The 144,179-nt window shown below is 38.1% G+C and overlaps 2 protein-coding genes and 2 pseudogenes across 2 annotated transcripts; all 4 read right to left on the bottom strand.

The window, feature by feature from the left end:
* Positions 1 to 73,815: 73,815 nt before the first annotated feature.
* Positions 73,816 to 89,025, bottom strand: LOC141488878 (macrophage migration inhibitory factor pseudogene; annotated as a pseudogene).
* Positions 89,026 to 89,172: 147 nt separating this feature from the next.
* C5H6orf15 (chromosome 5 C6orf15 homolog) lies at positions 89,173 to 90,653 on the bottom strand. The gene is given in 6 exon segments (XM_074189254.1): positions 89,173 to 89,267; positions 89,270 to 89,320; positions 89,323 to 89,481; positions 89,484 to 89,507; positions 89,510 to 89,756; positions 90,612 to 90,653. Coding segments are annotated over 6 exon segments (618 nt in total).
* A 281-nt stretch (positions 90,654 to 90,934) lies between these two features.
* CDSN (corneodesmosin) lies at positions 90,935 to 95,829 on the bottom strand. Its single transcript, XM_074236745.1, has 2 exons — positions 95,705 to 95,829; positions 90,935 to 94,084 (listed from the first exon to the last, which is right to left on the bottom strand). Exons 1-2 carry the CDS (start codon positions 95,793 to 95,795, stop codon positions 92,529 to 92,531), a joined length of 1,647 nt encoding a protein of 548 aa, XP_074092846.1. The 5' UTR covers positions 95,796 to 95,829; the 3' UTR covers positions 90,935 to 92,528.
* Positions 95,830 to 125,314: 29,485 nt separating this feature from the next.
* Positions 125,315 to 125,724, bottom strand: LOC141489607 (histone H3-like centromeric protein A pseudogene; annotated as a pseudogene).
* Positions 125,725 to 144,179: the final 18,455 nt, after the last annotated feature.

Here is a 144,179-nt window from a genome sequence, read left to right as displayed (position 1 = left end):
GAATCCCAAATGGTGATGATGATGATAGAGTCTCTTTCATCATCCTTTGCTCTTTAGCTAAACGAACTCCTTGAGATCCCTACAGAATGTGTCAGTGCTGAGTGAGCCATTTAATGGTCATTATTTAGATTGTTGAAAGTTGCTTTCAATTTCCAGGGTTGCCCAGGAAAAGTAGGGATTTGTAATTGGATGATAGCATTTCACACTCAGTTCCAATTTCAGCCTCACTAAGCAGTAAGATAAATACCTTACTATTCCTACAATCTATTATCATCTGATATCTCTTCTCCTAACTCCTTAAGAAAACTGTCTTTATTCATCACCTCCATCTCCTCTCATTACTCAGTCCTACATAATCTGGTTTTTAATTTCATAAATCAACTGAAACTGCTATCTTTAAAGTTACCAAGATCTCTTAAAGTTAAATAGACTGGTCTTTTCTTAATCCTAATCTTTCCTTTCCTCAACATTTTTTTTTACTCTCTCCTTCTTGATATTCTTTCCTTTTGAATTTTTGTGACTCTACTCTTTCACTTTCTACTTTTCTGGCCATCCTTTCTCAGTGTCTTTTACAGACCCATGATCATTCCCCCCAGCTGTGAATATTCCCCAAAGCTCTGTCCCAGTCTCTCCTTTCTTCTTTCTCTCTACTCTCTCTTTACAAGCTCAGCAGGAACCATATAGTTAATTGTCTTTTCTAAGGAAATGACACTAATATACTATTGGTGGAGCTGTGAACTGATCCAGTCACTCTGGATTTGGAACTAAGTCCAAAGGACTATTAAACTGTGTATATTTTTTGATCCAGCAATACCACTGCTAGGTCTGCTTCCCAAAGTGATCACAAAAAAAGGAAAAGACCCACAGTCCAAACATATTCATAACAGCAATTTTTGTGGGAATTGATGGGAAGCATATCAATTGAAGATGACTGAAAGAGTTGTGATATATGAATGTAATGGAATATTATTGTTTTATTAGAAATGATGATCAGGCACATTTCAGAAAAATCTGGAAAGATTTACATGAACTAATGTTGAATGAAGTGAGCAGAACCAGGACAACAGAATCACAGTAAAATTATATGATGATCAACTATGATAGGTCTTAAGTCTTCTTAGCAAAACAGCGATCAAAGACAGACTTGTGATGGAAAATGCCATCCATGATCAGAGAAAGAACCTAGGATTCTGAATACAGTTTAAAGCATATGTGTTTTTACTTTTTAAAATTTGGGGTTTTTTTCATAGTTTTTCTCTTTTGTTATGATTCTTTTTTTATGGCATGACTAATATATGTACATGGATAATCTATATCAGATTACTTGCTATTTTAGAGAAGAGAGAAGGAAGAGTAGAAAAGAGAAAACTTTACTAAAGCGGATGTTGAAAACTATCTTTACATATAAATGAAAAAAACTTTTTTCAAATGTGAACCCCACCCCCCAAAAAAGAAAGAAGGAACTCTAAGATATCTTTATCCAGCTCCAATCTCCCTTGAAGTTAAGGCCTAAATCACCATTTCTTCTTGGATATTTCAAAATAGATATCCCAAAGATAACTTAAACTTACCATGTCTAAAACTGAACTCATTAGCTTTCCTCCAAAATCTCCCCCTCTTCCAAGCTTCCCTATGTCTATTAAAGGAACCAATATCCTTCTAGTCTGAAAGGCTCATAACTTTGGCATTATATTCAATTCCTTTCACATTTCACACTTCTGACCTCTTGTCTCTACTCACAAAGCTTAGTTCGCTCCCTCTACCTCTCATCTAGTTTATTACCAATCTCTCTCTACTTTAATCCATCCTACATATTACTGCCAAAGTATTTTCCTTAAACATAAAATTGACCATATGATTTCTTTCCTCAATAAATTCCCAAGGCTTCTTACTGACTATAAAATAAAATATGAACTTCTCTATTTAGCTTTTAAAGCCCTAGGCCCCATTTCCAGAAATGTCTCAAGAAAAGAAACATTACTCCTTCTCCCACATTTTTCCATCTGACCTTTTTATTTCACACAGAGAATTCCATCTCTAATCTCATGGCTTGAAATGTACTTTGACCTTATCTGGGCCCCATACTATCCCTCTCTTTAAGGGAAAGACCCTGCTGCAGGTGAGATGAAAGGAAGAAAATATAAACCCTAGGAGTTTTAGGGAAACACACTGAGAATTTTAAAAGGGCGTAATCAGTGTTGTTACATTATGATAAAATTTGTGCAGAATGGGAGGAATTAAATAACCTATATTGTTAGATTGGTTTGAGATTTATCCTTGAAACACCTTTGTGTTGAAAATAGTATTGTAGGGGGTGGCTAGGTGGCACAGTGGATAAAGCACTGGCCCTGGAGTCAGGAGTACCTGGGTTCAAATCCGGTCTCAGACACTTAATAATTACCTAGCTGTGTGGCCTTGGGCAAGCCACTTAACCCCATTTGCCTTGCAAAAAACCTAAAAAAAAAAAGATATCAGTAAATATCCCTGATAACATATATATATATTTTCCTCTTAGTAATACAATACTATTTTTTTATGTTTTTGTAAGGCAAATGGGGTTAAGTGGCTTGCCGAAGGCCACACAGCTAGGTAATTATTAAGTGTCTGAGACCGGATTTGAACCCAGGTACTCCTGACTCCAGGGCCGGTACGCCACCTAGCCACCCCTACTGATTTCTTTAGGGAAAGAGAAATATGGTACTAAATTTTGTAATCTGATTTGTTTTGATATTAAATTGATATTGATAATACATTGTCAGCAATCTCATAAGGCCTTTTGTTGGTAAAAGAAGAAAGTTTGTAACAATTTTGTATTATCACATTGTTTATGGAAGGGAGTGTGTGTGTGTGTGTAAATCTAAAAGTAAAATCTACTTGATTCACAAATAAAATCATATTTAAAAAACTGGGTAAATATCAATTGCTCATGGATACGCCAAGCTAATATAATAAAAATGACAATTCTATCTAAATTAAACTACTTATTTAATACCCTACCAACCAAAATCCCCAAAAAACTACTTTAATCAATTAGAAAAAATTGTAAGTAAATTCATAAGGAGAAATAAAAAATCAAGAATTTCCAGGGATTTAATGAAAAAAGTTCAAAAGTCAAAGGGGCAGCTTTTCAGTGTGGCCTGAGGTTGGACCCTTTTGACTTGACTTCCGCATGAGTGACATTTGGATAATGTCTCACCTAGTAAAATAAATCTGGCCTAAGACATTTGTTTACCCACATAACCTCTGCCTGGACACCAACATTCAAAAATTATATCTATAAAGGAATTTCCTTTGATGTCCTGGATCTTTATAGAAAGACTTGTTAGATCAATTGGATTAAATAGCCAAATAGGTTAGGTGTGTGGCTCTGACACCTGCTGTCAGCTACATATTTTGATAGGAATTAAGATTCCTTCATCTTTATATTAGCGGGGATATTTAGATAAGAAGAATGGGAAATTTTTAGGATAATTACAGTTTCAAGGTCTAATTTAAGAAAAGGAATGTGAATCAGATAAGTACATCACAAAAGGAAAAATCTGTGGTATATTTGGGAATATGGGAAAAATCATTTTGGTTAAGGATGTTTGAGTTATTATTGTAATGAGAGCAAACCATTTTTAAACCAATCTGTACTAAGATGATTGTTAAATGTATGTGTTACAAGTTTAAGTTAATGTGATAATTCTCAGTGGAGTTTGCTCATGTAGTGAAACAGTTATGGAAGTTTATTGTGTTGAAGTGAAGTATGTGTGTCAACATCACAGTGAGCAAGGCAAAATGTAAATTATAATAAGCTCCAGAATCTCATTGTCTTGTCATAAAAACATTTTTGACCTGAGTAAAATGATTGTTTTGATCTGAGTAAAATGTTAAGCAGTTTCTTTACCAGAAGACAAGGTCTCAACAAGTCACCTGAGTTGGAGAGGACTTTTTGGAACTGATTCAGAAGACACAGAAGGACATGGCCTAGATTCTTAGCACCTGGTCAGGGGTGCACTATGGCACAGGATCCTGGTCCAAAGGAGAGAAATACCAGTGGCATATAACTGAGTCAGTTCAGGGTGGCTATAGTTTATACTAGTCTGGCCAGGATATTTTCCTGAGGAGTAGCAAATAACTGTGGACTTATGTTTGAAAGCAGTACAACTTACAGTACCTGGTACTTGAATCCCTTGTCAGGATATATTACAGTAATTACCACTGCAAAAACCCATCTGCCAAGGATTGGTCAGGGAGTTGTTATCTAGACTCATGGGCCTGCTACTTGGGCACAGTATAAGAGTTAGGGCTATGGAACCCCAATTTATTTCCTGATTAGATTCTAAGCTGTAATAGAAAAAATTACTAATTAGACAGTAGGACCCTGGACTAGCTGGCTGGTTAAGTCATACAAACAAGAGAGAGAGTTATTCAACTTAGAGTTTTATTAGACAATCTGTTGATTGGAGAAGGAGGAGTTTGAATCTCTATCAAGTTGCTGCCTAAAGATATTTGACAATAGGCAAGTAGTAGAAGACATAAGGAGGGACATCAGAAAGTTGGTATATGCTCCTGTTCAAACCTGAAAAATAGGACAGGTCCATGTCTTTGATAATGAAGAAGTAAAAATCTTGATAGAAGAAAAAGTCAGTAGTTGTGTCAATAACAAGGACTGTGATTTAAGAAAGAAATCACTAATAAGTATGCAACCCAAAATTCTTATTATAAAAGAAAAGGGGGGAATTATGATGAATATGGGGGTGTTTGAGTTCCACAAGAATGTGAAAGGAGATTGTTTGTTTACATTACAAAGACTGGAGTCTGCCTGGATTGTTGCTTATGGACAGAGTGTGAGTCAAAACAAAAGATTTAGCTTCATCTGATCACAAACTGAGATTAGGCCAGGTCTGCCCCACCTAGTTCTGAGTTAATCTAGGATCTTCATCCTTCCCCTTTGGGCATGCTCAAGGAACTAGCTGTTCTTGCTCATTAGTAGAATGAGCAGGGAGGAGGAAATATATGGGGACAAATTATATCAATTAGCTTGTTGACCCCAGCCAATGATTGGCACTAAGGAGCAGGAACAAAATCTTTCAAACTGCATATAAGGCCATCTGGGATTCCTAACCCCTCCCCCTTGAGAGAAGTGTGCCATTTATTAAAATGTCTTAAAAAAAATTTAATCACGGTGGACTCAGTATTTATGAGCCATTTACAACACCTACCTCTTTCATAATAGGCAGAGAAAATTGAAAGTTTGTCTCACTTTTCTATTTGGTTTATTAGTCCCTTAGATGACTGACTTTCTTTCCTGGAATGTTTTCCCTCCTCATCTCCACTGAAACTGGATTTTCTGTCTTCCTTCAAGTCTCCACAAAAAAAAACCTTCTGAGGGCCTTCCCCAATCTCACTAAAATTTAGAGTCATTCTCTCAGTTAAAAATTCCCATCTCTTCAAGGAGAAAAAAAGGTACTCTCAAAAGAGGGTTTACAAGTACTCCTGATGAAAATATAAGAGTTTAATAGAAAATGTGACTTTCAAATACAAGATTTAAGAAGAACATAAAAAGGTAACTGTTTAGCTACTAACTTTATTATTATTAGGATAGTTAGAAGGATTCTACATAGAAAGAGCATATGAGAATGAGTTAATTATGTTGGGATGATATTAAAAAAGAATGTAAAAGAAAGGGATACTCTGGAAAAGGGGAAAAGAAGAAGAAGAATGGGGAAAATATTTCACATAAAAGAGGAATGTAAGGAAGAGCTCTTTCTTTGGAAGTAGAGAGATATCAACACTTCAGCACCTAAACTTAGTTTAAAAAAAGAATTTATATATATATATATATATATATGTATATACACACACTATATATACACATACATAATACACTCACCCACACATACTCAATTGTTAATAAAAGTTTCTTACCCAATAGGGATGTAGGAAGGGGAAATAATAAAGAAAAGGTAGGGGTGATAAAAGGAAGGGCAGATAAAAAAAGGCAGTGGTCAGAAGCAGACAGACTTTAGAGATGGGATATGATAAATGGAGAGTGAGAAGAAACAAAATAAAATAGAATGGAAAGACATGCTTATTTTCATAGCTGTGAATTAAATTAATTCATAAAATAGAGAGGAAATAAAATGTTGTTTATGGAAATACTATTGTTGAACCCAAAGAGCTAGACGGAGAGAAGAATTTGATAAGCTTGGAGATCTTGGACTGTCTGGGGATAAAGAATACCCAAATCAGACAGTACCTGAGTGTTCAGGGAATAGGGTTTTTATAGTGTTTTGAAGGGGGGTACTTAAAGCAAGCAGGATACAGAAGCAAAGACAGCAGTTAGATATATTTTCTTGTCATACCAATACAAGCATATGTAAACATATGGCTCAGTATAGATAAGGGGCTAGACAGAGTAGGAAAAGAGTAAAGGTCTTTGTGTTATGTCTGAACTTATTTCATGAGACAGAAGGAGTCACATATTCATGGGCTTCCCACAAGTTTGAGGGAGTGAAATTTGCTATCTTATGGCTCCAGCCGCATCTGGGGAAGGGGGAAGGGGGAGACAGTCCTGCAATTTAACAGATACAGCAAGGCTAACAAGGGTGCTTTGCAAATCTTTAGACAATTTTATGTTATATAAGCGTGACCCTTTGGGTCCTATCAGACTATTTTCAGACCCAAAGGCACCTAGCCAAAGTTATATTTCTAAGGAATTTCTCAGGGTCCAGAAGGATGTCAGGGACCCCTTTCTATACAAGAATTTCATAAACGTTGATATTGTACTTCATTCCCCACTTTTTTTTCAAAATAACCCAAACCCTTGAGTGATCATCTTCTAACCTGGATAAGCAAAACTACAAGCATCTTTACAAAGGATCCAGGTATCATCATTACATCTCAATCCACTTATCTCTTTAAATTGTACAGTCCAGCTAAATCAGAGATAAGACTCTCCTCTTAGGGAGGGTATAAACATACCACCCAACAATCACCCTCCTTTTCTTTCAATGGAGAACATCTGCACCCTGCCTCTCCTCCTTTTCATAAGGAAAAGGGCATAAGTAGGAGTGTCACACTTACATTATCAAGGGGAGGTTACAAAAACAGATCCCTTGACTATGCAATGTATACATAGGTGAGAAATGGTAGAGATGAACTGGTCCAGTGTCTCTCCTCTCTTCACTTCTCTTCTCTTCTCTCCTGGAGACCTCTGATGTCCTTCTGCATCTTCTGAATCTCTTCCAAAAAGGTCCTCTCCAGTTCAGGTGACTAGTTGAGACTTTGTCTTCTGGGAAAGAAACTGCTTAACATTTTACTCACATCAAAACGCATATTTTCATCACAAGACAATGAGATTTTGGAGCTTATTGAAATTTACATTTTGCTTTATTGCCATATTGATGCACATACTTAACTTTAACACAATAAACTTTCATTAGTGTTTTACCATATGAGCAAACTCCTAATGAGAATTGTCGTACTGTCTTAAGCTTGCAACATACATTCAACAATCATCTTAGTTCAGAGTACCCAGCAAATGATTTAAAATAAAACAATCTTAGCCTTTGTTCTTATTGTAATAATGGCTCAAACATCCTTAACCAAAATGAAATTTTTCAAAATATTCTCAAATATACCATTGATTTTCCTTTTCCTGATATACTTATCTGACTCACATTCCTTTCCTTAAGCTAGGCCTTAAAACTATAATTATCCCAAGAATTCTTCTTCTTAACTAAATATCCTTTCTAAAAATTAAAGAAACTTAATTCCTATCTTAACATATAGCTGTTAGCAGGTGTCAGAACCACACATCTAACACACCTACCTATCTCTGGCTATTAGATCCAATTTACCTAAAATTTCTTTTTCTAGTCTGGTTAGTAACTAACTATAAAGATACAGGACATTAAAGGAAAATTCCTTTAATTCCGTAAGTACTGAACCTCAGTGTCCAGGCAGAGGTCACATGGGTAAGTCAAATGTCTTAGGCCAGTTTTATTCTTCCAGGTGAGATATTATCCAAATGTCATTTTGGGGAAATCAAGACAAAGAGCTCCAACCTCAGCCATACTGAGAACCCACCCCTTCGGCTGCCCATCCCAGTCACCTGACATCTTGGCTTCCTTGGCTGCAAGAACATGACATTTACCCAGAAGCATTTCCTTTTGCTGACCATCCTGGTATCTGATATAAAAAGAAAATTGATTAAAAGTCCCGTGATCCTAACTGTGTGGCCCTGGGCAAGCCACTTAACCCCATTTGCCTTGCAAAAACCTAAAAAAACAAAAACAAAACAAAAAGTCCTGTGATCTAAAATAGTTGTTTTACCTAGTTAGATCTCCAAGTGAATCCACTTCACAATTTAGATTGAGGGGAGTCATAATCAATCAACTCCCTTCCTTACACATAGATCACCTATATCTACTCTGAGTGTCCTGTCATCAGAATACATTAAATAGGGTTACTTTCTAAACATTCAAAAAACAATCAAGTTCTCCCAGCATTTGGAGTATTCCTTGAGAGATTTGAACTGGAAAGGTAGGGCCATTATCTGACCAAATTTGGCAGGAGGCCAAATCAGGAAGGAACTCATTCAGAATTTTTAAACTACTTCCAAGACTGTTTCATTAGTTTCTACCCATTCTGAAAATGTGTCAACAAAAACCAAGAGATGCTCAAAACCTGCTACAGGTGTTTACTGTCTCTTTCTATTGTTTTTGAGATAATAATTTTTCTGCCAGTTCCCCTATATATCGCCATTATCCTGCTACCTTCTTCTCCCCTTTTTATTCATCGAAGGAATCTTCCAAGGGGGAAGTAGGCTGGTTCAGGGGGAAGGGGAGACAGAACAGGATTTTTCTATCTAGGAATGTTAATTACCTCCCCTGCTATTGTATCCCCACTTTTGATCTAGTGAAGGAATCTTCCAAGGGGGAACAGACAGGACCTGGTGACAGGAGTGGGGAGTTGAGGTTTGGGATTTCAGGGGCTGAGGTCTATAAATTTAAAAAAACAGTAATAAGTGTAATATATTAAGAACTAGATTTCACAGAATAATCTTTCCATTATTACATTTATACCTGGACCTACAGATCTAGAGCAAGGTCCAACACATCATTTAAAATTTCAGGGAACCCAGAGGGTCATGCTTTGAAAATTTCCCTCATTAACAATCATTCCAGCTTTGACATCATTACAGTAAAATAGTTTATATTTCCAAAAGCAGATCACATGTTTGACACCACACTTCAGTCTTACTTATTGATAAGTCATCTAATTAGGGTTACATAATTTTTAATTTCCTAATCATTTTCCAAAGCCCCTCACATTTATTCAATATCATTAGAAAGGGTATCTTGCAGTTAAGATATAATGTAAACATTAAATTATTAACCTACATGAAACATAACATGCTGCCATCTCATTCTCTTAAAGCAACATAAAACAACAGGTTCTCTTAAAGTTAACCTTATAATTAAATATCTTTTACACACAAACCTCTTGTGAATTTTGCTTCATAACTTATTTTATCTCTTCTTCCAAATACCCTTCTATTTTCAAAGAAAATAAGATCCTCTGTCAATGTTAGTTTTATACAATAATTTCAAAAGCCCAATGTATACTTATTACCTATGACAGTGTTACAGTTATATGTATAATTTCCTCTTTTTAACAGATAATAAATAAGCTACATTGATCTCACATATCAATATTCCCTTTCATAAACATGAGGTAAAAAACAAAGCCTTTCACAAATTTTCTGGGCCAAAAAGACATTGAGAACTATAACCCATTGGCAAGGTATTTTCTAGTTTTTTTTTTTTCTCATAACAAAATCTTTACAAATGTGATAGATGAAACTTCAATTCATTTGTTATTACAAAACAATTTCAAAATCTCAAAATGTATAGCTAAAATTATTCTTATACAAAGTTTACTAATGGTACACAGCATGTTTAAATTACATGTATGTTTTCTTTACTCCCTAAAACTTTAAAATACAAAGAATTAAGACCAATTGTTGCTAAAAAATCCCTTCTTATGACTACAAGATTTTCTTCATACTTCTCTTAAATTCCAAAAATCATATATTCAAATTAGCCTTAAATCATTTTCTTTTCAAAAACCTAAAAAGTTTGTGAATTCTTTTTATCTTTATCAGTGCAATTCTAACTTCTCAATGCTCTCAGTTATAAGAGCTTTCTATCCTCACTGACCAATATTTCTTAATATTAGAACATTCTATGTTCTGGGAATTGGAGATTCTCCACAATTTAAGACATCAAAGTGGTATGTACTAATTCTTTACCTTTACTGTTTATCATTACTCACTCACTCCAGATTTTTCCCAAAGACATGAACTACATGCCAATCAGTGTAAAATATTACCTTCCCCTTGTTTAGTTATTCTAAAGCTTAAGAACACATAACTCACAAGTCTGTCCTGACTCCCATGACTCTGGAGGGGCCATAAAACATCAGAATCCAAACTCAAACATATTTTTTACAAATCCCTTAATTCAATTTACATGTATCTTCAGATTAGCGCATTATAGGATCAATAATAACATAATAAAATTAACATTTACCTAGCAATTGCTTTCAAATCAAATGTTTCACTTTATGGGGTTTATTACTTTTTTAATCAATTCATTGCCAAACATTGCAAAAAGTACCAATTTAAAGCAATTTTTAAATCACCCCAACCTCATATAAACACATATCTCCCTATAGACTTACAGTTCTATACTTTCTTCTTTTCTTACAATGATTTGTAAACCACTTTCCAAAGTTCCCAAAATCTATCTTTGGTGTACAAAGTCAACCCTGCTCAAACCTTCTGTCTACATGCTTTTGCCACTTTCCATACTTAACAAATGGTTAAAAAAAAAACCCAATTGTCTCTATGTCTGGATTTTCTTTCCAGTACTTTCAGAATCTCTTACTCAAACTATACAACTCACATTTTCCACCATTCCTTTTCATTAGCTCTTCTTGACTTTAATTCATACTATTCTGAACTAGAGTCACATAGCTTATACAGCTATATAAACCACAGATATGATTCCACTTTTCACAATACATCTTTCCATTCCAAGGCTTTAATATTTAACATTTCTTGATTATAACTGCTAAAATCCTGGAGAAGGCAGTCATTCAAAAGTTCCTTAGCCTAATTAGAATATTTCCTTCTGGAGTGGCTAGGTGGCATAGTGGATAAAGCACTGGCCCTGGAGTCAGGAGTACGTGGGTTCAAATGCAGTTTCAGACACTTAATAATTACCTAGCTGTGTGGCCTTGGGCAATCCACTTAACCCCATTTGCCTTGCAAAAAAAAAAACCTAAAAAAAGAAAAAAGAAAAAAAAGATTAACTATTTAGTTTCCCCTATACAGGTATATCTTGGTAACCACATTATACACTTTAGGATTAACCTGACTCTCTTGTCTTTCTGAAATTTGTTTTCCCTATTTTCAAATTAAAATAGCATTCCTTGGGGCGGCTAGGTGGCACAGTGGATAGAGCACCGGCCCTGGAGTCAGGAGTACCTGAGTTCAAATCTGGCCTCAGACACTTAAAAATTACCTAGCTGTGTGGCCTTGGGCAAGCCACTTAACCACATTGCCTTGGAAAAAAACCAAAAAAAAAAAACCTCAACAAAAATAGAATTCCTTTCTATGATTTCTTTGTTTAACATATTTGGTGATATTTGCTGTCTTTGCTGTTTCTTTAACTTCAAAATAAGGTCCCTTTTAACACTTATTTTACTATTTCTGTCCTGAAAGGGGGAGGGAGGAGGAAACAGGCAGCACAGAATCAAGGAGAATGGGAAAGAGAAGGAATTGGGGGGGGGGCTTCTCATAATAGTTAAATAACAGGGTGAGTAGTTTGGCCTCAGTCAATTTAACAGCAAAATCCATTCCTTTTTGAATAAAAATAAAAAATCCCTCTTGGAAGTGCTCAAGAGACAATGAAAGGGTGAGGAGGGAGGGATTATATTACCCATTGTAACACAGGCAGAAAGCAGGCTCAAGGGGAGAGCCAGTGAGGGCATTAGATACCTAAAAATCTAGGTGCCCAAAATAGCAAAGAGCAGCAATTTAAATGAGTCAACCCAAGGAAATTTTTAGGGGAACTTTTCTTCCCGTTTAACAAATCAATAGAAGAACTCGAACACACAAATACATAGGCAATCTAAACACATAAAGACAGATGAGGCACAAGCACAGATCACAAAACGCAATAGAAGTTTCCAAACTGACAATCTCTACACATATCAACAAACACAGACCAGTGGCAAATTCCTGACATCTCAGGAATGCCGTGAGGGGAGATTTCACTGTTGTGTCTGACAATCTCTCCCTCCCAAAGACTGATCAGATGTGTTCCTTGTTGTTGCAAGGAGCACCCAAAAGAGGGGACCCGGGCATCATATCTGATACAGAATTCCCCTGCAGCCAAATGTCTAGACCCAGAACCAGAACAAGCTTACCTCCAGAGGTGTAACAGGATCTCCACTTAGGCCAAATGGGGGATTGCAGTGGAGGAGAGGTTCATACTAAGATTATGTCTACCTAGTCCTGGGGCCCAGGAACATCATCAGGGGCTGGCTCCCCTAGGAAAGGGAGAGACAGTTCATTCAAACCTAAACACAAGGCTCCCGTGGTCTCCTTTGGTGACACAAAACACCAAGATCTCGCTGGGACCTCCAAATGTTCAACCCACAGAGGGAGACGGAGACCAGAATTTGATAAATTTGGAGATCTTTATTTCCTGGGGGACTGTCTGGGGATAAATAATAACTAAATCAGACAGTACCTGAGTGTTCAGGGGATAGGTTTTTTTATAGTGTTTTCAGGGGGAGATACTAAGAGCAAGCAGGATACAGAAGCAAAGACAGCAGTTAGATATATTTTCCTGTCATACTACTACTACAAACATATATAAACATATGGTTTGGTATAGATAGGGGACTAGACAGAGTGGGAAAGGGTCAGGGTCTTTGTGTAATGTTTAAACATTTTCTGAGATGGAGGGAGTCATGTATTCTCAGGCTTCCCACAGGTTTGAGGGAGTGAAATATACTGTCTTATGGTTCCAGCTGCATCTGGGGAAGGTGAGGCAGCCATGGAATTTAACAGATACAGCAAGATGATTGGGCTAACAAGGGTGCTTTAAACAATTTTATGGTATATCCATGACCCTTTGGGTCCTATCAGACTATTTTCAGACCCAAAGGTGCCTATATTTCTAAGGAATTTCTCAGGGCCCAGAAGGATGTCAGGGATCCCTTCTTATACAGGAATTTCACAAACATTGATATTGTACTTCACTATGAAACAGAAAGACACACAGAGTTAAAAAGGAATTGTAGTAGAATTTATTATGTTGCAACTGACATAAAAGAAGTCAAGGAGAGTAATTATGACAAAGTAAAAGCAAAAATATACTGAATTAAAAAGAATAAACAGGAAAACTTCATAGAACCATAGAAAATGAAATAAAATGGCATAGAATTCAAATTCTTTTTTTTTTTTTTTGGTTAGGTCATCCTGACTGCACCACCTGCCTGCCCCTGGAATCCAAATACTTTTTTTTTTAGGTTTTTGCAAGGCAAATGGGGCTAAGTGGCTTGCCCAAGGCCACACAGCTAGGTAATTAGTAAGTGTCTGAGGCTAGATTTGAACTCAGGTACTCCTGACTCCAGGGCTGGTGCTCTATCTACTGTACCACCTAGCTACCCCTAGAATCCAAATTCTTAAAGAAAAACAAACTAAATTATAGGAAGAAAACTGTACTAATAGGGGCCTCTACTTTCTTCTCTCAGAGCTGGATAAATATAATTATAAAATAAATAATAAAGATGTCAACATGATGAGTAGAATCTTAGAAAAGCTTAATAGGGCTCTGGAGAAAACTGATTGGGAATAGAACAGAGTATACCTTTTTCTCAGTTGTACATGCTATCTTCTCAAAAACTGACTGTATTAGGACATAAAAACCTCTTGACCAAAGATAGAAATGCAGAAATATTAAATATACCTTTTCAGATGATAATGCAATAAAAATTACATTTACTAAAGGGTCATAGAAGCATATATTTAAACTTTTGAAGCATTTTATTTTTTTAGTTTTGTCTATTTTTATCCTGAACTTAAGAAATAAAACAAGCATTTCCATAACATAGTAGATAAAAAAAAGATTGCACATGAAACTGCAACTCTATTATGTACAACTTGCTATTCCTATCAAACATATAAAAAAGTTTTCATGTAGCTTGGAAAACTTTTTTCCTTTTTTCTTACCTTTCCCCACTTTAACCCCAGAAATGGCTACTGCTAGACATTATATATATATAAAGACCATTTTATATTTATACATACTTCTATTTATCAGTTCTTTCTCTGGACACAGATGGTGTCTTCTTTCATATGTCCTTTGTAATTAATTTGGAAAGTAACTTAGTCACTCAAAGTTGTTCTTTTTTAAAAATGTTATTTAATTTTATTTTTCTAGTAACATGCAAAGATAGTTTTCAACATTCATCTTTAATAAGCTTTTGAGTTCTAGATTTTTCTACCACCTTCCCTTCCCTCCCCCCCCTTCCTGTGGTAGTAAGTAATCTGATATGGGTTGTACATGTTTAATAGCAAACACTACCATATTAGCCATGTTGTGACAGAAGAATTAGAACTAAATGGGGGGAAAAACATGAGAAAGAAGGAAAAAATATAAAAGAAGTTTTAAAAATGACATGTTATGCTCTATTTTTAGCACCATAGTTTTTCTCTGGTTATGGATGGAATTTTCCTTCACAAGTCTTTTTTTTATTGTCCTTGATCACTGAATTGCTGAGAGGAGTTGAGTTCATCATAGTTGGTCATCTCATAATGTTGCTGTTAATGTGTCCAGTGTTTTCCTGGTTCTGCTCACTTCACTCAGCATCAGTTCATACAAGTCTTTCCAGGCTTTTCTGAAGTCCACTCGCTCATGATTTCTTAAAGAACAATATTCCATCACAGTCATATACCATAATTTGTTCAACCATTCCCCATTCGATGGGGCTACCCTCAATATTCAATTCTTTGCCACCACAAAAGAACTGCTATAAATACTACTATACAAATAGTTCTTTAGTTCATTTTTTCTGATCTCTTTGGGAGTATTGCTGGATTAAAGAATCTGCACAATTTTATTGCCCTTTGGGCAGAGTTCCAGATTACTCTCCAGAAAGATTGAATCAATTCATAACTTCATCAACAATGCATTAGTGTATGTTGTACATGTTTTCCCACATCCTCTCCAGCACTGATCATTTTCCTTTTTTGTTATTTTAGCCAATCTGATAGGTGTGAGGTGGTCCTTCAGAATTGTTTTAATTTGCATTTTTTTCTACTGAATGATTTAGAGCATTTCAAGAAAACTTGAATTTCTTATCTGAAAACTGTCTTTTCCTATCCTTTGATCATTTTATCAATTGGACAATGCTTTGTATTCTTATAGATTTCTTGATATATTTTAGAAATAAATCTTTTATCAAAAACACTTGCTGGAAAAATTGTTTCCCAGCTTTCTGCTGTCCCTCTAATCTTGGTTGCATTGGTTTTATTTGTGCAAAAACTTTTTAATTAAATGTAACCAAAATGATCCATCATAATATATCTTTATAATATCTTTTTATTTTTATATCTCTTTAATAGTATTTATAAGTTGTTCTTAAAAGAATAATATGCTATTGCTGTAGACATTGTTCTTTCAGTTCTGCTCATTTTACTCTTCATTTTATTTCATGCAATTATATCCATGTTTTTCTAAGATCATTTAGTTCATACAGGAATATAGTAGTATTCCATCCACAATCTAATGCCACAACTCATTCAGTCATTCTCCATTTGATGAGCATTCCTACAATTTCCAGTTCTTTCCCACTACAAAGAGAGTCCATAAAAATATTTTAGAACACATAGTTTCTTTTCCTTTTTCTCTAATTCTTTTGGAAAACAGACCTAGTAGTGATATTGCTGGATCAAAGGTTATATAGGCAGTTTAATAACTGTAGGTCATGTGTCCATTTTGATCTTATCATGGTAAAGAAGATTAAAAATTAAGTCAATTCACAGATGAAGAAATTAAAGCTATAGTTATATGAAAAATGTTCTAAATCATTACTGATTAGAGAAATGCAAATTAAAACAACTCTGAGTACCACCTTACACCAATCAGATTGTCAATATGACTAAAAAGGAAAATGATTTGTGTTGTAGGGGATGTGGGAAAACTGGAAAACTAATGTATTGTTCGTGGAGTTGTGAACTGATCCAATCTTTCTGGAGAGCAATTTGGAACTATATTCAATGAACAGTAAAACTGTGCATACCCTTTGATCTAGCAATATCCCAAAGAGATAACAGAAAAGGGTAAAAAAAAAATCACATAAACAAAAATATTTATAACAATTCTTTTTGTAGTGGCAAAGAATTTGGAAACTGAGGGTTTGCTTATCAATTGGGGAATGGTTGAACAAATCATGGCATATGAATGTGATGGAACACAATTGTTCTGTAAGAAATCATGAAAGAAAGGATTTCAGAATAGCCTGGAAAGACTTATATGAACTGTGAAGTGAAGTGACCAGAAGAACATTGTACACACTAACAGCAACATTTGGAAATGATCTAGTATGATGAACTTATTCATTTCAGCAGTGCAATAATCAAAGACAATTCTAAAAGACTTGTGATGGAAAATACCATTGTATCCAGAGAAGGAATTATGGAATTTAAATGCAGATCAAAGCTTACTATTTTTAATTTTTTATAAGTTATCTTAGGGGGCCACTAGGTGGTGTAGTAGATAAAGCACCAGCCCTGGAGTCAGGAGTACCTGGGTTCAAATCCGATCTCAGACACTTAATAATTACCTAGTTCTGTGCCCTTGGGCAAGCCACTTAACCCCGTTTGCCTTGCAAAAAAACCCTAAAAAAAAGTTGTTTTAGGTATTATGTTTTTTTCTCTCTAAGATTTTTTTCCCCCATTTTGATTTGATTCTTCTTTCACAATATATTCAATATGGATTTATATTTAACATAGTTATACACGAATAATCTATTGCTTTCTGTTGGGGGAGGGGAAGGAGGGAGAAAAATGTGAAACTCAAAACCTTACCAAAAAATTGATTATTGAAAACTGTCATTGTATGCAATTGGAAAAATAAACAAAATATCAAAAAATTAATTAGAAACTAAATAATTTAATCGCAAAGAAGTGGGGGAAAACAAATCATAAAAATACTCAATAATTTTATTTTTTTAATTTTTTAATTTTTAGGGTTTTTAAATTTTTTTTATTTTTGCAAGGCAAACGGGGTTAAGTGGCTTGCCCAAGGCCACACAGCTAGGTAATTATTAAGTGTCTGAGGCCAGATTTGAATTTAAGTACTCCTGACTCCAGGGCCAGTGCTTTATCCACTCCGCCACCTAGCTGCCCCTACTCAATTTTATTAAAGAAAATTATAGCAATGAGACAATATTCCAAAATTTGTGAGATGCAGTCAAAGCAGTAGTTAGAATAAAAGCTATATCTCGAAATATCAATAAAGGAGAGATAGAGTAAATCACTGATTTAAGCATGCAAGACAAAAGAAATTATAAAAAGAACCAATTAAAAATTTCACTTAAATACCAAAATAAAAATTCTAAAATCGAAGGAGAGAATAATAAAATTGAAAGTTAAAAAAATGAACTATTAACTAAAACTAGCTAGTTTTATGACTTAAAAAACAACCACCAACAACAATAAAATAGATAAATCATTGGTTAATTCAATTTTTAAAAAAAGAAAAAAATCAAATTGCTTTTATCAAAACTGAAAAAGAAGAATGTACCACCAATGAAGGTGAAATTTAAAGCAAGTATTAGAAGTAATTTTTCTCTTATGTTCTAGAAAACCATTAAGCTAAGTAAAATGGATAAGTATTTATAAAAATATAAACTGCCAAGATTAGCAGAAGAGGAAATAGAATACTTAAATAACTCTGTCTTAGAAGAAGAAATTCAATAATCCATCAGTGAGTTCCATAAGAAAAACCCCAACACCAGATGAATTTACAAGTGAATTCTACCAAACATTTAATGAGTAATTAATCTCAATATAATTAATCTCAAAGTAAAGTATTTGAAAAAAATTGATAAAAAAAAAAGTCTTGCCCAAATCCTTTTATGACACAAATACACTTTTACTACATAAACCAGAGGGAGCAAAAACAGAAAAAAAAAATTACAGACTAATTTCTTTAAGAGTCAGGAGTCAGGAGTACCTGAGTTCAAATCCAACCTCAGATACTTAATAAGTACCTAGCTGTGTGACCTTGGACAAGTCACTTAACCCCATTGCCTTGTTTAAAAAAAACAGAAAAAGAAATATTGATGCAAAACTTATAAATAAAATACTAACAAGTCAATTATATCAATCTATCACAGAGATCAAATACTTTGACATACTAGGAGTGCAAGACTGGTTTAATATTAGGAAAATAGTATAATTGGCCATATTAATAAAAAACCCCACAAAAGTCATATGATTATCTCAGTAGATGCCACAGCTATTTGGTATGGTATATAAAGGTTCTGGAATCAGGAGGATTTGAGTTCAAATTCAGCCTCAGATACTTGATACTCACTAGGTGTGTAAACCTGGACAAGTCATTTAACCCAATTGCCTTGCATGCAGAGCCATCTCCAGCTGTCCTCATATTTATCTGGCCACCTGACCTAGATGGTTCCAAGAGAAGAAAGTGAGACTGGTGACTTAGCACAACATCCCTTCACTCAAATCTAATTCACCTGTATGTCATGGCATCCCCTCCCTGATGTCATGGTCATTTTCAAGAATGAAAGACGAACAACAATAAAAAGAAGCAAAAAAGGCCTTTGACATAATACAACACGCATTCCTAGTGGGGGGACTTAAATTGTCCCACCTACAGTAAAATAGACTGAGGCAGAGCTCTGAACTAGTGGCACTCTATTAAAGGATCCATGATCCCCTCTAACAAAGTGGAACTCAGATCTTCCTCATGATCTGAGATGCCCCCTTCTTCCAGAACCTTGTATTTATAGAGTTTGATATCTGTATTATCTGGACATTTTAAAAATTATTATAGAAAATAAGACTCCCATTGGTGGACATATGACACATAAGCTAAAATAAACAAAAATGGTATGTCAATATGGTCACAGATTGGTGAAACATAAAGCATCTCCACTGATTGATCTTGCTCATATAGGACAAGAAAGAAGGATCCAGAGGTAGAAAAATAAATTAGGGAACTTTCCATGTAATTGAGTTGCCTCTGTGCCAGTGAACTTGATCACAATGACAAGGAAAAAATAAGGATTGAGAGCTTCTAGTTAACTTTCTACAGTAAGCCAGTGAAATTTATATCTGGGGCCTAATATATACAGAACTTATTACTTATAAAATCATAGCATATTGATTAATACTGATTAGAATAGAACAGGGGACCAAATGAATTTAAATCCTAATTTAAAAACAATTAGAAAACACAGGAATAAGTGAAATTTTTCTTAAAAAGAATCAACATCTATCCAAAAGAAGAGTAATGTTATCTATAATAGAGGCAAACTTGAAACCTTCCCAATAAGATGAGAAATGAAGCAAGGATGTTCATTTTTCACTATTTTTATTCAATATTATCTAGCCATAGAAATGACAAGGAAAAGAGATTGAAAAAAATAAAAATAGACAATGAAGAAGCAAAAGTATCACTCTTTACAGATATATACTGAGAATCCTAGAGAATCAACCAAAAAAGTAAAGGAAACAATAACTTCCACAAAGTTGCAAGATATATACCATGAACGTTTTTATATCCTAACAAAACCTAACAGCAAAAGAGAGAGACTTTCCATTTAAAATAATTATAAACAATATATAATAATTGAGATTGAGTTCAATTTAAAAAAGCACTTTTCACATAAATAAGAATAGAACTGGAGAAATACTAATTGCTTGTGAATGAGATAATAAAATGAGAAAATATAATAAAACTGACAATCCTACCAAAGTAAATTTACTTTTTCAGTCATACCAATCAAATGATCAACAAATCATTTCATAGAAATGATTTAGAAAAAATTCATCTGGAAGACCAAAAGATCAAAATTATCAAAAAATCAAGGAAAAAAAATGTGAAGGTGGTTTAGCAGTTCCAAATTTTAAGCAATGTTACAGAAACATTATGTTATTATTATATATTACTGTTATTATGTATATTACTTTATATATATTACATCAAATAAAACCTAAAACTAGCTAACAAACTAAATGATAGAAGAGTAGGATAGAATAAATACACAATATACAGTAACAAATAACCGAAGTAATCTAGCATCTAGTGATCTAGATACTTAGTAATCTAGTATTTGATAAACTCAAAGATCCAATTACTAGGAAAACAGGAAAACAGTTTGGTAGAAACTAAGCCCAGCCAAACCATACACACAGTAGATCAAGAAAAGGTCAAAATGGATAAATGATTTTATAAGTAAATTTGGGAGCATGAAAAATGTTCATGTCAGATCTAAAAGAGAGAGGATCACAAAAATAAGGGGTTGGGGGGAGAGGTGTGTAGAATTTTACTGTGTTTCTTTTTTAAAGGCCTCATTTCTTAAATGTGTAGATATCTAAGCCAAATTCATAAAAATAAAAGCATTCACCAGTCGATAAATTGCCAAAGGATATAAAGAGGCAATTTTCAGAAGAAGAAATCAAAGCTATCAATAGTCACATGAAAAATGTTCTAAATCTACCCAGCAAAACTGAATATCTTCTTTCAAGGGAAAAGATGGATTTTCAATGAAACGTGGGGAATTTCAAAATTCAAATTTCATTTTGAAATGACCAAAGCTTAACAGAAAGTTTGATCTTCAAGTACAGGACTCAGGTGAAGCATAGAGAGAATGGACAAGAAGGGTAAATTATAAGGGAATTAATGATGATGAACTGCTTGTATTCTTGCATGGAAAGATGATACAGATAATACTCATTATGAACCTTCTCATTTAATAGAGCATGTAGAAGCTTTTATAGATGAGGAACAGGGGAGAGCTGAATTTGAAGATATAATATATTATAAAAATGGAGTCAATGGATGAAAGGGAAATGTACTGGGAGTAAGAGAAAGGAGAGGTAGAATAGGCTAACATATTTCATGTAAAAGATAATTCATGTAGCTTTTGCAATGATATGGAAGAGGAAGAAGGCGAGGGGGAATGAGGGAATTTTCATTCTCATCAGAAATGGCTCAGAGAGGAAACAGCATACACACTCAATAGGGTATAGACATCAAGAAGAAAAAGGAGAGGAGGACAGGAGATGGGGAGGGGTGATGTAGGTGATAGAGAAGAGGGCAAATCACAAGAGAGGACAGTCAAATATAATACATTTTCTTTTTTACTTTTTGCAAGGTGGTGGGATTGGGTGGCCTGTCTGGGACCACGAGGTCAAGTGGTTATTGGGTCCCTGGGGTGGGATGTAGACTTGGGGCCTCTTGGTCCCAGGGCTGGTGCTCTGTCTGCTGCACCACTCAGATTCCCCACAGTACATTTTTGAAGAGGGACAGAATGAAAGGAGAGAAAAAATATAATAGATAATAATGGGCAGAAATGCATGGAGAGAATTACAATCAGCAACAGCAACTATGGAAAAATATGGAAGTAACTACTATGATGGACTTATGATAAAGAATGTGATCTACCTGAGACAGAGCTGATAGTATCAGAACACAGACTGAAACACATTTTTTTCTCTTTCTTTTGCTTTATTTTTCATAAGGTTTCATATTTTTGTGGGGTTTTAGGTTTACCCTTAAACAAGAATATTTTAGTAATGTGTAAATAAATTAAAGAAAATTAAAAAAAGAAAATTGTTCTAAATCATATCTGATTAGAGAATAAAACAATTCTGATATACCACTTCATAACTATCAGATATAAAAAAAGGAAAGTGACAAATGCTGGAAGGGGATATGGGAAAAAAACAAGATACTAATGCATATAAAGATATAGATATAGATTTATATATATTTGTATATATATTTTAAATTTGTATATACATATGTAGAAGTATCTATTTATAAAATATATATTTTATAAAATTTTATATGTGCATATGCATATAGATAAATGGAGGGATGAAGAAAGAGAGATAGGGAGAAAGAGACATAATCTTAACATGTTATAGGGGAGACTGTGCAAAGACAGGAAAATCATGGCATCTCTGATACAAGCTGCCTGTGAAACCCTTAGACAAGCATTTGATCTCTCACTGCTTTATGTAACTCTCTATGATTACAATTATTTGCAGATATAGGCCTACCCTACTACAAGACAGGTAAATATGGTAGACTATCAGTGTACAATCTTATGAGGCTGTGGAAGAAAAATGATGGAGGTTGGAAGTGGGAGTGAGAGTCAGATTCTGAATGACAAGCAGAGGTACACAGAATGAGTGGCAGGAAGGGAGCAACTGAAATCCCAAATTGTTCCATGATTCCCAGCACATCTACAGTTCGTGGGTGAGTTCATTCTTCTCTAGATTGAGTTGAGATAATGAAAGAAAGTAAAGAAGGAAGCAAAAAGAAAGAAAAAAAGGAAGGAAGAGGAGGGAGAGAAAGCGAGAGAGAGACAGAGATACAGAGAGACAGCAAGACAGCAAGAGCGAGACAGAGAGACTGAGAACCAGAGAAAAAGAGACAGACACAGACAGACAGACAGAGAAAAGGAAAGAAGGGGGGGAAGAAGGAAAGAATCATCCAATTATCTTCAGTATAGAAATAATTTGATGCTTAAAACTACTTTTTATACCATGGCTGTCCAATCTCAATGCTAATAAAGACACAAAAATAGAATCTTTTCTCCATCAAAAAATTCTTTTTCTGAGGTCATAATTCCAGTGATAATGAAATGTTGAAAATATAAAGTCGACTTGCTTTTTTAATACTCAAAAATGAGCAGTTCCTCATTCACAAAAGGAATTAGACCTGCTCTCTGGAATATCTTGGGCTCTGAACTGGGCATGGACATTAAAGTGGATTATAAGACACAATGGTTAGAGAATTTGGGACTAGACTCTAAGTTTGTTTAGAAAAGCACTATGATTAACAAAAATCCCTGGAGTTCTCAAATTCTAAAAAAAAAAAATCATTGAAAAAAGGACTCCACCTTTTTAGTGTTTTTCAAAAGAGCAGACTTGACCAAGCATTTCTGGCCTAAGACAACATTTAAAATATGCAGTGAATCTTTGGGTACTAACATTGACTGACACAGTGATTCTGACAGCATTTAGAAAAATATAGGAAGAAACAAAGAAAGGAAGGAAGAAAGGAAAAAAAAGAAAGAAGGAAGGAAGGAAGGAAGGAAAGGGGGAAGAAGAGGAAGGAAAGGAAAGGAAAGAGGCAGAGGGAGAAAGAGAGAGATTGTGAAACACTTTCCAAGTAATAAACATCATGTATACATTTATTTGGATAACAGTTGGATGTGACACTGAATTAATTCATGTCAAGCAACCAGGATTTGCTTAAGCACACACCTACTCTAGCTGACTTTCCCATGATTACCTTCTCTTCAGAGGCAATGGTGGTTAATATAGACAGCCCATTGTGGAGAGCCTAATACACTTAAAAAGGGAAAATGATCCTCAACTCTCACTCCTCACCCCATACACACTACCCAGTGGAATTGCCAGGTACCATATTGCTCACTGAGGGCAGCCAGATAGCACTGGATTTAGAAACAATATTTACCTTCCTGAGTTCAAATTTGGCCTCAAGCACCTAATTCTGTTCGCTTAGTTTCCTCATCTGTAAAATGAACTGGAGAAAGAGATGGCAAAACACTCCAATATCTTTCCAAGAAAACCTCCAAATGGGATCATGGAAAGTTGGATATGACTGAAAGAACTGAACATGGGAAGAAGCCTTCATTTATATTTAAAAATAAAGGCTTTCCGAATACAGTACTTCCCACAGGTTTAAAATCCTAGTCTAGGGATTTCCTCCCTGAAAAATTACATAGGTAGCCTAGGTTACCTCCCCCACCTTAATCCTATCTGCTCCCCAGGGACTGCTTGTATAACATATATTTGTCTAACCATAACTTATCAAATTTAGGAGCATTCATGGTAAGCAACAGAAAGAAAATAAAATAGTCTTGAGATTCTCCCAAACAGTTGTTCTTTGCTTAAGTAAAAGCATTGGACACATGTATACCTAGCAAGAGTCTCATATTTAATGGCAGAATACACACATTCCTTGGGAAGCAGGTAAAGCAAACATAATTGTTCCTTTCAATTTGCTGATGAGTAAACTGAGGTTCATATAGATTAAGTAGCTTGTGAACAGCCACAGTGGTCTTGGGAACTGATGAAAATAAAGAATCTTATGTGGAAGCTAATACAAAGGGAAGGAAGCAGAAGGAGGACAATGTACATAGTAAAAATAATAAGACAAATATTCAACTTTGAAAGATGTAGCTACTCTGATAGATACAATGATCCATATCAACTACAAAGATGCACAAAGAAAAATGTCAGCTACCTCCAGAGAGAGAACTGATGAACTCTGAGTACAGATTGAAGCATATTTTTTTTCACTTCTAAAACCCTCATATCTGGAATCATTCTAGAATCATCTCTGCTTAGCCCTTCCAGTTCCATTGTTGGATCTCAGCCATTGGTAGACCCAACCTTGTTAAATTTATAGTATTAGCATTTATATCTCAGAAATTGGCAAATACTACAAATTGAGATTTGATTTATTGTTCTGTTAATTGTCTAAGAAAATGCTGATCTGAAGTCAGGGTCTCTTTTTGAATCTCTTAGAACCTATGTCCAAACTTTTGATCTTACCTAGGGATAATATCATTTTTTTCTTTTAAAAAATTTTTTTATTTTCAGTTCCATATTCTTACCCTCCCCACATCCCCTCTCTCTCATATCCTAGTTTTTAAATGTTTACTAGCATACCACTGCAACCAGACTTTCTTGGTTACTCCTTAGTGGTTCTCTGCTATTTTTTTTTTTTTTAGATTTTTCAAGGCAATGGGGTTAAGTGGCTTGCCCAAGGCCACATGGCTAGGTAATTACTAAGTGTCTGAGGTCGGATTTGAACCCAGGTACTCCTGACTCCAAGGCTGGTGCTCTATCCACTGCACCACCTAGCCACCCCTTGGTTCTCCACTATTATCAGATTTGGGATATCATCCAGCAGGGCTTGGACTAAATCTCGTTCTACCCTATAATATAATGATCAATTCATTTTTTAAAAAAACATGCATTTATTAATTATCTGCTAAGTGCCAGTGACTGTTAAGGTCAGGGAATATAAATACAAATAATGAAGTAGACCCTACTCTTAAAGAGCTTACATTACAATAATGAAATGCTCTTTGTTCCATTAAGTGAACTGCCTTAGTATGGGCACTATTCTTATAAGTATGTGTGATAGAGTGGGAATGGTATTCTAATCCTTTATCCTATTCAAGATAGTCTAATTTTTCCTTAAAAGATAATGAAACCATTCTCAAGACATGTTTGGTTTAGAGGACTAAGGACTCAGGCTGTTGATATACCACTTACTGGTCCCCTAGATACAAAATGGTTTGGAACTTTAAATCTTTTGGTGACTATTATTTCTTCCTTTTTTAAAAATTTATTTTATTTATTTTAGGCAATGGGGTTAAGTGACTCACCTAAGATCACACAGGGAGGCAATTATTAAGTATCTGAGGCCCTATTTGAACTAGGGCTAGTACTCTATTCCCTGCATGACCTAGTTGCTCCCATGACCATTATTTTAATATAATTTTATTTCTTTTGCAATTTTATATATTTTGGGTACTTAAAAACTTACTCTGAGAAAGGCTAAATAGATTTTTTTAGACTTCCAAAAGAATCCATGACTCCTAAAAATGCTAAGAATTCTTGGATTAGAGAGTGGTATTGTTTTTTAATATTTTATTTTTCCAGATATATATTATGAAAGTTTTTCATCATTCTTCCATATGCCTATGTATATTTTTAAGTTACAAAATTTCCTTCCAGCCTCCCTTCCCACCCCCTCCCCAAACAGTGAACAGTCAAATTAATATTGTACATACACATTTGTGTTAAACATGTTTAACAGATTAGTCATTTTCAGTATGAGGAATTAAGATTAAGGGAAATACATAAGAAATATATTTTTAGAAAGTGAATGTAGTGTTCCTCAGATGCTGAAGGATTTTTTTTTATTGTTTTGGTTTGTTTTTCTTCCTCTGGATGAAGATAGCATTGTCCATAGCTGGTATCCTAGGGTTGTCCTAGCTCTCTGATCTACTGAGAGCAGCTGCATCTATCAGGATTCATCATCCTACAATGTGGTTGTTAATGTGTACATTGTTCTCTTGGTTCTGCTCCCTTCACTCAGCATCAGATCCTGTAATTCATTCCATTCTTCTCTAGAATACAACCATTTATGATTTCTTACAGAACAACAGTATTCCATAACATTCATGTACTATAAGTTGTTTAACCATTCCTCAATTGATGGGCATCTCCTCAATTTCCAATTCTTTGCCACTACAAAAAAGACCTGCTATGAATATTTTGCAACATATAGGACTTTTCCCATTTTTTATGATTTCTTCTTGATTTAGGTCTAGAACTGGAATTGCTGGGTCAAAGGATATGAGCTATGCTCTTTGGGTATAGTTTCATATTGGCATAGATTTTATTACTGTTATTACACTGTGGCAAGACTGGCATAGGGGAGCAGTGGTGACTCCAGGAACTTTTCTCAATCCTTTCTCTTCTTGTATCCTTTTCAAGAGCATTCACATGTTCCAAGCCTGGAATCATCAATAAATATTACACTAACTCTGGAAGACATGAGAAAAAAAAGAAGGAAAAAGGTAAAGAAGGAGAACAAGGGCTTTAAAAAATCAGTTGCGTAAGTCCCAGATAGAGGAAATGGAGTCAACAGCATTTCTTGTCAAGAAGATCTGGGACTTCTCAACATGCTACATGCTCATTATGAGCCAACAGTTTGAAATGGAAAACATAGTGCAGTCTTCTTCTGTGGGAGAGTCATCAGATACACAAGAGAAATTTTCTTCCCTCCTTCCCTGGCCCACCCATGATCTGCAACAGCATTGGTTATATTCTCATGATGCAGCAACTCTTTAACTTCAGGGAGGAGCTCACTTACAGTGCCTAGCTCACCTTCCTAAACTATATTGACTTTGAATGTTGATCAAGTAGACCTGACCACAGGGCAGACAAAGAAGATAATCCAGAAGACCCCACTTCTTTTATCACTAAAGAGAACAAATGCTGAAGCTAGAATGGTCATTGCTGTGGGCACTCATAGGAATTATATTTACTTTATCCATCACAATTGCATCCTAGAATTCCAGGCTAACAAAGTGAAAAAGTGGGGAAAAAAAAATAAACTAAATTTTATCACTGACCCTGTGGTTCTGAGCTCCAAAGTTCAAATAATAGATACATTTGAAGCCTTGGTGTATGTTTAATGCCAAGGCATAGCCATCTGTGGGCCCCCCATCATAGACAATGGCAAAATCAGCAACCATCTGGTGGATATTAGCTCCTCTTGAGATAAGGACTTTTTTTAAAAGAAGGAAGAGCACCATTGCTTCCTAGGTGAAATCATAACAAAGTGAGAAAATCTAATGGTGGTTCCTGCAAAGGACAAACACTAAAGAAAGGTAATAAAATCCTATTGTGGGTCAAGAAAGGAAAGACATTCGTTGTTTAGGAGAGGAACCTGGACTACCCACTGTTTTCAAAAGATACCAAGAAATAGCTTCTGTGTGGGAATAGCTACTGGGACCCATGTGAACATGTATCAGCATTATCAGTTGAACCAGGCTGATGACAGTTTAATTCCATTTTCCAAATTAACATGATCAAGTAATTAAAAGAGAAATGTCACAATCTGGGGGAGAAGCCAAGATGACAGAGTAAAGGCAGGGACTTGCCTGAGCTCTCCCCCACACCATTCTAATTATCTTTAAATAAAGACTCTAACCAAATTCCAGAGTGTTAGGACCCACAAAAAGCCTGTGAAAAACAATTTTCCAGCCAAGACAACTTGGAAGATCCTTGGGAAGGGTCTGCTGCACTGGTGTTAGGAAGGACCCACAGAAGAACCCAGTAGGCACCAGAGCAAATCAACTCCAATCATTCAGGAACAGACCAAGGTGTGTGATTTGCTGGGTCCGGCAGTGGTGGGGATTTCAGACCTCCCAGCCCAGGGACTGTCAAGGATAACTTGGAAGGTCAGTAGGAAAACTCTGTCACAGCGGGCTGAGGGGAGCCCAGTTCAGCATAAGCCTCAGTATAGACCCCAGCACAGTCCTGGCCCCAGGGGATCAAGAGCAGACCTGGCAGGGAGGGCACCTGGCAAGGAGCCACCTGGCAGCTACTTCCAGAATGCTCAACCTACAGATAGTAAGGGAATCAGGGAAGATTGCTATCCCTGAGGAAGGACTCTGTTGCTTCGCCCATACTCAGATCCAAGTTAAAGTCTGGAGTTCCAGTCCCAGGAAGTAGAGTAGAAGGATTCCAGAGCCTGCAGCAGAACAGGTTATAAAGACTGGTGCAGGAGTGTGTAATCCAAGATCCAGGCCTGGTCTTAGGTGGCACCCATATTTGTGATACATGCTCAAAGATTGCTCCCTTACACTGCTCCATGAACACTGATGATTTATGCAATGCTAGATAAGAGGGAGAATGGAGGAAGTATTCAACTTGGGAAGAAAATATGCCTGAAAATACCATACACAGTTATGCAGGTGCAGAAACCAGTACAGAATTAGACAAAATAAATTCTGTACCCAGGATGTGGGAAAATAATGCACAGAGGTCTGTGCAATTCTCACAAGTTTGCATTTTTGTTTATATACCTTCTGCAGTTTTTATCTTTAAATATTCTGACACTCTGGACAATAAATGGATTGATCTTGCATCACCTGCCTGCCTCTGTCCTTTCTCTATTCAGCTCACCAAGGCAGTGGCAGTGCAAGTCGCCCCCCACAGCAGGGACCCTGCTCAAAGTTCCAAGGCAAAAAGGAGTGCCTGTGGTCATCCATAGACCAGAGCAAAAGCCAGGAGAGCAGTAGAGCATCTCTTAAGACCTCCAAGGAATTGAGAACTTGCAGATCTCTGGGAGGATATCTCTGAATACAGCTGCAAAAATCCGCAAAAGCTTGGGATAGTTCATCCTCCACCCTGGAAGCATCTTAACAAAATCTAGTCATAGACTAGGGAAATGAGCAAACAACAGAAGAAAACAATCCAACCATAAAAAATTACTTTGGTCCTATGGAGGATCAAAATACATACTCAGAACATAAGATGATCAGAGCTTCTGTAACCAGTTTCCTAGGGAAAAAAAGTGAATTGGTCTCAGGCTATGGAAGAACTCAAAAAAAGATTTTGAAAATCAAATAAGGGAGGTAGAAGAAAAATTGGGAAGGGAAATGAGAGTGATGCAGGAAAAATTCATGAAAATGAAGTCAGTAGCTAGGTGAAGGAGATATAAAAAAGAAAATGTCATCTTAAAACTAATTTGGGTCAAATGGAAAAAAAACAGTCCAAAATGCCAATGAGGAGAAGAATGCCTTAAAAAAAATATAATTGGCCAGATAGAAAAGTAATACAAAAGCTCTCTGAAGAAAATAATTCCTTCAAATGCAGAATGGAGCTAAGAGTAGCTGATGACTTTGTGAGAAATCAAGAAGCAATAAAACAAAACCACAAGAATGAAAAACTAGAAGAAAGTGCAAAATATCTCATTAGAAAAACAACTAACCTAGATAATAGATCCAAGAGAGATAAAAAAATTATTGAACTACCTGAAAGTCATGACCAAAAAAAAAAAAGCCTAGACTAAATTTTTCAAAAAATTCTCCTGGAAGACTGGCTATGGATAATGCTATCCCCATCTAGAGGAAGGAAAACAAAACAAAAAACTCTTTAGAATCTGAATGAACACTGCATTCCCTTTTTTAAAGGTTCTCTTATGTATTTCTTTCCTACTTCATGATTTTCTTTCTTTTCCCTTAATCCTGATTCTTCATACCAAAAATGACTAATGTTAAACAGAAATATGTATGTACAATATTGACCTCTCTGTTAGTCACTGAAGGGAGAGAGGTGGGAAGGGAAGATGGAAGGAAATTATTTAACTTAAAAATATGTATATGCATGTGGATGAATGTTGAAAAGCCTTTATAATATGTAATTGGAAAAATTGAAACAAAATAAAACAGAAAAAAAAGAAATTCTCCAGGAAAACTGCCATGATATTCTAGAAGCAGAGGGTAAAACAGAAATTGAGGGAATCCACCAATCACCTTCTGAAAGATATGCCAAAATGAAAACTTCCAGGAATACTATAGCCAAATTTCAGAAATCCCAAGTCAAGGAAAAAAATATTACAAGCAGCCAGAAAGAAACAATTCAAATATTGTGGAGTTGCAGTCAGGATAACATAAGTTTTAGCAACTTCTACATTGAGGGCTTGAAGGGCTTAGAAGATATTTCAGAAGGTAAAAGAGTTTTTAGGGGGCGGCTAGATGGCGCAGTGGATAAAGCACTGGCCCTGGAGTCAGGAGTACCTGGGTTCAAATCCTGTCTCAGACACTTAATAATTACCTAGCTGTGTGGCCTTGGGCAAGCCACTTCACCCCATTTCCTTGCAAAAACAAAAAAAAGAGTTTTTATTACAACCAAGAATCAACTACCAAGCAAAACTGAACATGCTCTTTCTGGATGGACATTCAATTAAATAGGGGACTTTCAAACTTTCCTGATGAAAATGACCAGAGCTGAACAGAAAGTTTGATCTTCAAATACAGGACACAGGTGAAGCATAGAGAGGGAGGATGGGGAGGGCACTTAATGGTCTTGAACTACATAGGAAGATGATAGTGATAACTCATTTGAATCTTCTCATATATTTAGAAGGAGTATATATAGACAAGGAATCGAAGTGAATTGAATTTGAAGGTATAAGATATTAAAAAGATAGAGTTAATGTAGAAGAAAGGAAGGTATTGGGAGAAAGGGAAAGGAGAGGTAGAATGAAGTAAGTTATTTTACATAAAAGAGGTAAGAAAAAGTTTTTTGCAGTTGAGTGGAAGAGGGAGAAAGTGAGGGAAGGAATGAGTGACCTGTCTTACTCTAGAGGAAAATAGGAGAGGAAAGGGATGGGAGAAAGGGGACAAGGGAAGGGGAGAGAAGAGAGGGAAGGTTGTGGCAGAGGGTAATCAGATGCTGCACACTTTTGAAGAGGGACAGGGTGAAAGGAGAAAGAGAATATAATAAATGAGGGTGGGGGAATAGAATTGAGGGGAAATACAGCTAGCAATAGCAACTGTGGGGAAAAATGCTGAAGCAATTTCTCTGATGGATTTATGATAAAGAATACTATCCATTCCAAAGATAGAACTGATGATGTCTGAATTCAGACTAAAAGCATCCTTTTTTAAAAAAAAAATTATTTTTCTTGAGGTTTCTCTTTCTTTGTCAGGGGAAGGTGGGGTGTGTTTACTTTTTACAACATGACTATTGTAGAAATGTTTTTCATGGATACACATTTTTAACACACACCAAGTAATTTACTTTCTCAATAGGTAAATGGATGGGATGAAGGGAGAGAATTTGGAACTCAAGGTTTTTGGAAGTAAGTGTTGAAACTTGCTTTTACATGTAGTTGGGAGGAAATTTTAAAATAAAAATAAATTTAAAAATAAAATAAAATGAAAAAGAATTGTCACAATCTCCTGGTTATTGGTGGCAATTTAGTAACAACTAGACAAGTAGAAAAATAAAACAACCTGGTGTGCTACAATAGATGCTCTATGGGTTTGCATGAGCAGTAGCTTCATTGGTATCATATAGTATGTAGATATGTGGATATTCCTAGTTGACAATAATAAGAAAGATTTCAGAATATGCACAGTGCTTCAGTTTTCCAATCATTGCTGATTATTAGCTCTGGAATGTGGCTCGTATTGCCTTTGATTTGTCTACAGTGATGATGGCTTCTCTATTGGCAAACATTATAGGCATGTATTTCTCTTTTGGGATTCAGCTAAAGAAAATGCAGGGAATAGGCTCACTGAATACTGTAGACAACAATCTCTACAACCAGGATTGCTACTTTAGTGAAGTCAATAAAATGAAAGACTCAAGGTATGTTTGGTGCTATGCAGGACAGACTCCATTCACAGGTATATTTTCCACTTGAACACTCTCCTTTAGTAGCTCTACTAGGCTACTGATATCTAGAGTACAATACAAGTCAAAGCCAGAGGAAGAAGGAAGAAAAACTGAAATTTGAAAGGAGAACATTATCTACTCAGGGAAAACAGAGTTTATGGACTCCATTCACATCAGGTAACTAGGTGATGCAGTGGATAGAATCACAATGATCTGAGTTTAGGGGCAGCTCAGCAGCGCAGTAGATAGAGTACCAGCCCTGGAGTCAGGAGTACCTGAGTTCAAATCTGACCTCAAACACTTAATAATTACCTAGCTGTGTGGCCTTGGGCAAGTCACTTAACCCACTGCCTTGCAAAAACATATATATATATGGGTATTCGACTTGGCAAGATCAAAGAGTACACAGAAATGAGCATTTGAAATAAGATAAAACGGTATAAGATTGTGGATAGTCTTGAATATTAGGAAAAAGAGTTTTAACTCTGTCTTACTATATGGTCCCATTCCCCCCACACACTCCCTGATTTTCTCTCTTTAACTATACATCTAGATTTCCACTATATCACATACCCCATTCCTCCTTTCTCACCCTCTAGTCTCTATAAACCCCACCTTCCTTCTCTCTTTTCTTCCTTCCTCTCCAACTCCACTTGGTAATTGTCTCCACTCCTTCCCTTGGCTCCTAGGTCCATTCTCTCAATTACATGAAGATTCTTCAAAGAAAAGAGGTTATTTCCTTTCTGATTGTAAGAGTAGATTCCCTTTATTCTGGTCATTTTGATCCTCTTGTAAGAGGAGACCTCTTCCACCGCCCCAACACATACACACTCATTTAATCCCCCTCAAATCCAAGTAATAAAGAAGCCCAAAGTCATTTTCCTGAAAAAAAGAAAAGATGGAGAAATCCCAAGTTCCCTGATCTAGCAGTAGCTGTAGGGAGAGGAAGGGGGGAAAAAAACAAGATAAAGACAAAGAAGGAAAGGGGAAGGGAAGAGACAAAGACAAACAGAGACAGACTTTAAAGGAGAACAAGAGAGACTGAGGAAAAGAAAGAGAAGAATGGAGGAGGCTTTTGATGGGGTGAATATCTCAAGGCTTAAGCATCTTGCTCCCCAAACACCCAGCTCTCCCTGGAAACCTTATCCTCCCTTGCTGAGACTGAGGTATATGGCTCCCTGTTCCTAGTGGATTATATTGAAATGAAAAAAATATTCCTCCTTGAATCCTGTCTGTTGCTGTTTCTTCTTGGATTCTGAGGACCTGGTAAACATATTGATTTCAGGAAGAAGGACCTAGTAACCCATGAGAAGAAAAAAGAGTAGGATAGACCAAGGTTGTCCAAAATTCAGTCCTCAGGTTGCATTAAAACCCACTTGTAGGTTTTAATTTTCATGAGTGAAAAAATAAAATAATAATTTGCATGGAATGTATATTAGATTTTTTAAATTCCATCACTGGTAAATAATCTCATTGATGTTAATTTTCTTTGATTTTTTTAAGCAGTATTACTGACACAGAACATTTCACACAGAATTTTCAATTGATCTGTGCGATGTGTCCCATCTGTACCATGCAGACTAGTCAGTATGCACCTACCTTTATACTGTTGTGTTGTTGCCTTAAAGAATAAATTTTCTCAGAATTCTATAATTATAGACTCCCAGAGTTGGGGAAGAAACTTCCCACAGCCCATTGAGATGCAAGAAGTAATCTGTGGGGTCAAGTTCAAGTCCCGCCTCAGTCATAACCCTACATGATCTGGGTATAGAATTCACCTCTAAGAAGGTCAAGTATAACTTCGGATAGAATGCTAGGTCTATTCTAGAATCAGCAAGATCTTCATTTAAAGGTTGTCTGCCTCAAATAAAAAATAAAATAATAACTGTACCTAGCTTACAGAGTTGGTGTGAGGCTCAAATGAGATATAGCAGAATAAAACAGGGATTATAACAGAATTTTTTAGAAACAGCACAGTGGCTGGCACATAGTTTTTATTTGTCCTTCAGCTTTGAAGGACATCACAGGGTGATACATTGTCTCCTACATGAATTGGATTTAGGTGAGGCAGAGTAACCCAAAATCAGTTTCACTCTTCCAAAGTCATTGAAGTCTAGTGGTAAGACAAAAGTCAGGACAACTGGCATGATCCAGGATGCAGTAGGTAACCTTGGTGTCTTTGCTGTGACCAGGCTCTAAGAACTCCATAGTACCTGCTTCAGTCCCCTTCATGACTATTAGAATAAATTGCTCATATCAGCCTATTCCTTGGGGTAAATCTTTACATGTTTGGGCTAGACATTCCCCTAACTTATACTTAAAGGTACATAGTTATTAAATGTTCCCTCAACATCCCTTCCAGATCTCAATTTCCTTATTTATACAAGAGGGGTTAAACCATTCCTTTTCCATTTTTAATAACCTATTATTCAACTTGTTTCTGAACAGGAATTCCTTCCATAATTTCCTATGACAGGTGACAGCCTTCACTTGATCTCAAATGACAGAAAATTCACTACCTGGAAGTCAGTTCATTCCCGTTTTAGACAGTTCAAATTGTTGAAAAGTTTTGTTTGGTTTTTTTTTTTGCTTTGTTTTTAGTTTTGTTTGTTTTTAAATAGAATCTACCTTCTCTGTAACTTATTTGTTCCATTTTTGCTTTCTAGAAACAACAAAACAAGTATAGTTCTTCTAAAGGACAGCTGTCACACATCCACTAAACCCTGGTTCTTTTAATCAATTTCATACAAATGAATCATATAAATAATTTCTAGGTGAAAATACAGGCTTAGAGGTCTGGATTCCAGATGGAGGCTAGCATGAAATGAAACACTGTAGTCTTACCTTTAGTAAGGGGAATGGGGTAAGGATAGAATTAAGCATTTATGTAGAACCTACTATGGGGCAACTAAAGGACACCACAGTGCACAGAGCACTGGGTCTGGAGTCAGGAGCCTTATCTTCCTGAATTCAAATCTGACCTCCAGCACTTACTAGCAATGTGATCCTGAGCAAGTCACTTCAACTTGTCTTCCTCAGTTTCTTCATCTGTAAAACGAGCTGGAGTAGGGAATGGCAAACCTTTCCAATGTCTTTACTAAGAAAACCCCAAAGGAGTCATGAAGAGTCAAACATACCTGCAACAACTGAAAAACAAAAAACACCTATTACATGATGGGTGCTTTATAAAAACCCCATAAAATAGATGTGGTTATTATCCCCATTTTACAGTAGAAGAAATGGAGGGACTTCCCCAGGAGGCACAGGAAACTGAATCTGAACTTGAGTAACAAAAGGTGTGCTTAGCCATAGCAAGGAAAGGATAGCTGATCAGCACTCAGAATCCTGAAGGTGTTTCTACCTCCTGGCATGCTAGCATTTTGTATGAAAGGCTACCAAGAGTTATAGCAATAGACAAAGAAAGACCAATTAAAATCTAAGGACTGTTTCAATTCCTTTGGAGTACTGTATAACTGGGAAAACAGGAAACCAAGGGTGTTACCAATATTTCTAGTACTGTATAACTAAGGAAACTGAGGGTTTGCTCTCTCTCTCTCCCTACCCTCTTTGTCCCAGAAGATTTAATTAACCACAGTGTTACAATTAACTCTTTTTTAGACTAGAGGCCATATAAAAATCCTTCAGGGTCCCTGTCTTCCTACCCACTCTATTTCTTTATAAAGTTTGTATTAAATGAAAAGTTAGAGGCATAATCACAATATCTCAAAGGTTCCCATTAGAAAAATTTCTAACATTTAGTCACACTTTAACCTACTTTAAAAATATTGTTTATCTCTAGCTAATCCTTGATCTCTCTATAGTTGAAGCAAAATTCAGGATGCTAACAAAGTTTAAATAAAGAAACAAACTCTTTCTGTTACAGGATATGTCCCTGGACAGGTATAGGGAGGGGAAGTCTTTGAAGAGATAGTATTAGTTTGAGGCTTCTCTTCTGAAATGACTGTGAGGGCTGACAGGCTCACCCATCCCTGCCACTAATCAGCCTTCCTTTTACTTTTCTGTATCTCCTGTTGACCCTGTATCACCCTGTATCTTTCCAGTTCAATTTAGTCTGCCACTCTTGTGGACTTCATCCTTCCTCAAAGTTCCCAAGATGCATGTTCCCCTTTAAGAACTCCCCATTGCAATTTTTTCTTTCTTTCCAAACCTCCTCCCACAATGGAGGGGGTGGTGGGAGGAAGAAAAATGCTAAAATTGAAAACAATTTAATTATAAATTTTAAAAAAAAGCTAGTATAGTTCAACAAGAAAACAAATTAAAACCTCTCAGGTGTGATTCAAGACTTTCTAGATCATGAGAGCCACAAATCATTCTGAGGGCTAAGCTGAACATTTGCCTGAACTATAACCCCCAAAATTCCACTTGGTTCTCAAATCCCTATTATGTAAAGGTGTCCTACACCTTTGTGTTCAAGGAAGACTAGTATCTTGGTGTGAGGGCTGCTGAGTCTTTTTCAGGGCTACTTTCCACCTTTGATGTCCACCTGAGCCACTTAGCACTTACCTGTGGCTCCAAGAATCTGTAGCATCACAATGGTCATACTCCAGTAAACAGTTTCAGCAGGCAGGCTAAACCAAGTTGAGGGTAACCGAGGGACTCTTAAGTTCATTGGTGAGCAGTGGGGGATGTCTACCCCAAGCATGTGAAGTCTTCCACTGGTGGAATGGGTGGAGGCCATTCATTCAATGGCCAGGAAGCCAACTAAAAGCAGGTATTGTGTAATGCTTAGAGTTTGGTAAGACATCTAAGTCATCAAGGTCATCCACTGTATCTAGAGCCATCACCAATTGTCTTGACTGTCTTCCTATGTTGGATTATGATGACTTTAGAAGAGAGAGTGAAGCAGATGACTTTGTGCTTCTCTATCTCTCTTAAATCCAATTTACACATGCAACAAAAGACATCACTCAACCAGAATAACATATTGCAACAGATGGAATGCAGAAACATATTTGAAAATCCAACTGTCCTTAATTATGTCCATATTTAAGTTAGACATAAAAAGATGAAAAAATGTTATCTTCAGTAAGTTTTATGGTTTTTGTTTAATTTTTGAATGAATTGATAAATATTTTTAAATTTTATCAGTTTAAATTCCTAATATGGTAAATATCAATAGATCGAACCCACATAAATCAAAAGTTTTTTGAGATCCTCAAAAATTTTTAAGAGTGTATAAGGGAAATTTGGAACTCAACACTTTAAATAAATTTTTAAAATTTTAAAATGTATAAGTTGTTTTAGATGTTCTAGATGATTCTGATATATTTGTCTGACTTATAGAGATCACTCTTAAGAGACCCACATACTTAGGAAGTCAGAGTACATAAATGAAAAGATAATTTATTCCTCTACTACAGAACCACTGACAACTTCAGGAAGTATGTGTGTGGTGTTCTCTGGATTTATAGCACACTAGGTATGGCATCTCTGCCCTACATCTGCCCTGCAATGTGTGCCTTGTTGAATTTGGTACCCTGAACTCAGGCATTAACTGGAAACTTCCCCACAGGTCTCAAGATGGTTTCTGAATACCTTAGTCTGTTACCAGCTTCTGGAGTTGACTTCTTTAGGACCAGATGCTTGTGACCTCAGCTCTAATCAGCTAGAACTTAGTGACCAAAATTTTCAAAGACTGGGGTCTGTCTGTGGCAGTTGGTACCTATGTGCAGCTATGTGAATGTAAGACAAAAGAATTGACCTCAACCTGAACAGCCCTGAGATTAGATCATGTCTAGTCCATCTGGTTTTGAGTTGATTTAAAGGCTTTGTCCTTCATAGGTGACATATTACTATATACTCTCCTGTGCTCATTAATATAATGACCAGGGCAAAGAAAACATTATTACAGAATGGTATGGAGTGAATGTATTTATTAGATTGTAACACTGACCAATGGCTGGCACGAAGGGGAGGAACAAACTTTTCAAACTACAAATAAGACTGAAAATTGTCATAATTTGCTGCCTTTCTCGCTAGGAGAAATGGCCTTCCTCTGTAGAGAAGTTTATTAACAAAAGCTAATTTAGTCACTCTGGACTAAGTATTTATGATTACAAGACATTTATAATAAATGAGCATTTCTAAATCCATAGTAGAAGAGGAAAAAAAGGAGTACTTAATTCCTTCCCCTTTCCCTCTCCTTTTCCCAGTTCCCTTTTTACTTTATTATATTTTTGCACTATACCCTCTTTATTCCTTATTTTCCCTTATTTGACTTAGAAAAAGTAAAACTCTTTTGTCCCTAATCTTCCCATCCCAATGTCCATGCTTTTATAATTTTCTTCTGCCCAATCATGTGAAACAATTCTTCCCAGTTCTTGCTACCCCTTTCTTCCTTCCCTGCCCTTTATTTCCTTAATCCTTTCTTTTTTCTCCCTTTACTTTTCCCTCTCTTCCTTCCCTTCTTCTTCTTTCCTTTTACAATAATTCCAGAAGAAACCACCAAGAGGATATTGAAGCTAAAAGGACTAAGAAAGCTTAAAATCATATTCTAGTTTGCTAGCTGAGTCAAACTGGTAGATACAGAAAAGATTAGAGAGGACAGTGAAATATCTGTTTAACAGTCCTTACTGGCCTAGTTACTATTCTTCACACAAGAAACTCCCATATCCTGATGGATATGAATAGGAAGTGAATAGGTTGAGGAAATGAATGGTTAACCTATTTGAATTGATGCTAGGTTGACACAGTAGATATAGCACCTGTCCTGGAATCAGAAAGACGAGTTCAAATTCAGCCTCAGGCTTTTACTATGACCCTGGCCAAGTCATTTTACTGTATTTGCTTGTTTCCTTATCTATAAAATGAACTGGAGAAGGAAATGACAAATTTTTGCAGTGGCTTTGCCAAGAAAACCAAAAAAGGTATCATGAAGAGTCAGACACAACTGAACAGTCTGTCAAGTAAGTCAAGGGGCTTCAAGTCCCAGCTAAAATCCAATTTTCTGCAAGAAGCTTTTCCCAATTCCCCTTAATGCTAGTACTTTCCCTCTGAGATTACTCTCAAATTATCTTGTTTATCTTGTTTATGTGTTGTGTCCTCCATGATCATTAGCACCTTTAGAGCTGCCTTTTCCTTTCTTTGTATCCCCTCAGTACTTTTTTTTTTAGGTTTTTGCAAGGCAAATGGAGTTAAGTGGCTTGCCCAAGGCCACATGGCTAGGTAATTATTAAGCGTTGGAGACTGGATTTGAACCCAGGTATTCCTGACTCCAAGGAGGGTGGCTTTATCCACTATGCCACCTAGCCGCCCCTCCCTCAGTACTTTTAACACAGTGCCTACTATATAATACTTGTTGATTTGATTGAAAGTATAACAGGTGATGTGCTATTGTTTCATGTTTTGGTGGGGAGGGAAGCGGTGGTAAGGCAATGGAGTTAAGTGACTTGCCCAAGGTCACACAGCTAGGTAATTATTAAGTGTCTGAGGTTACATTTGAACTTAGGACCTCCTGACTCCAGGGATGGTGCTCTATTCACTGTGACACCTAGCTGCCACTGTTTCATGTTTTAAGTATCTGTTTTGTTAATCAAAATTCCCCTTTGGCTAAAACAAAACAAGTTAGTTTTATAAATGAAGTTTAACTCTCTCTAGGATCTTACCAAAAACCCATGGATAGATGGCATCTTTACAAAAGCCAACAAAAACAGAAAATTTAGGGGACAATTTATATCGAATGAACTAACCAATCAGGTTATACATTTATTTGTCATTGATTACTTTGATCCAGAGGTCTGTTCCTGTGTCAAAACTGACAAGATCTGATTTCCTTCCAAGATTACTATCTTTTCTTACCAAAATATAAAAAGGAAAGAATTTATCTCTTGTCTAGATGACCAGAATAGTTTTCCTGTCTTCCCAGGATGACTCTCCATCTAATACACAACTTGGAAGCCATTGTTTGAGATGTACATTTGATAAGGTCTGCACAGACAAAATCTTTTCTCTTTGATCTATCAAAAAAGACAGACCCCGTTGGGGGACAGAGCTAAACATTCTGAACCTACAGTCCTCAATTAGAGCTAATGAAAAATTATTTTTTTAAATCAGAATTATAGAGATGAAGAAATGTTAATAAACTATTAAAGGATATTAGATTAGACAGTTTCTAAATACTTTAATTATTTCTTTTATAATGAAGCAAATAGCTTACCTATACATTCCTCTTATTCACTTTGCACATTTTCTAGAAGGGAACTTTAGAAGGAACATCTTTTTTAGGGGAGATGCTTTATGACTAAACTTTAAAAGATCTTTCCCTGAATTCTGATTTGGGAGCATAACAAACCACAGTGGGGGTGGGGTGGGGGGTAGGGGTAAGGGGCAGTGAGAGAGAGGAAAGAAAGCTGTTCTCAATCTAGCTTCTCATTATGCTTATGTTGGTTGTTTCTTATGATTCAATTGGATTTGGGGATTTTTAGATTTAGAATTAGAAAGAAACTTAAATATTACAATAACCCACTAAAATACTATTATCACCTTCATTTTACAGTTGAGGAAACTGAAGGAAGCTGAGATTAACTGGTTTCCTCAGGGTCACAGTAACCTGAGACTGAATTTTAACTCCAGTCTTCCTGACTTCAGACATAACACTCTATCCACTTTGTCATATAGCTCCTTCCTAAGTAGCAGAATATAAGTAGCAATAACATTTGCCTGGTAAATTTGAGATATATTCACAAATGCATATATATCATTAGATGGAAGAGTTGGATACATATAGAGATACATACTTAATGGCACATACAAAAAGGGGAAAATGATACCTTTGACACAAAGAAGTTAATACTTTCTAAGAATGACATTGTGCTCTTCTCACAATACCTACCAAATGCATGTTGCCAGAGGCACTACTTTTGTCAGCTATGATCAGATATTATGGAAGCACTAGGCATGTCACAGAGTAGCTTCTTTTGTTTTCAGTTTCTGCCTTTCACTGAAGTCATTGATCATAAGAAAAGGATCTGCAGTATTCAATTGATTCAAAAGTCAGAGGCAGCTAGCTAGCTGATACAGTGGAGCTCTGGAAAATCATTGAGACAGCAAAACCTGAGTTCAAATTCTACCTTAGACATTTACTTGCCAGGTGACCCTAGAACAGTCATTTAACGCCTATCTTGGTTTCATCTTCTGTAAAATGGAGATGATAAAAATACTGTAGCTCCAGAAGTTGTGAGGATAAAATGAAAATATTTGTAAAAACATTTTTGCTGCATTATATAAATACTAGTTTATTACTTGTCATTATTTTTTCTTTCAGAAAAGATGCCCCAGTCATGGACAATTAAAAGTTTTCTTTATGAGAAAAAAACTTTCTTGGACCTTTTTCCTTTATGAAGTATGAGTCAATAAGATCACCAAGTGAAGTAGTATAGAGGGAGAAGAGATAAGGACCCAGGGCAGAACCCCAGAGGGACACATATGATTAGAGGGCATCCAGGGGCAGCTAGGTGGCATAGTGGATAAAGCACTGGCCCTGGAGTCAGGAGTACCTGGGTTCAAGTCCGGTCTCAGACACTTAATAATTACCTAGCTGTGTGGCCTTGGGCAAGCACTTAACCCCCTTTGCCTTGCAAAAACCTAAAATAATAATAATAATAATAATAATAATAATAATAATAACAACAACAACAATAATAAAGGGCATCTGGAAGAGAATCCAGCAAAGGACACAGAGAAGGAAACAGATAAGTAGGACAAATGAATCAGGAGGAAACAATATCTTAAAAACCTAGAGAATAGAGAGTATCTAAAAAGGAAAGAGTGATCAAATGGGTCAAAAGTTGTTTAGAGAGCAAGGATAATGAGGACTAAGAAAAGGTCATTGGGTTTGGCCACTTAGAAATCATTAGTAACTTTGGAGAGAGATGCTTAGATGGAATGATGAGATCTGAAACCAGATTGTCAGGAACTAAGAAAAGAGTGGGGAAAAGGGAAGGTGGAGGCTGTTATAAATGAATGAAAAGAAAAACCTGCTAGAGTGAGAGAAAATTGTACATTTTATTCATAAACCTTGCAAGATATGGGTACCTCAACTGAGGCACCAATTGGTCTTGGGAAGTCAGGTAATTTATGGTCCTCAGAAATTCTTTCCTCTCCCTCTTGGATTTTCATAGGCTTTCAGAGTTTGAGTTACAATCTAAAAGGTCCACCCATTCCATGACATGCCCCTAATATGATGCCCCCCCACATCATATGATGCATGATATACTAATGAACCCCAATCGTCACAGGGGATGTGTGGGTTAATATTCAATTATCTAATTGCACAAACTCAGTTGCATTAGGTCAAGACCTCTGGGTCACTCTTGACCAGTTGAGAACCGGTTTAGGGTTTGCTATCCCTGGAATGGGATTAGGAAAACTCTCCCAGTCTTGTGATTGGATGGGCCATTCCTGCTTTGTAATGGATTCCCTAAAGGCTCCCCTCCGTACCCTGTGAAGACTAACACCCTACACTCCTCACACAGTAATAGTATGTGGAAGGAGTGGGAAAGGAGATGATTTAGGATTGAAATTGATCCAAGGAATTATGGACATAGGAGATGTGATCGGAAACAAATTTTGTAATTTTTTACACTGCTAAATTCTGCCTGAGTTAAGAATATGTAGAAGGAAAACTATTTGTATGTAGTAGGAGAAATATCCGTCTAGTTTAAAATGTTATCTGTGCCTGTCTGAGGGCTCCCTCCACTGCATAGACCCTAATCAGGTGTAAATGGACTCCTATTGTTCAAAGTAACTCCATTGTTAAATGTAAATTTGCCAAATAAGAGTAACCTCCGCTCATTCCCCCAGTCCCACCCCCCCAGCTTCCAGCTTCCATCTTCCATCTTCCAGTCTTTACCTGACCTTGGTCATGCTGTTATTGATGAGTCAAGCTTACTCAGGTATGACAATCACCTTCAATAGGAAATGATATGTTGGACCTAAGGTCATGCACTTTGAGACAGGAAAGACCATCACATGGCTTGTGTATTGGAAAGTACCTGGAGCCAGGTGCTGGACCACTCTCTAAGTACCACCCTTGTCCAACACACTACAGAAATGTATTTAAGAGGCAGCTAGGTGGTCCAGTGGATAGAGTACCGGCTCTGGAGCTCAAATCTGACCTCAGACACTTAATAATTACCTAGCTGTGTGATCTTGGGCAAGTCACTTAACCCCATTGGCCTGCAAAAAAAAAAAGAAATGTATTTAAGGCAAGGACCCAGAAGAGAAGGGTTCTCACTTTCTCCCTGCAAGAATGGCAATTTCTCTCCTTATTTGCCTAAGTTAGTGCCTGACCTAGGCCCACTGGAGAACTCTCTGCCATGTGGCCAGACTTACTTGAGTCTAAGCCAACTCTTATGGCTATTTCTCCTTTCCGTCTCACACTCCTCTCAGTCAGGTCTCCTGGCTGCTTCCCTTTTCTTTCTTTCTCTCTCAGGCACCTCGACTAATCCTTTGTTATTCTACTGTCTTCAAGCAGTTTACTGTCTCTCCAGAAGAAAAAAGTTACTGTATTTCCCCATATATAAGATACTCTTTGTTCAGAAATTGGGGGTCTAAAAACTAGGAGCATCTAATACAGTGGTTGTAGATTTTTTTTAACTTGCATTTCCCACTTTTTCATGCTTATTGCCTTTGTGCTCATTGTTTCCCATTTGTTCCAAGTATGTTAAGTTGTGTTTTGCCATGTTCTCCCGGAAATGGGTCAGAAAAGATTTTCAGGGGCAGCTAGATGGCACAGTGGATAGAGCACCCAGCCCTGGAGTCCAAAGTACCTGAGTTCAAATCCGGCCTCAGACACTTAATAATTACCTAGCTGTCTGGCAATGGAAATCGTGCTGCTGAACAGTAAGTTTGTTCCTTCTCCAACTGAGAAAAGTATTCAAGAGTGACTATGGGAAGAAGAAATCCTACTGAAGGTGCCCCAGCAGAAGAGGGCCATAAGAGGCAAGTCAGCCAAATGGCCTGATTTAGAGAAGGAATTGAAGATATGGATTGAAGAGCTAAGGGCAATTGGAATTCCTGTGTCCATCAAAGATGGTTCAGCAGGAGGCCAGAAGAATTGCTGATGAAAAAGAAGTGACTGATTTCAAAGGAATATACAATTTGTGCTTCAGGTTCATGAAACAGAATGGACTAATCATGTGTACATGTACCAGACTTGCCCAAAAGATGCTTGAAAACTTTGAGCAGAAGGCCTTGAATATCAGATGAATAAAGCTTGGATTCAATAACTTTATGTAATACATTTTTTTCAAATTTTGGGCCCCAAAATTAAGGTGCATCTTGTACATGGGAGTGTCTTATACATGGGGAAATATGGTAATCTGTAAATTTGGCAGACTTGTATAATAAATTCTGAGTATTTTAAAACTCCTGGGCTAAATGGAAATTCATTTACTTTCTTTTTGTTTGTTTGTTTTTAGTTTTTGCAAGGCAGTGGGGTTAAGTGACTTGCCCAAGGTCACACAGCTAGGTAACTATTAAATGTCTGAGTCCGGATTTGAACTCAGGTCCTCCTGACTCCAGGGCCAGTGCTCTATCCATTGCACCACCTAGTTGCCCCAATTCATTTATTTTCACCAACTCTCAATCTTAAATGGCAACATCAATCTTTCGGCAATGAAAGAAAGCTTTCTGCCTATGGGAACAAGAATTCCGGGGGCACAATGAAAGACTGGATTGTGTTTGTTTGAAATGTTGGAATAAGAGGGTTGAGGAATATAAATCAGATAATGGAGGTAGAGAATAGGGTCTAGATGATGATGTATTCAGAGTCACTGGGAGATATGATTGGATGTGATATTGAATGGAAACTCATTGGAAAGAAGACTCCTCTTGCCAAAAGGGTTTGGATACCAGGTTGAAGGAAAGTACAATATGAGATTGAGATCATGGTTCACCAAAATTTTGTGGGAGGATTGATGTCAATTTAAGACTGAGAGGTCTTGAAGGTAAAAGAAAAACCTTTTCTCAGGCTCCTGGAGAAGCAGCAAACAGCTTGTAAGTGCCTTGAGGATAGGGAGATAACAAAGGGTCAGTGAGACTGAGAGAGAGATAGACAGAGACAGCTAGGAGAACTGACTGGGCTGAGACTCAAGTGAGTCTATGCACTAGGAGGGGAGTCCAGGTCAGACTTATAGTCTTGCCCAGGCCTGGCCATAGAAGCACCTGAAGAATGTAGCAAAAGGGGAAGTCCCTCCCCCTCTATGTGTGTCTGATATTAGGTAAAAAACTGTAAGCTGAAGATGGGGGGAGAAATGAGGTGAGGTTGTGAATATACCATTTAACAATGGAGCAATAGGAGTCAATTTACATCACAGACACAGAGAACATTTTCTTACTAGACAGATATTTCCTCTATATTTCTCCTTCTTATTCCCCATTCAGACAGAATTTAGCAGTATTTTTACAAAATTTGTTTCCAATTATAATATCTCCTAGGTCCATAACTCCCTGCAGCAAGATGAGAGGCACTTGGTCAGATGGGAATCCCACTTTTGTAACAAATCTTCTTCCATCCAAAGGCATGAGATTAGGCAGGAAGAGGGTGCAGTTGAAGATGGAAATTGAGCCTGTGCAACAGGGGAAAGAAGTTCCTTTCCCTACCAACTTTTCCTCAAAGGACTGGTACAGTAAGAATTGGAAGACCTCTTCACACGAGAGATTTTCCTCATCACATTTGGGATATAGGACTGGCAGTAAGTGAGGGAGGTTATCTTGTGTGGGCACAGAAAAAAGTCACTGCTTTAAGGATATATGGAAAACTCAGGCCAGGCTCTTGTAGCCTTCCTTCAAAGGATGTGCCATGCCTACCAGGAGATAGAGGGCAGGAAGATATTACCATGACCTGAGGTATTCTCACCTGAGGGGACTGGCTGACCATCCAGGAAGAAGGCCTAGCTTTCTTGTAGTCTTCCCTCAGGGAAGAGGATATATGCTCAGTAGGAGATAGAGGGTACAAGAAGCTCCTGAAGTCTATTTACATCTTAAAACTGTAGAAATACTTGAGATTTTACACCAAGGTTGCATCAACTAATTTTTAAATGACAGTCAAGAAAAGGTTTAATAGATATTATTTCAACCTTGGATCATAAAGTCCTACATGTTCCAAAGTATTCATTGTAGGCCTTTTTGTAGTGGCAAAGAATTGGAAATTGAGGGGATGCCCATCATTTGGGGAATACATGAATACTATGGAATACTATTATTCTATAAGGAAACCATAAATGGTTGGACTCTAGAGAAGCAGGGAATGATTTGCAGGATCTGATGCTGAGTGAAGGGAGAGGACCCCAGAGAACAACATACACATCAACAACAACATTGTGAGTTGAGCAAACTTGATGGAAACATCTCCTCTCAGCAGTTCAGTAGGACAACTGTATTAGACCAGCTATTGACAATGTTATCCCCATCCAGAGGAAGAAAAACAAAACAAAACACATACACAGAAAAACAACTTTCCAGAATCTGATGAACACTTTATAAAAATTATCACTTATGTATCTCTTTTCCTTAATTCTAATTCCTCATACCAAAAATAATTAATACTAATATGTAATTGTGTTTATCAAAATGTGTATGTACAATACTAACCTGACTGTTCAAGGCTGAGGGGAGAGGTATGGGAAGGGAGAATGGAAGGAAATTTTGTAACTTGAAAATATTCAAGTGCAAATGGATGAAAATAAATAAATAAAAATTTAAAAAATTAAGTAGGTTAGACATTATCCTATTTCATCTTTGCCCCAGGGCCTACCTTAGCCTGTTTCTGTGTTTATTAAATCTAAAGTTTATTAATATGGTTAGGACTTTTCCTAGAAGAGATAACTCAATAATTAGATAACACATTTGAAGGAGCCTCTTATCATTCATCCTATGAAGTTCAGGATAGCTAAATTTCAGGGGAGATAGTATAGAAAGGAAGACCCAGAGATTGGAGTGGAAGAACAGTGGCATCACAGTGTAATGTAGGTGTGGCTGGAATGACAGCTGGAGCTGAGAGCCATTAAAGGATGATGATTCCTCAGTTTAATCCACACCTCACTTCATGCCCCTCCCATCCTTTCTCATATAAATAGCAGACATTTACTTCCAAATGTTTTTATTCTTTTTTGTTTTTTAGTTGTTTTCAGTCATATCCCACTCCTCATTACTCCATTTGGAATTTTCTTGACAGAGATATTGAAGAGGTCTGCCATTTTCTTCTCTAGCTCATATGAACCTAAAATTGTAGGAACCTTTAAAAAGATAGGATTAAAACAACATAATGGAAAAATACAGATAAGGCATGAAGTTTTATTCTCGGGATTTATCAAACAAAACTTATAGGTAACAGAGACCATCTCGTGATGGTCACAAATAAACTTAAGAAAGCAAGTAGATTTTGTAAAAATGGGAAAAATCTTTAATATCCTTAATGACTAATGCATAGGAATTTGCACAATACATCCAACCAAAAGGGATTCACAAAGGTGGATCTCTTCCTGAATTCTTCTCTTATCTCTTCCAGAGAAGGTAGTCTCCTTACAGGGCTTAATTTCTAACTAGTAAGGCAAGGTGACCTGATCTGAAGTCTAGTTTTCTCTAAATGAAATTAATCTATCACAATATAGTTATGAAATATTATTATTAGTTTCAAATAGCCCCCATTCTGATCATCGTTGATGTTGTTATGTCAGTTATAGATCAATTAAAGAGGTGTAGACCTAAGAATGGGCAGGCAACAAACACCAGGTCAATCTAAAAAGGAGAACAAAAGAATGGACTATGCATTTACAAAGTCAAGGGGAACCTCACAGAGATCACAAGAAAAAGGGGGAAGTCCCCCTTTGATTATATAATTCATGCAAATAACACAAAAAGAAAAATAAACAATAACATAAATTTCTGATTCATTTCTTCTGGAGACATCTGCAACTGGTGCATTTATTCTTTCTTGTGGAGATATTTATTCTGTTAAAGACCAGGCTTCTCTGGGTACGTTCAGTTTACTTATAGATAACTTCTTTAGTACTAGGTGAGTAAACCCTGGAACTTCTTAGAACTTGACAATTTATATTCAGTTACAAACAGAAATCTACCTAGCATTGTTTTTTTTTCTCCATCCATGCATTTAGCATACATTTATTTATTTTTAATTGAAATTTTACTTTAGTTTTCCAGTTACATACAATGTTAGTTTTTCAACATTTATCCATTTGCAAATTTTTGAATTCCACATTTTGCCACCACTCTCTCTTCTTCTACCCCTCCCCATGGCAGCAAACAGTCTGGTAACAGTTGTACATATACATTCCTGTTTAATATATTTACATATTAATCATATTGTAAAAGAGGAGTAAGAACTAAGAGGAAAGAAAAATCCATGAGAAAGGAAGGAAAAACATAAAAGAAGTTTTAAAAAGTGAACACACCTTGTATTTAGACTCCATGATTTTTTTCCTCTGGATGTGGATGGCATTGTCCATAGCAGGTCTGAGGACTGGCCTTGATCTCTGAACTGCTGAGAGGAACTGTGTCCTTCATGATTAATCATCTTACAATGTTGTTATTAATGTAGACAATATTCTCTTGATTCTGCTCCCTTCACTTAGCATCAGTTCATGTAATTCTTTCCATGCTTTTCTATAGATTTCATATGGAACAAAAGCACTCCATAACATTCATATACCATATGGGCATTGGAATAGTTAGGTGGCCCAATGAATAGTGCACTGACCTTGTGGAGCCAAGAGGACAGGCGTTCAAATCCAGCCTCAGACACTTGACACTTACAAGCTGTGAGACCTTGGGCAGGTCACTTAACCCTGACTGCCTCACATCCAGGTCCATCTCCAATCATCCTGATTCAGATCTGACCACTAGACCCAGATGCTCTGGAGGAGAAAGTGAGGCTGGTGACTTTGCCCAGGATCTCCTCACTCAAATCCAATTCACGTGCTTGTCAGGGCATCACCTCCCCGATGTCATGGTCTTCTTCGAGAATGAAAGACAAATAACATCATCATCATACCACAATTTTGTTATGCCTTTTCTCACTTGATGGGCATCCCCTCAATTTCCAATTCTTCACCACTACAAAAAGAATTGCTTTAAATGTTTTTTGAATATGTGAGGCTTTTTCTATTTTTTGATTTCTTCGGAATATAGACTTTGCATTGATATTGCTTTATCAAAGGGTATGATCAGCTTTATTGCTCTTTGGGCATAGTTCCAGATTGTTCTTCAGAATAGCTGGATCATTTCACAACTCTACCAACAGGGCATTAATGACCCAGTTTTCCCACATCCTCTCCAACATTGATCATTTTTCCTTTTTTGTCAACCTAATCAATCTAATAGGTATGAGGTCATATCTCAGTTGTTTTAATTTTCATTCCTCTAATCAATAATGATTTAGAGCATTTTTCATATGACTATATATAGTTTTAATGCCTTTATCTGAAAACTCCCTGTTCATATTCATTGATCATTTATCAGTTGGGGAATGACAGCATCTATTTAGTTTGATTGTTCAAGGTGCTGAGGATGCAGATAGAGGTTTTTTTTTAGGTTTTTTTAGGTTTTGTTTTTTGCAAGGCAAATGTGGTTAAGTGGCTTGCCCAAGGCCACACAGCTAGGCAATTACTAAGTGTCTGAGACCAGAATTGAAACCAGGTACTCCTGACTCCAAGGCTGGTGCTTTATCCACTGCACCACCTAGCCACTCCCTGAGGATGCAGATAAAAAAATGACATAGTCCCTGCTCTCAAGCAGCTTACATTCTATTGGGTATAAATAAACATAAATATATGCAAACTAAATTAAAATTAATTTGGGAGGAAGTGAAGAAGGGTCTGTCTCCAGATATATCGAAATCTTTATTTTCTTTCAAAGATTAACACAGATACTAACCTCTCGATGAATTCTTTCCTAATTTCTGCAAGGGAAAGTGATATTTCATAGTCTTTAAATATTCTATAACACTTTGCCTAGATTTCTCATTTGCATTTATCACATTTTCCATTATATCATTATTAGTATACTTTTTTGCCACTCCCATTAGATTCAAGCTCATTGAGAACAAGATCTGAGTCATATCTAACTTCTTAGACAATTTTTGCCTTGCACATAGTAGATGAGTCAATAAAAGGACAATTTGTAAAAGGATCAAAAGAGAATTCCAAAGAACATTTTGGCCAAATTCATGAGAACCAGTTGTGATCTTTTAAAAAGTGATCTAAGAATCATTCTAAGGTTGCTAGATGGTGCAGTGGGACCTGGTATTTGTTAAACATCTTCCTGAGTTCAAATCCAGTTTCAGGCACTTACTAACCATAACTTAACTTAAATCACTTAACTCAATTTTCCCATCTGTAAAATAAGTTAGAGAAGGAAATGGCAAGCTATCCCAATATCTTTACCACAATATCTGTGACCCCAAATGGGATTACAAAGAGTTGGACAAGCCTGGAAAAAAGACTGAACATCAGCAAAATCATTTTAGACTATCCTAGGAAAATATAAATCCAAAGAACAAATACTTTGCATTCACATAGCATTTTATTTGAAACTAACAACTGTGTACTTTTGTCAATTATCCATCCCCCAGCCTGATGAGACCAATTAAAGGTTAGCTGTCAAGATATAGGGTATTAGAAAACAGTTGGGCGGCTAGGTGGTGCAGTGGATAGAGCACCAGCCCTGAGTCAGGAGTACCTGAGTTCAAATCAGGCCTCAGACACTCCATAACTACCCAGCTGTGTGGCCCTGGGCAAGCCACCCAACCCCATTGCCTTTCTTTTTTTTTTTTTAATTTATTTTTTATTCTCATTTTGTACAAATGTTTTTTTACATTAATAATATATTCTTGTTTACAAGTAAACAAAATACCCCTCCCCCCATGAATATAGATAGACTTGCTTGGGCTAAAAAAGTAAAGGGGAGAGAAAAAAAATTAAAATTAAAAAAATAATAGTAATAATTGTAGGTATGGCCAGGTGGCGTAATGAATGAAGCACCAGCCCTGGAGCCACGAGCACCCAAGTCCATATCCAGCCTCTTAGACCCAACAATCACCCAGCTGTGTGACATGCAAGCCACCCGATCCCCACTGCCCTGCAAAAACCAAAAAGAAGGGGAAAAAACCCCCAAAATAAAATAAAATAATAATAGTAGGGGTGGCTGGGTGGAAGACAGAGCATTGGCCCTTGAGCCAGAAGCACCTGGGTCCAAATCCGGCCCCAGACACCCAAAGATCACCCTGCTATGTGGCCCCAGGCAGGCCACCCAGCCCCACTTGCCCTGCATGCTCCCCCAAATAATAACAAAAAATGTGCTTCAGTCTTTGTTCCAACACCAACAACTCTGTCATGGGTGGATCTCATTCTTTATGATAAGTCCATCACAAAAGTTACTTCCATATTTTTCCAACATTGCCATTGTTGATCACAACTCCCTCCTTTCTTATTTCTCCACTACCATGTACTATATTTTCTCTCTCCTTTCACTCTGACTCTGCTGTAGGGTCACTGAGTGGTGCAGCAGACAGATCCCTGGTCCTGGGGCCAAGAAGCCCTGAGCCCCCATACCACCCCTTAGGCCCAGAATCCACCTAGCCCTATGGTCCTGGGCAGGCCTTCCAATCCCAGCTCCTTGCAAGAAGTAAAAAAGAAAATGTATTATATCTGACCACTCTCCCCCCATGGTCCATCCTCTCCTCCTTTATTCACATCCCCACCCCTTCCCCCTGCTCCCCCCCTCCTTCTTACTCCAGATGTCTATACCCCATTGAGTATATTTGCTGTTTCCTCTCCTAGCCATCTCTGATGAGAGAAAAGGTTCCCTCATTCCCCCTTGCCTCCCCCCTTCCATATCATTGCAATAGCTCATTGTAATAAAAAAAAATCTTATTATGTGAAATATCTTGGACTATTCCCCCTCTCCTTTTTTTTCTCCCATTCCATTTCCCTTTTTTTCTATTGACTCCATTTTTACACCATATTTTTATCTTCGAATTCAGCTTTCTCCTGTGCTTCAACTATAAAAGCTCCCTCTATCTGCTCTATTAACTGAGAAGGTTCATATGAATATTATCAGTAGCATTTTTCTATGCATGCAGTTCATCCTCATTAAGTCCCTCATATTTCCCCCCCTCCTCCAATCTCCATGCTTCACCTGAGTCCTGTATCTGAACATCAAACCTTCTGTTCAGCTCTGGCCATTCCAAAAGGAACCTTTGAAATTCCCCTGGTTCATTGAAAGTCCATCTTTTTCCCTGGAAGAGGACATTCAGCCTTGCTGGGTAGTTCATTCTTGGCTGCATTCTAAGCTCTTTTGCCTTCCAGTATGTTGTATTCCAAGACCTATGAGCTTCCAATGTAGTTGCTGCTAAGTCCTGTGTGATCCTGACTGAAGCTCCACGATATTTGAACTGTGTCCTTCTGGCTGCTTGTAATATTTTCTCTTTGACTTGGGAGTTCTGGAACTTGGCTATAATATTCCTAGGGGTTGGTTTTTTGGGATCTCTTTCTCAGGGGGATTGGTGGATTCTCTCCATTTCTATTTTTCCCTCTGCTTCTAGAATATCAGGGCAATTTTCCTGTAGTAATTCTTTGAAAATGATGTCAGGGCTCTTTTCCTGATCATGACTTTCAGGTATTCCAATAATTTTTAAATTATCTTTCCTAAGTCTGTTTTCCATATCAGTCATTTTTTCAATGAGATATTTCACATTTTCTTCTAATTTTTCATTTTTTTGGTTTTGAAGTATTGATTCCTGATTTCTGGTAAATTCATCAATCTCCCTGAATTCTATTCTTTGTCTGAAGGATTTGTTCTCCTCAGAGAGTTTTCTTATCTCTTTTTCCATCTGGTCAATTTTGCTTTTTAAAACATTCTTCTCTTCAATAACTTCCTGAACTGTTTTATCCATTTGACCTAAGCTGGTTTTTAGCATGCTATTTTCTTCAGCATTTCTTTGGATTTCCTTGACTAAGCTGCTGATTTCATTTTCATGTTTTTCCTGCACCTCTCTCCTTTCTTTTCCCAGTTTTTCTTCCAACTCCCTCATTTGATTTTCAAAGTCTTTTTTGAGCTCTGTCATAGCCTGAGCCCAATTTCTGTTTTTCTTGGAGTCTTTAGATGCAGGAGCTTGTGCTTTCTCATCTTCAGACTGAGTATTTTGATCCTTCTTGGGCTCATTTGCAAAATATTTCTCAATAGTCTTCCTCTTATTTCTCTGCTTGCTCATTTTCCCAGCCTGGTCCTGGTTTTGGGGTGCTTCCTGAGCTTTTGGGACACTCCCACAAGGGTCTCAGTGTGTGAGGCTCTGTCCTCCCTCCTGGTTTGTGAATGACCATATGAGCCCACCTCTGCCACGGGGCGAGGTGGAGGGGCCCTGTTGTTCTATGGGGGGGCCTAGACTGTGATCAGGATCTGAATGTGGTCAGAGCCCCAGAGTCCTGTTCCAGAGGCAGTCTCTCTTCACTCCCCTCCCTCAGCTCAATGGGCTCATACCCTAGAGGCTCCTGCTTACCAGCTCCACCTGCTTCTGTTTCCAGGTCTGGGCTGTGGAAAGACCAAGCTGCTGGCTGTGTGCCCTGAGGGCTGGGCTCCACGTGCTCGCTCTGGCAGAGGTCCCCCCGCTGTTCCCCCACTTTGTGCCCGGTGCTCCCTGGGGTGCAGCTCTGGAGACTCCCCCGCAGCTGTGAGCTGCGGCTCCACCCCTCGGGCAGGCAGAGCCTTTCTGCTCTTTTCCAGGTTACCTTGAGTAGGAGAACCGCCTCACTTCTGTCTCTCGAAAGTTTAGTTAGAGTCCTTAGCTTATGAGTTTTATCAGAGAGCTCCTAAGACTCGATCCCTTCTTGTCGCCATCTTCACCTAGCATTGTTTTTAATATCTTCCTTTTAAATCTTTTATATCCTCATTTGGAGGATACTCTTTCCACTTATATTTTTTCTTTAAAATAATTTAAAATAGACTACAGCAATGTGTGGTTTACTAAACTATATAATAATCTAGCTGGCTGTTAGAGCATGGCATAAATGTAGGCTAAATGATTTAAATTTCTATACCTTATTTTAATAGTAATCATTTGACTTGATTACCGCAATTTACCATAAAGACCTGGGACATCAGGAAAGGAAATTTTGAATATCTATTTCCAGGAAGAGGTCTTGTACCTATGTCATTATACCTTAAACCAGATTTTGAAATCTGCCAGGTAAGACATTTTCCAAATGTCACATTTGAAAAAACAAGTCAGAAAGAGTTCAACCTCAGATCACACTGAAAAGCTACCCTTTCCACGCCAATTCCAAAAAACCTGTCACCTGCAGTGTTCAACCTCCATTGGGTTTTCTATACATTATGGGGCTTCTATAGACTATAACTCACCCACATTTCTTTGATATCTGGATTTCAGACTCAAGAAAGAAGACCAATTTTCAGTTCTATGAAGTCTTTAATAGCAATTTTCTATAATCTGACAGAGATTTAGCTCTAAACTTTATAATTTAAAAGATCAGAAAATGTCACATAATGTTTATAATTTTGTAGTGATAACAATAAGAAAAACATCACAGAAAAATCACAAAATTTGCACATGTGATTTGATAATAAAAGATATGAAATGCAAAAACACAAAAATCTCAAACTGCATATTTTATAAAAACAATTTTTCTATTAATATGTTCATTTATTATCCCTGTTCAAATAAACATTAGTAATAAGCCATTGGAGGATATTATTTCCACTTATATTTTTTCTTCAAAATATTTTAAAATAGACTACAGCAACATGTGGCTAACAATAGTTGCTAAACTATAAAATAGCCTAGCTGGCTGTTAGAGTATGGCATAAATGTGGGCTAAATGATTTAAATTTCTATACCTTATTTAATATTAATCATCTGATTTGATTATAGCAATTTACCATAAATACCAGGAACATCCAAAAAGGAAAATTTATTTTAAAACATCTTTAACTGATTCTTAAACAGTTTGTATATATTTCTACAGATGTTCTGAATTTCAAATGTAACAAACAAGAAACACAATGTTAATAATTAGCTATCATTGCAGAAAAGGAGAAAGAAAATGAGTAAGATTTTTTTAAGTATAGTAACCCCAAATAAACAGGTTGAAAATAATGTCTACGATAATGTTTGATTGTCACAGAATTACTACTATCATATTTTTAAATACAAATTACTGTTACAAAACCATACAAAACTTATACCAGTTCTCCCTTTTAAGTCAAATGGTGGTACATAAATGCCACTTGCAGATCAAAAGAATAAGGGGCTATTAAAATTTTATATTTCTTCAGCAAGCAGGAAAGGAAGCTCTTTAAAATGTCCCTCATTATACCCAAATATATCTATATTAATCTTTAAAAGGAAATGAGATTTTTCAGGAACTTAATCTTATGCATGAATTTCAAAATTCCAATATAACTTAATTATTCCAGAAAAGGCAAAAACTTTTCTACTTGCAATTTAATAATAGTAAGTGCTTTAAATATTAACCTAGTAACTAAGTGTTCCACTAATAGTAACATTAAAAAAATAGAAAATTTCCTAAGATAGCTATAAGCAATATCATCATATTATTGCAATAAATTAGCTTACAGATTTGAAAATATAGCAGACCATATACAAATCATATAACAAAAACATTTACAAAGCAAACTCTTTCTGAGTTAAAAAAAACAACAGCAAATATTCTTGATGTTAAAAGGATAATAGATTAATTGTGAACTTGTAAAGTTATGGATAACTCTCTTGTTCAATCTAAAAGCAAAAAATAAGCCCCCAAAAGTTCTAAGTATCTTCCCTTGAATTTAAGGTCTTTACAAACACAAAGTCCTGTTTACTTAGAATAGAGGGGAAGACTCACAATGAAAAAGTTCACTTATTACATTCTTCTTTATCTTAACTTTATCACAAGCAATAATTCTACATGAAATCTTTAAATTAATCAATGTTTCTTAATATTAGATCATTTAGGAATATCACAGTATACCATGATTACAATTATGTACTTTAAAGCTTAATAAAAACTTTCAAGTTAATTTTATATAGAAATGCACAGAAAATCAATCCTTATTTGGATATCTAATTAAAAAGTTGATTGTATAGCTTTGATACATTTCTTAATTTAGGTAGTCTTGTTCCTTTTCCTTTCAAAACTAAATTTTGGATTAAATCAAGCCAAATCTGGACCTAGAGGTCCTTAACTCCTGATACATATTATTCCTCTCTCTTTTCCCCCTCCAAAACAAAACCAAAAAGCCCCAAACTTTTGTTTCTGCAGTTTCTAACCGAAAAATATCCAAATAAGATTTTCAGCTTTCATTCTTTGATCTGAAACCAAACACACTTGACTATTTCATAAGAATTCACAAAACCAGCACTTGTTTCATGATGCTAGGATTCAATCCTAAACCATTTCAAATTTGGGGTCTGCACTCCCAAAAAGATTTCATTACTTATTTTTTATATAGTTCCTATACAGAGACAATTTTTAACAGAACAAAAATTGTACAAAGGTTCACTGTGTTGCAAGATTTTAGGGGGCTCTGGCCTAGCCTCCCAAACCCCAAGAAAAGCCCAGTGACCTCTTCTCAGTTCTCCAAGCCACTAGAGAGGAGAGGAGAGCTGCTGGGGAAACAAAAACAGAAACTTCTTATTTAAAAAAATATTATTATTAATCATGCTAATTAAGACTGGTCAAAAATGATTTTAGGATAAATTATAATTTTCTTTAGGTACTTTATATTGTATATTAAGTCTTTAAATAGTCGGTCAATTATTAAATATTTTTTACCTTTTTCCTAAAATTTATTATTAATATCATTTTCCTTTTTTAATTGTTTTTTGAATTTCATAATTTTTTCCCCAATCTCACTTACCTCCCCCACCACCCACAGAAGGCAATCTAATGGTCTTTACATTGTTTCCATGCTGTACATTGATCAAAATTGAATGTGTTGAGAGAGAAATCATATCCTTAAGGGAAAAAAATAAAATATAAGAGATAGCAAAATTACAAAATTGGATATTTTTTTAAATTAAAGGTAACAGTCTTTCGTCATTGTTTAAACTCCACAATTCTTTCTTTGGATACAGATGGTATTCTCCATCATAAATATCCTAAATTTGTCCCTGATTGTTACGCGGATGAAATGAGCAAGTCCATTAAAGTTAATCTTCACCCCCATGTTACTGTTAGGATGTACATTGTTCTTCTGGTTCTGATCACAATGATTAAATATTTAAGCTTATCTCACAGGAAATTCTTCTTTGTTATAAATCAGATATCCCTTTTTTAACCCTTTAAACTATTCACAACCCAGAAACAAAACATTTTCAAGTTACTTTATCAGTTTATGAAGAACAAAACCTTTTTTTAAAAAAAATTTAAAATACAGACTTAAAAATGTATTTGTTTCACATACCTTTCAGGTCACCAGAACATTCTACATAAAATAATCCTTAATTTGTAACCTTTTAAACAATACCCAACTAAACCTAAAAATATCTATTTAAAAACAAAAACACTTTAAGTTCAGAATAGCAGCTAATCCTCTGTCATCTTTTTAGATTTAGAGAAAGGCAGAGGTGAAGGGTATAGGAAAAATCTCCAATGTGAAATGAGATAAGGAGAGAGATAAGAAGAGGGAAAACTGGAGAGCTGCACAACCAGATTATTAGAATAAAGTTTTAAGAATTGAATGGACCAGTTTTTAAAACAAGACTGTCCATATAATTGTTATTCTTCCCATGTAAAAGCAAAAAGGTATTGACTACTGGAATGAGCATGTATGCATAGGTCACACAGTGAACATAGTGGTAGAAAGAACAATGAGAGGTAATGGTGTGGGGGTTTGGTAATACAGGAGAGGAGACAGGACAATAGCTGAAAATGTTTCTATCTAAGAGTAACAGAAAGGAGGAGTTTTAAAAACTCAGAAAGGCTGTGGGGAAGAACTTTTTAATTTCTTTTTGTTGTTGTTGCTCTCCAAAATTTTGCACTTTCTTCCAATGGCTTGGTTCTTTGCAATAATGACAACTCTCTGTTATTTGATTCTCAGATTGCCTCCTGGTGACAGGTGGATTTTGAATAGGAGCTGTTAACTGCTCAAATTGCTAGTATATATATATATATGTATACATATATATGTACATATATATATACACATATATACATACATATATATTCATATATAACTGACTGCTAGTTCAACTGTGAACTCAGGATGCTTAGTTTGCCTTTTTGGCTGGGTAATTTTAACATTCCATGACAGAAAAGTTTGAAGATTGTTAACATGGTAAGAAACTTAGTCTGTCCTCCTCCTTCCTGATTATGTTTTAAACCAGAATTTACATTAAAATCTGCTAAACAATCAAAACATTGAAATATTGTGTCATCTTGTCTTTGAATAACAGTTTTGATTTTTGAAAGATCCACTGGATTGGGAAAAGCAAGTTCAATAGCCTCTATTAAAACATCTCCCAAAACTTTTGCATTCATATAATGCCTTTGCTGATCCGTATAAGCTACCCAGTCTGTCTCCTGAAACTCCTCAAACATAGCCTTCACTTTGGTTTTTCTAAACCAGTTCTTTTCCTTTCCCTTTCCAACTAAAATAATGGTTAACTGGTAAATGTCTGGAAGCTCAGTGCTACAGGACTGCAGAGTAACTTGATTACTAAAGTCTATTGGATTGTAACAAGGACCAAGGAAATCTTTTTTTTTCTAAAGCCTATAATTCACCTCTGTCCCATGGCTTGAATTTATACTGTGAGAGAGTATAAAGCTTAATATTAGATGTAACCCATCTTTTTCCATCTGTAATTGGAATGGCCCAAGGGCGTGGTATATTTATCACACAGCCTCAGGATTTGAGCTCTTATCTGGAACTGCAGCAACCTCATTAGAAACAGGATTTCTGTGGGCAAGAGAAGTAAAGGTAACAGGAAGGAGATAGAATAAAGAAGAACAAGAGGAAGGGACAATGGGATAAATTGGCAAACAGGAAGAAGGATGAAATAAGGAAAAGATGAATAGAAAGGTGAGGAAATGAAACAGGAGAGTAAGAAGAGTAAATGGTCTGAGGTTGAATAGAAGAATAAGCAAAATTAAAAGAAGGAGATGAGATAGGAATATAAGAAGAGGAAATTGCAGGACAAAGAGAAGAAGTAACAGAGGGATTACTATTGAGGGAATAAGAAGGAGATGAAACAGAAGAGAAAGGGGGAAATTTTAAGAACAAAGGATAAGGGGAAATAGGAGGAGAAAAAGAGGAATTAGAATAAGGAGAGAAAAAAGAATGAGAATGAGGAAAAATAGGACAAGGAAGAGAAGAAGGAGAGAAAGGAAAAGGAGAAGCAAGAGTGAGTGATGAGGGAGGATGACTTTCAGCAGGAGGAGCAAAAGAGAGGTTTCCTTAGGACTAGGGAGGGTAGGATAGAGGGATGATGGGGTTCTAGTAGGATTTAAATTGTGACCCAGGTTTGAAGATGGAATGGAGACCCCCAAAACCAGTCTTTAGGAGGTGAAGAGGTCAGTGAATAAAGAGGGAGAACAAAAGCTGAAAAAGGAAGACAAATTGGAGCTTTTGGGGAGGAGAGAAGAGTAAATTTTGAGAGCTCTGTAACCCAGTACAGGGAAGGGTTGAAACCGAATCCAGAAAAAGGTTAAACAGAAGCAGTTGAGAGATTAGGAGAAGGGACTAGATTCTCAGATACAAAGCTGAAATTTCTTCACTTAGGGTTCATAAAAAGATTCAGCTTTATGTTCTTTATAGCATCTCACTAAACCTAACCCAGTGATGCAACATCTTCAATCCTTATTAGAAATCCTATTAGTTTTTAAAATTAACTTTGTTTCAAGATAGTTCAATTTGTCTCTTTCAAAAAATCCATTTTGACCAACATTATCATCACTTGTTAATTTATACTAACATTGACAAAATGTATGGTCATTACAGTCATAATGCTTAGTCATATAGAAAGCAGGAGTCCTTTCTATTGGATTTCTAATTCTAAATTTAGATTATCCCATGATCAAATACAGCAACAATTAAACAGCAATAAGTATTAAGACATTAAACTAAAAATCATTATTATATACATTAAACATATGACAAAGATGCTAGAAAAATTCCTTCTATTTCACCAAAAAAGTGCCAGTTGGCCACTTCAACAAAGAAATGCCACATTTAGATATAGAAATAAGTCCTCAGCACCCACCAGCTACTTAAAACAAAAACAATTCTCACCAACTTATGAGAAATCACAAAATCAAAAGGTAACCACCCAGAGAAACTTCAGCTTCAAAAAAACAAATGAAGTTCAAATTACAATAGTTAAGTTTGAAAAGTAAAGAAACTTTCCTTTCAGACAATCACTGTATCAAGCTCAAAATCTGTCGTGGTTTTCTAGGGATCTCCTATTATGGTGTTGCCAGGAGGAAAAGTCTGTTTTCCTTTCAAAACAGGTATCTAGATCCTATCAACGGCATCAACTACTGTGAACCTTAAAATTGTAGGAACCTTAAAAACAAAGGGTTTAAAACAACATAACAGAAAAATATAAATTAGACATGAAATTTTATTCTCTGAAATTTACCAACCAAAACTTATTGGAATAGAGTCCATCCCACAAAGAAACTAGGAAAGGGAGGGGATTCTTATTCCATTTGGGAAAATGGAAAAAATACTTAACATCCTTAATGACCTATGCATAGCAATTTGCATATCTCTAACCAAAACTGATCTATAAATGATCATCACCTTTGTATCTCTTCCTGAATTCTTCTTATGTCTCTTCCTGAAAGGACGGTCTCCTTACATTCTGACCATTGTTCTCCTAGATTTTGTGATTAACACACTGGGGTCTTAATTTCTAACTAGTAAAGCAAGGTAACCTGATCTGAAGCCTGGTATTCTCTAAATGAAATTTTTTTTTTTTGCAATCTAAAAGACTTTAATCTTCTATCATGATATAGGTATGAGAAACTATTGTTGCTTTCACACTCATTTTACAGATAAGAAAACTGAGGGAAATAGGGTTAAGTTATTTGCCCAGGATCACACATCTAGGCCAGATTTGAACTCCAGGAGATGAGTCTTCATGAATGCAAACTCAGTATTCCACCCACTGTGCCACCTAGCCCCTTTATTCCTTTAAGTTATTATTAATAATTGATAGTTTTTAGTATAAAACTATAACTGATGATGCAATCTATCTTTATTCTTAATTGTGAAAAGAGGGCATCATCAGTGGAGTCCAGCAAATTTTTGTGGCACACAGGAAAATTTTATCCCATCTTGGGAACTCTGAAATATTATAGAGCAGAGTCCTCTAAATGATGATCCCTTTGGTTAACATTTTGACTTAGAAAACCATATTTTATTTAAATATTATATTATATCGCATTTTTATTTTGCTAAATATTTCCCAATTACATTTTAATTTGGTTCAGGTCACCCTCAGGAGTATGGGGAATCTGTGTGTTTGATAATTCTGTTATAGGGAACTATATTATGATTATTAATAATTGTTGCTAAACTTCCCAATGCAGACTCTAAATTGAGTTTCAGATTTATTTTATACCCCTCAGGCTAAAAGCACAAGCTGGGTAGCCAGGATGGTCTGGTAAAGGGGGTGGGCAAGTGAATCATGTGGTCTTCCTCCACTGTAACCCTACTAGAGATGAACCAATGGAGCAAGGGCAACAACTGAGAAGTCACTCAGTTCAGTGGGAGGAGGAAGATGTGTCTAGGGAGAGCAGCCCTCCTCAAAATTCCAAAGGTGTGGAGCAGGGGATAATAGCAAACATTCTAATACCTCTTTCACATAGATTTGCTTTCCACCACTCCATACCTAGCCAGATAGTGCCCCCTAATGGTCCAAAACAGGAAGCTGGGGTCTGGTGACAGAATGAAATGCTTAAGGGGAAGGGGATGGAGAAAGGAGGTAGAAAGACCCTGAGTGAGGAGGGGAAAGCCCTCCAAAAAAGACAAAAAAGCTATCTTAGGGTCTCCCCCTCTACTCCCTCTATATCACTTTATTTTTTTAGGTTTTTGCAAGGTAAATGGGGTTAAGTGGCTTGCCCAAGGCCACACAGGTAGGTAATTATTAAGTGTCTGAGACCAGATTTGAACCCAGGTACTCCTGACTCCAGGGCCAGTGCTTTATCCACTGCGCCACCTAGCCACCCCTCTATATCACTTTCAAAGAATAATTATGACCATAAAATTCACTAATATCCTGCTAAAATACCTATCCCCATACCAGTCACAACTATCTTAAGACTAATAGCTTCAATTACACCTGTGTCAGGGGCATCGAGGTGGCACAGTGGATAGAGCACTGGCCCTGGAGTCAGGAGAAACTGAGTTCACATCTGACCTCAGACACTTAATAATTACTTAGCTATGTGATTTTGGGCAAATCACTTAACCCCAATGCCTTACAAAAAAAAGTAAAAAGCAAATAAATATATAAGTTATACCTTTGTCACTGTTATTGTAGAAAGAAACACCCAAAGGCAAACAACTGAATCTGTTAACCATATCTAGCTCTGGGAAATCAACAACTAAAGAATATATAAACCTTAAAGAATATTGAAAAGGCATTCTGTCGGACTGGCTTTCTTGTTCTGACCTTGCCAAGGCAATCGAAGGTGATGACTTGAAAGTCAATAAATCTAGGAGCTTTTTAGGAGTTAATTAATTAATTACATGTTTGACCAAATACAGCAGGCAAATGATGTTTTAATTATCCAGTAATACTTGGCAGAAAAAAAGTTTCCCCAATCTTTGGCATAAGGGATGGAGCATTGGACTCAAAGAGAATTTTGAATTTAAATTCTATCCAAAGCATCTGTAAAATAGTGGAATAGAGACCTGGCTATCTGACTCTGGACAAATCAATACATCAGTGGAGAGAAAGGTTCACTCATCTTGAAAATTGAGATGATCAATATAAATTTTTTATTCACTTCTAAATAAAAGAACACTTCCCATTGAATTGAATAGAGGGTATTTCCCTTGAATCACAAGCAATCCATGGGTAAATGGTCCGGGTTAGTTATTTCTGGGGGACTCAGCTTAAGTTTTCAACTTGGGGAGCCGGGAATTGAGCCTAGGAGTTTCAGAAGGGAGGAGGGAGGAGGAAGGAAGATCTGCATCTCTCTCTTGGAGCTTGGTCCAGTATCAGTGTGTAGATGGAGCTGGAGAGAGAGGAGGGGGAGGCTCTTAAAGAGAAAGCTGGGGGGGGTGTAAAAAGGAAGAGAGAGAATTTGAAGGGAGATAATAATAAGATTGAGAAGTTATAGGAGGGATGATTTCTACTTTAATTCTAAACTTAATTCTAGCTGGAAAAGTGCCCTACCTGCCCATGGGGGGGGGGGGAGAACAGGAGACTTAGCCATAAAGGGAAAAAGACCCCCATCACAGGTGTGATATGTGATTGGGAAAGAAAAAAATATATAAAAATCAGGAGTTTGGGGAAGCACACTAGGATTTTAAAAGAGGGTTATTAGTATTGTTACATTCTGACAAAATCTGTACAGAATGGAAGAAATTAAATAAGTTAGATTGATAAATTGGTTTGGGATCTTAAACTCTATTGAAACACCTTCGAGTTAAAGGACAGTGCTATTGTGTTACTAAGAGGAAAAATATAATTATGTTATCAGGGATAATTACTTATTTCTTTTGGGAAAGAGAAATATTACACTAAATTTTATGTTGATTTGTTTTGATGTTAAATTGATATTGATAATACATTATCAACAACCTCATAAGGTCTTTTGTTAGTAAAGGAGGAAAGCCAATAATTTTATCTTATCACATGTTTGTGGAAGGGAATATGTGTATGTGTGTATAATATATATATATACATATTTATAAAACTAAAAGTAAAATCTACTGTTATTTGAAAATAAGAAAATGTATTAAGTGTCTAACATGTCTATACATAAATAAGAATTGCATTGCGGTTTTAAATGTATCATATGTATGAGACTGGATTTTGAGATGATCTGGGTAAAGAAGTCTGGAAGATAAAAGTGTAAAGATAGTGGGATATTCATTTTGCTCTTGTTCTAAGGGGAATGAGATGTTTAAAAAAGAATCTTATGTTTAATGTAAATTAAAAATGTATGTTTAATTTTGTACTTCTCTCTTGGTAACTGAATACAGCTGATATGGGAGGCTCTGACAAATGACCAAAGCAAATAGCAATTGTATGGTTCTGCTGTAAGGTAACTTATTGATGAGTAAGGTGTACTTATCAATCATGTGATATTCTTTTGTAGCTGCAAAGAGATTGTATTTACAATATTTGGTTATCTCTTGTGAATATATAAGCTATTTAAATGTTTAGTCAAGGGATCTGTATCTGTAACTTCCCTTTGATTCTGTAAGTGTGACACCCCTACTTATGCCCCTCTCCTTATGAAGAGGAGAAGGAGAGGTAGGGTGAAGATGTTCTCCATCGAGAAAAGAAGAAGTTGAGATTATTGTGTGACATGATTATATCCACAGGAGTCTGTATATCCTATCTAGGGAGAGTCCTGTCTCTGATTTAGAGAACAGGGTATTGGTAAGGTGGGAGGAGAATCTAGCTGACAGAAATCATTGCCCAGTTTATTGGTGTGGCTAACTGTTGGACTTGTGGTGGTCCTCAGCAGTTTGAGAACTGGCCTTGAGTGTCAGTCCTGGGTCTGGCCTAGATTCTCAGTTCCTGGTCAGAGGTGCATTGTGGCACAGGATTCCGGTTCAGAGGAGAGAAACACCAGTGGCATATGACTGAGTCAGTTCAGGGTGACTATGTTTATATCAGTCTTGTCAGGATATTTTCCTGGGGCGTAGCAAATGTCTGGACATGCCCAGAAGCAGGGTACATGTATTCTGGACTATACAACTTAAAGAGATAGGTAGACTGAGATCCATGTGAGATTTAATACCTTGTCAGGATCCATTATTCAGTATTTACCCATCTGTCAAGGGTTGGTCAGGGAGTTGTTATCTAGATTTAAGGGCCTACTACATGGGCACAGGATGGGAGATGGGGCTATAAAACCCCAATTTATATACTGATTAAATTATAAGCTGTAGTGAAAACAATCATCAATTAGAGAGCTAGGGTCTTGGTCTGGCCAGCTGGCTAAGCCATGCAAACTAGAGAGAGTTATTTAACACAGACAGTCTGTTGATTGGAGAAGGAGTAGTTTGTGATAAACTGAATCTATCAAGTTGCTGCCTAAAGATAGATGACAATAGGCAAGTAGTAAATGACATCAGAAAAGTGGCATGTGCTACCACACAAACCTGGAAAATAAAATGGGTCAATATCTCTGATAATGAGTAAGTAAAAATCTTGATAGAAGAAAAGTCAGTAATTATGTCAATAACAAGGATTGTGATTTAAGCAAAAAATAAGGTGTGGAATCTCAAGTTCTTATTATAAAAGAAAAGGGGGAATTGTGAGGAATAAGTGGGTGTTTGGGTTCCACGAGAATGTGGACCAGCATGATTTTTGACTTGGTCCTTCCTCCCAGATTTATTTGTTGGGAAGAGAGATCTCTTTGCAGGATAAGATATACTATGCTGTATTTTCTTACATGGCTCCATAGGCAATGAAAATACTCCTTTGGCCTACAATTTTCAAAAGTCACCTCTAGGGGTGGCTAGGTGGCATAGTGGATAAAGCACTGGCCCTGGAGTCAGGAGTAACTGGGTTCAAATCCGGTCTCAGACACTTAATAATTACCTAGCTATGTGGCCTTGGGCAAGCCACTTAACCCTGTCTGCCTTGCAAAAACTTAAAAAAAAAAAAAAGAAAAAAGAGTCAGATCTAAAACTAATTCCTCCTTGTCTGTGAGCTCAGTATGCTAATGAAGTTGGCTACTTTATAATAACAGAATCAGTTAGAATTCGACCAAATACTGGAAAATTTTTGTCCACAAATTCCCCAACATTCTAATCTTTGAGACTCTCATGCTTATTCTGTTTATTAATCTTTCACCAACCTACTTTCTTAGGGTTAGATGACACAGTAAAGGAAAAAGAACCTGGATTCCAGAATGGAATTTAAATCTGGTCTTAGGCACTTACTAGTATGATCTTGGGCAGATTACTTACCCTGTAGTATAGGTTATCTGTAAAATTAATACCTCCTAAGTTAAAACCACCACACCCTTCCCCTCCTCTTTTCTGCTGACCCTTACAACAATTGGTCAAACTTGATGCTCTGAAGGGGCGGGGGTTGCCTGTCTTTGTTTACACCTTATATGGTTAGGTGACATAATATTTTTAGCCAGAGATCCCGGTTCTCATGCTCACCTGATTCTTGAGAAATAGAAACTGAGACCTATGGCTTAGACTAATTTAGCACTATGTTTCTGAAAAGTCAGCATTCTTGCCCCTCACACTTTACCTTCCCCTTATTGTCCTGCCACAAAATTCTTCTTCCCCATTCTGCTTTTTTGTAAAAGACTCCTCATGGTCTTGTGTCCTTAGACACTCACACACTCAGTTTCAAATCCCTGCAGGATTCTTACCAATTCAGATAGTACTTACTAGTCTGCTTTTCCTACCTCAAATTCTTATCATCCTGGTAATACTAGTCAGTCTACCATTCTTACCATGGATTTTTGTGCACAAAAATTACTTGGTTTTTATTTTCTTCCCTTATTCCTTTGGTTCACTTGCAATGAACCAAATTCATTGTGGTCCTAGGATCTTTAAACAGTCTCCAAACAGGGACACCCACCAGCAACATTCAGGGTCAATGGAATTGACAGGTCATGACTTCCTTCCTGGCTTTGTTGGTGGTCTTCCCTGATTCAGAATGTCTGCATCCCAGATGGAGTCCCCAACTGTAAGAAACAAACATCGTACCAAAAGCTCAGAATGGCCATTAGTGAAGCAAAGAGGATCCTTTGTTGGAAGGTCCTTAAGGACAGATGTCCCAAATAGAAATGGGGCACACATGTGGCACCAAATTATGACCTTTTATCTCCTCTCTAGAAACACAAGTAAATCCCATGTCTCCAGTTGTCTGGGGATTGCAGAGGTAAAAGGCCTATCAGATGTACCCAATTCTCTCCCCATGTGGGTTCAAATTCCTTATAAACTACCCCTTCCCCATAATTTGGTAGCCAGGCCCTTGAAAGGTATATAACACAGATGTGTGAATCCAGTATCTAGAGTGGCAACAGTTCATTCACTAATTCACCCAACTTTCTAATTCTATGGTCCTTTGTTTTCCTGCTGTAAGTCTCTATAGAAGGGAATTTCTTTTGTTCCCAGTAAGATATTGACTTGATTTGATCCTGAATTCTACATTCCTTGGATTCAACCACTAGTTTTTTTTTCCTCACTTTCCCTAGCTGTTTCTCTATAACATATAAACTACTTTTCTCAGTTTCTCATAACTAATATAGAAATGAACTCTAATCACTTATCACACTTAGGATGGGACCCCCTCCTTGCTCTCCCTCCGCCCTATGTGACTTTACCATCAGGCACAACTTTAGTTGAAACACTAATTCCCCCCTTCTCTCTAGAAGTGAGCATTAAATGATTTGGGGCAGAAGGGATTAGAGTGGGAGAAGTTGCAATTTACTGAAGGGAGGTAGAATATTTAGGTAGATCCCTCCCAGGTTGAAGGGATGTGTGTGTATAAATATTATCTATACCCCCAAGCCTATATTGGGCTTGGAGGAAATTTCTAGGACTGATAGGGCATTGCAGGAGTTGGATCAACTCCTATGCAAAGCCACTGCATGAATATCTATTAGAGGAAAGACCAAGATAGGATTTTATGGGATTCAAAAGGTAAAGACAGTTTTAAGTAATTAAGAACTATTTTGGTTTCTGCCCCAGTACTATTGCTGTCTCCCCAGCCAAGCCATTCTACTTACTCAGAAGAAGGGGTGGCCTTAGGGGTACTAGCATAAATAAGAGGAGGGCAGAGTCACCCAGTGGCCCTTTTATAGAAATTAGGTCTTATTGTGAGTGTACCACATCAGGTGAGGACAATTTTAAACCAAAAAGCTAGCAGGTGGTAAATGGACTCTCGCATATTAAAATATGAAACAATTCTCTTAGAAAGGGATGATTTGAAACTAACTCAGGATTACAACCAGAGTCCAGCTGAGTTTGTGTCTGCTTCCCCCAAGGATTCTCAGCAATTAGAACACAGTTGCTTGGAAGTTGTGAATTTTAAGACTAAAGTGAGAGAGAACTTACAGGAATCACCCATTCCAGGTGGGGAAGATTGATTTGTAGCTGGATCCTCGAGGGTGGTGGAAGGAAAAAGGATGAATGGATATGCTATAATAGATGGAAACAAAAATACAGTTGTTCAAGCTGGAGACCTTCCAAAAGGATGGTCTGCTCAGACTTGTGAACTATATGCACTGAAGCAGGCATTAAAAGGATTTAAATTTATTTTTATTAAAGATATTATTTGAGTTTTACATTTTTCCCCCAATCTTGCTCCCCCCCCCCCACAGAGAGCACTCTGTCAGTCTTTACTTTGTTTCCATGTTGTACCTTGATCCAAATTGGGTGTAATGAGAGAGAAATCATATCCTTAAAGAGAAGTCTAAGAGGTAACAAGATCAGACAATAAGCTATCTGTTTTTTTTTTTCTAAATTAAAGGGAATAGTCCTTGCACTTTGTTCAAACTCCGAAGCTCCTTATCTGGATACAGATGGTACTCTCCTTTGAAGACAGCCCAAACTTGTTCCCGATTGTTGCCCTGATGGAATGAGCAAGTCCTTCAAGGTTGAACATCACTCCCATGTTGCTGTTAGGGTGTACAGTGTTTTTCTGGTTCTGCTCATCTCACTCAGCATCAGTTCATTCAAATCCCTCCAGGCTTCCCTGAATTCCCATCCCTCCTGGTTTCTAATAGAACAATAGTGTTCCATGACATACATATACCACAGTTTGCTAAGCCATTCCCCAATTGAAGGACATTTACTGGATTTCCAATTCTTTGCCACCACAAACAGGACTGCTATAAATATTTTTATACAAGTAATGTTTTTACCCTTTTTCCTCATCTCTTCAGGGTATAAACCCAGTAGTGGTATTGCTGGGTCAAAGGATATGCTCATTTTTGTTGCCCTTTGGGCATAGTTCCAAATAGCTCTCCAGAAGGGTTGGATGAGTTCACAGCTCCACCAACAGTGTAATAGTGTCCCAGATTTCCCACATCCCTTCCAACAATGATCATTATCCTTCCTGGTCATACTGGCCAATCTGAGAGGTGTGAGGTGGTACCTCAGCATAGCTTTAATTTGCATTTCTCTAATAATTAATGATTTAGAGCATTTTTTCATATGGCTATAGATTACTTTGATCTCCTCATCTGTAAATTGCCTTTGCATATCCTTTGACCATTTGTCAATTGGGGAATGGCTTTTTGTTTTAACTCTGTATATTTTAGAAATGAGTCCTTTGTCAGAATCATTAGTTGTAAAGATTGTTTCCCAATTTACTACATTTCTTTTGATCTTAGTTACATTGGTTTTATCTGTACAAAAACTTTTTAGTTTAATGTAATCGAAATCATCTAATTGGATTTTGGTGATGGTCTCCAACTCTTCCTTAGTCATAAACTATTCCCCTTTCCATAGATCTGACAGGTAGACTAGTCCTTGATCTTCTAATTTGCTTATAGTATTGTTTTTTTTTATGTCTATGTCCTGTAACCATTTGGATCTTATCTTGGTAAAGGGTGTGATGTGTTGGTCTAATCTAAGTTTCTTCCATACTAACTTTCAACTATCCCAGCAGTTTTTTTATCAAAGAGGGAGTTTTTATCCCAATGGCCGGACTCTTTGGGTTTATCAAACAGCAGATTATTATAATCATCTCCTGCTTTTACACCTAGTCTATTCCACTGGTCCACCACTATATTTCTTAGCCAATACCACAGTTCTGATGACTGATGCTTTATAACATAATTTTAGATCAGGTAGGGCTAAGCCACCTTCTTTTGCACTTTTTTTCATTAACTTCCTGGCAATTCTTGACTTTTTATTTCTCCATAAGAATTTACTTACAATTTTTTCTAACCATTAAAGTAATTTTTTGGAATTTTGATTGGTAGGGCACTAAATAGTTTAGTTTTGGTAGAATTGTCATTTTTATTATATTAGCTCTACCTATCCATGAGCAGTTGATATTTGCAGTTATTTAAATCTGATTTAATTTGTGTGAGAGGTGTTTTATAATTATTTTCAAAAAGATTCTGAGTCTGTCTTGGCAAATAGACTCCCAAGTATTTTATATTGTTTGAGATTACTTCAAATGGGATTTCTCTTTCTAGCTATTCCTTCTGTATCTTGCTAGACATATATAGAAAAGTTGAGGATTTATGAGGGTTTATTTTATAACCTGCAACTTTGCTAAAATTGCTTATTGTTTCCAGTAGTTTTTTGGATGATTTCTTGGGATTTTCTAGGTAGACCATCATGTCATCTGCAAAGAGTAAGAGTTTTGTCTCTTCCTTCCCAATTCTAATTCCTTCAATTTCTTTTTCTTCTCTAATTGCTGATGCCAACATTTCTAATACAATATTGAATAGTAGTGGTGATAATGGGCACCATTGTTTCACCCCTGATTTTATTGGGAATGCCTCTAGCCTCTCCCCATTGAATATAATGCTTGTTGATGGTTTCAAATAGATACTGCTAATTATTTTAAGGAACAGTCCATTTATTCCTACACTCTCTAGTGTTTTTAATAGGAATGGATGCTGTATTTTGTCAAAAGTTTTTTCAGCATGTATTGATATGATCATATGATTTCTGATAGGTTTGTTGTTGATATAATTAAGTATACTAACAGTTTTCCTAATATTGAACCAACCCTGCATTCCTGGAATAAATCCTACTTGATCATAATTTATTATCCTAGTGATTACTTGTTGTAATCATTTTGCTAAGATTTTTGCATCTATATTCATCAGGGAAATAGGTCTATAATTTTCTTTCTCTGTTTTAACTCTTCCTGGTTTCGGTAATAGTACCATATTGGTTTCATAGAAAGAGTTAGGCAGAGTTCCATCTTTTCCTATTTTTCCAAAGAGTTTATATAGGATTGGAACCAATTGTTCCTTAAATGTTTGGTAGAATTCACTTGTTAATCCATCAGGCCCTGGAGATTTTTTTTTTTTAGGGAGTTGAATAATGGCTTGTTGAATTTCTTTTTCTGAGATAGGGTTGTTGAGGTATTTAATCTCTTCTATCTCTTCTTCATTTAACCTGGGCAACTTATATTTTTGTAAATATTCATCCATTTCACTTAGATTATCAAATTTATTGGCATAGAGTTGGGCAAAATAATTTTGAATTATTACTTTAATTTCCTCCTCATTGGTGGTGAGTTCACCTTTTTCATTTATGATACTAGCAATTTGGTTTTCTTCTTTCTTTTTTTAATCAAATTGACCAGAGGTTTATCAATTTTATTGGTTTTTTCATAATACCAACTTTTGGTTTTATTTATTAATTCAATAGTTTTTTGCTTTCAGTTTTATTAATTTCTTCTTTAATTTTTAGAATTTCTAATTTGGTATTTAATTGGGGATTTTTGATTTGTTCTTTCTCTAATTTTTTTAGTTGCATGTTTAGTTCATTAATTTCCGGCCATCTATTTCTTGGCCCAATTGAACAACGGGATCCTAGTTTAGATAATAAGGATAAATTTGTCAGGGAATATATAAATGTACTGGTCCAACATTTGAAAGACATTCAACTAAAAGGACTTATTGCACAGACTCCTCCTTTAGGAGTCCACAAATTTGAACCAGGAGTTGGGTGTTGATCTGGATGTGGATGGAGGAGAAGTTGACTCCAAATTGGGAAGGACTGTTTCGGGTTCTCCTGACCTCAGACATTGCTGTGTGGACCCAGGAGCAAGGTTGGACCCACCATACCGGAGTAAAAAGATTTGTGAATCCACCGAAAAATGGACTGTGGACTCTGAACCCACAAATGAATTGAAACTGCATTTTAAGTGAGTATAGGACTAATGGACTCTCCCCCAGGAGGTGGAGGATTCTTGGTATTCTCCCCTTTGTTATAATTTGTTATCACTCCTTTGCTTCCTAGCTTGTATAATTGTATATAACATAAGGAATTTCCACATGGGACCCATTCCTGGGTGCAATTACAGTGTCACTCCCTGGGGTTGGCCCCCTTTGCTTTCTAGGCTCTGGTTAAGACTACAATCCTGCAGAAATAATACCTTCAATGTAACTAATGGGTTTGTGAGGGGGCCTCAAGGATTGAGCACGTGGCCATGGGTGCCGGTTCCACTTAAACTTGTTTGTTTATTGAGTAAGAAGTCCTTAGTACATAGTGGAACTGGATTTTGGAATGAGAAGGAAGAACATCAATGGCCACTGGAAGAATCTGTGACAGTGAGATATTGCCTTAACCACACTGGGAAGGGACTTGACAGGACAAAGTAGTTGCAGGTGGACTTTCTCTACTAAGGTTGATAATATACAATTAGTGCCAGATTGTGGTGGGTACCAGGCCCTTGGGATAGGACCCATGTACAGTGTAATGATGGCACCTGGATTAGATGTCATACTGGCAAAATGGATGAGAATCATTGCCAATATATACTCAGTGGAGTGGGAAGATGTAAAGGTGACCTATCCATAGCAGAATGTAAAAAGTCTGATCAGAGCAATGGGCCCCTGATTACTCAGCTCCAGAGTTGGAGATGGGTAAACAACAGTAGATAGTAAGGGCTCTTTATTACTTTCAAGTGTCCAAAACAGATGTGGAGAAACTTGCATTGAGAGATGTAGCTAGGAAGAAGGGCCACAATTGTGGAAATGCCAGTACAAAAATGATGGGCAGATGAGGTGTAATGGAGGCCCTCTAGGGGATCAGGATATGCAGTATTACCCTGTAACAGAGTATAATCAGACCAGGATTTTCCAGAAAAAGAATCTGGCTCTAAAAGGGCATTATTGGCTATGTGGGCAAACAGCCTATACATACCTCCCACTAAATTGGACAGGGATCTGCTATTATAGGATTAATTAGATCTAAGTTCTTTTTCCTCCCAGATCAAATAAGAAGTTCTTTAGGTGTTCAATTATACGATAACATAGGAAACCAGAGATGCTAATGGTTGGGGCAATGTCTGGACCTCACAAAGGATAATTAAGGAGTATGGCCCTGCTACGTGGGCACAAGATGGAAGTTGGGGATACAGGACACCAATCCATATGTTAAATAGACAGGCTGTAGTAGAAATTATAACTAATCAAAAGGGGGACATGAGAGGGATTTATGTTTCCAGGCAGGAAGATAAAAGGTCATAAGGGTTGATTAAAAGGAATAGAATAAAGCAAAACTAAGTTAATTCCTATTTGGTTTTTTTTTTTTTTTTTTTCAGCTACACAAAAAGCAGGAGTGGCACGGCAGGGGCCCGGGCATGCCCGGCCTGGGATGGGCCCTCAGGCGAAGGTGGAGCCGTTCCAGCCCACATTGGCATGTAGATCCTCCCCCGGGGATCTTCAGGTGCTTGGTGAGCAGCTCGCAGAGCTGTTTGCTGTAGGCTTTGTTCCGGGGGCCCCGATCTTGCCCGTGCTGTGTAGGCTGCAGAGCGCCCAGGGCTCCATGGAGCCCCCCGAAGGCCACCGGCTAGCCGGCCGCCGCGTGCACGGGCTTGCCCCTAGCCTTGGTCAGCTGCGCCGTGAGCTCGGCCAGCAGCGAGTCGGGCGCGGTGGAGCGCGCCACGTTGGTGTGCACCACGAACATGGGCACCGCGGTGCGGGGGGAGCGGGCAGCGGGGCGGGCAGCGGGGCCAGCAGAGCGGCGGCTGCCCGGCAGCGACTGCTTAATTCCTATTTGTAATTAAATTTTCTGTATATATCAGCATGTCAGTGGGCAAGGCAAAATGTTAATTGTCATAATCTAAGAAGCACCAGAATTTCAGTATCTAATGATGAAAATATGATTAAAGTGTTATGTTAAGAAGTTCCTTTAAGGGGCGGCTAGGTGGCGCAGTGGATAAAACACTGGCCCTGGAGTCAGGAGTACCTGGGTTCAAATCTGGTCTCAGACACTTAATAATTACCCAGTCGTGTGGCTTTGGGCAAGCCACTTAACCCCGTTTGCCTTGCAAAAAAAAAAAAAAACCTAAAAAAAAAAAGAAGTACCTTTATCAGAAAAGAAAGTCTTACATCAAGTTACCTGAACTGGAGAGGACTTTTTGGGAACAGATTCTGAAGATTCAGAAGGACATCAGAAAGTTCCAGAGAAAAGAAAATTGGACCAGAACTTTATGTTATATTTTAATATACCTAGCATTTTGAATGTATGGATTATCACAGGGGACTGTCCGCTTTTAATCACTGTAAACTTTTCCCTTGTTTCTGTAAATGCATTGCTCATCCTTATGCCCCCTCCTTATAGATAGATTTCATGTTGCTTGCCCATTACCAGAACACTAGGCAAAAATACTTTGCTGACTTGATGAAATACAGGGCAAGTAAAAGACATGTATGAGAAAGAAAGTAAAAAATTGTTAACTAAATTTGAGAAATTGAAGAAAGGTGTAGAAATGAAATTTTGCATGAAAAAAAAGAGGAGGGATTGTGATAAGTGATTAGTTTTCGTTTTTACATTAGTTATAGGAAACTGAAGAAAGTAATTTATATCTTACAGAGAAACAACTAGAGGGAATGAGGGAAAAACTTAAGTGGTTGAATCTAAGGAATGGAGACTGCAGGATAAAATCAAGCCAATTTGCATCTTACTGGGAACAAAAAAAAAGTCCTCTATATAGAGAGGAAGTGTATAGATTTACAGCAGGAAAACAAGGGACCATAGAATTAGAAGGTTGGGTGATTTAGTAAATGGACTGGTGCCAGTCTAGGTGTTAGATTCACATATCTGTGTTAAACAGGGCCTGGCTAACAAATTGTGGGGAAGGAGAAGTTTGATGAGGAATTTGAACCCATATGGGGAAAGAATTGGGTACATCAGATAGACCTTTGACTTCTCCAACATCCAGTCAATTGGGGACATTAGAGGGATTTGAGTTTCCAGGCAGGAGATAAAAGGACATAATTTCGTGCCACACATGTGTCAAATTTCTATTTAGGACATCCTTTCTTAAGGACCTTTCAGTATTTCTTTCACTAATGGCAGTTTCAAGTTTTCATTAAGCTGTTTGTTTCTTACACAGGATTGTTGCAAAAATCAAATGAGATAGTATTTATAAAGTGTTTTGTAACTCCTGAAAATTATATTCAATATTTCCTATAGGTCTTACACAAGATTCTGGTCTTAACTAGGATCAATCTTCTCTTTGTTCTTTCCATTCGTTTTTTACTTAACTCATTGACCATTTCTCCTTGTAAAAACTGATTCATATCTGCCCAAATATTTTTTTTGCTTTTTTTAATTTAATATTTATTCTCATTTTGTACAATGTTATTTTTACATTAGTAAAATATTCTTGTTTAAGAGTAAACGAGATAGCCCCTCCCCCATAAATATAGACTTGCTTCAGCAATAAAGTAAAGGGGAGAGAAAAAAATTAAAATTAAAAAAAATAATAGTAATAATTGTAGGTATGGCCAGGTGGCACAATGAATGGAGCACCAGCCCTGGAACCACAAGCACCCGAGCTCACATCCGGCCCCATACACCCAACAATCACCCAGCCGTGTTACATGCAAGCCACCCGATCCCCACTGCCCTGCAGAGACAAAAAGAAAAAGGAAAAAAAAAAGACCCAAAATAAAATAAAATAGTAATAATAGTAAGGGTGGCTGGGTGGTGGACAGAGCATTGGCCCTTGAGCCAGGAGCACCAGGGTCCCAATCCGGTCTCAGACACCCAAGGATCACCCTGCTATGCGGCCCCAGGCAGGCCACCCAGTCCCATTTGCCCTGCACCCCCCCAAAATAATAATAATATTAAAAAATGTGCTTCAGTCTTTGTTCTAACACCAATAACTCTGTTGTGCGTGGATCACATTCTTTATGATTAGTCCATGGCAAAAGTTACTTCCATATTTTTCCAACATTGCCATTGCTGATCACAACTCCCTCCTTTGGTATTTCTCCACTACCATGTACTATATTTTCTCTCTCCTCTCACTCTGACTCTGCTGTAGGGTAGCTGAGTGGTGCAGCAGACAGATCCCTGGCCCTGGGGCCAAGAAGCCCCCAGTCCCCATACCACCCCTTAGGCCCAGAATCCACCTGGCCCTGTGGTCCTGGACAGGCCATCCAATCCCAGCCCCTTGCAATAAGTAAAAAAGAAAATGTGTTATATCTGAACACTCTCCCCCCATGATCCATCCTCTCCTCCATCACTCACATCCCCCCCTTCCCCCTGTCGCCCCCTCTCCTTACTCCAAATGCCTATACCCCACTGAGTATATATGCTGTTTCCTCGCCTAGCCACCTCTGATAAGAGCGAAGTTTCCCTCATTCCCCCTTGCCTTCCCCCCTTCTATATCATTGCAATAGCTCATTATAATAAAGAAAAGTCTTATTATATGAAATATCTTGGCCTATTCCCCCTCTCCTTTTTCTTTCCTCCTATTACATTTCCCTTTTTTTCTATTAACTCCATTTTTACACCATATTTTATCTTCGAATTCAGGCTTTCTCCTGTGCTTCAACTATAAAAGCTCCCTCTACCTGCTCTATTAGCTGAGAAGGTTCATATGAGTATTATCAGTGTCATTTTTCTATACAGGAATACATGCAGTTCATCATCATTAAGTCCCTCATATTTTCCCCTTCTCCTCCAATCTCTATGCTTCACCGGAGTCCTGTATATGAAGATCAAACCTTCTGTTCAGCTCTGGCCATTCCAAAAGGAACATTTGAAATTCCCCTGGTTCATTGAAAGTCCATCTTTTTCCCTGGAAGAGGACATTCAGCCTTGCTGGGTAGTTGATTCTCGGTTGCATTCCAAGCTCTTTTGCCTTCCAGTATATTCTATTCCAAGCCCTACGAGCTTCCAGTGTAGTTGCTGCTAAGTCCTGTGTGATCTTGACTGCAGCTCCACGGCATTTGAATTGTGTCCTTCTGGCTGCTTGTAATATTTTCTCCTTGACTTGGGAGTTCTGGAACTTGGCTATGATATTCCTAGGGGTTGGTTTTTTGGGATCTCTTTCTCAGGGGGATCAGTGGATTCTCTCCATTTCTATTTTGCCCTCTGCTTCTAGGATATCAGGGCAATTTTCCTGTAGTAATTCTTTGAAAATGATGTCAAAGCTCTTTTCCTGATCATGACTTTCAGGTATTCCAATAATTTTTAAATTATCTTTTCTAAGTCTGTTTTCCATATCAGTTGTTTTTTCAATGAGATATTTCATATTTTCTTCTAATTTTTCATTTTTTTGGTTTTGAAGTATTGATTCCTGATTTCTGGCAAATTCATCAATCTCCCTGAATTCTATTCTTTGTCTGAAGGATTTGTTCTCCTCAGAAAGTTTTCTTATCTCTTTTTCCATCTGGCCTATTCTGCTTTTTAAAGCATTCTTCTCCTCCATAACTTTTTGAACTGTTTTATTCATTTGACCTAAGCTGGTTTTTAGCATGCTATTTTCTTCAGCATTTTTTTGGATTTCCTTGACTAGGCTGCTGACTTCATTTTCATGTTTTTCCTCCATCTCTCTCATTTCTTTTCCCAGTTTTTCTTCTAACTCCCTCATTTGATTTTCAAAGTCTTTTTTAATCTCTGTCATAGCCTGAGCCCAATTTCTGTTTTTCTTGGAGTCTTTAGATGCAGGAGCTTATGCTTCCTCATCTTCAGACTGAGTGTTTTGATCCTTCTTGGGCTCATTTGGAAAATATTTCTCAATTGTGTTCCTCTTTTTTCTCTGCTTGCTCATTTTTCCCAGCCTGCGCCTGTTTTGGGGTGCTTCCTGACCTTTTGGGACACTCCCACAAGGGTCTCAGTGTGTGAGGCTCTGTCCTCCCTCCTGGTCTGTGAATGACCATAAGCACCCCCCTCTGCCACGGGGCTGAGGTGGGGGGGGCCTGCTGCTCTTCTGGGGGTACCTAGACTGCAATCAGGATCTGAATGTGGTCAGACCCCCAGAGTCCTGTTCCTGGGGCTGAGCACAAAGCTCTGCAGTCTCTCTCTTCACTCCCCTCCCTCCACTCAATGGTCTCATGCCCTGGGGGCTCCTGCTTACCTGCTCTGCCTGCTTCTGTTCCTGGATCAGGGCTGCTGAAAGACCACGTTGCTTGCTATGTGTCCTGAAGGCTGGGCTCCATGTGCTCGCTCTGGCAGAGGTCCCCCGCTGTTCCCCCACTTTGTGCCTGCTGCTCCCCTGGGGTGTAGCTCAGGAGACTCCCCTGCTTCTGTGAGCCACAGCTCCCAGCGCCCTGGGGCTGCCTCCGGAAGGCTGAGGTTCTTTTGCTCCGGTGGGCCACCCCTCCGACGGGCCACCCCTCTGACCCGGGAAGCAGAGCCTTTCTGCTCTTTTCCAGGTTACCTTGAGTAGGAGAACTGCCTCATTGGGTCCCTCTGTGGGTTCTGTCTCTGGAAAGTTTAGTTAAAGTCCTTAGCTTATGAGTTTTATCATAGAGCGCCTAAGACTGCATCCTTTATTGTCGCCATCTTGGCTCCACCCTGCCCAAATATTTTAACAATAAAATTATGACAATAGATCAAAATCATTATATAACAATAATATAATAGTACTATAGCAATGAATGACAGTACTTATTCCTTAAGTTTCCTAGGTATTTTTTAAAATTTGGGAAAATCACCTAGAGTGTATGGGCATGAATTGTGTGATAGTTCCTATCCACTCCTGAGAGTTGAGGGGTCATAGTCATGGCTACTATCCCTTGTAACTAATTCATTTTTCAAGTAGCAGATTTATGACATTCTATTGTGACCCACAACTGGGTAAAAACCACTAAGCATTAAAAGCAGAGAATCAGAGGCAGCTTATTTTTTTTTGCTTTACAAAAATACAAGTCTTCTCTTATTCTGTGGAAGGAATCTCCTTGTCAGGGGCCTAATGAGAGGGGGGGGAAAATGAGCACTATTGTTCAGTCACTCAGTCATGTCTGAGTCTTCATAACCCCATGACCATAGAATACTCTCAGGATTCCCATGCCAAAACTACCCTTCTCTCTTTTTATTCCCCTCTCCCTCTCTTTCTCCCTCCCTCCCCCCTTCTCTCTCCCTCTCTCTCTCTCTCTCTCTCTCTCTCTCTCTCTCTCTCTCTCTCTCTCTCTCTCTCTCCCTGTTTTCCAGAGCTAAGGCTCAGCATCAAGCTATGCCCTGAGCTTGGCATAACAAAATCCTTCTGGATGAACTCTGCTACAACCAAGTCCCAGAATTCATGATCCTTGAATTCTAGGAAACGTCAATAAACTCAGACATGAAGTCCTGCTATGAATGGACTTTTTGCTACTATTTCACTCTTATCTCACTCTTGCTATTATGTTCACTACCATTGCTACACTGCACTGTCATTCTTTGTGTAACCATAAATATATATATATACACATATCAAAGTTTAACCTCACTGCCTTGGGTCTCCTTCTAGAAGGACCCTGACAAATATTTTGATTTTCCTCTCCCTGCAAAGAGAGCTTTTTGCTTATACCTGTGTGAGTTCTTTGTTATTTTTGGAGTTAACAGCAGCTGTAAAATTTCTGGAACTTTTCTGTCATTTGCTACCAGAAGTAACAACACCAATAGAAGTTTATTTTCCCTTAAACCCTTCATGCTGGGTTTGTACCTTAGAAAGAAGGAATGACAATAATCATTTATTACTACCAAGTACCAGACACTCTGTTAAGTGCTCTACAAATATTTATGTTGTTATAGTTGTCACCTCTAGCTTTTTGTGACCCTGTGTACCATAATTTCTTTGGGGTTTTCTTGATAAATATTCTGGAGTGCTTTGCCATTTCCTTCTCTAGTGGATTAAGAAAAACAGAAATAAAGTGACTTACCTAGGCTCACATAGCTATTACCTGAGGCCAAAGAAGGATGAGCAAGTAGATTTCAAAAAATCTTGAAAGACTCACATGAACCAATGCTGAGTGAAGTGAGGAGACCCAGGAGAGCACAGTACACAATAACAGCAACAGTAGGAGATGATCAGACTTAATAAACTTAAGCACTTTTCAGCAATACAATGATCCAAGACAATTCCAAAAGTCTAAAAATGGAAAATGCTACCACATTCAGAGAAAGAACTTTCCAAATGCAGATCAATGTATACTCTTCATTTTTTTTTTTTTTTAGATTTTTGCAAGGCAATGGGGTTAAGTGGCTTGCCAAAGGCCACACAGCTAGGTAATTATTAAGTGTCTGAGACCGGATTTGAACCCAGCTACTCCCAACTCCAGGGCCGGTGATTTATCCACTGCACCACCTAGATGCCCTTCCATTTTGCCTTTTGCAAAAAAACGTAAAAAAATAAAATTGATCTCAATATTAGTAGAAGTATCATCAGTCAATCCACATAAGTAAAGTCTAAAAAAGAAAGTTATATGACTCCATAAATGTGTATCATTTCTCCTTATATGTTAATTATAAACTCAAGAGGACAATAATCAGGACAGAAGAGCATATTGATGATGTCCTGCCAGAGAATGGGATTATTTCATAACAAAGGTAAAATGATTCAGGGCTCTAGTGGATGGATATACCGGCCTGAGAGGATAGCTCAACCGCGAACTTAACTAGCTGTGGCTGGAATCACCTTGCTTGAACGTAAAAATGATAAGAGATCTAGTCTCACAGAGTAAAATGCTCCTGTATATTCTCTATTTAATTATACCAGGACATAAGTTGTTGCAGAGGACACAGAACAGCAGTCAAGATGCAGACAGTTTGAAATAGATAATTTCTATGCCAAGTATGATTCTCTTGTATCTATATAAAAATCAACTCTTTCCCAGTTGAAGGGGTGGTCATTTTTTGTAATGACCTTGCACCTTGAGGTTTAGATGGTAAATCCCAAAGAATTAAATTTCATGTAAAATCTATACTTTCTGTCATATTTTTATTTTTAAGGTTTTTACAGTTTTAGGGTTCACAGTGACAAATAGGCCTGGATAATTGTGGCTTCCATTAAGTGTTGGACTAGGAATCATTTAATCATTTTACTGCTAAAGAAAATAAAAATAAATTAATATTTGTACCATGCTTTAGGCACAAGTTGGACAGAAATTTTATTTACTTTAATACTTAAACTTTGAGGGGCAGAGCCAAGATGGTGGCATGAGAATAGGCTTTCCCAGGAGCTCTCTTCCAAAAAATATTTCAAAAATCTTAAAATTATGACTCCAACTAAATTTTCAAGAGACAGAACCCACAGGAAAATCCAGTGAGGTAATTCTCCAGCTCAAAGTAACCTGGAAGATCATGGGGAGGCTCTGTTCTATGAGGGTGGAGGGGGATAGCAGTATAACCAGGATCACCAGCCAGAGGGAAGGAGCTCCAGCAGTCTGATAATAGCCCATGGGGTGCCTGGTACCCTGGAAGTGCCAGCTCCTGGCAGCAGAAGCAGTTTCCTGACCTGTTGCCAAGGAACACTAAGCACAACTTGAAAGATCAGTGGATAAACCTCTGCCAGAGTGAGTGGAGAATCCAGGCTGGCCTGGCCTCAGAACAGCCATGGCCCTCAGTGCAGCCACAGCCCTTGGCACAGTCCAGATCCTAGGAAACAGAAGCAGACCCACAGAGCTGCCCAGCAGGGAATCAACCAGCAGCTGATCTTAGAGTGCTCATCCCACAAAAGGTAAGGGGGTGGAGAGAGACTGTTGAGGTCTCTCCTTTGTCCCTGGGATAGGACTCTGGTGCTTTGTCCATATTCAGACCCTGATCGCAGTCTGGGCCCCCATACTGCCATAACTGAGCAGGGACCCTCCTCACAGCTCCAGGGAAGAAAGTGTGCCTGTGATCATCCACAGACCAAAGCACAGGCCAGGAGAACAGTCAGAGCCTTTCATAAAACTTTGAAGGAATTGAGGTCCTTGTGGGAGTGTCCCAATAACACTCAAAAGCTTGGGAAGCATCCCCAAAACCAGGGCACATGTTGAGGAAATGAGTAAAAGGAAAGAAAGGAACCTGATTATAAACAATTTTGTCCCATGGAGGATCAAAACACACACTCAGATGGGGTAGCTAGGTGGCACAGTGGATAGAGCACCAGCCCTGGAGTCAGGAGAACCTGAGTTCAAATCCAGCCCCAAACACTTAATAATTACCTAGCTATGTGACCTTGGGCAAGTCACTTAACCCATTGCCTTGCAAAAAGAAAACAAAACTCCCAAACACACATTCAGGAGATGACAAAGTCAAAACATCTGTATCCAAAGCCTCCAAGAAAAATAGGAATTGGGTTCAGGCTCTATCATAGTAGAGCTCAAAAAACATTTTGAAAATCAAGTAAGGGAGGTAGAGGAAAAACTGGAAAGAGGAATGAGAGAGATGCAGAAAAATCATGAAAACCAAGCCAGTAACTTAGTCAAGGAGATCCAAAAAATGCTGAAGAAAACAACATGTTAAAAACCAGTTTTAGGTCAAATGGAAAAAGCAGTCCAAAAAGTTAATGAGGAAAATACCTTAAAAAGTAGAATTGGTCAGATGGAAAAGGAAATAAGAAAGCTCTCTAAAGAAAACAACTCTTTCAAATGTAGAATGGAGCTAAAGGAAACTGATGACTTTGTGAGGAATCAAGAAACAATAAAACAATATCAAAAGAATGAAAAACTAGAAGAAAATGTGAAATATCTCATTGAAAAAAACAACTGACTTGGAGAACAGATTCAGAAGAGACAATTTAAAAATTATTGGGCTACAGAAAAACATTGTACACCCTAACAGCAACATGGGGGTGATGATCAACCTTGGTGGACTTGCTCATTCCATCAGTGCAGCAATCAAGGACAATTTTGGGCTATCTGCACTGGAGAATACCATCTGTATCCAGAGAAGGAATTGTGGAGTTTGAACAAAGACCAAAGACTATATTACCTTCAATTTAGGAAAAAAAAACCCATTTAGAAAAAAAAAAAGTTATCTTATTATGCAATTTTGCTATCTCGTATATTTTATTTTTCTTCCTTAAGGATATAATTTCTTTCTCATCACATTCAACTGAGATCAATGTATACCATGGAAACAATGTAAAGACTAACAGACTGGGGTGGCTAGGTGGCGCAGTGGATAAAGCACTGGCCCTGGAGTCAGGAGTACCTGGGTTCAAATCCAGCCTCAAACACTTAATAATTACCTAGCTGTGTGGCCTTGGGCAAGCCGCTTAACCTCATTGCCTTGCAAAAACAAACAAACAAAAAAAGACTAACAGACTGCCTTCTGTGGGGGGTGGGGGGAGAGAAACAAGAATAGGGGGAAAATTGCAAAACTAAAAATAAATAAAATATTTCTTAAAAAAAATAAAAATAAAAATTATTGGACTACCTGAAAGTTATGATGAGCAAAAGTGCCTTGACTTCATTGTTAAAGAATTTCTACAGGAAAATTGCCCTGATATTCTAGAAGCAGGGGACAAAATAGAAACTGAGAGAATCCCTCAATCTCCTCCTAGAAGAGATCCAAAAAAAAAAAATAATACCCCCCCAGGAATATTATAGCCATATTCTAGAAATCTCAAGTCAAAGAGAAAATATTACAAGCAGCCAGAATGAAACACTCAAATATTGTAGAACTACATACTACTTACAACAAGATTATTTTAGTAATGTACAAATAAATAAAAATGTAAATTTTTTAAAAAGTGACATTAGAAGTGAAAAACCAGAGGAAAGGAAATTTAAACAACTAATAATAAAACAAAGCAAGCTATCATTTCTAATGAAGATTAATTGAAAATTCAAGGTGACAACCTACTTACTATGAAGAGGACTTTATTACCTAGAAACTTCTCAGTCATGATGGAAAGATAGTTAGTGACCCCAAACTAGTACAAGTTCACATTATGCAAATTTGAAAAGGCTAATATGTAGAAACTACCTTCAAGATTTACTGTCAATTTTCATCTTAAACTGGATGCTATAAAAGAGATTTAAAGATGTAGGTGCGACTTATGCCTGGTGGCTATTATGCCAAGCTTAAAGATTTTATCTGTGATCCTATTTTTGAAAATCTATATATATGTATATGAATACACATATACTTAATATGTTTGTATATTTATGCTAATCTCTCCTCTCCCCCACAAAAATCCTTTAATGCAGTTCTTTGAAATGAAAAAGGACAAAGGAATATTAGTTTTATGATGTCACAACATAGTGCCTGATAAACCAAATCTACTTTCTCTGCTTTTCCAAATATCACAAACATTACTCCATTGAATAGATCAAATCATAAAAAAAAAACCCACTTGAACTTACATCTAATAAGAGTGGAAGAGAGAGATAAAGATGGAGACTGAGGGAAAGGAAGAGAGAGAGAGAGAGAGAGAGAGAGAGAGAGAGAGAGAGAGAGAGAGCATCTGGCATCGGTTCCAGTGCTCTAGGATGTGTTTTCTTTGCCCTAATGTGAGCTAATTTTATAGGAGTTTTGAGAAGATAATCACAATATGTAAAATTACTGATTGGTTTTAATATTTCAAAAGTCTCTCTTATCAATAGTAACTATTCTACTTCTTCTAATCACTATCCTTTACCAAGGATTATAAAGGTGAGGGAAGCCTGGGTTGATGCACCCTCATTCAGAATATGTCCTTGGAGCCCAGAATTTCTAGACCTCCAAAAATGGTCAAAGAGAGTGTCAGTGGGTCCCAAAGCAATAGTAATCCCTGAGTTTCCAGGCAGAGGATATGGTTTGAGCCAAAGATAGCCTAGAACAGAGGACCCCCAAGAATCTATAAATTTCTGCAGACAACAGCCTGGTGTCTTATGCCTTGGATTTAAATAAATCAGTCTCAATCTTGGGACTACTCTTTAAATGCATATTTATTTAATTTATTATATGCCATCCTGAGGGTATAGTCTATAAATTTCAGAATATAGTTTGTTTATAGTTCAAATCTAGCTTGAGCCTATTACTGTATTCTATCATAAATGTCTCAAATGAGTCAATTTAAAAAAAAAGCCAATCCCCAATTGACAAATGCTCAAAGGATATGTATGCAAAGGCAATTTACAGATGAGGAGAGCAAAGCAATCCATAGTCATATGAAAAATTGCTCTAAATCATTATTTATTAGAGAAATGCAAATTAAAGCTTCTCTGAGGTACCATTTCACACCTCTCAGACTGGCCAATATGACCAGAAAGGACAATGATCATTGTTGGAAGGGTTGTGGGAAATCTGGGACACTAATACATTGTTGGTGGAGCTGTGAACTCATCCAACCTTTCTGGAGAGCAATTTGAAACTATGTCCAAAAGGCAACAAAAATGTGCATACCCTTTGATCCAGCAATATCACTACTGGGTCTGAAGAGATGATGAAAAAGGGTAAAACATCACTTGTGCAAAAATATTCATAGTGGCCCTGTTTGTAGTGGCAAAGAATTGGAAATCCTTCCTTTCAAGTTAATTCAAGCCCTCTCCACCTCTCCCCCCTCAGACTACTGTAAGTCAGTCTTGATTATTCTTCAGTCTTTCCACTCTCATATCCATTCTTTATTTTCAGCACTTAGTGCAATATCTGGAACATTTTTAATATGCTTAATAAATGTTTATTGACTTATTGACATTTCTATGAGACTGATCAAATCAGTTCTCTGTTCAAAAACCTTCAATGGCTTCTTCTTGTTGTTTTTCCTGTAATAGTTTGTGAACTCCTGGAAGGAAGAGGAGCAGCTTTCTATTTAAATCAAGTTCAAGAATTCTCTTCCCCACAGGCATATCTGCTATCATAAATGACTGAAGTGGAAATGCAAGTGGATGAGCAGAAGAGCTACCAAGAGCAAAGACTGTTAGGTGGCGTCCTGAATTTGAGTTGCCCCATCCAGTGCTTTTGCAGGAGGCAGATCTGCTAGTTTGTAGCCATTTCTAACATCCCAATTTTTTTTATCACTGTGCTGGCTTGTGACCCCACACCTAACCCAGCTTCTAACTCATCAAATTAAGTTTGGGATGGAAATTTTAAAGACAATGATTTTTTTGGTTCCTATGAAAAGATCAAGAGAAACAGTGAGTGAGGAAGACACAGGAGTTGGGGGAAAATGGGGGTGCAGTTTATGGGCATTATTTTCCTGAGCTCAGCTGAGACACAACCACAACAAGACAGGAAATAAGCACGGAGTCATAGCTGGCTGTGTACTGAACCATGACTTGGTCACAATGGAATCACAGAAAAGGCAGTAGATGATTATGGGATATACTGACTAACTGAAAAAGTTGATGCATTGAATAGATCTCTGAGCCTGGAGTCAGAAAGACCTGAGTTCAAATCTAGCTTCAGGCACTTTCTAGCTGCAAGACCTTGGGCAAATCATTTCACCATTTGCCTCAGTTTCCTCATCTAAAATGATCTGGAGAAGGAAATGACAAACCACTCCAGTATTTCTGCCAAGAAAACTACAAATAGGAGTCATAAAGGGTCGGATAATGCTGAACAATAGCTATGTGCTAGGAATTGTACTTTATAAATATTTGATGCTGACAACATCCTTGGTTGGGTAGGTACTATTATTATTATCCCCATTTTATATATGAGGAAACTGAAGCAGGCAGGTTAAGCTTGTAGTTGTAAAGTAGGATATGAATTAAGGTCATTCTGACTCCAGGTCCAGAGCTGAGTCAAATTTTTTTTTTAAAAAAGCTATTCCCCAATTGACTAATGCACAGAGGATATGCTAAGGCAATTTACAGATGAGGATATCAAAGCAATCCATAATCATATGAAAAATTGCTCTAAATCAGTAATTATTAGAGAAATGCAAATTAAAGCTTCTCTGAGGTACCACTTCACATCTCTCAGACTGACCAATATGACCAGAAAGGACAATGATCATTGTTGGAAGGGTTGTGGGAAATCTGGGACAATAATACATTGTTGGTGGAGCTGTGAACTCATCAAGCCTTTCTGGACAGCAATTTGGAACTATGTCCAAAGGGCAACAAAAATGTGCATGCCCTTTGATCCAACAATACTGCTACTGGGTCTGAAGAGATGATGAAAAAGGGTAAAAATTTGTACAAAAATATTCATGGCAGCCCTATTTGTGGTGGCAAAGAAATGGAATTAGGTAAATGTTCTTCAACTGGGGAATGGCTTAGCAAACTGTGGTATTTGTATGTCATGGAACACTATTGTTCTATTAGAAGCCAGGAGAGATGGGAATTCAGGGAAGCCTGGAGGGATTTGCTGAGTGAGATGAGCAGAATCAGAAAACCATTGTACACCCTAACAGCAACATGGGGTGATGAGCACCATCAGTGCAACAAATCAGGGACAATTGGGGCTGTCTGCAATGGAGAATACCATCTGTATCCAGAGAAAGAACTGTGGAGTTTGAACAAAGACCAAGGACTAATAACTTTAATTTAGAAAAAAAAAACTGATATCTTATTGTCTGATCTTGCTATCTCTTATACTTTATGTTTCTTCCTTAAGGATATGATTTCTCTCTCATCACATTCAATTTGGATCAATGTATATCATGGAAACAATGTAAAGGCTGGTAAATTGCCTTCTGGGGGGGAGGAGGGAAGTAAGATTAGGGGAAAAATTGTAAAACTCAAAATAAATAAAATTAAAAAAAAAAAAGAATCCTTTCCAAATACCTGGATCATGATTTTTGTCAAGTTAGGGCAAGCCGGAGAAGAGGGGGGTTAAGGTAAAGGGGACATGAGAATCTCTAAATGGGAATAGAACTTCCATTTGGAGCAAGAAATAGACCAAAATATTTCAAGTTCAGCAATCATGTTGTGAGGGGCAAAAGTGCTGACTTTTCAGAAACATAGTGCTAAATTAGTCTAAGCCATAGACCTCAGTTTCTATTTCTCAAGAATCAGGTGAGCATAAGAACCCAGATCTCCAGCTAGAAAAATTATGTCACCCTAACCTTATAAGATGTAAACAAAGACAGACCCTCCTGGGAAAGCTTAGGTACACCTCCCTTCTCTTCATACCATCAAGTTTGACCAATTGTTGTAAGGGTCGGCAGAAAAGAGGAGTGGGAATGGGTTGTGTTTTTTGTGGTTTTTTTTAACCCTGCTTCAGCTTCTGTAATTTGGCTTTTCTTGCTCTCTCTTTCATAGACAGTTAGGAACTGCCCAGCTTCTTGCAAGAACCAAATTAAATTTTAACTCTTTACTGCCACTTTGAGAGGACTCTGAGTAGTCATTTTGGGTTAGGGTTTAAATTCCCTGCATAATGTTTTATTGCAATTTCCCCCCTTGAAGTAGTATTCCTGTATCTCTAAAAGGATATGAAGCTTCAGAAAAATGGTTACTAGCTGGAGCTGAAGAGTTGGAGTGATGTCTGAATTCAGGTCAATATCTAAGGTCATGAGAACAGAACAAATCCCCTTGATTTCTCCCTTTGTCTCCAGGGCCATGTAGAAACTTCCAGATCCCATTAGAATCCAGGTTCTCAGGAATGATTTTGGTATCTAGGAAAGACATTCCAGGAAGAACTGGGGAGATGGAGGGATAATAATAATACTGATTATTAATTCTTCACATTCTTCCTGAAAATTGAATATTGTTACCTGGATATGGATTATGCTTCCCCATCTGTTTCCTGGATTTCCTTTGTTTCTTTACCCAATTTGTACCTGGGTATCTAGTATTAATTCCCCAAATGGTACCTGATAACAATCCATTGATTGCTACCCAGTCAGTTAATACATGGGTATTTATTATTAACCCTCCAGCTAGTACCTAGATACTGATTATGGTTCTCCCAGAGTTGTATTGAGTGCTACTTTCCCAGCTTTCCCCAGAAAATCTAAGTGGTCTTTCTCCCCAACTAGTTGACCCTGATTCTTCCTAGACACCCCCAGATTGCTGTCCTGAGTCCCCCATGGGTACCAGGCAAAGGTTTCAGATGAATTTGGTTGATGAGGGATCAAGGAGGGTGCTGGGTAGGGATTTCTATCAATGATCCTAGAGGATCAGAATGGGGAGGCTGGTTAGGCTCAGTGTCCTTGAGGAGAAATGGGTTATCAGAGGAAGAATTGATTGAGCTCGAGGAGGAACTACTGTCTGGGATCCACAGAGGACATAGTACCACAAGGGTGAGAAGGACTGTCAGGCAGAGAATCATCATATGAGTGAGCTACCATTTGCCAAGGATCATCAGAAGTGAGGGAACCCTGGACTGATGCACACTCATCCAGAAAATGTCCTTGGAGCCTAGAATTTCTAGACTACCAAGAATGGTCAAATAAAGTATCAGTGGGTCCCAAAAAGAATAGTAATCCCTGAGTGTCCAGGCAGAGGATCTTGTTTGATCCAAAGATGGACTGGAACAGAGGGCCCCAAGAATCTACCAAGGAAAGGTATCCAGAAAGCAGGGACTCAGATCCCAAGTTCTGATTGATACTCCAGGTAGAGAAAGCTGGGAACCCCAATTGGGTGAAGTAGGAAAGAAAGGGGAGATAAGGCTTCCCCCTAATTCCTAATTCCTACTTCTGACAGGGTCCTGGATATCTATCCTCCTAGTTCAGATCTCCACTCCTTGCTACTCCCCCCACCCCAGCACCTAGATGTTCTGTGTCTCCTTTCCTTATTCAGTCCTCCCTCACAACTCCTACTTGCCCCCAGAGACCCAAGAATAAGCCACAGACCTGGATTCTCTCTCTACAGCCCCTGTTCCCTCCCAGGACTCGGGTATTCTGCCCAGTAATCCCCATACCTGGGACATGAAGACTAATCATAAACAGACCCAGGGAAGTCCAGCTCCAAGTAATATGGCCCTGCATCTCTTCTGCACCTTGTACCTGTCTCCTGCAAGAACTGTCAGTCCTTTATCCTTTTTTTGGAAAAGGAGGTAGCATGATGTAGCAACAGGTTAGTTCAGTGATTTTGGAGATTATAAATCATACTTTCCTCTCAGATGCCTAATCCAAGTCATAGTAAGCATTTAAGTGTTACTTGGATGCCCCAGGGAGAATAGGGTGTTTTCCATATCTTGGTTCATCTACAGTTTCTATCCTTTCTTTCTTCACTGAAGAGGAAAAGGTATCCCAGCTCTCAATTTGACACAGGTATACTCCAAGGGCGTGAGAACCTTTCCCTAATCCTACTCTCCCTGCCCCCAGACTCATTCATTCTTTCTCCTGTTCCCATGAACATAAAGGTTCTCCAGTTCTCCTTACCCTTTCCTCTTCTCTACTGAACACAAGAAAGCTCCTGCTCATGCTTGCTCTCTCTGTCTCTGTCTCTGTCTCTGTCTCTGTCTCTGCACTCTACCTCACTTCTCACCACACTTCCTCTACTTCCTGTCCCTTCCTTACCTTCCTCAGGTCACCTGGCCTCTCCCACATTCTTCCACATCTCCACCTCAGTCCCTTCTCCCAGAACGACAATCTTAATCACTTAATAACTAATAACTCCTTCCCCTCCCATCCTTTTTTTCCTCCAAAAAATTTTCTTTACCCGCAGAATAATTAGTCCTTTATCATCCTTTCCCCAGAAAAGCAATTTTATTTTCTCTTCTTGATACATGAAGAGGGAGATCACTCTAAAACTTAGAGGGAAGGGTAAAGAATAGAGCAAACCAAACCAGGTGAAGACAGGATAAAATAGTTTGCTTCATTTCTCCTCTAGCTTACTGTCACCTGGTTGGAACCTCTCTAATCTAGACCTGGGATCTAGGTTTCCTAGTCAACCACCTTCATCCTAAAGTGTTTCCACCTTCCTTGTTTTCCTCTTCTAAATCTCCAGATATGTTGGCACCTTGGGCCTCCTGTTCATTAACCAGGAATGTGGTCCCATGATTGTTTTTGATTCATATGGATTGGTATTTAGATCTTTTTCCATGAACTCAGGTGAACCTTGAACCCAGGTAATCTCATCATTGGCCCCAAGTAGAGAATGAAGTCTATGGAGGCAAGTAGAAGAAATCTCCAGAGACTTTGTAGGACAACAGGAGACACTCTAAGGAAAATAAACAGGACATTTTTGATCATTTTAGGGGTATGGGGGACAAGAGAGTTTCTACAGGGGCAAATAAACCTTTGGGGAAATGGGAAGAATTTGAGGCTCTTTTTGGAGAGGTATGGAAAACAGGTAACCTCAGCAGGGGTGGGTCAGGAAATCCAAAGAAGGACCACAGATAGTCACATTAGGAAGACCACAAAGTCACAGAGCAGGAATTCAATATAAGTTTTATTGATCTACCACCATCTCTAGGTTCCAGAAAGAGTGGGGAACCGGCTCCATTCTCTAAGGATAACCTAGCCTCTCCAGAACAGTTCAGAAGTCTGAGGAAAGGGTAGATAGGTGGGGAGTTGACTGGGAGATTAAGGACAGGAATAGATGCAGTTGGATGCATTTGTTTTCCAGCAGCTCTCCCAGGTTCATGAAAAACTATTTAGTTCATTGTCAAAGTAATAAAATAATTCTACCACTAGAAGGCCCAACACAGTAGGATGAGACATACAAGCAACAAACTGGGTTTGATCCAATTGGGCTGGATGTAAAGAGGTTAGGAAGTGGGGTTGTAAGAGAGGTGTTGAAAGAAGGAATGCTTGTTTGATGGCCAAGATGACAGATGCCACCACTTTGGAGAGAATAAATTGTGTGTTTTGGGGGTATGGGGGTGGCCAATGATTGTTTAAGAGGAAGCTTAATTAATTGTCTAACAGAATATTTTTTTGTTGGAAGAGTATTAGAAGAACAGCTAGGTGAGCATTGGATAGAGTACTAGCCCTGGAGACAGGAAGACCTAAATTCAAATCTGGCCTCAGGCACTTAATAATTGCTTAGCTGTGTGACCTTGGGCAAGTCACTTACCCCCATTGTCTTACAAAAATCAAAAAAAGGAAGAGTATTAGAGGATGAAATCATTGTCTATGGCAAACGAAAGGGGTGAAGTTGGTGGGAGCAAGGGGCATCACCAATTATGATGCAAAGATTTGTATTGGAGTAAAGAACTCTCATGAATTATAGATAAGAAGTGGAACCAGCCCTGTGATGGGATTTTTATATTCCTGGAGCTTGCTCCATCATCCCAAGGTGATGGAAGAATATTTGTGGGGTGTGTGTGTATGTGTGTGTGTGCCCACATCTGCTCAGGGACTCTCAAGGGGCTCTCCTTGGGGCAAGAAAACCTCAGGGTCAACCAACTGTGGCCCCAGTGGCTTCACTTTGGCCAAAAGATCACGAATAGAACGGCAGGGTATGCCAGAGCTGCTAGAACCACAGGGCTTAGCCCCTGCCGAAGGATCTAGCTGAGGGGAGCCCTCAAGACTTCCACTTCCTTTGGATCCAAGGGAAGAAGAGGACAGGGAGCCACAAGGTTTGCCAGAAGTAGAGCCACTCCCACAAGGCTGGAAAACCACATTGGAGCTGAGGGAGGAGCTAGAGGAGGAGCAGGGCTCTTTGGAGCTCTGGTAACCACTTCCACAAGGGTGGGAAGAAATGGAACTGCTGGACACACTAGAGCTACTGTGAACCACAGAGTTGGAGGAGGAGGAGCAGGGTCTCATAGAGATTTGGGAACCAGATCCACAAGGCTGAAGCACAGAGCTTCCGATCTGGACACCACCAGTGCCCACAGGCTGGTAAATAATAAGTGGAGAAGAGCCCCCAGAGATACTGGAACCATGGCTGGAGATGAAGGGGTTGCTGGAGAAGTATTTCCCCTCAGAGATGGGTGGCCCAGCAGCAAAGTTGGGAACACCTGGTGAACCCTTGGGGGGGTTCTCCTTAGAGAAGTAACCAACAGGGTAGATTTTACCCTTACTATATGTCATTCCTGGGATCAAGTAACTGTTAGAAGACCCACCTACCACTTCATAGCTACCATAGGAACTGGAGGAGGTAATGGGGGGACAGGGCTTGCCAGGAGGCCCCCCATTACTACATGGAGACCCTGCTACTATTCGGTTACCACCAGAACCATGTTGCTCCACCACCACCACCACAGGCTTATGGCCCCCTGACATAGAGTGAGAGCTGGAGCTGGAACTGGAGGATGGGAGAGGACCCCCACTACAGTGTGAATAAGGATTGTCTGGGCCACAGGGTGCTAGACCAGAGACAGACACAACGGGACTGCCACCACTGCTGCTAGATGTCCAAGAGGACTGAGAAATGACAGAGCCAGGTTTAGAGGATCCAGATCCAGACTGGGAGGACCAGCTAGATGATAGAACAGGACTAGAACCAGACTGAAGGGAACTAGAGTGGGAGGACCAAGATCCCATGGAGCCACTGGAGCCACTGGTACCCCCACTGGCACCACCACTGGCACTGTTAGAACTACTGCTGAAGCTTTGGTAAGTACTGGAGCCACTGGAACTACCACTAGAGCCACTGGAGCCACTGGAATCACTGGAGCCACCAGAGCCATTAGAGACAATAGAACCACTGGAGCCACTGGAGCCACTGGAGCCGCTGGAGCCGCTGGAACCACTGGAACCAATGGAACCAGTGGAGCCACTGGAACTGCTGGAACCACTGGAACTCATAAAATTGCTGGAACCACTGGAACTACTGGACCCACTAGACCCACTGAAATCACTGGAACCATGACTTCCTGTGATGCATGGGTCACTGGGAGATGTGATTCTGGTGGGGTCCTTACAGGGATCATAGAAGGCCCGGACGCTCTTAGCCAGGGTTCCTGATGGAAGAGAGGAGAAAGTTCAATAGAATCATAAAAGTTTTTCTTTCATCCCTGTTGCAATCAATTATTTAGCTCTCTGAATTGTCCTTTTTCTCCCAATCACTTCTCTCTCCCCCCATATATAAATGCTCCAAAAGTTTAGCATAACTAAGAGACTTTGATCTCTTGCTTATAGAGAAGTGACAAGGTTCATGAAGCTCTAAAGTACTAGTGGTGGAATGGGTTGAGGAGTAGTGATAGAGAAAGTGAGAAAACTAAGGAAGAGATATAATCACTTGACCCAAGTGAGTCAACATTTGGGTTAGAATAGATCCCTGACATCCTCCATCCTACTTCTGGTCAGGTTTAGAAAATTAGGGTGAGCAAGGCACATCTAGACCTGTTGCTTCAGAACCTGCTGATACCAGCTGGACAAGACACCACACCCAAAGATACCCCCATTCAGGGACGCCCTGAAACTTCTTCCACCGAGACTAAGACCTGGAAAGGTACCACTCCTCCATTATTTGCATTATTCTCCACCCAAGAAATAACCCTTCTGAAGCTTCCATGTCCTTGGGGAATCTGACTTCCCTCAGGTCTTACATTCCCCTAAGGACCCAGCACCTCTGATTTCCTTAACCTCTATTTTGTCTCCAATTCTCTAAAAGTTCCCCTTGCTCCATCTCCACCTTACAAGCTCAACTTGTCCTCTTGTCCCCGTCTTCACCTCCAAGTTCCAATTATGATGTACTAGAAAGAACACTGACCAGAGGAGAACTGGTTCTAGTCACAACTCATCATTTACATATCTTAGTATCAATTTCTTTATTTGGATAAGTCACACCTGCTCAATATCCCAGAGTCATGAAAAACAAATAAAATGATGTTAACAACAATCCTGCATATCAAAATACTTTATAAAATCTAAAGCAGATTTTTTTTTAGGAATAGTATTGACATTTACAATCACTGCTTTCTTCCCTCTCTCCAGATCTTCATGATCACTAGATGTCCTAGGAGTTTTTTTTCCTCATGGTTACAGGGAATACATCCAGTCTTCTTTCTTTCATTGATATCTGCCCTCATTTTGCAAACCCCCTTAATACTCCCCTAGGAAACCCATTCCCTTTCTCAGCTAAGGCCCATCCTACCATTTCTAAATTCTCAATTCTATAGGATCTGATTCTGCAATTCCACATGGTGGTATCTCTTAAAACTGAACATCCCAGGGGGGCAGCTAGGTGGTGTAGTGGATAAAGCACTGGCTCTGGAAGTTAGGAGGACCTGAGTTTAAACTTGACTTCAGACACTTAATAATTGCCTAGCTGTGTGACCTTGGGCAAGTCACTTAATCCCATTGCCTTGCCAAAAAAAGAAAAAATGAAACTAGGCAATATAATCCCACTTCTTATTTTCTTATCTCTTTATCTTTCTTCTATCACTATTTACCTTCTCTTCCAGTGCCTCATACCTTCCAGGAACTCAACCTTTCTCCCCAAGGACACAGGAGTTCTTAATCTCAGTCTTTCTGATTCTCCAATTTGGAGTACCCAAGTATCTTGCTCTCCATTCATTCCCATTCAGCAATACCCTCTGCTCCCAGAGAAGACTCATTTAGGTTCCTGTGTTTCCTACCTGGCAGGAGGAGGGCAACCACCAGCAGCACCATCAGGGTGAGTGGGCAACCCTTCCCTCGCCCAATCTGGGCTGCCCAAGTCATGCCCATCTTGCTTTCTGACTGATGGCAGCTCTGGACACTGGGTCCTTTATGGCAGGGCTGTACATTCCCCAGGCAGGAGTCACCAAGCAGAGGGGAGGGGAAGAAAGGAAGGGCAGGGGGGGGGGGGCGGGAAGTTGCCCTGAGGTGGGTTGGTGTGGCCAAGAGTTGGTGGACTAATCAGTCTGCAGCATCTGCTAGTTCAGCAGAGGTGGAGAGGAATCAAGTAACACCGGGTAAGGACACTGGCACCCAATCAATTTCTCTCATCTGACTTGGCTGCTCCTGGTACCTTAATTGCCTAATCCGGAACTGGGCACCCTAACCTGATTAGAAACATTGTCTGCACACTCCTAGACCTCCACTCATACCAGGTGATCAAGGTATCCTCTTCACTCCAGACTTTCACTCACCCCTTTCAAGCTTCCACCCCAAACCTTAACCCTTCCTCCAGAGTACAGGTTACCTCACATAACACATGAGGAAGAATTTGGAGAGAATAGTGGGAGGAGATTTAAGAGAATATGCCTTTTTTGCTAAAGTAATTAGGAAACCAGGATAGTGTTTGTTTCTGGGGGCAAATGAGACATAGAGAATGAGTGTGTGTGAGGGAAGGGCTTGGGTCCCCTGAAAAGAAGTGAATGTGAAGGAGTGTGGCATTTGTTTTGCTTTGAGGGGATAAACACCAGTCCTGGTCTCTGGGAGGAAGCTGAGCTGCTGACCCCCATCAAAAACAAGCCTCAGTTACTCACTCTTCTCTTACTCCCCACCAAGGGTGGCCCTGACCATGAGTGAGCAAGAGGCTAATGAGACTAATTAGGGGAGGTGGTGGCCCTGAACTAACAAAGGGAGTAGCCATTTAGTGTGTTCCCTGCCCTGATGAGTGATCCGGAAACCTGGTTCTAGTGAGGGAGAGGTAACCAGACTTCTGGGTCCTTGATAGTGATGCTTTCTGTTCTTACATCACCATAATATACTCCATGTATCTCTTCCCCTTCTCCTCTCTTAGAGCCATTCCATTATTACAATTAGTGGGTTTTATTTTATTGTTTGTTTTTTGTTTAGAGAGAGGGAGGAAAACGTCAGACTAACTGATCAATACATTGAGAAAGTTCCTGGGTCCTTGAAAGAAGCAGAATTGTAGAGAAGATCAGGAGTAGAGGGAACAAAGGAGGAATGTCTGGATTCCTCTCCTGGGCCTTCATTTCCATTCTCTCCCTTTAAAACAAACCCCTGTCAGGGTACAGTTTTTTGAAGATTTCCTACAGTGTGGCAACAGGAGGATAGTTTATGGGAGTCTAGTTGGTATGCTCCTTTTCAAGTACAGGATGCCCAAACCCAGACAGGAATGAAGAGACCCTTTCCTGACCATCCCATCTGAGTTTCTCATTTACATTGCTTTGTTAAGTTCAGTTTTAATCAAAATTCATAGTAATATAACTTGCTTTTGTCCCTAGGGGACTAATTGGCCTTTTTCTGCCTGTCTCATTCCTTCTCAATATTTCTCTCTACCCACACATATTCTCTTTGTCTCAGACATTCTTTCACATATTCTTCTCTCCCTGTAATTCTCTCTGCCATTTAATAATTTCTATCTTTTCCTGTCATTCTATTTTCCCCTCTCTGCATCTCTTTGTCCCTTATCTTTCTGTCTATTATCTGTATATTCTTAATTCCTGGAATATCAAACAAAGAAGTTGAGTTATAGGATGAGGGAGAAGGGAGCGAAGAGGGGCACAAGTCCAAGTTCTTGTTGCTTCACTACTCACCCCCATCCCCTCCATCTCCACTTAAGAAGAAAACAACCAAGATGGGTCCTCATCCAAACACTGGACTTACAACTCACTCTTCTGCCCATCCTTCCCCAAGAGAAAAAGAAACAAACATTGGAAGACTTGGGGTAAGTCACTTAATCCCTCTGAGACTCATCTGTAAGATAGGAATAAAAATTCCTGTTACCATCTACCTTACAGAGTGGTTTTGAGGATTAAGTAAAACCCTCTAGATAGAAAAAAACATTTATACTGTTGTAGGGCACTATTTAGCTCAGCTATTGTTATTATTAATGATGCTCTGTTAGATCCTGTCTGCCACCCCTCTGATCCATCTCTTCCCCACTTCCCAACCCCAACTTTTGCCAATACCTTCCCCACTCCTAGAATTTGAGGATGGATGTCTCTCCGGCCCCTCCATTATGAACTTGAGGAGGTGGAGCTAAGAGGGAAACCAGGGAATTATAAGGAGGTGGTGAGTAGTATATTTGAAACTAAGAGGGAAGAGAATTTACTCTTCTAAGGAGTGGGTGGGGTTGTATAGCCTGTGGATTATTTTTCACCCACCTCCTCACTCAATTCCAGAGACTTTGTATTGTTCCAACAAGCATTCCTGAATGTTGAGGTCAGGATCTAAAAGTGTGGGCTGGAATAGAAACTAGAAAGACTCATTCCTTGTCTGAGTTCCCTTCAGGGCTCCTCCCACAGAGCTCAGTGGAATGGGCTTTAACCCATTCCATTTCTCTCACTTCCATTTTACTCTACTTTTCTCTATTCCAATGGATTCTAAATTACTTTTCTCTATTCCAGTGTACTCTATACTACTTCTAGCTAATGTAAGCCACTATCACTATTCTAACTTGACATTAATTTTTGTTACTCTCACTCTCACTCCATGCTCCTAGAACTGGAGGAAGCCTGAATTATATTTCACCACATGTGGGAGGAAATTTCCACCACATCTGCAATGGGATTAATAAATGTTACCTCCTAATAATGAAAATTTTGCAAAAGTAGAATGGATGCTTCTGAAAAAATGGATTCACCCTTACTGGAAAAGACGGTATGATGTAGAAGATAGTCTCTAAGGTCTAACCCTGAGATTTTGAAATACAAAGAATTGAAGTAGACAAATATCCACCTTTTAGAGCTCTCCCAAACAGCTTGAATGTGAAACAAACAAGAATGAGTTTGGGATTGTCATTTGAGCTTTCACTAAACTCTGAGGAAGATCTTGAACTTCACCTGGGGGAGGTATGCTGTCCAGAGTGCCAATGAGCCTGACCTTGAAGTAGAGTGTGCATGGATAGGAAAGGTATAAGACTTGAAAGTTGAGAGCTGTGGAGAAGTAGCAGAAGTATGTCCATATTACATAGTTTGCTGTTTAAATAGTGAGGGCTAGAAATAATCAGTAAAAAAAAAAAAACATTTAATAAGTGCCTATTATGTGTCAGGAATTGTGTGAAGTTCTAAGGAAACACAGGAAAGACAAAATGATCCCTGCCCTTCAAGAGCTCACATTCTAAATAGATGAGTCAACATGTAAATAACTATGTTCATATAAGATATGTAGGGAAGAAACAAAAGGTAATCTCAGACTACATGGGGAGAAGAATAAATACAGGTAAAAACTGAGTTGATATGTGAAGGAATCCAGGAAAACTAAGAGGAAGAAATGAGGGGGGAGATCATTTTCAAGTTTGGGAAACAACCAGTATAAAACCACAGAGATAGCATATGGAGTAAAGTGTTCAAGGAAAAGCAAATAGGCCAGATCTGGAAAACAGGGTATGTGAGGGAAGCAAAGTATGACTGGAAAGATGGAAGGGAACCATTTTATGAAGGGCAATAAATGCAAGAGATAATGAGGGCATGAATTAGGGTAGTGATTTTGTGAGTGGAGAGAAGGGAATGTATGTAAAAGATGTTGTAAAGCTATAAAAGATTCAACTTGACCACAGATTGTAAATATTTGGCAAGTCATGATGCCAAGGTTGTGAGGCTGAATGACTGGGAAGATGCTATCACCCTTGATAATAACCAAGAAGTTTGGAAAAAGGGAAGATTTGAAGGGATAATGAGTTCTGCTTTGGACATTTTGACTTTGAAATGGAAACATCCATTTCAAGATGTCCAAAAAGCAGTTGGTAATGTAGGTGAGGGAAAGCAGGGCTAGGTATATACAAATGGGAATCATATGGAGAGAGATGATCACTGAATCTATGAGAACTGATGAGATCCCAAATGAAATAGCATAGAGGGAGAAGAAAAGAGGGCCCAGGATAGAGACATGGGCAACATTCTTAGTTAATACATAATCTCAATGAAGATCCAGCAAAGGAGAATGAGAACAGTGACACCAGTAGGAGGAAAACCAGGATTTAATGATGGCACAAAAACAAAAAGGAGAGTGAATATAATAGGGGAGAAATTGATTAACCATGACAAAGTCTACAGAGGGGTCAAGAATGATAAATATGAAAAAGATCATTACTTTTGGCATTAAAGAAATCATTGGTAATTTTTGGAAAAGAGCCATTTCAACTGAATGATGAAATCAAAAGCCATATTTTAGCTGATTTTAGAAAAATAAGAGAGAAAGCAAAATGGCCTGGTATAGACAGTTTTCTCAGGAAATTTAACAAAATTGGGAAAGAAAAATATGAAATAATAGCTAATAGTGAAGCAGGGAATCATGGGCATAGGGAACATTGTAATTAATTGGAAACAAATTTTGTAATCTTATACACTGTTAAATTTTGTCTAGAAAGGGAAAGTTACCTGTGCCTGTGATGTAAATTGACTTTTATTGTTCCATTGTTAAATGTAAATTTGTAATCTCTCCTCATTTCCACTCCTCCAGCTTCTAGTCTTTACCTGACCTCAGTCATGTAGAGGGGGAGGAATTTCCCCCTTTATCCAAATTCTGCCCAGGAAGTGGGCAAGACTGAACACCACTTGTGTGGAGTGCTTGAGTCTTAGTCCACTCAGTTCTCCTGGCTGAATCTCAATCTCTCTCTCTCTCTCTCTCTCTCTCTCTCTCTCTCTCCCCCCTAGCCTTTGTTACTTTGCTATTCTCCTGCCCTCCAACAGTTGACAAGCTCCTTAATGATTCTCCAGGAAAAGATTTTAATCCATATACTTTGCAGGCTTGTATAATAAATCCTGAGTTGTAAGTGAATTCTTTCACTTTCAAGACCTCTCAGTCTTAGATTGGTGACACCAATCCCAGCAACATTAAAAATAGAAGAAACAAATAAGGACTTTTAAAGGGTGGTGGAGACATGAGAATGTTATTAGGCAGTTGGGGGAAGTCAATCATTAGGGAGAGATGGAAAAAGAAGAAATAGGCAATGAGAGTGATGAAATCTACAAGAAAAGTTGAAAGGGGCTAGGATCAAGGGTGCATGTAAAAAAGCTTTGATAAGAAGGCCTGTCTCTTCATGTGAGACAGAAGTGAAGGAAGGTAAAATTGAGAAAGAGATCTGAGTGAGATGAGGAGATAAGGAAGGAAGAAGAGGGAGTTCTTAATAAATAACCTCAAATGGGTCCTCAGTAGAGATGATTGGTAGAAGGGATGTAATGGGAAGCTTGAGGAAAAATGAGAAAGCTTGAAACAACTCTTATGGAGAAGTGAAGTTGTGAATCTAAAAGAAAGGAATTTCATCACTGCCATATTCCATACAGATCCAATTGAGATTAGATACCATAAATCTGTAGTGGACTCAATAGCAGAGTTTCATGATTTCCTCCAGCCCTATCTTGCAGTATGTGAACAGCAGCAAATGAAGTAAATGAAAGGAGTATTCCAGGGTTGTGTTTTTCAAAGCATGATTTACAATAGGACAAGGGGATAGGGGTTCCAAAGTAGAAGATAGAGTGAATCTAAATTAGCTCATCAAGGATTTTAAATAGAGAAGGAAGGAGATTGTAGCCAGCATGGTATTGATGAACTGGGAAAGAATTGAGGAGTAAAGTGAAGAGAGATCATAGTGAAAATTAAGAACAAAGTTATGAGTTGTAGAATTGGGAATGGTATGGAATCACAAAACATTATGATTAGATAAAGAAATTTCATAGTCAGTGAATATTGAACCAAAAATATTGCAGGCAATGGATAAATCAAGGGTATAAGTATCTCTGTGTGTGTCTGAGGTAAGGTAAGAAGGGGTAGATCATGAGAATTGAGTAAATTAGGAAATTAGTTAATTTGAGGAATGTCTATTGAAGGCCCCTAGTATGAGAACAGGAGTTGGAGTGGAGAGAAAAACCAAGCAGAAGATCCTAGGGTTCAATAATTATGGTCACCAAAATCTAGGTTGGGTGATAAATGTGTAAGGCATGAATCTGAAAGCAGGAGAAGTTTTGTGCTTTGGTTTATCCATGGCCTGTTGTTTTCAATAATATTATCCTCATATTGTCCAATATGAGGCATGGTAAGGGGTATCAGCATCATTAGTTTTCCTCTAGACTCACAAAACTGAACAAATGGTTTCAACTGCTTTCCAAGTCAGCCCAAGGTAATAAGTAGGAAATAAAAGGAATGAGAGAAATCTATAATCTGAAGCCCAAATTTTCCTCTAGACTATTGTTATTGGTGAGCCAAATTCAAGAGGGAAAGAAAAGAGGGGTTATTTACATAGATTTTATTCCTTTTCCCTTATTCATTGCTGTCTTGTGGATTACCTTGCCACAGCAATCCCGTTACACAGATGCTACATGGTAATAACTGTTATTACATAAACAAAAAACAAGCAAATTAGTGCCTTCCAGAAGGAGTGAGTAATATGGAAAATAAAGATTAGAAATCCAAGCCTTTGCCTCCCCACTTTGGAAAGAGCCAATCAAGGATTTTAACAAATGATAAATATTTGCAGTTTATCCCAATGTAAAGTGGTGATGATATTGAGAAGAACAACAACAGAAACATCAGAACTACAGTGTAGACAGTGAAACTTTCTGCAGTCACTGATTCAAATCATGGGTCAAGATCATCTGTAGTAAAGAATTTATTAGCTAATTACTTTTGTGTGTATGGTCTATCTTGGTACCATAGTCAACACTAAGGATCCTTCCTATACCAGCACCCATTCAATATTCCTCTATTCTCTCAATAGGGATTTGGAGGATGGTATGGGGCACAGTTCAGAAGAACTAAAATGAGGATTTTATTAAGAGTACTAAACACTGAGAATTGAGTTTGTGAAGATTCTCAGTCATGGGAGAGAGCTCAGAAAATTAGACTGTTCAAGATCCTCCCTTGAGGAATATTGTGACAATTGGCAATCTGGAGATGCCCTTGGTGGGAGGAAAGGGTACTCCAAAGTTTTTGCCTTCTTAGAGAACTCTGCTGAAGGGCTGTTCCTTTTTTTCCACAGGGTCTTAGTATAAAATTCCCTCTTAGTATAAAATGCCCTCTCTTACCAGAAAACAAATCACCTCCCAACAACCTTCCCTTGGTCCTCCAAGTTATCCTTGAGAAGGAGCTTGTGCCCACTCTGCTGTAGACTATGTCACTGCCCACTATGCTGCTGCTGAGACTTGTGCCCCTTCCCATTCTGCTGCCTACTGCTGATGTGTCCCATAGACACTGCTTACACTGCACTACCCATGGATCTGATGCTCCATGTTACACTGCTGCTTTGCTGCCACAAAGCTTTATATCATTGCCCATTCTACTATCTGCTGCTACTGGTTCCCAAGAAGAAGCCAAGCTCTTCTGGAGCCAAGCACTGCTTTTTCTGGGACCTAATGATGTCTCCCTGCTTTAAGGTCTGTACTACTGTGCCATTAACCCAAGGCTCTACTGTGCCAGATGTTGACACTGCTGAAGCCTGAACTCTGACCTCTGATCTGAGGAAAAGGATTGGTATAGGTCACATCATTTCCCCTGGCTGGACCACCACTAGTTGAGGTCAAGCACAGCTTCATAGATTGACTCAGGAAACTCCAAGGAGTTCTGACCAATCAGGACAGGGTTTAAATTTAATATAGAAAATTCCAACGGGGTGGCGGAGCCAAGATGGCAACAGGAGAAGATCCTCTCTTAGGTGCTCTCTCTCAAAACTTATAAAATAAGGACTCTAACTAAATTTTAGAAAGACAGAACCCACAGAGGGATCTAATGAGGCAGTTCTCCCACCCAAGTTAACCTGGAAAATAGCAGAAAGGCTTGGCTCCATGGGGTTAGAAGGGGCAGCTGCCAGAGTGAAGGAACTTTAGCCTCCTGAAGGCAGCCCAAGGGTTCTCTGGGAGCCACAGCTCATGGCAGTGGGGGCAGTTTCCTGACCTACACCTCAAGAAGCACCGGGCACAACTTGGAAGATCAGCAGAGGGGGGGCTTTTGTCAGAGTAATCATGTGAAGCCCAGGCCTCAGGGCATTCAGCAAGCAGCATGACCATGGTAGTCCAGATCCAGGAACCAGAAGCAGGTGGATCCAGTAAGCAGGAGCCCCCAGGCTTGAGTGCTGAGCCTAGGTAGGGGAGTAGAGAGAGATTTCTGAGGTCTATCCTCTGTCTCTGGAACAGAACTCTGGGGCTCTGACCACATTCAGATCCTGATCACAGTCTAGGCCCCCCATAGAACAGAAGGAACCCCCCACCTCAGCCCCATGGCAGAGGGGTACACTTTTGGTCATTCACAGACCAGGAGGGAAGACAGAGCTTCACACACTGACATCCTTGTGGGGGGGGGGGTGGCCCAATAATACTCAAAATTTCAGGAAGCACCCCAAGACCAGGCACAGGTGGGGGAAATGAGTAAATAGAGTAAAAAGAGGAACACCATTGAGAAATACTTTTTCTATGATCCCAAGAAGGTTCAAAATACTCAGTCAGAAGATGAGGAAGTCCCACCTCCTGCATCTAAAGACTCCAAGAAAAATGGAAATTGGGCTCAAGCTATGACAGAGCTCAAAAAAGATTTTGAAAATCAAGTGAGGGAGATAGAAGAAAAATTGGGGAAAAAAATGAGAGAGCTACAGGACAAACATGAAAAAGAAGTCAGCAACTTGGTCAAGGAGATCCAAAAAAATGCTAAAGAAAATAGCATGTTAAAAACCAGCATAGGTCAAATGGATAAAACAGTACAAAAAGTTATTGAGGAGAAGAATGCTTTAAAAAGCAGAATTGGGTGTGTGGCAGCTAGGTGGCGCAGTGGATAGAGCACCGGCCCTGGAGTCAGCAGTACCTGAGTTCAAATCCAGCCTTAGACACTTAATAATTACCTAGCTGTGTGGCCTTGGGCAAGCCACTTTACCCCCTTTGCCTTGCAAAAGAAATAAACTTAAAAAAACCAGAATTGACCAGATGGAAAAAGAGATAAGAAAGCTCTCTGAGGACAACAAATCCTTCAGATCTAGAATGAAGCTGAAGGAAGCTGCTGACTTTATGAGAAGTCAGGACACAATAGTTCAAAACCAAAAGAATGAAAAATTAGAAGAAAATGTGAACATCTCATTGAAAAAACAACTGATCTGGAAATCAGATTCAGAAAGATAATTTAAAAATTATTGGGATACCTGAAAGTCATGAACAAGAAAAGAGCTTTGACCTCATTTTTAAAGAATTCCTACAGGAAAATTGTCCAGATATCCTAGAAGCAGAGGGCAAAATAGAAATTGAGAGAATCTACTGATCTCCCCTGGAAAGAGATACAAAATAAACAAACCTCAGGAATATTATAGCCAAGTTCCAGAACTCCCAAGTCAAAGAGAAAATATTACAAGCAGCCAGAAGGACACAATTCAAATATCATGGAGCTGCAGTCAGGATCACACAGGACTTAGCAGCAACTACATTAAAGGGTTATAGGGCTTGGAATATAATATTCTGGAAGACAAAAGAGCTTAGAATGCAGTCAAGAATCAACTACCCAGCAAAACTGAACATCCGCTTCCAGAGAAAAAAGATGGACTTTCAATGAACCAGGGGAATTTCAAATGTTCCTGTTAAAATGGCCAGAACTGAACAGCAAGTTTGATCTTCAAATACAGGACTCAGGTAAAGCATAGCATGTGTAGGAGTAGGGGAAAATATGAGGGACTTAATGATGATGAACTACGTGTATTCCAGCATAGAAAAATGATTCTGATAATACTCATAAGAAACTTCTCATTTAATAGAGCAGGTAGAAGGAGCTTTTATAGATGAAGCACAGGAGAGAGCTGAATTTGAAGATATATTGCAAAAATGGAGTCAATGGCCAAGAGGGAAATATAATTGGAGTAAGAGAAAGGAGAGCTAGAATAGACTAAGATATTTCATATAATAAGATTTTTATTATTACAATGAGCTATTGCAATGATATGGAAGGGGGAAGGCGAGGACAAATGAGGGAACCTTCACTGTCATCAGAGATGGCTCGGAGAGGAAACAGCATATATACTGAATGGGGTATAGACATCTAGAATAAGAAGGAGAGAGGGGGACAAGGAGATAGGGGGATATGAGTGATGGAGGAGAGGGTGGACCATGGGGGAGAGTAGTAAGATATGACACATTTTCTTTTTTACTTCTTGCAAGGGGCTGGGATTGGATGGCCTGTCTGGGACCACAGGGCTGGGTGGTTGCTGGGCTATAGGAGTGGTATGTGGGCTTGGGGCCTCTTGGTTCTAGGGCCGGTGATCAGTCTGCTAAGCCACTCAGCTACCTACAGTACATTTAAGAAAAGGGACAGAGTGAAAGGAGAGAGAAAATATAGTATATGGTAGTGGGTAAGTACGAATAGAGGGAGTTGTGATCAGCAATGGCAACAGTGGAAAATTATGGAAATAGCTTTTGTAATGGACTTATTCTAAAGAATGTGATCCACCTACGACAGAGCTGGTGGTGTTGGAACACAGACTGAAGTACATTTATTATTTATTATTATTATTTTTGGGGGGGGGTTATGGAGCAGATGAGCTTGGGTGGCTTGCCCAGGGTCGCACAGTTGGGTGATTGTTGAGTGTCTGAAACTAGATTTGGACCTGGGTGCTCCTGACTCCAGGACTGGTGCTCTGTCCGCTGTGCCACCTGGCCACCCCTACTATTATTATTATTATTATTATTATCATCATTATCATTATCATTATTATAATTATAATTATCATTATTATTATTATCATTATCATCATCATCATCGTTTTATTTTATTTGGGGGGGGTTGGTTTTTGCAGGGTAGTGGGGTTGGAGTGGCTTGCCCAGGGTCACACAGTTGGGTGATTGTTGGGTGTCTGGGGCCAGATTTGGGCTCTGCTGCTCCTGACACCAGGGCTGTGCTCCGTCCACTGTGCCACTTAGCTGCCCCTATTATTTTTTAAATTTTAATTTTAATTTTTTCCTCTTTCCTTTATTGCTCATGAGGGTCTATATTTTTTTGGGGGAGGGGTATTATGTTTACTCTTAAACAAGAATATTTTAATAATGTATAAAAACATTATTTGTACAAAAATAAAATAAATATAAATTTAAAAAATATAGAAAATTCCTTGTATTACCAATAATCTCCATTGAGGGACCCCGGAGCTCTCACTGACCCCCTCATGCAAAAAAAAAAATACATATTTACCATTTATAGTGTTTAGTATATTTAGGGCAAAGTTCTTTAAAGACCCAGACCACACTCACATCTATCTCTAGGTACTGTTTTCCCTTGACAATTTACTCTCTATTTACCTTGAAACAATGGGAATCTACTCATGGTAAATGACCAACACTCTCAGAAGCACCACTTAAAACACCAAGCAATCTCTGAGGTACCACCTCACACCTCTCAGATTGGCCAGTATGACCAAGAAGGATAATGATCATTGTTGGAAGGGATGTAGGAAATCTGGGACACTATTACACTGCTGGTGGAGCTGTGAACTCATCCAACCCTTCTGGAGAGCTATTTAGAACTATGCCCAAAGGGCAACAAAAATGTGCATACCCTTTGACCCAGCAATACCACTACTGGGTCTATACCCTGAAGAGATGAGGAAAAAGGGTAAAAACATTACTTGTACAAAAATATTTATAGCAGCCCTGTTTGTGGTGGCAAAGAACTGGAAATCCAGTAAATGTCCTTCAATTGGGGAATGGCTTAGCAAACTGTGGTATATGTATGTCATGGAACACTATTGTTCGATTAGAAACCAGGAAGGATGGGAATTCAGGGAAGCCTGGAGGGATTTGCATGAACTGATGCTGAGTGAGATGAACAGAACCAGAAAAACACTGTACAGCCTAACAGCAACATGGGGGTGATGATCAACCTTGAAGGACTTGCTCATTCCATCAGTGCAACAATTGGGAACAATTTTGGGCTGTCTGCAAAGGACATCTGTATCTGTATCCATCGGTATCCAGATAAGGAGCTGTGGAGTTTGAACAAAGTGCAAGGATTATTCCCTTTAATTTAGGAAAAAAACAGATATCTTATTGTCTGATCTTGTTACCTCTGAGAATTCTGTTCTCTTTAAGGATATGATTTCTCTCTCATCACACCCAATTTGGATCAAGGTACAACATGGAAACAAAATAAAGACTGACAGAGTGCTATCTGTGGGGTGGGAGTGGGGGGAGGGAAGCAAGATTGGGGGAAAATTGTAAAACTCAAATAATATCTTTAATAAAAATAAATTTAAAAAAAAGAAAAAAGAAAGGAAAAACAGAAAAAATAAAATAAAACACTAAGCAAGAATCATGAAGCCCACCCAGGATACACCTTCCCCTGCTGTGCTTTTACAACTTCAATAAACTCATTCCAATCCAATACTGCTCCACCATTGCTACATAGACATGACCTTTGAAAGCAGGGAACAGTGAGGGAGTATCAAAAGTCTAGGCCCTAGGCAAGGGGCATTCTTTTCTATTTGGTTTTAATTATGTGAATTGTTAGACTTCATTTGAGTAGCGATGGCTCTCTTCAGTAGATACAGCAAGAGAGCTAACATTGTTCAGCAATTCTTTGATTTTTTTTTTATATCAAATGAGGCATTTAACAGAGAAAAATATGCTTGACAAAGGTGTGCACCACAATCATGGAGAATGTTCCGTGTAAGGTCTAGAAGGAAAGGAATTTCTGCTAATAGAATACTAAAGCACTTCTTTAGTAAGAGCTATAGTCCCCTCAGAGGCTGAGGAATGCATAGATAAGTGGTACAATTCTAGTTTTCAAGACCCTTAGAGTCTAGTTGATACAAATTGGTAATAATATATTAAGCATAAAAACCCTTACACAAAATGCAGAAAAGTGAACACATCCTTTATGATCAAAACATAATAAAAATTACAGTCAATAAAGATTCTATCATGAAAGGAATGAAATTTAAATGAATTCTAAAGAATTGATGAGTTAAATAATAAATCATATAAAGAATAAATAGTTTCATTAAAGAAAATGACACAAGACAACATGTCAAAACTTTTGGACCCCAACTAAAGCATTCCTTAGGGAAAAATTTGTATGCAAAAATCTATCTGCTAAAACTTGCTAATATTTAAGATTTATAGAAAATGAATTCAAATATAGAGGAATAAGAATTGAATAATTCTTGAATTGAATTGAATAAATCCGTCCTAATGGATATGAATGAATAGTTTTCAAAAGAAGAAAAACCAAACTATCAACAATCATATGGGGAAAATGCCCTAAATCACTAATAATATTGGGAAACAAAACTAAAATAACCCTAATTTCCATCTCATATCCTCCCCCCCCCCCCCCAAATTGCTGTTTTTGGATTTGGGAAAATAAGTATGTTGGTGGAGATGTGAACAAGTCAATTCATTCTGGAAAGAATTTTGAAAGTTGTTAGTGGTGGTTATGATGATAATTGTTGATTCATTTCAGTTGTGTCCAGTAGGTTACTATTTATTCCTCACCCTATATTACAGATGAGGAAACAAAAGTAAACAGTATTAAAGTGATTTGCTTAGGGCCATACAGTTACTATCTGAGGCTGGATTTGAATTCAAGTCTTCCTGATTCCATACCAGGCATAGTGCCACCTAGCTACCCCACAAGTATGCTCCCTTACATTGTGTATTCCCTTTTATCCTGGGATAATACTTCTACCAGATCTATACTCCATAAATATGGAAGAAAGAGGGAAATAACCCATATGTGCAAAAATATTCATAGAAATATTCCCTAGGCCTGAAATGTTTTGCTTTACCCTCCACACCATTATATTCTCACTATTCTTTTAAGTCTAACTTAAATACCACCTCCTGCTCTAAACCTTCCTTTAGTCCCTTCAATCAGTAACCATCCTTCCGCTCTTGGACCTCACATGGCATTCTGATTTGTGCCCTCCTTAGGTATTTGATGTGTATTATACTCTTACCCATCTTCATAGTCATATGGTTAACTCAGAAGAGGAAAGGTTCTGCTATGTTTGTATATTAATTTTTTTTAAGGATTTTACATGGAACCTTAAAAGCTTCCCTTCAAAAAGTCAAGATATCTTTTGTACATGTTAATATACAAGATTCCTTGAAAGATGAAACTAGATAGATAACTTGGCTCAAATCTCCTCTCCTCTCTTTTGAAAGTTTCCTAGGATGACTGGGATCTTAAGTAACTTGTCTGTAGTCTCAAAATTCCTATATGACTGAGACAAGGACTTGGACCCAAATCATCATAACTCCAAAGTCTATCCATCCATCACATCACACTACCTGTCCTTATATATTTTATAGCTCTAATAATAGGAACATTGTCCTGTACTAGTGCTCTGATCCACCCCCTCTGCTCTGGCATCTGCTCTGAGTTGTTTTTCTGGTAGCGGGGACAAGCAGCATTGAGTCATACACCTGGTCCTCCTTGTGACCAAGGGTTTGGTTAGTGAGGTGACTAGCCAGGGCTGGGAAGTTTTCTTTCAAAGAAGATGAAACTCTAATGTTAACTTCATGGATTCTATATATTCTAATTCTAATGTATTCTAACAAGTTGAGCTTCACCATCACCATTTTCTCCAGAATGTCTTACTCTTTTCCATGGCTACCATCTTTGACATCCTTGGTCTGCCTTTAGGCTCTTATTCTAGGACACACTGATGGTGTACTCCATATTCTTCCTTGCTCTGTCCTGTTCCTCAATCTAGTATAAATCACCTTCTTCTAAGACATAAAATATTTTGCTCACTACTTTTCTACTTTGATGCCCACTGGGTCTTATACTTGGCTAGATTTTAGGGAATTGATTGACCTCTGCTCAGAGAATTAAGGACAGTTAGTAGAAGAACATTCTAGACTCAAGAAGATATGAGTTCAAATTTGACCACAGATACTTGCTAGTTGTGTAACCCTGGTTGAGGCAATTAACCCCATTTGCCTCAGTTCCTCAACCACTCCAGTATCTTTGCCAAGAAAACCCCATTTGATAAGAAAAACTTAAGGATCACAAAGAGTTGGACATGACTGAATGACTGAACAACAGCAGCAAAGAGAATCACAGAACCATAGCTTTAGAATCAACAGAGACCTTTAAGGTCATCAAGTTGAAACCCCTTACTTTATAGATGAAGAAACTGAGACTCAAGATCTAAGGCAAGGTTCAAACTCAGGGTCTTTGTAATTCCATGATTAAATCCCTGAAATTAAATCTCAAATAGGAATACTGTTATTTTCTTTTTCCAGGGACTGGGAATAATAGCTCAAATTTCTATAGTTTTCCTCACAACACTGTGAGATAAGACACTGTAAGTAGTATCTTGCATTTCCCAGATGAAGAAATTGAAGTTTAGAGAGGTGAATTTTTGCTCAAGGTGACAGGACCAAGTCAGAATTTTAATTCAATTGCTTTGGAAGAGATGGGACATTGGCTTGTGGAGCTGGGCTAGACCTAAGGTCCCAGGAGTCAGTTAAGTGTCAGTCATCCTTCTCCACTGTTACTCCCTTGGTGTAATATCCATCCTTCCTCATGAGGAGATAAATACAGAAACTGTGATTAGCTTCGTGGGCAAGAATAATATTTTCCTGCTCTCTGATCCATAGGGTGTTGGGGAAACTGGGCGGGCCTCAGTGCAATCATTATTCAGTGCTGTGAAATAGGTCTTCTTCCCACGGGTGCTGCTCTTAAAGCTCTTTATTATCCTAGTGTACCCAGAAACCCGAGGTTGCAGGCTGGTCTCCTCCAGTGGGTGGAGCTGAGAGACTGGGCTCAGTCTGAATACCCTTTTAGGAAGCTATTTACAAAGCACCACGACTCTGTATGAGCTGGTTGACCAGAAGCTTCCCTCCCCCCACTCACTTACTACCTTCTCTTGCCTCTGAGGTCTCTTTCAACACAAATCAATGGAAAATCTTGACAAATGAAGCCAATCCACCTTGACTTTGAGTCTTCCCACACATAATCCCTCCACAACCAAAGTCTCTCCCCACCCTTCAGTCCTCACCACCATATTCTGATGTAGACCAAGTGCTATGTTGACATGTATTTAAGAGACTGTTTCCTAAAAAGTCAGAAAGTTCTATTTCTGAAAACATAACTAGGACAAGGCTGTGGGAGAAGTGACCAGGAAACCTGGTAGATGCTTCATTCCCTCCTCTCCCTTGGTAAGTAGAGGTAAGAGTAAAGGCCTCTGGAGGGTGGGATGGAGATTGATTCTGAAAAGGGAAAGGTGATGGGAGAGGGGTCTTGAAGGAAGGGGGACAAAGAAGACAGGACAGCTTCTGGTCCTTTGGTCCTTTAGTTAATTTTTCTGTGTGACCTTAAGTCTGAGTCTTGTTTCTTCAGTTGCAAGATGAGGAAGTTAGACTAGATCAGAAGATCTTAATTTGATTTCATGAACTTGGACTAGGAAAAAAAAGCATATCACTAGCATATCTCTGAAATCCCCTTCAGTTATGAATGTAGGCAACAAACATCCTTCTGATAAGGGCTCCAAAGGAAACCATGACACACAAAAGAGATTTAGAACCTCTGGGGTAGATGGTCTCCAAATGCCTTTCCAGTTCTGACGTTTTTTGACTCCAGTCTTCTCCCTCCATTTGCAGGAAGGACCCTAGCTCTGCCTCCAGTAGAAATGTCTCCCCAGGAGACTGTGTCTTCCACATGTCTCCATAACTCTTTCTAAGTCTGCATGACATTGACTCCATTTTCTTCTTTATATTGGAGTTATTTGTGTATCCCTTGTCTCTCCACCAATTAGATTATAAATACACTGAGGGCAAAGTTGTTGTTGCTCAGTGTGTTCCACTATATATGACCCCATAGGACCGTACTGTCCACCCAATTTTCTTGGCAGAGATACTGGAATAGTTTACCATTTACATCTCCAATGGATTAAGGCAAACTGAGATTAAGTAATTTATCCAGAATTACATATTTAGTGTTGGAGGTCAGATTTAAACTGGTGAGAACTTGAAATATTCCATCAGCATGTTGCCACTGGGATTTGGGATAACCAATTAAAGATAGAGATTGAGGGCCACTGAAAAAAAAGGAATTTGCACACTCTCTGGGAATTTAAAACAGTTCAGGATTTTATTACAAATTATTATCAAGTAAAAAGTTTAAAACTTTTCCTCCCGGAGAATCAATAAGCACTGTAGGACAAGGTGAATAACAAAAGGCTAGGCACAGTTGCTTGGGGGAGAGAGAGAGAGAGAGACAGAGAGAAAGAGAGAGAACGCTCAGGCCACATGGCATGGGGGCCCATGGTAAACTGAGCACATGGCCTAGCAAGGAAAGAGATTCAGACATCCTGCAAGGGTGGAAGATAGAGTCAAGAAGAAGCAAGAAGGGGAAGCACTTAATTTTAAATATACTTCTGTAGTAGGTTGGACAAGGGGTGGCACTTAGGGAGTGGTCTAGCACCTGGGCCAGGTATTCTCCAATAAAACAATGTACTGGTCCTTTCTGTTCCAAAGGTGTATGACCTCTAAGTTCAACATGTCATTTCCCATCACACCAATGTCAATGGGCACTGAGGGCAAAAAGGAAATCCCTCCCCCTTTACATGACCAAAGCGAGGTAGAAGATTAGAAACTGGGGGATGGGAATGAAGAGATAGTTACAAATTTTACATTTAACAATGAGACAACAGGAATCAGTTTACATCTCAAGAGCAAAAAGTCTTCCTCCCTTTAATAAACTTTTAACAGCATCAAAAGTTACAGAATTTGTTTCTGCTACATTCATAATTCTCTGCATCAAGCATTTTATTAAAAACCCACTATGTGACTGGCATTGTACTAGGCATGGAATATACAGTTGCAAAGATTGAAACAATCCCTATACCTAAGGAACTGGAGAAGAGAACAAGTACATTCTACTGGAGAAGAGAACAAGTATATAGATATATATAGATAGAATATAAATATAATATAGATATAGAAAATAAATAGAATATAATATAGAATATAAAATAGAATATAAATAGAATAAATTCAAAGTTAAATATTGGGTTTCTGAGAAAGAAGGAAAAGGGGAAGTTGGTGTGATCAGGAAAGTTTCTTGCAGAAAGTCCTTCTTGGGGGGCAGTATGTGGTGCAGTGGGTAGATCACCTGCCCTGGAGACAGGAGAACTTGAATTCCAATCTGGCCTCAGACAACTATGTGACCCTGGACAAATCACTTAACCCCATTAGCTTGCAAAACCAAACAAAAAAAAGTCCTTCTTGGCAGACCATGATCCCAAATGACTCTAAAGGACTCATGATGAAAAATGATATCCATCTGAAGAGAAAGAACTGATGGAGTTAGAATGCAGATTGAAGCATACTATTTTTTAACCTTATTGGGGGGGAGGGGTTTGTGTTTTCTTTCATAAAATAACTAATATGGAAATGTTTTGCATGATTGTACATGAATAATATATCAAATTGTTTACCATCTCAAGGCGGGTAAAGAGGGAGGAAAAGGAGAATTTGGAACTCAAAGTTGTTTTTATTTAACATTTTATTTTCCCCCTTGGTTACATATAAAAACAATTTTTAACATTTTACTTTTAAAACTCTGAATTCCATGTTTTCTCTTTTCTTCCCATCCAACCCTGCCACCTCACTGAGAAAGCAAGCAATTTGATGAAAATGTGCAGTTATTCAAATATTTCCATAATAGTCATGATAAGAAAGAAATCATAGACATTCCCCCAAAGAGATCTCTGATTCATTCTTTCAAAGTGGAATATTTATGGTCAGTTCAATAAGCATTTATTAAGTGCCTATTTGGTACCAAGTTCTATGCTATTTTCCTATTCTGTGCAAGTCATTATCCTTATGTGCTGGGGAGGGGGTATTTTTTGTTTTTTTTTTTAATTAAAGATTTTATTTATTTTGAGTTTTACAATTTTTCTCCCAGTCTTACTTCCCTCCCCCCACCCCCCCAACAGAAAGCAATTTGTCAGTCTTTACATTGTTTCCATGTTGTACATTGATCCAAATTGAGTGTCATATCCTTAAGGAAGAAACATAAAGTATAAGAGATAACAAGATCAGATAATAAGATACCAGGGTTCTTTTTCCTAAATTAAAGGGAATAGTCCTTGAACTTTGTTCAAACTCCATGGCTCTTTATCCGGATACAGATGGTATTCTCCATTGCAGAGAGCCCCAAATTGTCCCTGATTGTTGCACTGATGGAATGAGTGAGTCCATCAAGGTTGATCATCACCCCCATGTTGCTGTTAGGGGTTGCTCATCTCGCCCAGCATCAGGAACTCAAAATTTTTAAATGAATGTTACAAATTATTTTACATGTAATTGGGAAAAAATAAAATATTACTAAATAAATATATTACTATATTACTAAAAATAAAGAAGACGCTGCTTGAACACTATAGAGCTTTAATGAAGGCACCTTTGCATCTGGAATGAAACAGTATGCACTTGCAATCAGTAAAGAAGCATTTGTTGAGTGACTATTGTGTGTCAGCCACTGTGCCAAGCACTAAGACTGCAAAGACAGGCAAAAGACAGCTTCCGGCCTGGAGGAACTCACTGTCTAATGGGAAAGACAAAATGTAAACAAATAAAAATTATCAAGTGATATGAAGAACAAATAGACAATCATAGATCAAGCCATCATAGATAGGTTGGTGTTATTATTAGCCCTATTTTAAACATGAGGAAACAGGCAGAAAGTAGTTAAAAGATTTTCCCAGGGTCACATAACTTATCTGAGATGAAATTTGAATTTGTCTTTTTGACTCAAGTGCAAAACTCTTATCACTGTGCCAGAGCAATGGGATTAAGTGACTTCCCAAAGATCACAAGGTAATTATTAAGTACCCAAGGGTCATTCTTCTGACTCCAAGACCAGTGCTCTATCCACAATGCCACCTAGACACTCCTATACTTTGTTCTCAAAGAAGACAAGAGGGAGGTGATACCATGACAAGCAAGGATTTGAGTGAGGGGATGCTGTGTTAAATCACCAGCCTCATTTTCTCCTCCAGAGTTATCTGGGTCCAGAGGCCAGATATGAATCAGGATGACTGGAGGTTGCCCTGGATGTGGGTTAAGTGTCTTGTCCAAGGTCACTCCAAGACTACTGCTCCCCCTAGCAGCCTTACTTATATATTTGTTGGATTGAATTGATTTTATTCCTTTAGACTGCCAACTGCCTGAAAGGACAAAGCTGGATCAGATGATGTTTCAAGAATCCACCCAATTCTATCTACTACTGTGAGACTAAGATTAGAACTCCTTATCTTTATCCCTAAAACCTCTGGCTCTCCTATCTTTCCTATTATAGTAGAAGGTATTCTCTCAGGTTCAAAACCTGAAAGTCATCCTGAATTCCTCTCAAGTCTCCAATTTGTGACTAAAGCCTGTTGATTTCCCCTTTTCAATACCTCCCACCCACCTTCCTTCTTTTCTCTAACACTGGCACTGAGCCTTCTAGTTCATACCCTCATCATCTTGCACTTAGAATATTGTAATAGCCTGCTGGTAAATCTTCCTACTCCAATTCATACTCTATTCAGTCACTAAAATGATTTTCCTAAACTGTATTCCACCCCCCACCATAAAGTGAATTTTTTTTAGGTTTTTGCCAAGCAAACGGGGTTAAGTGGCTTGCCCAAGGCCACATAGCTAGCCAATTATTAAGGTTCTGAGGCCGGATTTGAATTCAGGTACTCCTGACTCCAGGGCCAATCTATCCACTGCACCACCTAGCCAACCCACATAAGTGATTTCTTATTGCCTTTCATGCCTGTCCAGTCTTCTTACACTTTACTCCCTAACAAGCCCTTTGATTCGGGGACACTGGTCTCCTGGCTGGAAGACTTCATCTCTTGGCTCTAGGGCATTTTCTTTTCCTCCAACCCTGGAAATTTTTCCTCCTTTACTCAGACTTTAGCCTTCCTTGGCTACCTTAAGTACCAGCAAAAATTCCACTGCCTAGAGAAAGCCTTTTCCAATTCCTCTTATTTCTAGTGCCTTTACTCTCTTAATTACTTTCCTATTTATCCTGTATATAGCTTTCCTTGTATATATTTATTTGCATATTGTCTCCCCCATTAGACTTATAAGCTACTTGAGGACAAGAATTGTCTCTTTTTGTATCCTCAGCACTTAACATAGTTAAGTAACATGGTTCATAATCGCTAATGGTGTGATTGATTGTTCTTCATTCCTTGAAGAAATATTTATTAAATACCTACCATGTGTAAGTCTGTGCTACTTATGATTCTTATTCTCTAACGCTGTGTTACATCTTCTAAGATGTAATGTTATCCCAGCTCAACTAGTACCAGTCCTGTCTGCCAGGAACTGACATTGTGTGATCTGAATTAAAGACCTTGAACAATAGGTTTGTTTACAAGATTGCCTAAACCTTCCACCTCTCCTATCTTTCCTACTATGGTAGAAGGCATTCTCTCAGGCTCAAAACCTAAGAATCATTCTGAATTCCTCATTAACTCTCAAGCCTCCAATCTGTGACTAAGGCCTTAATATAGTGTTCCTTAATAAAAACAAATAAATACTCCATAATAAAACAATATACATCTCAACAAAAGATTTTGCTTATTTATAGCAGTTTAAATACCCAATCTTCCCTTTCCTTTCCCTCACCCTCTCCCTTGGAAAAAGGTTGATCACAGGATTCTCCTACCCCCATCATATTGATGAGATTACCTGGATGAGATTGCCTTTGTTTGCATCCTTTGCTTGGTCATACTTTTCTTCCTACAGAACATCACATTGTTAAGAAATCTAAAGATAACTCCAGATAAAGTTTCAGTGACTGTGGTTGTTCACAAGATGATTGGCTTAGTTCAGATCAGAAGGTGAACACTCAGGAGGCTAGCCTTTCTAAGGATTTATAAAAATGTTTCTTTTACTTTTTCCCTTTTTTTCAGATTAACCTAGTGGTGGGAAGGTAGGAAAAAGATTTGCCCTCCAGAGCTGATAATGGCTTCCAAGAGCCTTAATTAAAATAATTAAATTATTAATTAAAATAAGCTAGCATTTATATAGGCATTTAATATATAATGTGCTTTATAAACTTGTCTCATTTTATATATTTATTCATAGCTACCCTGGTACTTTTAATTCCATTTTATAAATGGGAAAACTGAGGCTGAGAGGTCAGGGGTCAAACAGTGTTCAAGGCTGGATTTGAACTCAGATCTTCACTGACTCCAGGTCCAGCTCTCCATCACTTAGCTGCCTAATTGCATGTAGAAATATATGAAATATAAGATTTTGGTAAGTTTATAGGCAATGTCACTCCTGAAGTCCTAGTTAGAGAATGGATTTTCTAGGCAGTATAATACTTTCTAGTTAGAGATGGAAGACTTTTTGGGGGTTGTCTTCTAAAGAGAGAAGAGCAGAAGACATGTATTTACTCCCAAATGTTATCAAGAGTTATTTGTACAATGCAGGCATTTATTTTTGTATCAGCCCCCATGGTATGTTTCCAAGGAGAATCCAAATTCCAGCACTGTAGCATTGGGAGGCTGAGAGGGACTTTAGAAGATTCCAAGATTTAGATAAGAATCCACTGGAATGTGCCCCATTAACTACCCCCCCCCAACTCCCATGCTGTTCAGTAATCTTCCCAAGAGAGTCAAAAATCCCAGGGTAGCACAAAGTTGGCCCAGTGGTAAAGCAGAACCCACAACAAAAGGACGACTCTGTTGACTGTTTATGTGCTCCTATGGGAATTATGTCTTTTCTATATCTTTTCATCTGCTCTGATGAGTCCTTTGAACTTTTTATATTTTTGTATAGTAAAATTAAAGCCCATTTTCTACCTAAAATATATTTGTTTTCTTTTCAGATGTGAATAAATTTATTTGGAAAGTTCTCATAGTAAAATCCAGATGGAGACAAAAATGAGCCCTATTGGGCTCTATTGAATAAAATCTTTGGGGGAAAGTTTGCATGATAGACCCCAAGCTTGTAAGTCCAGAACTTGAGAAAAACAAGGACCTGAGTGCTATATCCCATGATCAGTAATACTCTTTTAAAAGAAAATAGGAAGATTATTTGGTTCTATACTCAGTGCATTAGAGACAGTTTAGTGGAACAGTGGATAGAGCGGATAGAGCCCTGGAGTCAGGAGGACCTTAATTCAAATCTACCCTCACCATTCACTTGCTATATGACACTAAGTAAATCACTTAACCTTTTTGCTTACGCTCCTCATCTGTAAAATGAGATAGAGAAGAAATTGGCAAATGACTCCAATATGTAGTCACAGAGTCTAGTCAGACAGGACTGAAACCTACTGAATGACAACTCAATTAATCTGATATTCAAGGCCTTAGGCAATCTTGTCCCAAAATATCTTTTCAATATAATCTCCCATTCTTTCACTACATGAAATCTCTTCTCCATTGAGAACAATCTATTCACATCTCTAATCTCCTAATTCTTATTACAGGACTTTCTATATAGTATCCAATATTTATGATATTGTTCTAATCCCATTTCTTCCTTATAAAGTGTTCCCTAACTCATCTAGCTCCCATTGATACTTGCCTTTGAACTCCCAGAACAACTTTATGAATGCTGAGTTGGAAAAGATCTTAGGAGTCCTTGGTCTCAACCTCTCACATTTTAAAAATGAACACCCAAACTATGCTTGAAGATGGCTGGATCTTGATAACTAAAAAAATAATAATAAAACAAAAAAACAAAAAAGCCTAAACCATTTTTAAGCATCTCTGTCTCCCTAAAAACTATGGAGTTACAAGGGAAAAATCTCTTGGGGGATGCCTAGGTGGCACAGTGGATAGAGTGCCCAGCCCTGGAGTCAGGAGTACCTGAGTTCAAATCTGGACTCAGACATTTAATAATTACCTAGCTGTGTGGCCTTGGGCAAGTCACTTGACCCCACTGCCTCACAAAAAAAAACTATCATGGCTGTCTATCAAAGACATGAAAACAGTGTCTTTAATTCTTCAAACTAAACAGCTTCAGTTGCTTTAAAAGATTAACATATAAGAATTAGTTGGAAGGAGGTGATAACAAGGAACAGAAATTGCCAGGGTATTAATTACTTGCTCTTAACTAGTTTTCCTGAAAAAAAATCTTCTAAGAAGATCAAAAGACTAGAATTATTTAAGGATTTTTAAAAAAAAAAGTTTCCCTTAGGCGTCATGGAAGATAAAATTAACAATTTTGAATACATGAAATTAAAAAAACTTTTGCATAAATAATACCTATGAAGCTAAGATTAAAAGGAAATTGGGAAAATCTTTGCAAGTAGTTTATTTTTTTCTGAAAAAGATTTCATTTTTTAAAAAATGAAGAATTTTTTCCAAATACATAAAGGCAAGAACTCTTCAAGGGATAAAAGACCAAGGCTGCTTTCAAAAAGAAAAAATGCAAATTGTGAATAGCCATGTGAAAAAATGTTTCAACTCACTAATAATTAGACAAATGGAAATTAAAGCAGCTCTGAAACTCTATGTCACACCCATCAGACTGACAAAAAAAAGAAAAATGATGAATATTAGAGAACTGGCTGAAACAACCTTGAATTAGGAAAGTCATTTTGGAAACTATTTGAAATTGTACTAAAAAAAAAATTACCAAACAGTATACACTTTTTGATTCACTGATAACAGTAATAAGTCTATACCCCACCAAGATCAAAAAGGAAAAGAACAAACAAAAAAATTTATAGCAACACTTTTTATAGAAGCAAAGACTGATGCAGAGTAAAGTGAGAACAAGAACAGTTTTTTATAATAATACTGTAAAAACAAACCATCATGAAAGATTTAAGAATTCTAATTCACATAGAAACCCATCATGATACCAGAGAAATGATGAACAGTTTCTTAATAAAGAGCTGAGGGATTCAGGGTATAAAAAAAGTCTGTTTTTTCAATTGCAGAAATTTGCTTTACTTCTATAATAACAAAAATTTAAATAAAATTTTTTGAAATAACATTTTCTTTTTTTAATGGGAAAGAGGAAAATTGTTTTTTCTTCATTAAAAAATAATTAAAAAATTAAAGATTAAAAATATCCTTTGATGGAAGCTGCTTTCTCCCCTGTGATTTACTGTTTTTCTCAGGTGCTAGAATAAACAGGAAAGGTTGGACTGCGATGACTTTTAAGTACTCTGGCATTCTCTAGGGTTGTTCTTGTGTTCTAGGAGTGGAATATTTGAAAAAATACTTTGTAGGAGACACAAGCAGACAACAAAAGAGAAAGCCAGAGAGAGTGCTTTGCAGTACTACTGAGAGAAGGTTAGAGAGACATTGAAAGATATGCCTATGATATATGCTACCCAATAGGAGTTTGGAAATAGTTTCAATTTGCCAGCTAGGAGGTACAGATTATACACCATTCAACCAAAAGAGAGAGCTGGAACTCTGCAAGATGATTTTTCTCCATTTCTCACCAGTCCTATACAGCAGGACACTTAAATATTTACTAATTTTTTAAAAAAGCCTTTTGACTGTATGTATGTATGGAAAACAAAATTCAAAAAGGAATGGAGGAGACTTAGGAGTGGAGCCAAGATGGGGCATGAAGTCAGGAATTCCTGGAAACTCATTCCCAAAAAAACTCCAAAAGCCATCAAATTATGATTCTAGCTAAAAACTAGAAGGGCAGAACCCCCAGAAAGACTGAGTGATACAATTTCCCAGTCCAAGACAACTTAGAAGATCTCCAGGATAGGTCTGTTCCACCAGAACCTGTGTTGGAAAAAGCCACAGTGTAGCTGCAGCATAACCACAGCACAGCACAGTGGGCCAGCACCTGAGTCTGTGGCAGAGGGGCAGTTTAATCATCGGGAACAGCTGAAAGGGGTGATGAGAGAACTCTGCCACACCAGAGTGAGTGCGGAGCCAGCCTCAGAGCAGCCCTGTGGTGAGAACCTACAGCAGGAAACAGCAGTGCCACCCAGCATGTCCAGAACTCTCAGCCCACAGATATTAAGGGGGTTGGGTAGCCTGCAGAGGTCTCACTGCTCTCCCTAAGTCAGTACTCTGCTGTTTGCCCACACTCTGATACAGATTTTAGTCTAGACCCCCACAACTCCACCATAGTTGAGCAGAGACCATCCTCACAGCTCCAGAGCAGAGGAGAGGCCCTGAACACAGGCAAGGGAGCAGTCAGAGCCTCTCATAAGACCTTGGGGGACTTAAGGTCCCTGTGGGGTGTCCCCCAACCCCCCCCCAAAGCCTTGAAAGTGTGGGAAATCAGGCATAAGTTGAGGAAATGAGCAAACAAAAGAAAAACAAGAAGATGATCACAGAAAATTGTATTGGCCACATGGAGGACCAAAATACATACTCAGATGATGACAAAATCAAAGCTGCTATATCCAAAACTCCCAAGAGAAATAGAAAATTGGCTCAGGCTATGGATGAGGTCAAAAAAGACTGAAAAGCAATTAAGGGAGGTAGAGGAAAAATTGGAAGGAGAAATGAGAGCTATGCAGATAAATCTTGAAAACCAAGTCAGCAACTTGTTGAAAGAAATACAAAAAATACTGAAGAAAATACTATGTTAAAAACCAGTTTAGGCCAAATGGGGAAAAAAAGCAACCCATAAGGCAAAGAATGCCTTAAAAAGCAAAATTGGCCAGCTGGAAAAGGAGATAAAAAAGCTCTCTGAAGAAAATAACTCCTTCAGGTGGCTACGTGGTACAGTGGATAGAGCACTGGCCTTGGAGTCAGGAGTACCTGAGTTCAAATCCAGCCTCAGACACTTAATAATTACCTAGCTGTGTGGCCTTGGGCAAGCCACTTAACCCCATTGCCTTGCAAAAACTAAAAAAAAAAGAAAAAAGAACTCCTTCAAATGCAGAATGGAACTAAAGGAAGCTGATGACTGTGAGAATTCAGGAAGAAATAAAACTGTACCAAAAAAACAAAAATTAGAAGAAAATGTGAAATATCTCATTGGAAAAAACAACTGACCTTGAAAACAGATCCAGAAGAGATAATTTAAAAATTATTGGGCCACCTAAAAGTCATGACCAGGAAAAGAACTTAGATTTCATTTTTCAAGAAATAATACAGCAAAATTGCCCTGAGATCCTAGAAGCAAAGGGTAAAATAGAAATTGAGGGAATTTACCCTGAAGAGATCCCAAAAGAAAAACTTACAGAAATATTAGACCCAAATTCAAAAACTTCTAAGTCAAAGAGAAAATACCAAAAACAAACAATTCAACTATCATGTCTCTATAGCCAGGATTACACAGGATCTGGCAGCTTCTACATTAAGGGCCCATAGGGCTTGGAATATGATATTTCATAAAGCAAAAGATCTTGGTTTATAACCGAGAATCAACTACCCAGCAAAACTGAACATCCTCTTTCAGGGGAAAAGATGGACTTTCAGTGAAACAGGGGACTTTCAAACTTTCCTATTGAAACAACCAGAGCTGAACAGAAAGTTTGATCTCCAAGTACAGGACTCAGGTAAACCATGGAGGGGGTGGATAAGAAAGACTAACTATGAGGAACTTAATGATGTTGAACTGCTTATATTCCTGCATGGGAAGAAGATAATGATAACTCAAGAACTTTCTCATTCAGTTAGAAGAGGCATATATAGACAGGGCACAGGAAGGAGTTGAATACGTTATAATATTAGTAAAAAGATAGAGTCAATGGGTGACAAAGGAAAGTACTGGGAGGAAGAGAAATGAAAAGGAAGAAGGAGCTAAGATATTTCACATAAAAGAGTCAAGAAAAAGCTTTTTCAATGGAGTGGAACGGGGGTAGGTGAGGAGGAATGAGTGAGCCTTCATTCTCATCAGAAATGGCTCAGAGAGGAAATAACATACACACTTAATAGGGCATAGAAATCTATCTTACCCTAGAGAAAAATGAGAGGAAAGAGACGGGATAAGGGGGAATGGGGTGAGGGAAGAGGGGAGTAGGTGATAGAAGAGAGGGAAGATCATGGAAGAGGGTACTCAGATACAACACACTTCTGAACAAGGACAGGATGAAAGGAGAGAGAGAGAAAGGAATAAATGAGAGAGGGGAGGAAAATACAGTTAGTGACAGCAACTGTGGGAAAAATATTGGAGCAACTTTTCTGGTGGCTATGATGGGGAAATTGACTCATCCCAGAGACAGAGCCCATTGGAATATGAACACAGACTGAAGTACACTTTTTTCCTTTCTCTCTATTCTTGAGGTTTCTCATCTTTTTTTTGGGGGGGGGGGTTATGATTATTCTCACAAGATCATTGTAATAATATAAAATAAATAAACAAAAAAAAGGGATGGCGAATTTGGGGGGAGGAGGGACATTGGATAAAATTGTGATATAAAGTCCTGTCCAGAACTGTCCTGGATTTTCATTGCATTTGAATTCTTTTTTTTAAACTATTTTATTTATTTTTCCAACCATATGCAACTGTAGTTTTCAACAATCATTTTTTTGCAAAGTTTTGAGTTTACATTTTTTCCCCTCACTCCTTCCCCTGAGAGAAAGCAATCTAATATGGGTCATATATATACAACCATGCTAAACATAGATCCATATTAATCATATTATGAAAGGAGAATCAAAATAGGGGGGAAAATAGGCAAAAATCCCCATAAAACTTAATAGTTGTCTTAATTAGTACAGGAAAATTATCCTATTTTCCTTAATTTTAATCCTTCAAATTTTCCAATTTCTATATGGGAGACCACCATCTTTCTCTTTATTTAGTGTGCATTATTTTTAAAAATGTTCAATTAATAATAATTTATTTTTCTCCCTCTCCTCATTCCCCAATAAAAATCCATAACAAGTAGGCATTGTCAAGGCTTTAAAGACATTCCTGTATTAGCCATGTCTAAAATTTATGTCTCATTCTGAACCTTGAAATAGGAGTTTTAGGAATGTACTTTGCAAGGGTTTTTGGGGGGCCAAAGCAAAAGGCATCAATATTCAAGTGCCTGTCCTTCTTTGTATATATATATATATATATATATATATATATATATATATATATATATATATATATATTTCATGATCTGGATATCATACTGAAATAATTATGAGTATTGATGCCTTTTGTTTTTAATTCAGTTGCTTTTAGGCACATCCCAAGTCCAGTTCCTATTACTGTTTGGAATGAAATCTCCACTAAAGAACCTGATAACAGACTCCAGAGGACGCTGCTCATATTTTTTCCTACAAACATCTCCCCACACACACACAAAAGAGAGGGCAATTCTGGCCAATCTTTAAGAAACCTTTTATTTAAAAATTTATCTAAAACAATCCAAGATTCTCTGGTGAACTGTGCTCAAGAGATGTATATGATGATAAAATGTCGAAGATGGATTGGAGAAGCGGAAAGGAATTAGATTTTTAATCTCCTGGGTTCAAGGGTCCATTGGTACTCAAGTATTTAGCCTAGTCCATCCTGTAAACCTCGGATCCTCCTGGCCAGCTGACTATCTTTGGGATACAGGGTAACTCTCCCGGCATGAATGGGAAGGAGGTAGGCATCTTCAAATAAATGAGTAATAAATGCTTCTGCTGCCTCCTGTAGGGCCAGTAGGGCCTGAGCTTGCCAGCAAAAGTCCACTCCTCGAGTATATGGGAGGCATATCTCTCTAACCCTCCTGATCAGCAGATCGGTGCTTTTCTGCAGATTTCGGATCTCCCTAAGAATGTGTTGGTTTTGTCGCCTTGGGAAAGCGACGGCGAGAGGGGCCTGCGGCGGAGGTGGAGGCTCGGGGCTCAGCCGGAGGCTCGGGGCTCAGCCGGAGGCTTGGGGCGCTGCTTTGGGGTGGATTTGCGGCGACCCGGCTTCATGGTCCTGCTTGGCGCGGGCCGGGTGTTGGCACCCGAGGCTGCGGGCCCGGGAACCCGGTGCTCCCTGCTGCGGTCCTTGCTGCCCTCCCGGCGGAGGCGCGGACCCCTCTGCGGTCCGGAGGGCCCCGGGCAGCGCAGCAGAGCAGCGGCGCAGGGCAGGGGGAGACCGGCCGAGGCGGGGCGCGGGGCGCCAGGTGCCCAGCTCCGGGGCCGCAACCTCTGCCCCTCCGCCGCATTTGAATTCTTATCCTGTATTTCTTCTTTTTGTATTTATCTTTAGTTAACACCATTTGATCTATATGTGAATAAGTAATCCTTTTGAAGTTACAGTAACAAAGAAAAGAAAATAGACTCCTTTGAAACTGGGAGATAGGCAGGAACTGGAAAGAGGGCGCAAGGCAGGAAAAGGGGGACTGTGATAGTTTTTTTGATAAGTGATGTGTAATTTTTGAGAATAGTTTTACCCTCTAATAGGAAAAACAGGGAAAAGCAACTAGAGGAAGCTATGATCTCAATAAACTAGATAGTATCCAAGCTGTTCAATTTGAGAAAGATTTGGCTGTCCATGCATTATGGCTCATGCTTATAACTTATAACTCCTAATGCCATCTGGTGATTTGCCTAGATATAGCACCCCAAGGAGTTATTACAGCTGTGCCATCCTTTCCCCTAACGCAACGAAGTGTACCCTGTTTGTGGGCACATGGTCTTGGGGATTTCATTTTAGGAATTGATTTTTTGGATTTTTAGAGGGCAACAGAGAGATGAAAACTATGAAAGCTTTTTGAGTTCAAAGCTGTTTCCTTTCTTTTAAAAAAATTATTTTATTTTCACTTTCAAATTATCTCCCTACCTCTCTCCCTCTCATAGAGCAAACAAGAAAATTAATTAATTAAAAATTTAAAAATTAATGTTACCTGCATAGTCAATGATATACTTTTTAAAAAAATCCTAGAGATTCAACTAAAAATCTAGGTGAAGTAGTTTAATCATTTTAGCAAAGAAGCAGGATATAAAATAAACTCATATAAATCATCAGTATTTATCACAAATAAACTCTGTAAGAAGAAATAGTAAGAGAAATCACATTTAAAATAAAAATACTGTCTAAAACATCTGGGAATACACCTGCCAAAAGAAAAGGAATTACATATACCTAATTATGCAAATTATACAAAAAACTCACTTTATACAAATAAAGTCAGTTTTAAATAACTGGAGATTATTCATGGTTGAGCATAGTCAATATGAATAAAAAAATTAATCTATTTATCCAAAGCTAAACCAATTAAATTACAAAAAAACCTATTTTTTTGAACTAGAAAAAAATAAAATTTTCATTTAGAAGAACAAAAAAGTCAAGAATATCAGGAGGTTTAGCTGTACCATATTTTAAAATGTAAGGTAGTAGGGGCAGCTGGGTGGTTCAATGGATAGAGTATCAGTCCCGGAGTCAGGAGGACCTGACTTCAAATCCGACTAGTAATTACCTTGGGCAAGTCACTTAACCGCATTGCCTTAAATAAATAATTTTATCTTAGAAATATAAGGTAGTAATTATCAAAATTCTATCTAATACTAGCTAGGAAATAGAAAGGTAGCTCAGAGCTGACTGCCAATATATAGTAGTAAATAATTACAGTAATGTTATGTTTGACAGATGAAAAGATTTAAGATTTAGGGATAAGAATTCTCTATTTGGTAAAAAAAAAATTATTGGGAAAATTTGAAAGCAGTCTGGTAAAAACTGGGTATATATTTTACCATTTATCAAGCTAAGGTCAAAATGGATACATGACAGATAAAAAGGGAGATTTCATCCATAAATGAGGATGAACAACATATTACCTATCAGACTTATGAATAGGAAAAAATAAATAAACAGGTGATAGAAAGCATTGTGAGATATAAAATGGATGTTTGATTACATTAAATTAAAAGAGGGTTGTACAAATAAAACTCATGTAGCCAAAATTAGAAAGTAAAAAATCTGAAGAGAAAATTTGGCAGGAAGTAAGTATTAGTAGCTAGGGAAACCAGAAAAGACTTCCTACAGAAGATGGAATTTTAGTTGAATCTTGAGGGAAACCAGGAAAAACAAGCACCAGAGGTAAAAAGATGAACATTTTAAAGAATTGATTCAGTTATATAATGCTTAAAAAATGCACAGGTACTGTGCTAAGTTATTTTCAATTATTTTTGTTTTATTTTGTTTTTACAAGGCAATGGTGTTACGTGACTTGCCCAAGGTCACATAGCTAGGTAATTAAGTATTTGATGTCAGATTTGAACTCAGATTCTCCTATCTCCACTGTGCCACCTAATTGTCCTAGTATTTTTTTTTAATTATTATCTTATTTAGTTCTCACAATAATCTTAGGATGTAGGTGAGGAAACTAAGACAGAAGTTAAATGACTTGCCCCTGAGTTACACAGCAAGTAATTGTCTTAGGCTGATTTGAACTCAGATGCTCCTGACTTCAGGTCACTCTATCCATGGACAGTCACTGCAAAGGCACAGAGACAGGAGAAACTGTGTCCTTTGTAAGGGAAACAAGTAAATACATACATATATATTGGGTGGAGTGTAAGAAACTTTGAAAGGGAGGAAGGACCTGAACAGAGGACTTTAAATACTTCAGAAGAATCCTGAAACCTGAGCCAAAAGCCCCATGTTGTCCCTCTGTGACATTACTAATACATGTGCACAAGAAAGATATTGAGAACTTTCCCCCATATTTGCTAATGCTTAGACAAGAAATGGTAACCATCCTGGATTTTGGAGTTCCAGGGGAAAGAGAGTATGCAGAGACAGATACAGGACCAGCATCATTTTGGGGTGAGAGAATACCTCGGAGAAAGCCTACCCAAGAGCTATGACTTCAAACTCCAAAGATATGGTTTCCATGACTCAGAAGAACTCTGAAGAAACAGATGATGCTAAAACTCAAGGTCACTATCAGGAACTTCAGGACATAGAGGGTCCAAGACAAAAGATCAAATTCATGAAAAGTCACTCTATGCCAAGTACTGGAATGATTTGCCTATTTATCAAACTGCCTCAGAGATAAGTATGAATCCTACATAGAAAATTTCTCATAAACAATTTTGGCTTTAAATTAATTGAACTCCCTAGTGATTAGGAGGAAAGGAGTAATGGGGTTAAGTGGACTCTGAGGAGAAGAGCCAGGTGTAGACAGACTGTGAGAGCTTGTTACAGTCACTTAACACGAATTCCTGTTGGAGTTTGACTGATGGAGAGCTTAGTAGGGAGAGCCGGGAAGGGAAAGCTGAACCCTGAGATAGCTCCTGTTCTCCCTAGTGCTTTCAACTGCTCTCCTAGGGAAAAAAATAAACAGGTATCTGAGAATGCTTTGATCTTCTATCATATCACTCTGTTAGTCAGAGAATGGTTATAGTCATTCTGGGCCACCAACTAGCTCAAATGTCAGTATTGAAAGGTCTGTAGGTCTTAGAATCATTCAGTTAGTGACCAAATCAACTTATGATGTTGCCAGAGAAATAGAAGTGGTTAATACGCCTCTAGAAGATGAAAACATTAATGGATGCACATGTGACAAATCCCTAGTATGCCACTGAATATGTTGTGTTTTAATTCACATATCATCTATGACTATAAGGTTTCTGGGATATATTTTTGCTGTTTTCTATTTATTCACTAATAGTATCCATGTTCCTTCTGCTCCACCTTATGTTTATTTGCTTATGCACCAAATGGCTAGCAAATAGGATTGCTGAATGCACAATTGATATGTTCTACATACATATAATGGAGACATTTAGTTACTGAACCAGCTATGTGAATTGACATTTTATATTGTGCTGAGTTTACTGTTTAACAGGCTGGAGAATTAAGAAAGAGTAGTATCAGGAAAATCTAGATAAGAGACAGTGTCTAAGAGGAAAGATTGGTCAACATGCTGCAAAAAGATCAAAAAGGATGAGGGCTGAGAAAAGAGCATGAGATTTGGCAATTAGATCATTGGTAATGCTAGGTATAATAAATAAGATATTCAAGAATCGAGGGAATAAGTACAGGCAAAGAAGGAGAAAACAATTATTTTTTTGTAGATGATAAGATGATCTATCTAGAGTACTTAAAAAAAGTCAACTAAAAATCAAAAAAAATTCAGCAAGTTTTCATGAAACAAAATAAATTCACATAAATCAGTATTTCTATATGCTATCAACAAAACTCAGTAGGACAAATTCTATTAAAAAATATTTGGAAGACAAGATGCCCCATAGCCTCTTCTGCCAAAGGCCACACACAAACTGAAAGACAGGCCATCTGAGCCCCAGAGCTGGGGGACTGGGGGCTAGGTGGGGAGTCCCAAGTGAGAGCTGCAGGTGAGAGGGAGGCAGAGGACAGCACCCCTGCATCCCACATCCATCCAGAGCCCCCAGAGCCACAGATCTCCAGCCTTTGACCTGCCCCCCCCCCCCGCCCAGCTTTCTCGCTCCCACATTGGAAGAATGGAGCTCCAGGAGAGCAGTACAGCAGATGGAACAACAGCCAGGACAAGGTAAGCATGAATGTGTCAGCCTCAGAGAGTTCAGGCTGTGAGTTCACCTGTACCAAACTATGCACTGGGAAACTGGGCATCACCATGAAGGTGGTAAGTGGAATCATTCTGTCCTGGGTCATTTTCATCTTCAACTATGTTACTAGATACTATATCCTCAAATGCAAGTAGCACAAGTCTGCTGGATACCATCCCCAGGAGTTCTCCATTACCCAGAAACCTCTCACTTCTCAGACCAAGGCTGCCCTCTGGGGGCACACATACCAATAGATATAGATATGCATTCTGAGTCTCAGAAAGACAACATTACTAGAGTGACATAACACACACTGAAATAGACACTGTACAGAAGAAGAGACAATTGTACATGGAGATATAGACCCACAAAGAAAAACAGATATACACTAACACTGACCTACATACAAATCTCTCTTCTCTTCTGTCCCAGAATAAAACTCCAGACCAAACCATCCACATTCAAGGCAGGGAGAGTTACTTCATTCAATTGCTAAAGCCCCAGCACTGCATCTCCCATTAATTCCTTCCTTGGTTACCCTGTGTTCTTCTTCATGTAGTAGATGACCCCTCCTTTGGATCACCCCACCCCAGAGAGAGTTACTATATGTATGGTTAAATCCCAACTCTTCCAGTTATGTATGAGCATCAGAAAATTGGAAAAGTCACCAATGAAACCAAATGGCTTTGAAGGTCCCATCCATCTCTAAATTTTTGTTTCTCTGGCAATGATTCAATATGGAATCCTAGCAAAGCCAAAAATTTTCCCTTGGGGTCAGCAGGAAAATTTATAACCTTACCGCCCTAAAATCTATTGTTGAAATTTTAGGCTCCTCCTCTCTTAGCACACAGACTTATAAATGTACCACTGGCCATTCCCCTTATATTTGTGTATCTGGGGGGGTTGGAGAGTGTTGTCTTAGCTTTTCAGCTCTAGAGTCATTGTAAGAGATTTTCCTTTCAAAGTTATTCCTTTGCTCCCTCCTATGGATTTGCCCTCAATTGCTGCACTATGTCCCAGGGAATTAGATCACCTGACCTGCCCTGAAGGGAAAAAACCCAATGAATCTGAACTTGGGATCTGATATTTCTGATGACCCCTAGTCACGGATGTCACAAAGCCTCTTAGAGCCAGGAGAAAACAGTCCCCATCCTGATCCATGACCTTACCCAAGAAGCAGAGACTGAGCCATAGAAGACTTAGGTGTTCTGAGGGTTGAGCCCCCAGCCTTCGTCCCTTCATCCCTGCCTCCCCTTCTTGTGCTTTTCCAGAAAGGCAGACTATAATGGAAAAGAAGGAAGCACTGGAAGGATTCTAATAAATAGCCACTTTCTTGTGGTGTGACCTCAAAAAAAATTTGGAAGGTTGTCAATATATAAAAACTATATGAATGCAAACAAAATGTTCTTTAGAGAATTTAAGAAACATTTAAATAATTTATTTTTTTCAATGACACACTTATCAAATTATTGTAGAAATAGAAAACATAAAGAAATTTATCTGGAAGAACAAGGGTTCAAAAATATCCAGGGAAAGCATAGGAGTAAATAAGAAAGAAAGGAAGCTGAACCAGATCTCAAACTTACAAAAGAATAATCACTCAAGATTATTCAGTATCAGTTAAGAATAGAGAAGTAAATCAGGGACAGATTCAGCATACAGCAAATGAATATAGTGGCCTCAAATTCAATAAACTCAAAGACATCAATTACTTGGGGAAAAACTGGGAAAAGGTGTAGTTGAAATTAGTTATAGAACATCTCACGCCATCTCACAGCTACATGTTGTAATATATTTATACTCAGGAAGAATCACATGCATAGTGATTGTGTGACCCTGAGCAAGCAACAACCTCTCTCTCAGCCTCAGTTCCCTCATCTGTAAAATAGAAATACTACTACACCTACATCACATGGTTATGTTGATCAGATAGAATTATAAGCATAAAACATTTTGCAAAACTTAAAGCAAGAGGCATCTAGGTGGCACAGTGGATAGAGCACCGGCCTTGGAGTCAGGTGTACCTAAGTTCAAATCTGACCTCAGACACTTGATAATTACCTAGCCATGTGGCCCTGGGCAAGCCACTTAACCCCATTGCCTTGAAAAATCTAAAAAAAAAAACAAAACTTAAAGCAATTACAACTCCCCACAACAGTTCAGTTATCAAGGACAATCCTGAGAGATATGTTAAGGAAAATGTCATCCCCATCCAGAGAACAAACTATGGATTCTGAATACAGGGCAAAGTATACTATGTTTACTTTTTTAAAAACTCCTATTATATTTTTTCCCTTTCTTTCTCATGAGTTTTTCCCCTTAATTTTAATTCCTCTTTCATAACATGATTAATATGGAATTAGGTTGAACATGATTGTACTCATATAATTTTTACCAGTTTGCTCAATGCCATGGGGAGGGGGGAGGGAAGGGAGGGTGGTAGAGAAATGTGAAACTCATAAACTTGCAAATGAATGAATGTTAAAAACTATCTGCATGTTATTGGGAAAATTAAATTAAATTTCAATAAAAGAAAAAACCTTAAAGCATCTATATAAATTCTTTATTTTTATAAATTTTAGCTATTATTATTATTTATTTCCACTAAGTACCAAAATAAGCTCCAAATGAATACATGATAGATACAAAAAAAAGTCACAATCTAAATAAATTAGAGGAGTGATTCAAATTTACAAGAATAAGAGTCATTCCTGAATGGATAAATTAGTCAAAGGAAATGGTCAGCCTACAAAGAAAGAAATCTAAGTAATCAAAAATGTTATGAAAAAATGCTTTAATAAGAAAGGCAAATGAAAGCAATTCTGAGGTTTACCTCAAAGCTTCAACCAATAAAGATTTTTTAAAAAAGGAAAACAACTATCATTACTTAAAGAGCCAATGGGCCTTTGAATTGGCTCCACCATTCTGCAAACAATTTAGAAGTATAACTCAAAAGTCACTAAACTGTGACTCTTACCCTCCTTAGACCTATACTTGAAAGAGATAAAAGAAAAATGAAAACAACCCATATCTTTGAAAACAAAATTTATAAAAACTCTTCTTATTACAGCAAAGAACTGAAATACTTAGTGTCCATCATTCGAGAAATGGATGAATATTTATAGTTTATGAATGAAACAGAATATTCTTGTGATAAAAGAAAAATAATATAAATAAAGTTCAAAGAAACCAGAGAAGTTTTGTATTAATTGATGCAGAATAAAGTGTATAGTAGTAGTAGTAGTAGTACAGTTTCTATTATAACTAAACATTATAAAGAAAAATAATTTTGGAAGACCTGAGAACACTAACCAATTCCACAGGACATAAAATAAAGCATGTTACTTCTGGCAGAGAAATGATGAACTAAGATGCAAAATGACACATTCATTTTCTAATACACCAATGTAGGATTTTGTTATGAATAATGTTATAGTAAGTCAATAAGCATTTTTTAAGCATCTACTGTGTGCCAGGCAGTGGAATATTGAAAAGAAGAGAGTATCCATATATTTGTTGAAATCCCTGGTATGAGGGCAGGACTTGAAAAAACTGTGAGTCAGCCACAGGGCAATAGCTACCAGAATTTCAATTGGGTATTAGATATGGTATTGTTGGAGGAAACCCAGAAGTGGCAATGGGGAAGAAGGAGTATTCTAATTCCCCTCACCCCTCAATAGCAAGTTGGGGAATGAATGAATAAATGTGCAAACAATAATGGAAAGGGAGGCCTGGAAGACTGTATTAAGAGGAGGGGATGAGGGGAGCAGAGTCAAGATGGCAGCATGAAGGCAGGAATTCCCCGAAAACTCATTCCCAAAAAAGAATCCCAAAGCTATCAAATTATGACTCAAGCCAAAATTTAGAGGGGACAGAACCCACAGAAAGACTGAGTAATACAATTTCCCAGTCTAAGACAACCTAGAAGTTCCACAGAAAAAGTCTGTTTCACTGGGACTGGAGGTTGGGAAAAGATGCTGTAAGCACAGTTGCAGACACAGTCGCAGCCATAGCCACAGACACAGTGTGGTACAGGTGGGTCAAGTGCCTAGAAACCTGAGAATGTCTGTGAAAGAGGGAGAAGTTTCCAGACCTCCTGGCCCTGGGATCACCAGGAACAGCTTGAAGGGCTGGTGAGAGAACTCTGATGCACCAGAATGAGTGGGAAGTGAACACTAGCCTCAGAGCAGCCCTGTGGTGAGAACCTGCAGCAGGAATCAGGGAAGCCAGACTGCACCTCCAGAGCATAGCCCACAAATGGTAAGGGGGTCAGGGGAGACTGCAGAGGTCCCCCTGCTCTCCCCAGGGAAGGATTCAGCTGTTTGCCCACACCCAAATCCAGCTTACAGTTTGGGCTCCCATACCACCATAGCTAAGCAAGGACTCTCCTCACAGCTCCAGGGCAGAGGGGAGGACCTGAACACAGGCAAGAGAGCAGTCAGAGTCTCTCATAAGACCTTGGAGGAATTAAAGTCCCAGTGGGGTGTCCCAAAAAAAACCCCAAAGACTTTGGAAGTGTAGTAAATCAGTCATAGGATGAGGAAATCAGCAAACAAAAGAAAAAGAATCCAACCATAGGAAATTACTTTGTCCCATAGAAGATTCAGAAAATGACAAAATTGAAGTTTCTATATCCAAAAACCACCAAGAGAAATAGAAAATGGGCTCAGGCTATAGATGAGCTCAAAAAAAAAGACTTTGAAAAGCAATTAATAAGGGAGGTAGAAGAAAAGTTGGGAGGAGAAATGAAAGCGATGCACATAAATTATGAAAACTCTTTCTTGGTGAAAGAAATACAAAAATATACTGAAGAAAATAATATGTCAAAAATCAGTTTAGGCAAATGGAAAAAGCAACCCAAAAGGCAAATGAGGGGAAGAATGCCTTAAAAAGAAGAATTGGCCAATTGGAAAAAGGAGATAAAAAAGTTCTCTGAAGAAAATAACTCCTTAAAATGCAGAATGGAACTAAAGGAAGTTGATGACTATGAGAACTCAGGAAGAAATAAAACTGTACCCCCAAAAAATATTAGAAGAAAATGTGAAATATCTCATTGGAAAAACAATTGACCTCGAAAACAGATGCAGAAGAGGTAATTTAAAAATTATTGGGCTACCTGAAAGTCATGACCAGGAAAAAAGCCTAGACTTAATTTTTCAAGAAATAATATAGGGGCAGCTAGGTGGCTCAGTGAATAGAGCACCAGCCTTGGAGTCAGGAGTACCTGGGTTCAAATCCGAACTCAGACACTTAATAATTACCTAGCCGTGTGGCCTTGGGCAAGCCACTTAACCCCATTGCCTTGAAAAAAAATCTAAAAATAAATAAATAAATAATACAGCAAAATTGCCCTGAGATCCTAGAAGCAGAGAATAAAATAGAAATTGAGGAAATTCACCCCCTGAAAGAGATCCCAAAAGAAAAAGTTCCAGGAATATTGAAGAATGCTGAAGAAAATAATAATAATAGCCAAATTCCAAAAACCCCAAGTCGAAGAGAAATTACTAAACACTGCCAGAAACAAACAATTCAACTATTGTGTCTCTATATAGCCAGGATTACACAGGATCTGGCAGCATCTTCATCAAGGGCTTGTGGGACTCGGAATATGATATTCCAGATGGCAAAAGATCTTGGTTTACAACTGAGAATCAACTACCCAGCAAATCTATACACCATTTTTCAAGGGGAAAAGATGGACTTTTTTTTTTAGGTTTTTGCAAGGCAAATGGGGTTAAGTGGCTTGCCCAAGGCCACACGGCTAGGTAATTAAGTGTCTGAGACCAGATTTGAACCCAGGTACTCCTGACTCCAGGGCCAGTGCTTTATCCACTGTGCCACCTAGCAGCCCCAAAAGGGAAAGGGGTCAGCTCTCATTTGGCCTTGCATACTTTGGTTCTCTTCTCAGCTCTATCATTTTTTTTAGGTTGAAAAGATGGACTTTCAATGACACAGGAGAATTTCAAACTTTCTTACTGAAACAACCAGAGTTGAGCAGAAAGTTTGATCTCCAAGTACAGGACTCAAATGAACCATAGAGAGGATGGATGAGAAGGACTAACTATGAGGAACTTAATGATATTGAACTATCTGTATTCCTACATGGGAAGAAGATACTGATAATCCAAATGAACTTTCTCATAAGAGCAGTTAGAAGGAGCATATATGGACAAGGCACAGGAAGAAATTGAATATAATGGTATAGTCTAGTAAAAAGATGGAGTCAATGGGTGATAAAGAAAAGTACTGGGAGGAAAAGAAAGAAGAGGAAGAAGGAGCTAAGACATTTCACATAAAAGAGTCAAGAAAAAGCTTTTTCAATGGAATGGAACAGGGGCAGGTGAAGGGGAATGAGTGAGTCTTCACTCTCATCAGAAATGGCTCAGAGAGGAAATAACATACACACTAAATAGGGTACAGAAATCTATCTTACACTAGAGGGAAAATGAGAAGAAAGGAATAGGATAAGAGGGAATGGGAGAGAGAAGGGAGGAGTAGGTGATAGAAGAGAGGGACAATCATGGGAGAAGGTATTCAGAATACACTTTAAAAGAGAAAATGGAATAGATGAGAGTGGGAAGGAATAAAGTAGAGGGAAATACAACTAGTAATAACAACTGTAGGAAAAATAGTGAAGCAACATCTTTGGTAAACTTATGAAAAAGAAGACAACTCATCCTAGAGATAGAGCTATTGGAATATGAATACAGACTGAAGTACATTTATTTCTCTCTCACTATTCTTGAGGTTTCTCATCTTCTTGAGGGTGTGTGTGTGTGTGTGTGTGTGTGTGTGTAAGGGGGGTATGTTTACTCTCATAACAAAATTATTGCAATAATATAAAATAAATAAACCAAAAAGTATATTTGGAAGAATGAGAAAAAATAAAAATTTAAAAAAAAAGAGGAAGGGCCAGATTACAGTAAGTTCAAGAAGCTGGAAGAAGTGAGAAAGGAAAAGGTTTAAAATGAAAGCAATTGAATAGTAATGGTGATAATTGTTTCAACCCTGAATTTATTGGAAATGTTCTGAGTTTATTACCATTAAATATAATATTTGTTGATAGTTTTTAGATAGATATTATTTATTATTTTGAGGAAAAACTCCATTTATTCCTAAACTTTCTAGTGTTTTTAATAGAAATGAATGCTGTATTTCATCAAAGACTTTTTCAGCTTCTATTGAGATAATCATATGATTTCTGTTGATTTTACTATTGATTATGTATAACTATGTTAAATGTTACCCTAATGTTGAACCATCCCTACCTGCCTGGTATAAATCCAACCTGATCATGGTGGATTATCCTTGTAATAATTTGCTGAGTCTCATTGCTAAAATTTTATTTAAGATTTTTTCATCAATATTTATTAGGGAGATTTGTCTGTTTTGGTTCTTCCTGGTTTAGGTATCAGCACCATGTTGTTGTCATAAAAGGAGTTTCACAGAACTTCTTTTCCTATTTTTTAAATAGTTTATGTAAAATAGGAATTAATTGTACCTTAAATGTTTGATAGAATTCACTTGTAAATTCATCTGGATCAGGAGACTTTTTCTTAGGGAGTTTATTGATGGTTTCTTCAATTTCTTTTTCTGAAATGGGATTATGTAAGTAATTTAATTCCTCTTCTGTTAATCTGGGTAGTTTGTATTTTTGTAAATATTCATCCATTTCAATCAAGTTGTCCAATTTATTGGCATATAGGTCAGCAAAGTAGCTCTGAATTATCTCTTTAATTTCCTCCTCATTGGTGGTTAGTTCACCTTTTTCATTTTTGATCCTGGTAATTTGGTTATTTTTTTTTAATCAGATTAACCAGAGGTTTGTCTATTTTATTGACTTTTGCACAAAACCAATCTTAGTTTTATTTTCTGAGATCAATGATTGTCTTGCTTTCCATTTTATTAATCTCTCCCTTGATTTGCAGAATTTCTAATTTGGTTTTTAATTGGAGATGTTTAATTTGTTCTTTTACTAGCTTTTTTTTAGTTCATCCTCAATTCATTGATCTCCTCTTTCTCTATTTTATTCATATAGGCATTTAGAGATATAAAGTTTCCCCTCAAAACTGCCTTGGCTGCATCCCATAAATTTTGGTAGAAGTCTCATCATTGTCCTTTTCTTGGATATAATTATTGATTATTTCTATTATTTGCTGTTTGATCCACCCATTATTTAAGATAAAGTTATTTCCTTTCCAATTATTTGGAATATTTGGAAAAATAATTATCTTTCCCTGACCCTTTATTGCATGTAATTTTTATTGCCTTATGGTCTGAGATGTTTTTATTGCATCATGGTCTGAGATGTGTGTATTTATTATTTCTACCTTTCTACACTGATTTTTAAGGTTTTTGTGCCCTAGTCCATAGTCAATTTTGGTGAAGGTGCCATGTACTGCCGAGAAAAAGGTATATGCTTTTCTATCCCCATTAAGTTTTCTCCAGAGATCTATCATATTGATATTGAGATTAAAGTTTTGCTGTCTATGTCTCCTTGTAATTCACTCAGGAATCTGGATTCCTCTAGGAATTTGGATGTTATACCATTAGGTGCATACATGGTTATTGATGGTATAGCTTTATTACCAATGGTGCCTTTTAAGATGTAGTTTCCTTCCTTATCCCATTTAATGAGATTGATTTTTGCTTTTACTTTGTCTGAGATTAATATTGCTAACCCAGATATTACTTCAGCTGAGGCATAATATATTTTGCTCCTATCTTTTACCTTTACTCTGTGAACCAGTCCCTGATTCAAATGTGTTTCTTGTAAACAACATATTGCATGATTCTGGTTTTTAATCCATTCTGCTATCCATTTCCATATTATGGGACAGTTCATCCCATTCACATTTACAGTTAAGATTACTAATTCTGTATATCCCTCCATGCTATCTTTCTCCATTTATATTTATCTCTTTCCTTTTTCTCATATTCCTCCTCACCAAAATTTATTAATTTTCCCCCTTTGATTTTTCTTTTGAAAATTTAACATTCAGGGTGGCTAGGTGGCACAGTGGATAGAGCACTGACCCTGGAGTCAGGAGTACCTGAGTTCAAATCTGGTCTCAGACACTTAATAATTACCTAGCTCTGTGGCCTTGGGCAAGCCACTTAACCCCACTGCCTTGCAACAAAAAATTTAACTTTCAGTTTGTTTTCACTTATAATATATAGTATTAGAAATGCTAGCAGTAGCAGTAAGAAAAGCAAAAGAAAATGAAGGAATCAGAATTGGCAATGAGGAAGCAAAACTTTCACTCTTTGCAGATGATATGATGGTAAAACCTAGAGAACTCAAAATATCATCTAAAAAACTCCTTGAAACAATTAACACAGTCGGCAAAGTAGCAGGATTTAAAATAAGACCACATAAATCACCAGCATTTCTATATATGAACAACAAAGCCCAAGAACAAGAGATAGAAAGAGGAATTCCATTTAAAATAACTGTAGACAACATTAAGTACCTGGGAATCTACCTCCCAAGCAAACCCAGAAACTGTATGAATATAATTATAAAGCTCTCCTCACCCAAATAGAGTCAGATTTAAATAACTGGGAAAATGTCAAATGCTCATGGTTAGATTGAGCTAATATAATAAAAATGACAATTCTATCCAAATTAAATTACTTATTCAGTGCCATACCAATCAAACTACCAAATAACTACTTTACTAAGCTAGGAAAAATAGTAACAAAATTCAACTGGAGCAACAAAAGGGCAAGAATAGCAAGGGAACTGATGGGAAAAAAAATGTAAAGGAAGGTGGCTTAGCTCTACCAGATCTAAAAACTATATTATAAATCAGCAGTTATCAAAACTTCCTGGTAGACACAATACTGACAAGATGGCAGAGAGAAGACAGACACAGTGCTAGTCTCCTGATCTTCCCTCATATATAATATGAAACAAACCTCTTAAAAGAAATCTGCTGATCTACAAAACCCAGAAAGAGAAACTAGAAGATCTACCTCAAGGTTTGTCCTCCAGGATTGTGGGTGAGCGGGGCCCAGAGGGCAGACTCTTACGGGAGCACAGGACAGGGTCAGAGCCTGAGAGCTCCACTAGCTTGATTGGCAGGTTGGGCAAGAGTCAGAGAGCTTGACTAGCCTGATCAGTGGGGCAGACTAGAGCCTGGAAGCCTAAAAGTGGGACGAGCCTGATTGGCCATAGGGGCTCAGGCCAACTAAAGAGTAGAGGCATTAGTTGAGGCACTGACAGTCTGAAGCTTGCCTGCAGAGCTGGAAGGTGAGTTCCACTGCTGGAGAACTGGAGCCATACCTTCATTTCAGCTGAAGCCTCTTCCCAGAACAAACACAATTACAACCCACCTCTGCCCCAGGCTAAGAGCAACAGACCTCCCTCAGCTGTGAGTAGGGAAAACAATTATCTTGCCCTAGGGCAAAACCCACAATTGGACAAAGATAAAAATACTCTACAGCTTCATTCACCCCCTCCAGGCTAAAGGAGAGGGCCTCAAATTAAGGTCACAGACACTCCAGAGAAAGCAACCAACACAGCCTACTGGCCAGCCCACTTGAAGTTACTAAACCTAGTGAGTAAAGCCTCTAGGGATCTCAACACCAAACCTCTGTGAAGCAGCCCCTTGTCAACATAAGATCTTAGGAAAATGAAGAAAGGTCAGAGAAAAGAAGGGTCCATAGAGAAATTTCTAGAAGAAAAAGATCCTAACTCGGAGAGACCTAGGAGAATATGAGGAGAGATCTGAGGAGAATATGATCTGGTCCCTAACACAGAAAGACTGAGTCAAATTTAAAAAACAAAAGCCAGTCCCCAATTGACAAAAGGCAATTTACAGATGAGGAGATCAAAGCAATCCATAGTCATATGAAAAATTTTGCTATCTCATACTTTATTTTTTTTTCCTTAAGGATATGATTTCTCTCTCATCACATTCAACTGAGATCAATGTATACCATGGAAACAATGCAAAGACTTAACAGAATACCTTCTGTGGGAGCTGGGGGGAGGGAAACAAGAATGGGGGGATAATTGTAAAACTCAAAATAAATAAAATCTTTCCTAAAAAAAAAAACAGGGGTGGCTAGGCGGCACAGTGGATAGAGCACCGGCCCTGGAGTCAGGAGTACCTGCGTTCAAATCCATCTCAGACACTTAATCATTACCTAGCTGTGTGGCCTTGGGCAAGCTACTTAACCCCAATTGCCTTGCAAAAACCTGAAAAAAATTACAAACTATGCAAGGACACAGTAAAGCAAATAGTCTTATTCACTGTTTTATCAACTACTTATTCTCCTTGGACAAAAGATTCTAGAGTTGTCTAGGACTCCTTTCAAAATTGTAAAATTGTAGTCTTCCCCACATCTCTTATTCTTAAATAGGGAATTTTTTCTTATTCGTAACAAATCCTACTATTCCAAATACTCCTCTTTTCTTCCTTAACTGATCTACCCTTTTCCTCTTGTGAAATGCTTTACTTTTCTATCCTAAATTGCTGCAGAATGTTAACTGATTTGCTGTGTACCCTAAGTGGGCTTGAAAGAGTATAAAAACCAAATCTGTATCCCAGGAATCTAAAACAGTAATAAAAGTCTTTTGTTTTCAGTTTAGCTACTTATCTTTGACTCAGTCATCAGAATCTTCCTAATGGGTGCACATCTCTCGAAGCAGATATACTCCCAATTTTCCATTAGCAGCTCTCTGCTTGGTTTCCCCTACAAGGAACAATATGCCTCACCCAAGATAAGCTGGTCACCTGAAATCTCATCACCATGCTTGCTGACTCAGTTTTTGATTCTCATTACTTTAACCCTGCCACTGACAAGAGTAGGTGCTTATGTCTGTTGGATTGAATTAAATTAAAGGAGAGAGTTCCCCAACACTGGTGTTCCAGGATCTTTCAGAATTCACAAGTTCACTGCCATTCTAGGACATATCTCCAGGATACTCATTTGCCTAAAAACTGGGAAAAGCAAACACAAAACAGGCAGAGGTAGTCATGGCCTCTGGAGATCCCCTGAAAGACTGAGTGGGGGACAGAGAAATCATCTCTTCTTTCAGTAGATATTCTAGGACGTAACCGAAACAACCACATACTTTATAGCCCTGGGAAAAAAAAAAGTCAGACTGGTAACTTATATATCCAGTAAGACAGCTCTTCCTGCTTAGCAGCCAATTAAGATACCTCATTATGCCCCACTACAAATGCCTGAGTTAGATCGACTTTGTTAAACCCCAGACCTTGCATTTGGTTGACTAAAAGTGGCTAATGGGGGCGGCTAGGTGGCGCAGTGGATAAAGCACCAGCCCTGGAGTCAGGAGATGGGTTCTCAGACAATTACCTAGCTGTGTGGCCTTGGGCAAGCCACTTAACCCCATTTGCCTTGCAAAAACCTTTAAAAAAAAAAGTGGCTAATGAATGGCTGTACAAATTCTGTAAACAACCCACTGTTGCACCAGAAATTGAAAACTGGAGAGAGGAAATAATTTGCCCCAAGTCACATAACTAGCAGAACTGCATCTAGAAACCAAGTATAGTGTTCAAAATCATTGCCACTTGTTTGCAAAAACCGAAGACCTAAAATCTGTGTTCTGTCTTCATTGCTCCATGACTTTCATTGCTAGCTAAAGATGATTCTTTGACCAAATTAAAAATGCTCTCTTTCCTCAGCCTTTTAGACCTCTCCTGCCTCTGTGGGCCACTCTTCTTTCCTTGATATTTTCTTTGACTGCATCTTCTAGTTTTCCTTGGACCTGATTAACCAATCTGAATTTCCTTTTTCCTACTTTCCTTTTACCCTTGTAATATAATTTTATTATCGGTTTTTTAGTTCCATTTTAGGGAAGGGTGACTAGGTAGTACCATGTACAGAGTGCTAGGCCAGAGTTCAAATTCAGTTTCAGATATGAACCATGTGATGTTAAACAAGTCACTTGACCTCTGTCTACTTCAGTTTCCTCACCTGTAAAATGAGGATACCTCTTAGAACTGGGAGAGTCAAATATGGAAAATATAAAGCACTTTTACAGATGCTAAAGAACTATGTAAAAACTATAACCATATTAGTTACAATCTAAGAAAATTACATTTGCTTTCTACATAAACCTTGGTATTGCTCAAGTCAGTCAATAAACATTAAGCACCTACTGAGCAGTTGGGTTGTACAGTGGCTAGAGCACTCACTGGGCCTGGAATCAGGAAAATTCATCTTCCTGAGTTCAAATCTAACTTCAGACACTTCCTAGTCATGTGACCCTGGGCAAGTCACTTCACTCTGTTTGCCTCAGTTTCCTCATTTGTAAAATGAACCAAAGGAACCAGTATTTCTGCCTAGAAAACCCCAAATGGGGTCATGAAGAATCAGACAAAATTGAAAAATGACAGAACAAGTACCTATCAAATGTCAGGCACTTTGTTGAACACTGGATTCAAAATTTCTTTGCTTAAAAAAATTCCTCTTAAAAATTAAAAGGCAAGTCATGTATTGAGGAGACTAGAACTCACATTTTATGATCCTGTCAACTCAGAATGCTTTGTTTCTAGTCCCAGTTCTACCAGTTATGTGATCTAAAGTCATGCAACTATTTTTTCTCCAACAGTGGAAAAAAAAAAACCATGTAGTGGTTTCATTCAACCTACATGGAAACAAACTGAAAATATTCAGGGGTTTCCCCTAAACAACAGAAGCAGTAGGCATGTAAAACTGGATCTGTCACCTTGAAGACAAGCCATCTTTTTTTATCTCCCCTGTAATTCTCTGGCATAAACCTGTTCATACTCTACATGTATAGAAATGCTGAATAAATTCAAACCAGCTCAAAGAATACCATGGATTTTCCATTTCTTTCAGGCTCTGTACTCTAGTGGGAAAGCACTGGTTTTGTTAGGGAACAAGTTCAAATC

This window comes from Macrotis lagotis, chromosome 5, assembly GCF_037893015.1.
Source record: "Macrotis lagotis isolate mMagLag1 chromosome 5, bilby.v1.9.chrom.fasta, whole genome shotgun sequence".
NCBI lineage: Eukaryota > Metazoa > Chordata > Mammalia > Peramelemorphia > Peramelidae > Macrotis > Macrotis lagotis.
Note: the sequence above shows the minus strand (reverse complement) of the source record. Positions and strands in the feature narration are given on the sequence as shown.

What these genes read in the sequence shown, in the direction of transcription:
- CDSN (XM_074236745.1), bottom strand. Translation starts at nt 95,795, where the DNA reads ATGGGCATGACTTGGGCAGCCCAGATTGGGCGAGGGAAGGGTTGCCCA. An exon ending in GGTTGCCCTCCTCCTGCCAG is followed by an intron (nt 94,085 to 95,704) that starts GTAGGAAACACA and finishes CTCTTCCATCAG; the next exon opens with GAACCCTGGCTAAGAGCGTC.